Source organism: Lepus europaeus, chromosome 22 (genome assembly GCF_033115175.1).
Source record: "Lepus europaeus isolate LE1 chromosome 22, mLepTim1.pri, whole genome shotgun sequence".
Taxonomy (NCBI): Eukaryota; Metazoa; Chordata; class Mammalia; order Lagomorpha; family Leporidae; genus Lepus; species Lepus europaeus.
The window spans coordinates 20,033,355-20,168,090 of record NC_084848.1 but is presented as its reverse complement, the minus strand read 5'-3'; the positions used below and the strand labels follow the sequence as shown (position 1 = coordinate 20,168,090).

The 134,736-nt window shown below is 42.1% G+C and overlaps 1 protein-coding gene across 3 annotated transcripts; it reads right to left on the bottom strand.

Annotated features, from left to right (window-relative positions):
- Window positions 1-16,595: 16,595 nt before the first annotated feature.
- On the bottom strand, window positions 16,596-85,468 carry SEL1L (SEL1L adaptor subunit of SYVN1 ubiquitin ligase). 3 transcript variants are annotated; one of them, XM_062181830.1, is made up of 22 exons: window positions 85,319-85,468; window positions 84,996-85,073; window positions 79,196-79,233; window positions 78,134-78,365; window positions 62,190-62,357; window positions 59,863-59,968; window positions 58,910-59,072; window positions 55,053-55,106; window positions 54,886-54,945; window positions 50,278-50,359; window positions 49,786-49,940; window positions 48,244-48,300; window positions 42,588-42,656; window positions 39,152-39,229; window positions 38,069-38,131; window positions 35,430-35,517; window positions 34,935-35,083; window positions 32,936-33,101; window positions 31,630-31,704; window positions 30,151-30,323; window positions 24,144-24,272; window positions 16,596-22,008 (listed from the first exon to the last, which is right to left on the bottom strand). In XM_062181830.1, exons 1-22 carry the CDS (start codon window positions 85,386-85,388, stop codon window positions 21,799-21,801), a joined length of 2,463 nt encoding a protein of 820 aa, XP_062037814.1. In that variant the 5' UTR covers window positions 85,389-85,468; the 3' UTR covers window positions 16,596-21,798. The 3 variants fall into 3 exon arrangements, with proteins under 3 accessions (XP_062037814.1, XP_062037815.1, XP_062037816.1); XM_062181831.1 differs by lacking the exon at window positions 42,588-42,656; XM_062181832.1 differs by lacking the exon at window positions 84,996-85,073.
- Between the last annotated feature and the right edge of the window lie 49,268 nt (window positions 85,469-134,736).

Here is a 134,736-nt window from a genome sequence, read left to right as displayed (position 1 = left end):
TCTTGTTGGAATGCAGATTCCCACTCATTTGGTCTGGGGTGGGGCCCGAGACTCTGCATTTCTCACATGCTTCCAGGGACTGTGGTCTCATCTTTGACCACACACAGCAATCAGCTAAGAGCCTGCAACATGCTGGGGCCTGGGCCCCATGCTGGAGAATTGGATTTTCCTGGTCTGCTCGAGCTCAGCATTTCTGCAGCTCTGCCAGCGACGTGACCGCTCTTCTGGAGGAGTGCAACCTCTGCAGACTCCTGAGGACACCCTCTTGCCCTGTGCTCCTGATTCCCTTTCACAGAGGCATCTGTGGCTGGACTGAGGACGCCCTTGGAGAGTCCTCTCCCAGCAAACTCCAAGTCTAGGAAGAGGCCAGAGCCGCCACCTGTTTCCTTGAAATAGTTTGCAGCTGTGCAGGGTGACCTCATCGCTGTGGCGGCGCTGCTGCCCGTCAAAGTCCAATCTGCAAAGCCCTCTTCCCAAGTAGGGGCTCTCCCTGGGTCAGGGGCAGTGGAGGAAGAAGAGAAGCACCTAGAAGGAGCTGTGGAGCGAGGACAGAACTCCACTGGGCTCCTGGGAAGGACCTTGCCATCTATGTGGGACACTCAGATGGAGTTCCAGGGTGTTGGCTTTGGCCTGGCCTGCCCTGGCCTCATCATGGGCCACCCGTGGGCTGCGTGGCGTGGCTGTGAGCACAGCTGCTGGCTTCGCCCCTGGCTTCCTCCCTTCCTCACTCTCTCCAAACAGCTGGAAACTGATGGAATCGGGAGGAGGCTCTCCTCCTCCTCTTGTAAACGAGGTCTAAACAAACAAACATTGAAGTATGCAAGTAAAAACAGAAAGTCACCTCTTCTTCTCCTTGAACTTCTCAAGGTGCTTCAATCTGTAGCAGTTGGGCTCATGAACTTCCATACTTTTTTCAATTAATCAATAGCTATTTTTTGGCACACATGCACAGAATCCTGTTTTATAAACAAAAGTGTCATCATGGAACATTATCCAGTACACTAACTCGGAACACTTTTCCATGTAGTTACAGATACTTATCACTTATTTTAGGGCATTTTAAACTTGATGGGAAATTAGAATCTCTTGGGGGTACTTCTTTTCTTTAAACTTTATTTTTTTAAACATTTATTTGAAAGAGTTACAGAGAGATAGGGAGAAACAGAGAGAGAGAGAGAGATCTTCCATCCATTAGTTTACTCTCCCGATGGCCACAACAGCCAGGTCTTGGCCCGACCAAAGCCAGAAGACAGGAGCTTCCTCCAGATCTCCCACGTAGGCGCAGGGGCCCAAGCACTTGGGCCATCCCTCTGCTGCCTTCCCAGGCCGCAGGAGAGAGCTGGATTAGGAGCACAGCAGCCAGGACTTGATACAGTGCCCTTATGGGATGCCTGAGTCTCAGTCAGTGGCTTTACCCACTGCGCCACAATGCTGGCCTCTCCTGGGGGCACTTCTAACACAGAGATTAGCAGGTCTCACCCCACACCTGCTAAACGACAGTTTCTCAGGGAGAGATCAGGGAAGTCTTTTTGTGTTGGTAGTTTAAAAATATTTATTTATTTACTGGAAAGGCGGAGTGACAGAGAGAGGCACGGTCCTGGTCTGGTTTAGTTCTGTTGTGTTTTAAACATCAAGCCTGCCGTTCAGCCACGAGACGACGACGCGAGGTTTCGGAGACGGGATGTGTGGCCTCGGCCTGCGGCTGCTTCTGGGCGGGGCCATTGTGCCCCGCCGGGCTGGGCCACAGGCCACGCCAAGTGCCTTCCTCGCTCCCTTTTAAAGACGGGGCTCCTTGTTCTTAGCACTGAGTTGTCACATGCCAGCCGGACGCGACGGGCCCGGGCCGGTGGCTTTTAGCGACCGTTTCAAGTTTGTCGGCTTTTAACTCTGCAGTTGAGAATTGAGGCTTTTTTGTGGTTTTTTATGAACGCTTTTTTAAATGAAATTCCTCTGTAGTCACTGTACATGTACCCAGAAACATGACTTACGGTTCGGTCGGTTGTTCTCATTTTCAAAGAGATCTTCCATCTGCTGGTTCATTCCCCCAAATGCCTGTGATGGTCAGGGCTGGCCAGGCTGAAGCCAACAGCCAAAAACTCCATCTGGGTCTCCTGTGTGAGTTTCAGGGTCTAAGTACTTGGGTCATCTGCTGCTGCTTTCCTGGGGAACATTAGTAGGGAGCTGGATCAGAAGCAGAGCAGCCGGGACTCAAACCTGGTGCTCCAGTGTGGGGTGTGGCATCACAGACACTGATGTGACCCGCTCTGTCACAACACTGGACTGTGTTGGTGATTTGTTGGGAAAATACCTTCTCTTTTTAATGGCTGTGCATGTCTCATATAGGGGTGTTCTATTGTTTATCACCCAGTCCCCTTTTGATGAGCATTTAGGTTGTTTCCAGCTTTTGTCTTCACGCCATAAATAAGACAGCAAAAACATATACAGGTTCCTTTGTATGTTTCTTTTCTTTTTTTTAAGTTTCACATAGTTATTAATCAGTGTAATAAATTCCAGTAAATCAACATTATTGCACACAACTAGAGGAGACATACTTCCTGGTTAAGTGGAAAATAGTGCGGATTGCTTCTGGAAGGCCTTCATGCTAAGCTGCTTTATAGTGAGCCTTTCATTTAGAGTCCAGAGCTTCTTTCTTCAGCTGCTGCAAGCCGCATTCACTGAGGAGAATTTGCATTGATCATGGAGCCCCACTTTGTCCCAGGGTCTGGGTTATTCTTCCTGTCCTAATTGATGTCTGATTGAACAAGCCAGACACGTGACGCACAGTGCAGCTCCAGTAAGTCCTGCTCCAATGAATATGATGAGGGGCATCAGGCTTTGTGGCTTCTTGGCTTGACTGAGGATTTGGGAGCACATGTAGCCAAAGCCTCGGGTTCAAAATGAGAGACAAGGAAAACCCTGTGTGTGAGTTTCTTTAGGGTTGTGTCCAAGGACTGGAATAGCTAAGACCAAGGGTTCTCTGGAACTTATTGTCTTGAGACTACCCGTGTTGGATTCATGGAACTGCACTGCAGGACATAAACTTATAAGCCAGGTATTTAGACTGGTACTGTCCAATAGAAACATAATGTGGACCGCACAGATTACCAGTAATTTCTAGTAGCCCCATTAATTTTAATAATGTATTTTACTTAACCTGATATATAAAAAATTATTAATGAAAGTGTTTGCTGTGTTTTGAATATTTATGTCTCCCCCAAATGTTTATGTTGAAACCTAACTGCTGAGGTGGTAGTATTAGAAGTATTGGGGGCCAGCGCCGCAGCTTATTAGGCTAATCGTCTGCCTGTGGCGCCGGTACTCCAGATTCTAGTCCCAGTTGGGGCACCGGATTCTGTCCCGTTTGCTCCTCTTCCAGTCCAGCTCTCTGCTGTGGCCTGGGAAGGCGGTGGAGGATGGCCCAAGTCCTTGGGCCCTGCACCTGCATGGGAGACCAGGAGGAGGCGCCTGGCTCCTGGCTTCAGATCGGCACAGCACACCGGCCGTAGCAGCCATCTGGGGGGTGAACCAACGGAAGGAAGACCTTTCTCTTGCCTTTCTCTCTCTCACTGTCTAACTCTGCCTGTCCAAAAAAAAAAAAAAAAAAAAGAAGAAGAAGTATTGGGGCAGTAAGTAGGCCATGGGGGGCCCTCACGAATGGGATTCATGCTTTTATAAAAGACACCCCAGAGAGAGCCGTGCTTCCAGGTGAAGACAGCAAGGGAAGGCGTCATCCGTGAGCCAGAAGGAGGCCCTCACCAGACAGTGACTATGCTGGAAGCTGGATCTGGGATTTCTCAGCCCCCAGAACTGTGAGAAATAAATTTCTCCTGTTTACAAGCTATTCAGCTTACAGACCTTTGTTTTAGCAGCTAGAATGGACTAAAATGACAATCTGCATTTATTCTTCATGTTAAGTCTTTGAAAACTGGTATGAATTTTATGCTGAACACAAGTCTCAACCTGGACCAGTCACATTTCAAGTATTCAGTAGTTCCATCAGTCACATGACAGTTGTTTTGGACAGTGTGGACTGGGCTTTTTGTTTTACTTGGAGGATCTTCATAGGGGACAAGCAACAAAAAATTGGGGGACAGTGCAATCTACTTGTCCATGAATGAGTGCTTAATATCCACTGTTGTTGCTTGTTGAGCAAGAAGCTGCTGATTCCTGCTCCCACTAGGTTGATGTGCGGAGTCATCTGTTCACAGCCCACAGTTTGGGGTTATCAGTCTTTGCAGAAGCAGAGCTGCAGCATCAGTGGTTTGTGAGGAGGGTGGGACAGAAGGCAGGGTGCAGGGAGGAGAGTTCCGGACAGGGACTTGAGACAGCAGTTCAGACAGGAGAAGGAGCTTCTTTGTGAATTCTCATAGAAACCTGGAGGTGGGCAGTGCAGGGCATTGGTTATTGTTGTGTCCATTACTTTGACTTGAGGTTTACCATGAGCTGGCATCACAGCCAACATACACGGAGGCAGAGCTGCAATTAGATCCATGCATCTCAGAGCCTATGGTACCCTTTTATCTCCTTGCTGTCTCCAAGGCAGTTATTCATAGTCCATCCTTACATTAGTAATGGATTCAAAAACTAAGTGAATTTCTGGAGGCCACATCTTCAAACCACTAAATGGTGTGGTTACATTCGTACGCGCTGAGGTCCCCTGGTGGAAGTCAGAGTAATTGCAAGGGGCTGGGCAAATGCATTGTGGACATTGAATATATAAAAACAGGACAACTGTTATATGGTGGTCCTTGAATTAAAAAACAAAACAAGGAGCCAGCGCTGTAGCACAGCTGGTTAAAGCCCTGGCCTGAAGTGCTGGCATCCCATATGCGCGCCGGTTCTAGTCCCGGCTGCTCTTCCCATCTAGCTCTCTGCTATGGCCTGGGAAAGCAGTAGAGGATGGCCCAAGTCCTTGGGCTCCTGTGCCCACATGGGAGACCCGGAAGAAGCTCCTGGCTCCTGACTTTGGATTGGCTCAGCTCCAGCCATTGCGGCTATCTTAGGAGTGAACCAGTGGATGGAAGACCTCTCTGTCTAACTCTGTCTTTCAAACAAATAAAATAAATCTTTAAAAACAAAACAAAACAACAGCACTCTCAGGCTAAACCAGCTGAGAATCACTGTAACAGACTCTCCCATCTAGACCATCACAAAGAGATCCTAGCTGCAGGTTCGGGGTCACTTATGTCATTTTGGAGGTGTGTTCAATTCTCCTTGTTTATATCTGGTTCTACATTTACAAATGGGTGTCTCAGTGACTCTGTTCTTCTGCTAGAGGGTCCACTCCTCAAGGGAAATATCTGAACCTCTGATTTAAGACTCTGGATATTCTGGGTTCTTACATGAGTATCGCCATGTCTTTGGATTACACGGTAGAAGAGCATGAAGTAAAAATGGTGTTTGTAATGGAACCTATGCATTTTTCCCTGCTCAGATTACCACTCCCCCCCCCCTTTTAAAGATTTATTTATTTACTTGAAAGTCAGAGTTACACAGAGAGAGGAGAGGCGGGGCGGGGGGGGGGGGGAGATCTTCCATCCACTGTTCACTCCCTAATTGGCCACAACAGCCGGAGCTGTACCAATCAGAAGCCAAGAGCTTCTTCAGGGTCTCTCACACAGTTGCAGGGGCCCAAGACTTGTACTGCTTTCCCAGACCACTGCAGAGAGCTGGATGGGAAGTGGAGCAGCTGGGACTTGAACCGGCACCCACATGGAATGCTGGTACTGCAGGCAGCGGCCTTAACTGCTACGCCACAGCACCGGCCCCAAGAGGCCCTTTCTCTTTCTTTGGTCTGTAGCTCTACTGATTCTCTTTTCTTCCCCTAAACTCACACAGCTGTAGTGATACTGTCAATCAAATGCTCTGCCCTCCCCTGGCTAAGGGGTGGGCCCAAAGGTCCGAACCTTAAATGGTGATGAGAAACCCTGCTTCATCTCCATTGGCTGGGCCTGAGTTGGGTCCTTGAAGCCCTTTGCTTATCCCGCTTTTTGTTGTATGACACTGAGACCTATCCCACACTCTAACAGTAAATTCTCTTTTCATCACATCCTGAATAAGTCTAAAAGATCAAATTGCACAGTTTTGCCTTATTCTACTTCAGTTTGGAAATCCAAACATGTTTTCATAAGGATTAGAGGAATGGAAGACTTCCAGCTGCTAAGTGTACAACTAGCTGTTTTTCTCCAGGAGGTGAAATGACAACCAAAAGTAGTTTGATAAAAATTGTCTTTTAAAAATCTTACTGGGATGAGCATCTGACACAATGGTTAAGATACTGCTTGGGATGCCTGTGATCCATGTCAGAATGCCTTGGTTGGGGAGTCCAGCTCGGCTTCTGACTCTGGCTTCCTGCTAATGCAGACTCTGAGAGTCAGCAGGTAGTGGCTCAAGGATTTGGGTCTCTGCTACCCCTCTGGATGACCCAGGTTGAGTTGCAGGCTCCTGGCTTTGCCTTGGCCCAGCCTTGGCTGCTGTGGACATTTGGGGATTGAGCCAGCAGATAGAAGATCTCTTCCTCTCCCTGTATGTCTCTATCTCTTTCCTTGCCTTTCAAATAAAATGAAAACATATGATTAAAATTTAAAATTCTGATATTACAATTTGATAATCTCTAGGGTTTGAAGATCAGCAAAGCTATTAAACAAGGACTTTGGGAAGAAAGTGAAATGGTTTTAAGCTGGCACCTGTTCAAGCTGGAAAACAAGAATCCCAGCCTCCTGATGTTGAGCCCTACATTTCAACCCCTCTGGCAGGGACAGACTACATTTGCCCACAGCAGACTTGGGGGACCAAGTCTTTTACCCAAGAGAGTCTTTCAGAAGATCAGCTGCCACTTCTACACCCACCCTGAGCCTCCCTGGTATTAGCCTCATGCTTCTAACCCACTTCAACCCCCATGAATGCCAAAGCCTCAGCAGGAAGGGCCACATCCCATCCTTGACCCCCAGATCCCCTGACTGCATCTCCACTGATGACTGGGCCGCATAGTCCAGAGGTAGGTCTGTGTCCATCTACCAAAGTCAGAGGGGCAGCGCTGAATTACTTTTGAAGATCAACCTGCAAGTACTAAAAGATTGAATACTGATGAATTCAAGATGGCAGAACAATACCAGCAGGGTGATGTCACCAGATTGACTGTCAACAGCTGTGTACATGCCACTGTACTCACAGGGCTCCTACTTCCTATGAAAACAATGTCAGTGATCCTGTATGGTTTGGAGCTCACAAATGTATATGAGTTACCCATCACCAAAATGCCTCGACAGGAGCTTTGACTAAATCATATATCACAATCAAGAGCCACAGTCACCAACATCAAGTGCTGAGCTCATGAGTCGATCCATGGTCAACAGTCATTTAATGATTGTTGACGCCAACCCAGGGACTAAATTTAGACCAGAGCTCAAACAAAGCTTCAGAAGAGCATAGAGAATCAGCCAACTGGGTGGCAACTTTAATGACAGAAAGGGGAAGGTGTCCAGAAAATCGATTATGTAAAGAGCTTCTTCTTGGCTTCGCGTTCCCCATGCAGAGAGTGAATCATTAAAGATAGGAATCTTGGAGCCGTTGCTGTGGCACAGCAGTTAAGGCTGCCGCCTGCAATGTCGGCATCACTTATGGGCGCCAGTTCAAGTCCCGGCTGCTCCACTTCCGCTCCAGCTCTCTGCTATGAACTGGTAAAAGCAGTAGAAGATGGCCCAGATTCTTGGGCCCCCCGTGTGGGAAACCTGGAAGAAGCATCTGGCTCCTGGCTCCTGGCTTTGGAACAGTGCTGCTTTGGCTGTTACAGCCATCTGGGGAGTGAACCAGTGGATGGAAGACCTCGCTCTCTCTCTGCCTCTCCTTCTTTCTCTGTGTAACTCTGACTTTCAACTAACTAAATAAATCTTTTTTTTAAAAAGTAGGAATATTTGGAGAAAGTATTTGGTCTTAGAATATTCACCAAATCAGGTAATGACTCTTTACCCAAAGAAAATTACTGTGGCAGGTGTGGAGAGTCATTGGGTAAACCACAATGTGGATAATCAACATGAAGCTATGGGAATTAACTGTGTGTTTAAGCAGAGAAATGAAAATTTCAGGGAAATTCCATGTTCAAGTTCAGCATAAAGTCTTCTTTCAGTTATGGAGGTGATATGGAAAACCCCAAGGTGATAAAACCTTACTCCTAAGTTGTAGGAATGCACAACGGTGGTCAGGCTATTCTACCAGGTCCTTAAATCCAACAAATGAGAGAATCTTTCAGTTGGTGATGTACTAATTTTGCTAGCACTGCTGGTTAAAGAAGATGCACCAAGAAGTATAAATTCTAACTTTAAATTTTTAACTTAAAGTTTGAATAGATGACATACCCACATGATTCAAGGTATACAGTTGGGAGTTTATCTTCCATCTGTGTCCTGCTGTAACCTGGTTGCTTCCCTTCTGAGCACACCAAGTCACTCATCTCACATCTTTGTCTTTTATGTGATAATTTGGCATATTAAAATACATATAACCACTCCCCCTCTACATTTTATACAAAGTATTACCCTATTTTTTATGTTAAAAATTTTAATTTCCCTTTTCATTTATTCTTTCTTTATTTGAAAGTCAGAGTTACACAGAGAGAGAAGGAGAGGAAAAGAGAGAGGTCTTCCATCTGCTGGTTCACTCCTCAGATTGCTGCAATGGCCGGAGCTGTGCCTAGCTGAAGCTTAGAGCCAGGAGCTTCCTCTGTGTCTCCCACAGGGGTGCAGGAGCCCAAGGACTTGGACCATCTTCTATTGCTTTCCCAGGCCATAGCAGAGAGCTGGATTGGAAGAGGAGCAGCTAGAAATTGAACCGGCCCCCATATGGGATGCTAGCACCGTAGGTGGCGGCTTTACCCACTACACCACAGTGCAGGCCCCTACCTTCCCGCCCCCCTTTTTAAAAAGATGGCTTTTTTTTTTTTACTTGAATAACAGAGCAACAGATACTTTTTTTCCCTAATTACTACTGTCCCACCCCCAAGACATGTTGGTATCTCAGATATACTGTATGTATGCTTAGGTGCTATATGCATATCTGTACATTACAAGTAAAAAGAAAAATATGTCTTTGCTCCTGACAAGAGCCCATCTGCACCCCTTGGAGGGCAGTATGGCCCAATTGGGCATGAATAGTGTAGGGATTTTAGAGCCATGATTGCTTTCTGTTTTGAAATTTTTATTTATTTTCACTTTATTTGCAAAGGAGAGGGACAGATATATATGTTTATGTATATACAAAAATATTTAGGGAGGGACAGAGAGATTTCCAACTATATTATGAGAAAAATGTGAGAAACAGTACAAAGTTTATAAAAAGGTGAAATTTTGGGGCCATGTCGTAGCAAATTGGTTCATGCCAATCCAGCTCCCTGTTAATGCACCTGGGAAAGCAGTGGAAGTAGGCCCAGGTACTTCGGCCCCTGCCACCCACATGGGAAACCCAGATGGTGTTCTGGGCTCCTGGCTTCAGCCTGGCCCAGCGCTGGCCATCACAGCCATTTGGGGAGAGCACCAGCAGATAGAAGATTCTCTGTCTCTCTTTGTCTCTCCCTCCCGTTATGATGCTTTGCCTTTCGAATAAATACATAAATAACCTTGAAAAAAATTCAGTTAAAAATGACACTGGTTCTTCTAGCTCAGGGCTGGTTAACACACACCAAGCGCTTTAGCCACTGCAGACAGGCAGGGGGTTACATGTGGCTCCCTGTCTTTCAGAACCCTCTCTGCTGCTCCCACGGAGATGAGGAAGCCAGTTCCTCACCACACCCAGCTGTTTCCTTTCATGGTCCTCATATCAAGCTTGCTTTCTTCCCCCAAAACCACTGGCAGCCCTTGCCAGCCTTCCTGGGGATGAACCAGCTTCCTGTGTCTGACCCACGGGGGAAGACAACTTCTGTTCCCATTATTCATCAGAGCAGTCAGCCTGGAGGTGTGGGGAGCCCCGGGACAGGGGCTGGCAAATAACCCTGAAGATACAGCTAGATGAGAAAGCTGTGCTGAGAGCAATTCCCATCAGGGAGTGTGGCTGAAAGGTGCATGTGAGTGTGCGGTTGGGACGCCTCTACGGGCCAAGGAGCCTGCTCCTTTCCAGGGTAGGGGGGCCCCGGGTCTTTCCAGTGTCTTCTTCCGCCATCTTCCAGTCTGCTTTCTAAAGCGAATGTAAATGATTATTTAAAGAGTATTAGTTTGGAGCAACTCCCTTATTAGCTGACTCAGGGTACCACGTCCAGCCCTGATCAGTTTTCTTTTTCTTTTAGTTATTTTATTTTTTTTGACAGGCAGGGTTAGTGAGAGAGAGAGACAGAGAGAAAGGTCTTCCTTCCATTGGTTCACCCCCTAAATGGCTGCTACAGCCGGCGCACTGTGCCGATCCGAAGCCAGGAGCCAGGTGCTTCCTCCTGGTCTCCCATGCAGGTACAGGGCCCAAACACTTGGGCCATCCTCCACTGCACTCCCAGGCCACAGCAGAGAGCTGGACTGGAAGAGGAGCAACCGGGACAGAATCTGGCGCCCCAACTGGGACTAGAACCCGGGGTGCCGGAGCCGCAGGCGGAGGACTAGTGAGCTGTGGCGCCGGTCAGTTTTCCTAATTTCTAAGACACCCTTTCTTTGTGTGTTGGAAACATACATTTAAGAAGACTAAAGGATCACTTAGGTCCCTGAATCTTTGAAGGAAAAGACTGATATATTTGACCACATAACAAAAATGTATGCATGATGGAACCCATGGTGGTCAAGGTGGAAAAGCCAATGGCAAACTGGGAAAACAGCTGCACTTCGTTTTGCAGCAAGAGATGAATTTCCTGAAGCCATTAAAGCTCACAGAAATCAATAAAGATTAATTAATGGGAAAAGTGAGCAGAGAACATGATTAGCAGCAGAAAAACAAGTGCAGATAACTAACTCCTGGTGCACGAAAGATGGTCAACCTCACTCGTAAAAGAAATGCAAACTGCGTGTGGCGAAACGGGTTAAGCCTCTGCCAGCAATGCTTGCAATGCCAGCATCCCATATGGGCACTAGTTCGAAGTCCTGGCTCCTCCACTTCTAATCCAGCTCCCTGCTCATGTGCCTGGGAAAGCAGCAGAAGATGGCCCAAGTCCTTGGGCTCCTGCATCCATATGGGAGACCCAGATGAAGTTCCTGGCTCTGGCTTTGGCCTGGCCTAGCCATGGCTGTTGCAGCCATCTGGGGAGTGAACAAGTAGATAAAAGATCTCTCTCTCTGTTTCCCTGTAACTCTTTCAAATAAATAAATCTTTGAAAAAGTATACCATTCAATAATTTAAAAAAAATGCATGACATGACAGGAGCACTTTATTTTATTTATTTTTGACAGGAGCACTTTAGAGAGCAGATGCACCCCCCACCCCAGGGGCCCATTCCTGAGTTACCTGCGACTGGAGATGCTCCCACATCAGGTGCCTGCGTTTGCTCATCCATTTTCATGGATTTGGAAGGAGCAACCTTGGAGGGTGAGACAAAGTCCGAGGAAATGGCCTACAGAGGACCAGTGGGAGTGGACAGAAAGCCCAGGATCTGTATCTTATGTCAGGGCACTCAGTGGTCAGGTAGACAAGATGACCGGTTAGGATGAAGTTTGTCAACCTCTGTCCTGTGTGACTTCAGTGTTTCATCGTTGACAGCGCTCCTCAAACTTCTATCAAGAACACATGGTGTAGGGTGGCCCTACTGGTCACCTAGGACTGCTGTAACAAAGTACCATTAACCTAGTGCCTTCAAGCAGCAGAAACTCATTCTCTCACCCTTCTGGGCTCCAGAAGCCCACAGTCCATGTGCTGGCAGGGCGGTGCTCCTTTCAGGGATCTGGGGAGGAGATTCCGTGTCCCTTCCTGCTGCTGGTGGCTCCAGCTGTTGGCTGCCCTGGCTGGCATCACTTCAGTCTGTCTGTGTCTTCCTCTCATGGCATCAGCTCTGCCTGTGTCTTCACCTGGCCTTCTCCTCTTTTCTGTCTCAAATTTCCCTCTGTCTATTCTTTATTAGGGCCCTACAGTGGGTTTAGGGCCCACCCCAATAATCTAGAACAGCTCATCTCATTCCTCAGCTTTTCCCAAGTAAGACCACATACACAGATTCCAGGAGTTAAGACGAGGAACTGGGGGAGCCGCTACTGATCTCACTGCAATAAGAAAGATGTGGAAGGCCAAGGGATCCATCCATTCCTTGAGGATACTGTAAATTTCACTCCTCAGTGAGAAAAGCCAGAGAGTGCGTAAGCTTCACAAGTCACACAGCTGGTCTAGTGTACTTGTTAACATTCGTGATGTTTCTGGCAGCTACAATGATTTTGTTATAGGGAGCTGGGGAGCACAGGCTCCTCAGATCTCCCCTACCCCCTGAAAACACCTCTGAAAAAGTGTTTTGTTTTTTTTGCTTTTTCTCAGATATAGCCCTTTGGTGCCCTCCAGGGGAAATTGTGGTAACTGCAGCTAGACTTTTCAGGAACTGGTAAGACTGTTCCGTGAGACAAGAGGGTGAAGTTCAATACAGTTAGAGGAGTTTGCTACAAGCACAGCCCAATACCATTTGCTGCCCTCCCTCGCGAGAATCTATGCTGGACAGAGAAGAGGACACCGCCTGCCTTGTGGATCTGGTTCTCTGCACTGCCCTCCCCTTTACAGAAACAGAACAAGCAGAGGGAGGTTACCTGGCAGAGGAGACTACCAGTGAAGAAAGCTGCGTACCTCCTCCAGTCACAACATCGAAGACAGAAGGGAGGCGGTGAAGGGATACTGGACAATTACGTCTCCAGTTTGTAACAGTGCACCGGTCAGAGCAATGTTAAGAAAACCTAACAAACCCCCTATGAGGGTACCTCAGAAAGCTTGTGGGCAATGGGATTAGGAGGTAAGTTTATTTTGGTGCAAAAAGTTTTGAAAGACAGGAATATGAGGGATTTTCCAAAAATTTAAGGAAAACTTTTATAATGAAAAAACTGTGCATGAAGTTCAACTTTTTTTTTTTTTGCACCAAAAACAAACTTTCAATTCCATTTTCCATGAGCTTTCTGAAGTGCCCGTGGATGCACACATAACACTGCGGCAGCAGTCTCCAGGGAGTATGCACAGCCCCATTAAGCCCTAGTTCCATCGCATTCTCCTTCCTGACACAAAGGCTGGCATGCTTGGTATGAAGTGGAATTGCACCCTGGGGCCAGGAGGGCAGAGGTTGTCTTGGTTTCTTTTCAGTGGCAGTTTAAGTACCCAGTGTTTCCTGCTTTTCAGTTTGCAAAGGCCTTTGTCGGTTCAATGGGCCACCTTCAATATAAGCCCTTGTGTCCCCAGCACTGGTCACAGCCACTGCTACAAAGGTAGGAGCTGTCACTCCTGGGCGCTCAGACTATGAAAGCACTTGCCAGGCACACACTCACTTTTCTCTCCTTCCCCTAAGCTGTTTTTGCAGTAGAGACTTCCCCTGCTTGTTTGGAAATAGGGAGACGTGGACACAGGGGGTCAGGGGCGTTTCACACAAACCGATGATGTCACACACCACCACATCCATCCTTCAAGGATATTTGCATTTAGGCAAATTTTCTCAAGAGCCTGTTCTCGATCTTAACCATCTTTTATAACATTATTTCTACTGGAAAGCCCATCTGCTAATTCAAACGTTCATTAAATTAATTAGCGTGTTGGGCATCATGCCAAACCCTGGACACACACTGGCAAGGAAGACAGACGGGTGCCTGTGCTCCCGGGGTTTACCGACAGGGAGACCCAGATGAAACCATACTGTAATCAACGCTAAGAACGGCTGTCGGGGAGAAACGCGGAGGGGTGCACAGCAGATGGCCCTGACGTACGCAGGCACAGCAAGTCTGAGCCAAGAGCAGGAGGAAGAGAGCCTGGTTAGGGGCAGACGTAGGGAAGCGTGACAAGGCCTTTGGAGAGCGCAATTAGAAGACTGAAGCGGGCGTGATTAACACTGCGCAGGCACATACCCCTCCTCCATTAATCATTTCACTCGCTCAGCTATTTCAGGAAAATGAATGTGGGAGGTCTAGTTTTAGATCTTAGACAACTTGGCTGGTGGCAGCTAAGTTAGAAGCTCTTAACAATTGAAACCAGAGAAACAAGTTGGGTCTTGAAAACCTGGTGAAGGCTATTCTAAATCTTGACGCTAGGGCTGGGGTCCGATTCCTTGTGGTGCTCCTGAATTCCCAAACTAACAGCACGTAACATCAGAGAAGTTATCTAGAAGCAAGTCAATCAGTAAGTATTCCCATGACTATGTATGAACTACAAAGTTTGGTGATGCCACAGAGAAAAACAGTTCTTCGATTGTGGCAGTCTAATCCCCAGGATGGCCGTTGATTCCAACCCATGCTGACCCTCCAAAGGCGGGTGGAGTCCACTTCTCCACTTGGCTTCCCTTCAGTCTGAGAGCCTGACTTACTGACCGACAGAATGCAATGGAAACGCCGTTTCCAAGGCTACGTCCTAAGAAGCTTTGCAGGTGTCACACGGGTGATGATGGCCAGTCCTTTGTTTTGGCCACCGCAGCTCAGACATCATACACCCCCCAGGGATGTGAGTGAAGGAGCCTCTTGGGTATTCTGGTCCAGGCAGATGTCACCTTACCTAGATGTGGTGGACAGGGATGACTTTTCATCTTTAAAATTGTTAACAGCAATGGATGCCTGCAAGCACTGCTTTAGTAGCACACACTGAAACAGCACAGCACATTAGCATTAGTGTGGATGATGGCACACAATTGGGAGAATGTGGCCAATTTCGTTATTACTCTTTCCTGTCTCCGCACAGTACTGTGCTTGCATCTCACTTACAACCCTTATCGTGTTGCCTTAAGAAGACAGAATGGCACAAGAGCTAACCTTGGTTGTAGAGTCAAGATATTCTTTAAATTCCAGTTTTTATGATGAGTTTTTTGAGTGGCCTTCACAAATCAACCTAAGCCTGTTTCTTCTTTTGCTAAACAGTATTGAGTTGAACAGCACCGACTCCATCGAGTGGGTAAGATTTAAGCCAGTAACGCATGTGAAGCGCACAGTGCCTGTCACAAGCTGTGTTCCACCAGCAGTGATGAAGATGACCCCTAAGAGGTCAAGGGCCTTTTCAAACTTTCTTTCACACCTTTAAGTTCACTGTACATTTCAGTGCCTGGAACATTGTAGGTGATTAAGAAAGGCTGCTGCATGGATGACTAAATGAAACTGACTTTACCTAAAGGGCAGCTTTGTGTATATTTTTCAGGACAGTGTAATGTATTTTTTCTACCACGAAGCCCTCTAAGAATCTGCTGTCAGTGAAGAAAGATTATTTTTGGCATTAAGACCTCAATGATCACCCAACCAGTGCGAACAGTCTCATCTCTGAGAACCATGCACCCTGACAGCCTGTCCACTCACCCCACCCAGAACTCCTGCTCGTCTTTCTACAGCATCTTCCCATCTGCTTTTGCATTGCAGGCCCCTTCAGTGGGGGTTAGGACCATTATTAACCTCTTTTCTGAAGGGGAACAGTCATCATCGGAGGGTCAGTTAGGTGTGTAAAACCAACTACAGCCAGTGGAGGTTGTGTCTGGTCTCCTCCCTTACCCACCTGCTCCATTTGTCATAATGACTCTTGTGCTGGAATGGTGACACAATTAAAAAGTAGTATTAGGTTTAATGGGATGAAATTTAGTTTTTCTGTAGTTAAATTTGAGGTTTCATCCCTGTTTGTGGGCCTTTCCTGAACTTCACCACTCTAAGGTATCAATGTCCTGTCCTAACTTACTGTACTATTCGGTGAGACCTAATAGTCTCTTTAGTTTAGCTAATCTGAGTACACAAAATACCAGTTTAGCTATGAAGATTTAATTACTTTTAAGCCCCAAATGAGTGATGGAATACAGGGAGTAATTCAACAAACAAGGCTTCTTTCGTTATCTTTTTCTTGCCTTTGAGACAATAAAGGCTGTTGTTCACTGCTCTGGTGTGGACCTTTCTGCTTACAGAACATATTTCAGCTCAGCCTGAAACAGGGCTATTGCGAAACCAGTTCTGCTCTCACCTGGCTCTGTCTGAAAGTAAACATCTAGGGACCCTGCGAGATGTCACCTGACAAGATGTCCAAATAGTACGAAATGAAAATATACATGCAGATCGGCGGAATGGAAGGACACTCTTCACTAGCCCATAAGGGGTTAAAACCAGCAGGAAGGTTCTCAGGGCTGCACACTATCTCCCCACCCTCATCAGAATGAGACCCTACTCATTTCAGACAAATTTAGTTAATCAGATATTAAGAAAAAGTACCTTGTGGTCAAGGGTATGGTGGAAGAGTAGGGAATCCCAGAGGGCAAATGTTGAAACCCACAGCTGACTTTCACACCTTGAAATAAAACTGTTTCCAAGAAGGGAGGTTTCTGTTGTTCGTATTTAAATCTCATACCACTTAAAACTCTATGACATCTTCACATGCAGTCAGACGCCTTCCTCTGGATACTTGAATCTCTGATCTGACATTACAAGACTTTAGAGGAATTCTGTTCAATCCTGAGGAGCTAATTAATGAAGTTCTATTGGGTAGTAGAGAAAAGGCAAGGAGAAACTGCATTGTACAACAACAAAAATATTTACAACTTTAACTTATCACATTATTAGTTAACCTATAGCATTCTAGTAAACTTCTGTGAGAAAAAATTAGGTGGAGTTTTTAGAAATGGCACTTAATACAAAGTTCAGCATACTAATCCAGAGACAAAGAATCTGGCCTCTAGGAAAATCAGAGTTTTGCCCAAAAAGTAATAGTAACAATAAACCACTAGCTAGTTTGGTATAATTATTAAGATTCAAGCCTAAGATTGTTCATTCTGTTTTTAAAGTAGTGACAGGAGGAGAAATATACAAGGCTCATGACACAGCAGTACTTCTTTTAGAACGGGCAGATATTAAAGCTCTTCTGTTGTTCATTTCATGGAAAATATCCAGAAAGTAAAAATCCTCCTTCTGTGTTTCCCAAAGCTGCTATTACATAAATTACTTCTAATTGCTTACTTGCATATAATTCATGTTTACGCTCTTAGTAAATTTCAGAGCTGGCATAATCAATCTACATTAGTATCGTAACAGAAGTTAGAGGAAAGAGGCTGATTCTCACCAAGGTGCCGTGAGGAAGTCAGAGGCTTCATTTTAAAGACGTCAGAGAAGCACCACATCCAGCTCCAGCCTGCTGATGGGACAGTGCTAACATCACACTTACCCTTACCTTCTGTTTCTCACCCCAAATCAGTGAACGTCACCTAAGGGGCTGACTGTACTCTGAAAAGTAAATTCAGGATCTACTTGGCACAATTTGCATCGTACAGATTTTAATCTAAGGATATCCCAAGATGGAATGTTCTACCTCAATTGCCTTTTGGAGTGGGCTACCAGGAAGTCAAGGGTCAAATGTGTAGTCCACTTCTAATTTGCCTTTTGTGTACAAAGCTCATGCCTGGTTTAATCTGATTTTCTTCCTCATTTCCTCTCTAGTCAGATCTTCACACTTATCGTGTTATATACATAAATACATTTCAAATCATAATCATGCTAAGTTAAACAGTTTGTGCTTATTACATATCACAGGTGAATTCAGTTTAAAAAATCACATTTAAAAATGATAACATTTCTTAACAAATCTATATTATCCTTAGGGCAATATTAAACTTAGAGGAATCTGAATTTCAGTAGTTAAAACGACAAATGGGATTCAAATGGCCACATATGAATGTTTTCCAGAAGTTTCTTTCTCACAAAGGTTCAATAGAAAGTTGAATTGTTCAGTTTAAAAAAAAGAAGTCTGGCTGGAGAGGTGCTTGGCCATGGTACATTGGAGCATACAGAATAACCGGAGGTGGATTTTTATTTCACAAGTTTCAAGATACAGTACAAAACAAATCTGTACAACTCTCTATTAACAGGATTTGTTTGTTTACACAATTATATTACACTTCACCACCCTTTATACTGTGTTTCATTAAATACAAAATAAATTTACAAAAAAAAGTCTAACATGGTGTTCCTTTACAATGCCATCTTATGGTCTTTCTAAACTTCCTCTCCTAAATATTTATAGTGGTTATGCCTTGATCATATGAACATTTTAATAAATCAAAGAGAACAGCATCAGCCTGCTTGTCATCCAAATCTGAGAAACAGCACATTTGAGATGGCTCCCTGCGCACAACCAAGGGGTCCTTCCCATGCACACAAAACCAGATTTTCACTTGTGCAAATAGTCACTTTAAAATGCAAAACATTTTTACTTGTTTTAATTTCTCTTAAAATACTTTGAGAATGGAGAAATTTAGCTTGTTTTCAATGAAAATTACACATTTAAAAACCAGGTAGCGCCTAAGACAATACAGCATTCAGAAATTTTATTTTCACTTATATTTAAGAGTGATGTCTGATGAAAAAGATTTGCATGAAAATAGAAGTTTTCTTTTGCTCTGGTTATTTCATGCATGCTGCTAGTCACAATATTGTGTAATGTATATCGGACTGACTTTCAAAACAAATACCAGCTGTCACTGGAACAAATATAGCCATGCTCATCTCGGCAGGTAAAGGGCTGTTTACCTTAAGCATCTTGTTCTGAAATGTGCATGTGACGTATTAGTTCAAATCTCCATAAAGGAAGTTTTTGCATACGTAGTTAGACATTGATACACATGCTACACAAATGAAGAACTGTGGTTTTCATTCATAGGCCTGCATGCATACTTCCTAGACACTGGTTTGAAGAACAAACACAAGGAATAAAAAAGGGAGTGAAACCAAAGCAAAAAGAACCAAAAAGCCCAAAAAACAAATATCCTATATATAAAATACTTAAGTTTCCTGGAGGCATGAATAGCTCCTTAATTGAATAAACCATCAGATCATCACCAGAATATTGGTGAAATTTTCTAAAGCCTCCCAATAGTACAGAAATAAAATAGCATAGTGGCAAAAGCTACAGATCCGCCTTTTATGCAGAGTATCTCTTGATACTCGAGTATCAAAATTAATGATTCATAAGCTAATATGATTCAAGTGCTAAATAATGAATTTTGAAAAATAGAAGGCTTTATTTTTTCTGTGCCACTTGACTATTAATTAATAAGGTAAGTCTCACCCAGAAAACAGAAACAACTTCAGGCAACACAGAAAAAAAAAAAAAAAGCACCAATGCTAACTTTGTACAACAAAACAGAAGCAACACGGATGGACTCAAGACCCTGAAACAGCTGGTTAACCAGCAAACCAAATGCACAGGAGAATACTTGTCTGAGCTCAATAGAGTTCTACTGTCACCCCTTCCAAGGCCGGAAGACGCAGTCTAAGGGTAAGGAAGATGAGCTACCAGAGGGAAATGAAACCACACTCTATCTGTTAAGTCTAAATTCTAACATTAAAACTCCTGAATCCTGGAGTTAGTTTAATGTCACTGACATTAACTAGCTTTAGTTATTGTCACTTTATTCAAATGGATGCCATTTGATTAGGTAAGTATTGAGCATTATTTTTAGGAGAAAAACTAAACCCAGTTCCTCTTTGCTTAGGTACCATGTCCCATGAACAAAAAAGAAAAAGAGGACAAAGTATTTCTAGACAGTTTTTAAGCCATAAGGACTAAGCTATTTTAAATAAACCATTCAGATTTCTGGTAGCAAATTACAGAAGATGGGAAGAAGCCAAGGAAAGGGTATCTGAACTAGGAGTACTGAGAAAGAGCGCAAAGCAGGAGTCGACAAGCAGGACGTTTGTTACTAAAGAACAACACTACACTTTCCCATCTGGCCTTAGGTAGTGCACACTCGTTTAAGAAGTATTTCTGAGGGAAGTAAAGATACATATAAAAATGCTCCTAAAGGAATTATCAGACGGTACAGAGAAAAAAAAAAAGTAAGTTGACAGTCATCTTAGGTGGTTTTCAACTTTTAAATAAATTAATAGAGTTCCTTCTAAAAGAAGTGTGGCTACCATGGATTATACTTATTATGAAGGTATAGGGGAGAAGAGGCAGTGGAGACAACGCGTTACATCGACTGTACTCAAATCTCTAGGGGTCAGAGACCGAACACCTTTAATATTCACAAGAACTTCCCAAAGCAACATTATACTTCTGATTTCCTATCTTCAAACAAACACGCTTCCTTATAAATAATTCTCTCTGTGATGACCTCTTCCAAGTTAGAAGCCCCAGTTTCCCATAATACTCTAAACACAAAAAAGTATACAACTTCACATTTAAATCCTTCATGTTCATTCTGGACTAATTAAATTTAGTTCTAAATACAATTCCAACTTCAAAAACCAAAACATTACAACTCTAAAAGTAATAAACTCTTCAAGTCTTCTGGCAGATGAGGGATTATGAGAACAAAGCGGTTAACATAAACAGACTGATGTCCGTAGGCATAGATAGCCTGCTTGCTTACTAATAGTCCTGGAGACAGGCTAGTGCACAACACCTACTGACAACAGAAGGAAATACAAATTTGGTTTAATTCTTCCATTTGTGTGATCATGTGAACTTCTCAATTCTGTAGTTGTTTTATCCCCCATACTATTTCATCACATGATTCTTAGTAGCCTTGATTTTCCTAATGTTAACAGGATGATGGTGAGTTAAAAGCTAAGCAAGTGGCTTTCTACTGTGATATAAATTGTCAGAGATAAAAAACCACCTGAATAGTGCACAACAGCACAAACAGGAGCTGGCTTTTGTCAACCACTGCGTTTAATCCATGTTTGATTCTTTGGCAGACTTTCAGTATGTTACAGTAGTCACTATATGCCCCATCCTGGCAAGGATATTTCATATTTGTAAAACTCAGGTGGGTGATCTATTCTTTGTGCAATAAGAAATGTAAATTAAGATAAATCCTGGGAACAAATCCTTCAACTTTTCGAAAAGTGTGTTTGTGACCTTGGTACCTCATCCAGAGTTGCTACTGCTTTCTAATTTCTCCATTTAGTCAGTTCATCCCCTGGCTTCTGGATCAAGGCTCTGCGTACTCAAAACAAGCTAATTACACTGAGTAGGTGGGGCAGATTCACATGTTAGTGCAAGAAGTCACAAAGTTTTATATATAGGTCATACCAAAGAGGGGAAGTCTACACAAAATTCTTTAACAAGGCCTCTCAGTCTTTGAAGGAGGGAAGTATGGTATAAAGTATGACAATCACCAATAAAAAGAAACCTCTCTTTTAAAATAACAAATATGCAGAATATGTATACTGCATGGGGACTGGTAAAAGTTTCTGTTACTGCAGTTCCAAAACCTTTTTTTTTTCTTTTTTTTTAACTTAAAAGGCAAATTCTATTTTTAGACTTCTAAATATGTTTAAGGTTAAACTTGCAACTAACTGGGCTTTCCTTTTTACATTGGTCAGTTTTTACTGTCAATGTACACGACTTTAAAGATGGCTAACATAAGACCTTATGCACATTGAGAGAATGACAGAAAGGGCCCAAGAAAGACAGCAGGATGCAGCAGACATTACTTTGCGTGTCTCTCATGTTTCCAGGGAAAAAAAAGAAAAAAAGAGGAAAGCCACTGAGCGTTGTTATTCCATATGGCACTGAAACAAACATTCAACTTAGTTTAGGTGAGAGTTACTCATCCCTGAAAATAAAGGCATCAGATTCTAAGCAGCTTTAGGAATTCAATGCTTCCTGTGCCTCTTCCGGGAGGTGGCCACTGATCCAAAGTCCTCAGTCCAATCCACGTGTTCTCAGCAAACAGCTTCCTCAGCTGTCACTGACTGAGGCTGGAGACAGTGGCTGTTACTGTGGCGGCTGCTGCTCCGGAGGCCCCTCCTGCTGCGGCGGCGCTGGCCGTGGCCCAGGGGGCCGGGGTACAGGCATGTCTTGGTGCTGCCTCTGCCTGTAAGCTATGACTGTCCCCAGCAGCAGTGCGATGACAGTCATGAGGTAAAGGTCCCACTCTGGTCCCAACAGCTGGTCCATATCAAGATGGGTGAACATATCTCGAATCTTAAACGAAAATAATATAAATATAGTTATTGTCAATGCAGTGTGAGGGGAAGAACTAGCTGAACTGAGCCATGATTTTGTAACCACCGATTATCTAGGCTGTTTAGTAGAGCACTTTCCATTATTAATCTAATGCCATTTCCAGCCATTTTTTCACAGAACATACTTGAAAGGAACACTGGAAGAAGGGGAGAAAAAGGGGAAATTCAGTACCTTGGTACTCTTGTAGCCTATTTGAAGGCACACCAGCTGAAAGGCTCTGTTCTAACCACAGCCACAGCTGGCTGTCACTACTTCGCTCACAAAACTCAAGACTATAGGAATTCAAACGTTTAACAGCTGAATGAATAATGCCTTTTAGTTAGGATTTAACTAAACACAGGATATTTAACAGTTGAATTTGAACTTAAAAATTGTATTATTATTGTAGGAGATTTTAATTGTTTTCATGTCATAAAGATATTCCTGACATTTTCTGACTACTACTCACTCATAAAATATGCAAATATAGGGTACGGCCCTTCTTCAGCATAAAATTACATTTAATAGGTCCCCATATTACATAGCTGTAAGTACAGGTGCTAAATTTTTCTAGAGCTAAAATTTACCAGAGACTAACTGTGCTCTTTGGAGACCGGAGCTGAGCGATTTTGTGCTTTTCTATAATGTTTGACTTTCAATATTTACTAGTTTTGCACTTTTTTTTCAGTTGGAGTATGTGGATGGTAAAATTATGGGATATTTTATTATTGTCTTTATACTGTGCAATAAAAAAACAGTAAAGATGTAGTAATACACTCAATATGGTATAAGATTGTGAGATCCAGTACCAGACTTTAGCCAACAGTTTACTAGTGATGAAAAAGGGTGTGTGTGGGGGGGAGACAAAAGACAAATAGCAGGTTCCACACTGTTAGCTTTTTAATTAGAGGAACAAAGATCATTTGAATTGGCAGAGGGTACAGCACACCCTGGTTCACAATCCTAAGTGGTTTTACAAATGACAGCACATGTGTACAAGTGACCAGAACAGAGTCCAACATCTGCAGTTCTCTGGAGCCCTACATGTGGGGGATGCTGAGCAGCACACGTGATATTACATCAGCGAGTCAGTCTGTGCTTAGACTGAATGCTGAAAGACAAAAGATTGCAATGGTCCTGATGGTACTAATGTGAAACAGCCCTGAACCCTTTAGGGCTTTCGGAGTTAAATGCCGTACCAATTAATTCATTATTAGGAACTACAGGTCCTTTAAACAAAGCGTAGAACTGGGAGAACCTATGAGGACCTACAAGTAAGTACTGTTAAATAAAGTTGGTAATTGTGAGGAGAATGAGTAATCCATTTCCCATCTAGGATCTACCATTATTTACATAATTCAAGTTATTTTTAGAGAAGAAAGTTCTAGTAATGCTTTTTGACTTTTGTTTCACTATGAGAACCTCAAGTACAACCTGGGCAGGTTCTCAGGTGCTTCTCCTTCCTACCCCCAAGCACCGCCTTTTTCTTTTTAGGGACCGGTCTGACTCACTGCCAGGCAGTGATCTGATTTCATGCTTATTGAATTTAGCTGACTATTGTTTCAATCTGCTATGAGTTGGTCTCAGCCTTCCCCAAACCAGAAAATATTTGCATCCATGAAAGATACATCAGCATTAGGAATCACTGACAGCTGTGAGCTCTGCTTTGTTTCCATATTCACCCTTCATATGAGTGAAGCCCTACAGCACTTTTCCTGGGTGAAAAGGGAAGAATCCTGATACCTGAAGGCCATTTATTTATTTTTTGGAGAGGGAGCGATAGATAGAGACAAAAATAGGCTCCCATTCACTGGTTCATTCCTCAAATGCCCACAATGGCTGTGGCTGGTCTAAGGTTGAAACCGGGGTGTGGACCACTATCCAGGTCTGTATGTTAACCATCACTGCTGCCTCCCAGGGTTTGCATTTCATAAGAAGCTGGAGTCAGGAGTTTGAGCCAGGAATAAAAACCCACATGCTCCAATGTGGGACACAGGCATCTTAACTGTTAGGTTAAAAATCTACCTGACACCTCAGCTTTTTAAATACAAACCTCCAGGACTGGGAAGGTGACAGTATTTGTGTTTTAATTAAAAGAGAAGTGGACTACTTACATTTGTTTCACGTATATACTGCAAGAAATAGACAACGCCCAATTTGCATAGAGCTAGGAAGACTGGGACTTGTGCATCCGGGCTGGCTTCAGCTGCCATGTCATAGAAACGCTTGGCAAGGTGAATATCCTGTAACACAGGCAATAAGCCAAAGTTATTTTCCTGTGAAAGTAACTAGAAATATTCACTCAGTTTACATATTAGGAAAATTTATCTAACATTTCAGATTTCCATTTTAAAATGAATTTCCCTTACCTAAAGGAAAAAAAAAAAAAAAAGCTTTACTTGGGTACAATTTCTTTATCCACCTTCTTAATTTTTGAAAACTGTAATAAAAAATTAGCAAACTTATTTCTCCTTGAAATTCCATTTCCTACGTAGACATGCTGGATACAGACATATATCTTTGCTTAACACTGACTGGAGTTCTTTTGGAGAATTGGAGTTCCAGCTTCTAAGAACTCCCTGTTAACCTGGGGAGTTCTAAGGACAATCTCAAAGTTTCAAACTAATTTTTTACCAATAAGAAACATATGGTTCTACTTTGGAGCAGTCTTCTTCAAACCGGGGTGGAAAAACAGGATTTTCCAAGAGGTAAGCAACCTGCATGGACAGTGTTAGGGGATGTACTTTGTAGTTCCTCAACTTTCATACATGTTTCTCCTGAAAGAGATCTGCCTGAAACTTGTCTGTGAGACCAGAAGCTCTCTACTCTTGACAAAAAATGGCACAACCTCACCTCCTCACTCCTTTCTCAGTGCACTGCTTTGAGGGGCTCTCTCACAAAGAAATACCTAGAAATAATGGTTTTACAGAAGGCTCTTTAGACTAATCTCACAATGGAGCATCTTAATATTTCTCTGAAGAGTGAAACAAGTTATTAAAAGTTTGGCCCAGGCTGAGTGTTCTGAACTCAGATATGTGGTAAAATGGAATGAGGGGATTTATGCTAAGTTTCACTTAAAAATCTCATTTCTTCCATGCCCACTGGCAAAGAATACCAAACTTTTAGGAAAGAATTCCATGAGACATGGGAAAGAAAGGCTAATCTCTGAAAATGACTCTTTTCTCCTCACATATTTAAATATAAGCAGTTACTTTCAGTCACTTCTTGTCTCTAAGTTGTATCATTAGTTAAAAAGAAGAGCACTTCCAAATAATGGCAACTGTACTAGTGTCTCTGAGTTTTTAAAAAAATAAACTTCCAAATTTTTTGATGACTATATTTCTCAAGATGATGAATTAAACTTTGTGTGGTAACATATAAATACTCTGAAGATGATTCAACAGAGTAATTTTTTTTAGGTTTTTTTTTTTCCGGACCAGCAGAGTTAGACAGTGAGAGAGAGAGAGACAGAAAGAAAGGTCTTCCTTCTGTTGGCTCACCCCCAAAATGGCCACTACGGCCAGCACACTGCGCTGATCCTAAGCCAGGAGCCAGGTGCTTCCTCCTGGTCTCCCATGTGGGTGCAGGGCCCAAGCACTTGGGCCATCCTCCACTGCCTTCCCGGGCCACAGCAGAGAGCTGGACTGGAAGAGGAGCAATTGGGACAGAACCAGCGCCCCAACTGGGACTAGAACCCGGGGTGCTGGCGACACAGGTGGAGGATTAGCCAAGTGAGGTGTGGTGCTGGCCTCAACAGAGTAATTAAATAGATTAAATAGGGTAATTAAACTTGTCAAATCATATCCTCAATTTTTTTCCAATTATACCCAATCCTCATCTTAGTGACTACTTGATATTTTCTTAGCAGAAGTAGACACTGGATTGATTGGTTTTTAGCTATATGAATGTCTCTTTCATTTAAAAAAATTGAAAAAAAAAAGGGGAAAAGATGATCATAATGTCTTTTTACATATATATACATATTTTATTTGCATCATTTCATAACTACAACTTTAGGAACACAGCAATTCTTTCCACTGGTCCCACCCTCCCACCCACACTCCTACCCCTCTTTCTTTTCTCTCTCCTGTTTTCAGTCTTATTTTTCACTAAGATCTATTTTCATTTAACATTATACAGAGAAGATTAACTCTATTCTAGGTAAAGAGTTCAGCACTTTATATAAGGAAGAAAAAGAGAGAAAGACAAAAAAATCCAAAACAAACAAAAAAACTAAAAACAAAAAAAAATTAAAAAAAAGAACAAAAGTTGATCCTCAACAAGGGCTATTCCAAGTCAATGTATCTCAATGGTAATTGCAACTTTTTCTTTCTCTTAGAAACTTAATTACATGATGTCTTATGAAACCTAATGAAGTTTTCTGATTTTTAATTGATGATCATTTATTCTCAAAAGCTGAACCTGAATTCCCTCCTCCCACTTGTTTCAAAGGAATACTATGCCTTTTACCATATTCTTTATTCACAAAAATTTATTTATTTATTTATTTTATTTTTTTGACAGGCAGAATGGACACTGAGAGAGAGGGAGAGAGACAGAGAGAAAGGTCTTCCTTTTCCGTTGGTTCACCCCTCAATGGCTGCTGCAGCCGGTGCGCTATGGCCGGCGCACCACGCTGATCTGAAGCCAGGAGCCAGGTGCTTCTCCTGGTCTCTCACGCGGGTGCAGGGCCCAAGGACTAGGGCCATCCTCCACTGCACTCCCAGGCCACAGCAAAGAGCTGACAGGAAGAGGAGCAACCAGGACAGAATCTGGCGCCCCAACCAGGACTAGAACCCGGGGTGCCGGCGCTGCAGGCGGAGGATCAGCTTATTGAGCCGTGGCGCCGGCAATTCACAAGAATTTATAATATTAGCTATCCATATTACAAATTGTCACAAGCACAAGATTTTTATAACATTATACAAATATAGTATTACTTGCATCATTTTAGTCTTGACTTTCAGTAAATTATTATTAGATATACCTCATAAATGCCATAACTTATATGTATGTGTGTCGGGGCTAGTGCCCTGGCCCGACATGAGATGCAGCAGGCTGAAGCTGTCCCTTATCTAATCCTGTTTTCTGTGCTTGGTGTTCTGAAGGCACAAGACTTTTGGTCCCACATTCCTGCAGGCAGGATGTGACTTCTGATGAAGGTTTATGATGTTCTTTGCTCTATCAGCAGAGCTTGTGCCCTGATCTTTGCTACCTTGTAAATTTGTTTTGTTCCTGTGCTATGCATGATTGCAGGTGATGAATGTTATCTGTATGGGGCCTGGGGTATATATCCTTGTGTTTCTTGGTGCTCGCGGCTGGAGGCTGAAGAGTTTCCCCAGGGAGACGGCCTCCAGTCCCTCACCACCGGGCCCCCTACTTTGGCCTGGAACGCGACGAGGCAATAAACGTAGTGATAAATTGACTGAGTGCTGCGTCTCTGTGTGGTTTGTCGGGTGGCCTCCGACATATGTGATCTTTACATTAATCATCAAACACATATTAAACTTTGACTTAAAGCAAAGTCAGCCTTTGTGATGGAAACTAACTCTGTTTTGGCTGACTGTTCTACAATGAAGAAGAGCTTTAATAACCGTGCTAAAGGGCAGGGATCTTCCAGAAATGGAGTGCACTGAGCCTGCAGCTCCAGACTCTTGTTAAAACTATATTTAAGTAATATTAATAAATGATGGCATCCATATTAATGTACATTTTAAAACACAAAACTAACATTTAAACTAAAATATTTAAGTGTGATCAAATGAGCATTTTGTTAAAATGTGGTTCATCAGTAAAATGGATTTAATAACTTTCTCTTAATCCTGAAGCACATTAGGGTAACAAAGTGTCTGTAAAAAGTGTCACTACAGAGAGAGGTATAGTAACAATCATTTCTTGTGACTTGGTAGTCTTTTTTTTTATTATTAAAGATTTATTTTTGTTTTAGAAAGGCAGAGTTACAGAAAGAGAGAGGAAGAGACAGAGAGAAATCTTCCATACCTTGGTTCACTCTCCATATGGCTGCAATGGCCAAGTTGAAGCCAAGAGCCAGAAGCTTAACCCAGGTCTCCCATGTGGGTGTAGGGGCCCAAGTACTTGGGCCATCTTCTGTTGCTTTCCCTAGATTGGAAGTGTAGCAACTGGTACTCGAACCAGCACTCATGTGAGATGCCAGCCTTGCAGGCAGAGGCTTAACCTGCTATGCCACAGCACTGACCTCAGTAAAGTCTTTTCCACATTTTTCCAAGAAACTAGAAAGTGAATGGTTCCAGTGACAGAGGAACACATCATTTTTTGTATCTGGTTTCCAATTCTTTGCTTTCAACAGAACTGAAGGGGGACCTTATCTTGTTAGCAGATAACAGATCATTAAATATAATTTTTAATAACATATCACTGATTTTTTCATAAAACCATTAAACAGTTTAAAGAATTAAGTGACTGCTTTTATAAAAATAGTTCCCCTTCCCATATACTTATTTATGTAGGGTTCCAGTGATACATTTAAGAAGTTAAAAAAAAAAAACAGAATTAAAGCTAAATGTATAAATGATAACACAAATTTTTTTTTTTTTTTTTTTTTTGACAGGCAGAGTGGATAGTGAGAGAGAGAGACAGAGAGAAAGGTCTTCCTTTTGCCGTTGGTTCACCCTCCAATGGCCGCCGCGGTAGGCGCGCTGTGACCTGCGCATCGCGCTGATCCGATGGCAGGAGCCAGGTGCTTATCCTGGTCTCCCATGGGGTGCAGGGCCCAAGCACTTGGGCCATCCTCCACTGCACTCCCTGGCCACGCAGAGAGCTGGCCTGGAAGAGGGGCAACCGGGACAGGATCGGTGCCCCGACCGGGACTAGAACCCGGTGTGCCGGCGCCGCAAGGCGGAGGATTAGCCTAGTGAGCCGCGGCGCCGGCGATAACACAAATTTTTTAAAGAATGCTCCATTCATCTCATTAAAAGAATTGTTACTTAACACAAAACATAAAATTTCATAACTTTTTAAAAATTTGATCAATATATTAATAATTTGCTGACAAACTGTGACTAGTAATATCTTACAACCTCTTAACACTTAGATCACAGAAAATAAATTCACAATGTATTTACATATTTATTCCCTATAAGAGATTAGTCAATAAAAGATGTAATCATCAAAAAGTTACATCAGCATATAAGTCTATAGTACCAGCTAAAAATAAAAATTTAGGGAGAAAATGGAATGATACAGTTTTAATTAAAGATCTTAATGATATACTTTTAAAAGTTTAATAATGATGGGTTATCAAATTGTTTTGATATTTAGATTCTGTTGAATATTTTAAGAGTAATTTAATTTAAAACTATTAAGATTTAAAATAGCTGGAATTTAGACCTTTTGAAGTTTAAGAAAAATTTTAAATGCACAAGGGAATTGTATTTAAAAATTCCTTTGCAGGTACACAAACACAAACATAGACTTCATTAGGAAGTTCTGAGAATCAGAAGTCAGTTTGTCAGCAGAAACATTTTTATTCAGTTTGAAATGACTTACAGGGGCCGGCGCTGTGGCGTAGGTTAAGCCTCTGCCTGCAGTGCCAGCATCCCATATGGGCGCCAGTTCGAGTCCCGGCTGCTCCACTTCCAATCCAGCTTCCTGCTAATGCACCTTGGGAAAGTAGCAGAAGGTGGCCCAAGTACTTGGGCCCCTACACATGCCTGACTCCAGTCATTGTGGCCATTTGGGGAATGAACGAGCAGATGGAAGATCTCTCTCTCTCTCCTTTCATCTCTGCCTTTCAAATAAATAAAAAAAATCTTAAAAAAATAATAAGAAGAAATAACAGACAATAAAATCAGGGTGAAGATAGACAGAAATTCTCAATGAATCAAAAATACAAGCAGCACTGTGTTTCCGTTTTCACGAATCTATCTTAACACTGTAAATATAACAGTGTGGCTATTAATGTGTATATGTGCTAGAAGATGAGAGATACATAAAGGTTGTCTTCTGAAATATTACAAATCAGTTTCATAAATCAGTGGCCTAAAATCTTAATGAATCCAGAGTCTATTTTCTACACAAATTAAGATGGTTCCTTTGATCTCAATTATTTTATTCAAGCATTTGTTTTGAAGCCACACTTACCTGTTTAATGCCTAGTCCTTTCTCGTGCATATATCCCAGATTGAACATGGCCTGTGCACTGTGTTGTTGCTCAGAAGCTAGACGATAATGAATAAATGCAGTCTCATAATCTACATCTGTGCCAAATCCATAGAAATGGTAGTCTCCAAGCTTAATTCTGGCCACAGTATAGCCTTAAACAAGAATTAAACGCAAAACAGCAGGTAAATCAATTATGCTTAAACATACTAAACTGTTATTTCTCTTCCTGTTAACGTGCCAATATAAAGAATTTTAATTTGCAGTACATAAACTTTATGACAAATTCTTAGTCAGTTATGAAGTCAGTAAAAATTTAAACTAGCCGTGCAGCTCTTCTGCAGAATGCTTTCGGATAGTCTGGGAGAGAACAATGGCGGGTGGTTCTTGCCTTTTCACTGAAATATCTTCGAATGATCAAGTTCTGCTTTATCATGTCATTTACACACTATAATATTTAGTTCCATCTGATCACTGTGAGTTTGGGATAGGCAGACAAGGCTGAGAGAACTACATGTGAGAAAGAAGTATTCAAAAGAAAGAGTGGGAAAAGGTTCAAGTCTATTAGCTTCTTACACATGTTCTATTCAATTCTCTCATTTTATACAATAAACTGGCCTCAAACTAGACTAAGCCAACGAGTGAACCAGAGTATGATGAAAATCCAGTAGAGACTTTTCAATTTAATTTAGAAACTCTGCGGCTGGCATCGTGGCATAGCAGGTTAGACTGCGACCTGTGATGCTGGCACCCCACAGGGGCTCTGGTTTGCTTTGCTTCAGCTCCCTGCTATTGTGCCTGGAAAATCAACGGAGGATGGCCCAAGTAACTGGGCCCCTGCAAATATGTGGGAGACTCAGAAGAAGCTCCTGGCTCTTGGCTTCACAGAGGTAACGCTCTGGCTGTTGCAGCAACTGGGGAGTGAACCAGCAGATGGAAAAAGAATCTCTGGTCTTCCAGGCCAGCTCTCTGCTATGGCCCAGGAAGGCAGTGGAGGATGGCCCAAGTCTTTGGGCCCTGCACCCGCAAGGGAGACCAGGAGAAGCACCTGGCTCCTGCCTTCGGATCAGCGAGATGCGCCGGCCGCAGTGGCCATTGGAGGGTGAACCAACGGCAAAAAGGAAGACCTTTCTCTCTGTCTCTCTCTCTCTCACTATCCACTCTGCCTGTCAAAAAAAAAAAAAAAAAAAAAAAAAAAAATCTCTGTTTCTCCCTCTAACTCTGCCTTTCAAATGAGTAAACAAATCTTAAAAAAAAAAAAAAGAAAGAAAAAGGTAAGCAAAGAAAGAAAAAGAAACCCTGGCCCAGGAACTACTATTTTGAGAATGAATACAAGCAAGTTAAAAATGCTGTTGCTTAATTTTAAGGTGATGAATGGTACGATTTAATGTTCATGAGAGGTTAAAAAAAATACAGAGAGGTCTCCTGGGTGCAACTCTTTCCTTAGAATTAACCACTTACCTTGGGAGGCAGCCCTGTTCCAATGTAGCAAAGCTCTGGGATAAGTTTCATTCTCACCTACAATGGTTGCTTCTCCTACAGAAAAAGAAATGAAATACAAATCAGGCATCCAAGCAAAGCCATTAGACTTTCAGGCTTCATTAGCAAACTCAGGTGAATATGTGGAGCCCAAGTTAAAAAGAATTAAGATATGACAAGCGCTAGATTAAAAAGTAATGGGGGCCGGTGCTGTGGCATAGTGGGTGAAGCCGGCGCCTGCAGTGCTGGCATCTCACGTGGGTGCTGGTTCAAGTCCCGGCTGCCCCACTTCTGATCCAGTTCTCTGCTATGGCCTGGGAAAGCAGTGGAGGATGGCTCAAGTCCTTGGGCCCCTGCACTTGCGTGTGAGACCTGGAGGAGGCTCCTGGCTCCTGGCTTTGGATCAGTAGAGCTCCGGCCATTGTGGCCAACTGGGGAGTGAAACAGCAGATGGAAGACCCCCCTCTCTCTCTCTGCTTCTCCTTCTCTCTCTGTGTAACTCTGCCTTTCAAATAAATAAATAAATCTTTTTTTTTTTTTTTTTTTTTTTTTTTTTTTTACAGGCAGAGTGGATAGTGAGAGAGAGAGACAGAGAGGAAGGTCTTCCTTTTTGCCGCTGGTTCACCCTCCAATGGCCACAGCAGCTGGCGCATCTCGCTGATCCGAAGGCAGGAGCCAGGTGCTTCTCCTGGTCTCCCTTGTGGGTGCAGGGCCCAAGGACTTGGGCCATCCTCCACTGCCTTCCTGGGCCATAGCAGAGAGCTGGCCTGGAAGAGGGGCAACCGGGATAGAATCTGGCGCCCCAACCGGGACTAGAACCCGGTGTGCCAGCGCCGCAAGGTGGAGGATTAGCCTGTTAAGCCACGGCGCCGGCCATAAATAAATCTTAAAAAAAAGTAATGGAATAAAATACTGAATTCAAAGGAATCACTGGATTCAGGACAACACTACTTTCTGACACATGTTTTATCCACAGCACCAATAATGAGACTAATTATTCAGCCACTTCTAAGAATCTAAAGCATTGGAAAAATGGCATTTTTTACTACGGTATATTTTCAGAAATACATCTACTGGGTGCAATTACTTTAAACATGACTGTCAGATCCATTTCTGTTTTCATTTCTATGAAATTAATGCTGATTGCTTAGGGATTTGAGGCAAAGTAACTTTAAGCATGTGGGTTGGGTTCCATTTACAACAACAACAACAAAAGAATGCTTCTTTGTGGCTCTGCTTTTCAAACAAGGTAGCCAGATGTGAGCCAGAGGACTGAAGTGAGCCTTACTCTGATCAAGAATGAAGGCTGCATTGCTCTGTGCCACTTCGTAGCCCTGCTCAGCCAGCAGGAGGTACTGGATCACCGCAGCATTGTAGTCACCATCTTTGTAACTGTTATAGGCAGTCATAAGCCTCTCAGACCAACGGCCTCGTTCACACACATTCTTAAACAACTGTGAGAAGAGAAAAAAACAAAACAACTATACAGCCAGAAGGATCTGCCAGAAAATAACTTTTGTATTCCAGCTACAAGTGTTTGTTAAGCTTGCTCTTTGACTATCTGGCTACTTGCTTTCTGTTTTTTTTTTTTTTTAAATTTATGTATTTATTTTATTTGTTTCAAAGGCAGACAGTGGTGGGAAGAGATAGAGAGAGGCAGACACAAAGCGAGCTCCCATCTGCTCACTCAATCCCCAAATGCTTACTACATCCAGAGCTAAGAAAGGCTAATGAAACTGAGACCCAGAAACTCAGCAGATGGAAGATCTCTATGTCTCTAACTCTGCCTGTAAATAAGTGAATCTTAAAAAAAAAAAAAAAAAAAAAAAAAAAAAAAAAAGGAGGGGTTGGAGCTGTGGTATAGTAGGTTAAGCCTTTGCCTGTGGTGCCAGCATCCCATGTGGGTGCCAGTTCATGTCCTGGTTGCTCCCCTTCTGATCTAGCTCTCTGCTATGGCCTGGGAAAGCAGTAAAAGATGGCCCAAGTCCTTGGGTCCTTGCACCCATGTGAGACCTGGAAGAAGCTCCTGGCTCCTGGCTTCAGATCAGCTCAGCTCTGGCTGTTGCAGCTACTTGGGGAGTGAACCAGCGGATAGAAGATCTTTATTTCTCTCTCTCTCCCTTTGTAACTCTGCCTTTCAAGTAAATAAGTAAATCTTAAAAAAAGGAGGGGCTGGAGCTGTGGTATAGCAGGTTAAGGCTCTGCCTGAGGCGCCAGCATTCCATATGGGTGTCAGTTCATGTCCTGGTTGCTCCTCTTCCGATTTAGCTTTCTGCTAATGGCCTGGGAAGGCAGTGAGACAACCAAGTGCTTGGGCCCCTGCACCCATGTGGGAGACCCAGAAGAAGATCTTGGCTTCTGGCTCCTGGCTCCAGATTACGGCCATCTGGGGAGTGAATCAGTGGATGGAAAACCTGTCTCTGTCTCTCCCTCTCTCTGTAAATAAGTAAATAAATAAATCTCAAGTAAATAAATAAATCTTAAAAAAAAGAAAAGCACAGAGGTCTGGAAACTTTGCTGATGTTTATCAATGTCACTTTAAAGTACTATGCATGACAGAGTTAGAGAGGGAAATTTCCAGTTAGGACATATTAGCATTCCCCTTTAGAACATCATTCAACATACAATTTTTCATATACGGTCTTAGGCACTATAATTAGTACATAAACCAGTGTCTGTCCTTACAAACACTGTTTCTTTTTTATTTATTTATTTTATTTTTATTTATTTAATTTTTTTGACAGGCAGAGTGGGTAGTGAGAGAGAGAGAGAGAAAGGTCTTCCTTTTTGCCGTTGGTTCACCCTCCAACGGCTGCCGCGGCTGGCACACCGCGCTGATCCGAAGCCAGGAGCCAGGTGCTTCTCCTGGTCTCCCATGCGGGTGCAGGGCCCAAGCACTTGGGGCATCCTCCACTGCACTCCCGGGCCATAGCAGAGAGCTGGCCTGGAAGAGGGGCAACCGGGAAAGAATCCGGCGCCCCGATCGGGACTAGAACCCGGTGTGCCGGCACCGCAAGGTGGAGGATTAGCCTGTTAAGCCATGGCGCTGGCCACAAACACTGTTTCTAACAGGTATACACAAACTAAATAAAGTACAACAGTTATACATAGACTACCAGAGTCTGCCCTCATATGTCAATGCTAGGAGGTTTCTTCTGCAGAAGAAATGCAAAGAAAAAAACCAAAAAACAAAAAAAAACCAAACAAACCCACCCAGATTCAAAAGAGCACACAGTCCTACTGGGCAAATCAATGTCCCATACACAAGATGGCGGAGAAGACCATACCTCCACTGCAGTGTGACAGGATCGCATCACACCAGTGCCACTGGCATGCATCTGTGCTAAGTTGTAGAAAGCCAAGATATGGCCTCCCTGAGAAGCTAAGTTAAAATACTTCAACGCCTGTTTATAATCTCTCTTGACTCCAATGCCATCTGTAAGAAATGAATCATATCAGAGGTTAGGCATAGCCCTAAATGACATTTAGCTAAGCATTAGAGAAGACTTAAATACAAAGAGGAAAAGCATAAAGTTACAATTCTTACTCAGTAAGTATGTCAGTCTCATTAATACAGATCACCATATTGATACAGACTAATACAACTAATACAAACCAATACAACACAAAATAAGATGTGCAAATCACTGAAGTGGCAGTACTTCAATCGGTCCAAACTAGACAGCTTTGTTTTCCGTACTATGGTGCCCTCTTCTGGAAAGATGGGTTAAGTCAGATCTTGCTGTATCCATTATAAATTTCTCAACACCAACATTACTTACTATAGTACATAGAACCAAGCTGTAGCTGCCCATCCACCCAGCCTTGTTCAGCAGCTTTCTGGAAATACTTCAGTGCCAGATCATAATTCTGTAGAAAAAAAATACGTCATATGATAAGAAAGCTCAAAAGGCTGATATACTCATGGGTCAGGAATCAACCAAGTACCCATAAAATAACTTGAGGGCAACCATAAGGACTATTGTCTAGTTTGTTTTAAAATATATAAAGATGGTAATATACTTTACAGCATAGGGCCATTTATGACTTTTTTTGTGAAATTTTTATTTTTTAAAAATATTTTATTTATTTGTTTGAGAGGCAGAGTTACAGACAGAGGGAGAGACAGAGAGAGGGGTCTTCCATCTGCTGGTTCGCTCCCCGATGACTGGGGAGCTGGGCCAATCTGAAGCTAGGAGCCAGGAGTTTCTTCTGGATCTCCTATGTGGGTGCGAGGGCCCAAGTATGTGGGCTATCTTTCACTGCTTTCCCAGGCCACAAGTAGAGAGCTGGACAGCAAGAGGAGCAGCCAGGAAATGAACCAGTGTCCACATGGGATGTAGGTACCGCAGGTGGAAGCTTACCCTATTAAGCCACAGCGCCAGCCCTGAATTTGTATGTTTATTCTCAGAAAGCACAAACACTAATAGAAACTCCAGATTGGTAATTAAGAAACAATTGGGGCTGGTGTCGTGGCATGTTGGATAAAGCCACTGCCTGCAATGCTGGCATCCCATATGGGTGCAGGTTTATGTCCAGGCTGTTCTACTTCCAATACAGCTCCCTGCTAATATGCCTGGGAAAGCAGCAGCAGATGTCCCAAGTTCCAGGGCCCCTGCACCCACATAGGTGATCCGGAAAAAGCTCCTGACTCCTGGCTTTGGCCTGGCTCAGCCCTGGCCACAGCTGCCATTTGGAGAGCGTAATAGCTGATGGAAGATATCTCTTTCTCTTTCTGTCTCTTCCTCTCTCTGTGTAACGCACTCAAATAAATAAATAAATCTTTTTCTTTTTTTAAGATTTTATTTATTTATTTGAGAGGTAGAGTTACAGACAGTAAGAGGGTAAGACAGAGAGAGGGTTCTTCCTTCTGCTGGTTCACTCCCCAAATGGCCACAATGGCCAGAGCTGTGCTGATACGAATCCAGGAGCTTCTTCTGTCTCTCCCAAGTGGGTGCAGGGGCCCAAGTACTTGGGCCATCTTCTACTGATTTCCCAGGCCATAGCAGAGAGCTGGATCACAAAAGAAGCAGCTGGGACTAGAACCAGAGACCATATGGGATGCTGGCACCACAGGTGGAGGATTAACCTACTGCGCCACAGCACTGGCCCCATAAATAAATACATCTTTAAAAAAAGGAAAACATTTTCCTACTAATCAACTAATCCTTTTCGAATCTCTATTTTCCTAGCATTAAATAAAGAAAATTGTGTACCTTATCAAACATGATGTGATTATCAGATTTCAAAGCTCAAATATATCCATAGAGAAAGGTTAAAATCAAAAAGATTACTAAAGATTTTTATAATCTAAAATGACTAGAAGGAACCAAAGTAAGACCACATAACTGTCATTTGAGTTGGGGGAAAAACAGCTTAGACTCTTAAACTTAGCTCTTAGTTTTAGGCTCAAATTAAAGAATATATTGTTTGGAGAGCTCAACAGAGGAGAGAACATTACTGAAAACCGAGGGACATCCAGTCTGAGTCAGCAGCAGAGAAGAATGGATGAAATGGCCAAAAAAAACCAATAAAGTTTGTAGTCACAGAACCCAGAGATGGCTAAGCTGTGGGGGAACCAAAAATGTCAACTGGAGTGACATTTAGGTGATTGGTGACTTGTATAAAGAAAGCAGTCATGGGAGGCAGAAACCTAATAGCTAAAAACTAGAGTGAACGCTAGCAGCTTAGTAAAGTTGATTCTTTGGAAAAACTTGGCTTTGTAGTGAAGGATGAGAGGGAAAAGAGTAGCTAGAAGGGGTAAAAAGTAGAATAGAAAAATCTTCACTCCTAAATGGGAGAGACTGATGATTTTCTTAGGCTCGAGTAGGGGGATGTTTAAATACTTGAGAAATAGATCGAACTGGTAGAGGGAAAGCACGGGTGGAAGAATGAGCAAACAACTTCACACCTTCAGAAGAAAGAGGCAGAGATGGAGCCATCCTAAGACAGCCGAAATGAAGGTGTGGCAGCGAGCTAAACTCTGAGATAATAATGGGATGGGGACTGGCGCTGTGGCGCAACAGGTAAAGCTGCCGCCTGCAGTGCTGGCATCCTATATGGGATAGTTCAAGGCACGGCTGCTCCACTTCCAATCCAGCTCTCCTATGGCCTGGGAAAGCAGCAGAAGATGGCCCAAGTACTTGGGCTCCTGCACCCATGTGGCAGACCCAGAAGAAGCTCCTGGCTCCTGGCTTCAGATGGGTCCAGCTCCAGTGTTGCAATCATTTGGGGAGTGAAGCAGTGGATGGAAGATCTCTCTCTCTCTGCCTCTGCCTCTCTGTAATTTTACTTTCCAAATAAATAAATAAATATTTTTTTAAAAATGGGATAGTTTTATCCAGATTATCAGATAAAGAGTATGTCCCCTCCTCACCAGATGAGGGCTTATTTAAGTCAGAATGTCAGACTCAACACTTACAACTTGAACTCCTCTCCCGTAGAGGTACGCCATTCCAAGCCCACTCTGCCCAACCGGGTTGCCCTGTAAACAGGAGAAATCAGACAAGTGAGTGGAAAGAGAATTCATTAAAAACAGGTAACAATAAATAATTACAAAAGAAATAATTTACGAGCATATTCAAAACATGTCTTAAGTACTTTCTGATTCAAAAGTTTCTCCCCTTCAGACAATTTAAAATTGACTTATAAACATTTAGAGGCTTTCAGTAATTTGCTGAAAAGAATAAACAGTAAGTTAACTTAGAACTAAATTTTGGTGACTTACCTTCTGACCATTTGAGCCATGAATCTTTGATGCAAAATTTGACTAAGATGTTTTGGATAGTTTTTCATTAATAACCTTCTACCCCAATAAAGAAGGAAGATGTCACAGTAGATCAACAGTCTTGTAACAACAGCAATACTACTATCAGGTTGCAAAGATACACTTAAGGTTACTGGAGTATTGTAGAGCAAAGATAATCATCTGTTTTTTTTTTTAAGACTAAAAAGAAGAAAATCTAGAATTCACCTTAACTTAGATAGAAGGCAACTTTAAGAAAAGTTTCACAGTGTTTTTCTGAGAAGTATTCAAGTGACATTTAGATTACTGTAACATGCAAGGTAAGTGCATACTTGGGAGACACAGGGTCTTAAATGACTATAAGCAGTTTTCTCATGTCTAAAGAAAGCTTAATTTACGTATTATAATTGTCAAAAGTATCCAGCTTTGTAAATTTTGAAGCTTCAACCTGCAATACAAATAGGGTAGAATGCCTAACTCCTAATTTCATTACAAAAATCAATTATTTCTCTGATTAGGAAACTTCTCTGAGAAATTTAAACAGAGAGTTAATATTCAACAACCTGGTCCCTAAGAAAAAAATTGCTTTTTATTGGGAAATTTATGTACAGCCAAAAAATTCACATGATTCATATTTACATAAGCACTTTCACTAATTTGTGGCATATTTGGTCATGATAAATCTTACAATACAATAGATTCATTTATTGTAAGAGTAATGGGGCTCACATTTCAGTACACTGAGTCATGAAGTCTTACCATGTCAGCAGCTTTCTTAAAGTAGTGCAGAGCCGTCTCATTACTCTGAGGCACAATATCACTTCCTTCTGAATACATCTGCAAAACAGACCCCATTTCATTAAGAGCTGTAACCCTCTTTCCAGCTACATTTCTCTCCTATTGCATTTCACTTTGGTTTTTGTTAGATCTCATGAAAAGTTTCCAAAACATTTACAATTTCTCACAGAAGATTTTAGAATTAAAAGTAAACTCTTGGGGCTGGCCCCTTGGTGCAGTAGGTTAATCCTCCACCTGTGGTGCCAGCATTCCACATGGGCACCGGTTCTAGTTCCGGCTGCTCCTTTTCCAATCCAGCTCTCTGCTATGCCCTGGGAAAGCAGTAGAGGATGGCCCAAGTCCTTGGGCCCCTGCACTCGCATGGGAGAACGGGAAGAAGCTCCTGGCTCCTGATCGACACAGCTCTGGCTGTCATGGCCATTTTGGGAGTGAACCAACGCAAGGAAGACCTTTCTCTCTGTCTGTCCCTCTTTCTGTAACTCTACCTGTCAAATAAAAAAAATCTTAAACATTTTTGTAGTATACATTTTTTTCTTATTTGACAGGTAGAGTTACAGAGAGTGATAGGGAGAGACAGAGAGAAAGGTCTTCCTTGCGTTGGTTCACTCCCAAAATGGCCACTGTGGTTGGCGCTGCACTCATCCGAAGCCAGGAGCCAGGAGCTTCTTCCTGGTATCCCATGTGGGTGCAGAGGCCCAAGCACTTGGACCATCTTCTTCTGCTCTCTCGGGCCACAGCAGAAAGCTGGACTGGAAGAGTAACCCAGAGCCCATATGGGATGCAGGCACCACAGGCGGAGGATTAACCAAGTGAGTCACGGCGCTGGCCCCTGTAGTACCTGTAGTATGCATTTGATGTCACCTCAAATTCATGACTTGTATGGTAAACATTAATATACAAATCAGCTCACATATCAGTCTCAAGAAGAAATCTCTGGCCGGCGCCGTGGCTTAACAGCCTAATCCTCCGCCTTGTGGCACCGGCACACCGGGTTCTAGTGCCGGTTGGGGCGCCGGATTCTATCCCAGTTGCCCCTCTTCCAGGCCAGCTCTCTGCTATGGCCCAGGAAGGCAGTGGAGGATGGCCCAAGTCCTTGGGCCCTGCACCCGCAAGGGAGACCAGGAGAAGCACCTGGCTCCTGGCTTCGGATCAGCGAGATGCGCAGGCCGCAGTAGCCATTGGAGGGTGAACCAATGGCAAAAAAGGAAGACCTTCCTCTCTGTCTCTCTCTCTCTCTCACTATCCACTCTGCCTGTCAAAAAAAAGTTAATTAATTAAAAAAAATAAAAATAAATTGAAAAAAAAAAAAAAGAAATCTCTAATACCAGGATGAATCTTCTCTCTACCATAGGGCAGTGAGATGGCTGACATGGTCCTGGGGATCAGATTAGGGATGAAGTGAGGTCTATTCAATAGCATGGTCCTCCCTCCCTTGTCCTCTACCATAGCTGTTCCCAGGATAATAGTGAGTCTTAAGTTCAGGCAAAGAAATTAAAAATTTTTTTTTTAATTTTTTAATTTTTTTTTTTTATTTTTGACAGGCAGAGTGGACAGTGAGAGAGAGAGAGACAGAGAGAAAGGTCTTCCTTTGCCGTTGGTTCACCTTCCAATGGTCGCCGCGGCTGGCGCATCTCGCTGATCTGAAGGCAGGAGCCAGGTGTTTCTCCTGGTCTCCCATGCGGGTGCAGGGCCCAAGGACTTGGGCCATCCTCCACTGCACTCCCGGGCCATAGCAGAGAGCTGGCCTGGAAGAGGGGCAACTGGGACAGAATCCAGTGCCCCGACTGGGACTAGAACCCGGTGTGCCGGCGCCGCAAGCAAGGCGGAGGATTAGCCTGTTGAGCCACGGCGCCGGCTAAAATGTTATTTTTAAAAGGCTTTAAACACTGAACATTAAGAGTATTAGGTACGGGGGCCTTCACTGTGGCATAGTGAGTAAAGCTGCCACCTGCAGTGCCAGCATCCCATATGGGGACTAGTTCAAGTCCCAACTGTCCCACTTCCATCCAGCTCTCTGCTATGGCCTGGGAAAGCAGTAGAAGATGGCCCAAGTCCTTGGGTCCCTGCACCCATATGGGAGATCCGGAAGAAGCTCCAGGCTTTGGATTGGCAAAGCTCCGGCCGTTGCGGCTATCTGGGAAGTGAACCTGCGGATGGAAGACCTCTCTCTGTCTCTCTCTGCCTCTACCTCTCTGTCACTGTGCCTCTCAAATAAAATAAATAAATCTTTTTTTTTTTAAAGAGTATTAAGTATGGAACATGATGAAGAGTCAAGAAAAAGGAAAACAGAATGACCAGTGTTGTTTCTATCTATGACATATTGAGGAAACAACAAATAAAGGAAAATACACATAACAAAAACAGATGGGGGAGTAGCAACCTCTATGATACAAGGTCAGAATGTTAAAACTTAAGGGTCAAGAGGCTCCAGTTAACTATTTGTGATCATGTGACAATGAAATCCTATTTGTAAAAACCTTTCCATTTGAACTTCCTTACTTTAGGATTTGCTTAGAATAAAAACATTCACTGGTTTATACTGCATTAGTTTTCAAAATAATGAAAATGAACTTCTGTGACTCTTCTATGACATATCGCATCTGTTCACTAAGTTTCTGGATTTAAATGTTTCTGTGCTTGAGAAAAGAACTGCACTGTGAGGTGGGTCACAACTGTCATATTTAAGATAATTAAAGGTGCCACTCTTTTGGCCTGGCAGGTGAAGCCACTGCCTGCTACGTCAGCATCCCACACGGGTGCCAGTTCATGTCCCATCTGCTCCACTTCTTATCTAGCTTCCTGCTAATGGCCTGGGAAAATCAGCAGAAGATGGCCAAAGTGTATGGGCTGCTGCCACACACATGGGAGACCTGGATGAAGCACCTGTCCCCTGGCTTTGGCCTGGCTTAGCCCTGTCTGTTGTAGCCATCTGGAGAATGAACCAGTAGATCAAAGACCTCTCTCTTACTCTTATAACTCTTTCAAATAAATAAATAAATCTTATAAAAAAGATAATTATAAGATCTGCAGATCAATTTTAACAAACCCAACTGCATCTATTCAGCATGGAAGAATACAGGTAATTTGGACAGACTTAACAATAACAACAAAATTGTATATATAAAGAATTCCTCACTATGTGTGTAACAAATATATAAAAAGTGGGAGGTCAGAAAGTGACAGCTAATTTCAATGCAGAATTAATATACTGTTGAGGAGATGCCATGTTATGTTTAAGATGTCTAAGTATATGCCTCAGCATAGTACTTAAGATATAATATCCTTGCATTAGAAACGTTATTTCTAATTTACTTTTGGTAAACTGTAGATCCTGAATACACCGTTCTGTGTAAACACTTCTTCCTTTTACATAATGCATTCACAGGCTGTACAGTACCTTTCCCAAGAAGGCCATAGCATGTGAATTGCCAGCATTAGCTGCCAAATTGAAGTAGTCAAATGCTCTCTGTGGGAAAAGAATTGTTAAAACCATTAGCTTTTAACAGAATCTGCATTAGCAAAAACAGTTACTTCAGAAACACTAACAAAATTTTGTTATACTGAAGCGTTTTAAAAATAAGAATACCCGGTTGTCAATATTTCAAAACAGAAATCAGCACTTTCAGGTTTTATTTTATTAAAAGATAGCTGCATCATTAAGTCTTTTCATAGTTAGAAACACGAAAGAAATTTCTTGTGTTCCCTAAAATAAAGAACCAAGAAGACTTCTGTTGTTATTTACAGGCAAAGTGAATATCATGCTGCTTAACAGACAATCTAACAGGAGCTTAACTTTTGTCTCCTTCTCTGCTGATAACCTTGAAAGAAGGGAAAAATGGAAGTCTTTTCAAGGCACAGAGGTTTTTAAAATTCCTGTAAATAAATAAAATTTCCTTTTGTTCTGCTTAAAATCACACAAACTAAATTAAACACACTCCCATCATTAGAAGTTATCACCACTCTCAGTTACACTGCTCATCCTCGTTGAGGACCTAATACTGATGGTTATTGCTGTCTCCTGCTCATTTCACCTCTCCCTCTCTGAACGTTACCCCGTAAATGCACTCTAGTAATTTTGTTAATAAAAAAACTGAAACACGAGGATTCATCTTTTCTTTAGACCCCAATTTCCTCCAATGATGACTGTTACCTCCACACAGTCAAGCTTCTCAAATGAACTATCTGCATTCACTGCAATGCATTCTACAGCCTACTCTTCATGGGCTTCAGAAAGACTGTCAAGGGCAAGTGTTGTTTCATTTCACCTCACCGCTCTCTGCCGCGTTCTACCACACCCTCCTCCTGAAAGACTCTTAGCTTGGCTTACAAGATGCCACTCTTCCAGTTTCCTTCCTAACTCTCCACCTCAACACTGAAGTCTCCTTTGCTGATTCTTACCCTGCCTGCCATTTCTTCAGGGCACAACTTTGGATTCCATTTTCATTTTATAGTCTTTAAACTGTCTTACCTATTCTTATGGCTTTGCATACCACCTAGACTATGGCAACTTCTAAACTTCCATTTGCAGCTCCAAACCCATCTATTCAACTCCCTCTGAACATCTCACCCACTACTTGAACAGATATACCTGAAATCTTCACTCCATGACCACCCCTCCCCCCACAGAATGGGGGGATTATTCAGAATCTCAATGTAAGCAGATAATACTATCTATTGGTTGCTCAAGCCACATGCTCCCTTTCATTCTCATATCTGATCCACCACTAAACCCTATTTCTTTTATCAAAAAACATCTTGCATCCATCTATTAACTTTCATTACCACAGATCAACCAAGTTCCATTATCTTTCACTTGAACCTCTAGAATAATCCCCTTCCTGATCATCCTCTTTTATTCCTGGGGTCTTCTAATTCATTCTCTGTATTGCTGAAGTCACTGTTTTAAAGTCTGAACATGTTGTTCCTTGTAGTCCCTTGAAATACAAGATGGATATACTGAGGTTACCAAGCAGTTTTCTTAGCACTGCACTATGCTCTCTGCACGATGGGTGGCCAGCCATTGTTCATTTATGCTGTTCTTTTTGGGAACTGACATTACCTCCAGTCTCAACTTAAATGTCTTCTACTTCTTAGACAAGTTTTCCTCCCATTCTTTCCAACTGGTACTTCCCAATTACTAATCAGTAATTGTGTCCTTTAATTATTCTTTGTAATAATAATCACAATTCATACATATTTATTGGTGTGATTATTTAAGAAGTATCTAATGCTCTATTAAACTTGAAGCTCCACAGAAATACAGACAGATATTTTGTTCAGTATGAGGAGATTTCAAATGACTTGTGAAAAAGTGGGATTAAAAGATAAAAATAAAAAAAAAAATTAAAAAACCACACTATTTCTTGACATAAGTGCCATCAAGTTCAAGACACTTATTTTGTGGTTGATTATATCATCATTCCCAGGATCCTAAAGAACAAAGAGGCCTGGGAATCTGATGTCAATGCAGTCTTTACATTACCTGAAGAAAAATGAGTGCCCTTTAACTTTTAAAATTAGGAAACAAAATGAAGTTAGAAGGAGCCAAATCAGGACCATAAGGTGAATGCTGATGATCTGCCACGGAAATTCTGGCAAAACTGCCCTTGTCTGGCGGGAGGAATGAGAAGGATCATTGTCCTGGTGGGACAGCTGCTTTTCTGCTATAGCTTTGTCTAACTTTCTCCACTCGCAAAAATAAACAATGTTATCATTCTTAAAGTCAACAAACAAAATGTCATTAGCATCCCCCAAATGACTTTTGCTCTCAACTGGTCTTTTGCTTTGTCTGAACCATTTTTACTCCTGGTAGCTGTTGTTTTTTTTTTTTTTTTTTTAATTCATTTGACAGGTAGAGTTACAGACAGTGAGAGGGAGAGACAGAGAGAGGTCTTCCTTCCACTGGTTCACCCCACAAATGGCCACTACGGTCAGAGCTACGCTGAGCCGAAGCCAGGAGTCAGGTGCTTCCTCCTGGTCTTCCATGCGGGTGCAGGGGCCCAAGCACTTAGGTCATCCTCCACTGCCTTCCTGGGCCACAGTAGAGAGCTAGATTGGAAGAGGAGCAACTGGGACTAGTAGCCGGTGCCCACATGGGATACTGGCGTCGCAGGCGGAGGATTAACCTAGTGAGCCACGGCACTGGCCTTGATGTGTTTTGGCTTGTTGACTGTACTGGTAAAACAATGTTTCATCTCCTGTTATTATTTGAAAAAATGCTTCAGGATCTTGATCCCACCTATTTAAAACTTCCACTGAAAGCTTTTCCCTTGTGTGCAATTTGGACACAACCTTTGGCACACATCAAGGAGAAAGTCTGCTCAGCGTTCAGGCAGAATTGTGTAAGCTACATCAATTGAGGTGCAAGCGGTGTTGGTTATTGTTTCTGCTGTTAATCACTGGTCCTCTTCGATTAGGGAAGGAACAGGATTTATTTTTTCCTTACAAGTGGAAGTGGATGGTTTGCTACTGTGTGCTTCATCTTAACGTAACTCGGTACCTTCTTAAAATTAGTTACGCGTTTGTAAACCTGACTTCTTTCAGGCATTGTCCCCATAAATTTTTTGTCAAGTGTCAATGATTTCACCATTCCTCCATCCAAGCATCACCATAAATTTGATGTTTGTTTTAACTTTATCAGAATTCAAGTCACTCCGACAGAAGCTCTTTTCAAACTGATGTGTAATCCTTTTTAGTGCCACAAAGTAGACCCTGTTCAAATGTGTTGTAGTAAGTGTAAGTTTATTTTGTTGCTGAAAAATTTTAAAGTTAACACAGTTTCCATGAACTTTAGAAGACCTCTTGCCTTGAATCCTGAATTGTCAGCAATGAATGGCAAACAGTAGGTACTAAAATATTTGTTAATTCAATTATGTGTCAGGAACTTATTTTCTTCTTTAAAGCTGGTGCAATAATTTACAGTGCCGTTGCTTCACAGGTAGGCAGCAACAATACAGGAATATTCCCAAAGTTATTATATAAAAGGTATGCAGCAAACTCTTACTCAGAATTCTGTTTTCTCACTTACTAACCAGCTCATGTGATGATTCATTGCCCTAAGACGTACATTTTAATATCTTAGAGATGATGAAAGTTGTCAAAAGCAGTCTGAATAAAACAAAAACAAAGCAACCCATGATATTTGGATAGCTTTAATGATAAGTATATTTTGTTACAATCTAATTCTTAAGTTGGTGGTGTTTAGTATGTGAAATAATCTCAATTAGTATATTTAACTGGCATGGTGGAGACCAGTTTATTAGTTTGACAAATGTTTTTTAAAAACTTACTACATATTATACACTGTCAGAGGTTACGAATAAAGTAGCAAGCAAGCAGACATGGTTTGTGCTCTTTTGGACTCTGCGCTTAAGCAAGGAAATAACTTAGTTAAGTAATTAATTTACAAAGGACAGATGTTCAGACATCTGACTGTGGAACATGACCTTTTCCTGGAGGGAGACTAGGGGAGACATACTATAGGTTTGCTTCCAGTTCTGGAGAATGAGTGAGCATTAGCTACATGAAGAAAAGAGGTGGGTAATATTCATCGTACACAGAGGACTAACACTAAAGAAATCTTGAAACAGGGAGGCTCTTGATACGTTCAAAAACTTGACAAAGGGTCTGTGTGCCTGTAACTCAGAGGAAGGTGCTACAAAGGTAAACATAGACTGACTGGTAGGAAGCCTTAGAGGTCATAATAAAAGTTTTGGTCTTTAAGCTACTGGAAGTTACAGACCACACAAGAGTTTTTACCCAAGGAAATCAGATGTGTGATTTAGAGAGACAAGCTTTATCTAGGAGATACATGTGGAAGATGATCTACACAAGTGATAGGTATGGAGGTCTAAAGTAGGGAAGAGGTGAGTGCTATTTAGGGCACAAAGTGGACAAAACCTGGTGACTGAATAATAGATCAGACTGGAAGAACTATGTACTTTTTAAAAAATTTTTATTTTTGACAGGCAGAGTGGACAGTGAGAGAGAGACAGAGAGAAAGGTCTTCCTTTTGCCGTTGGTTCACCCTCCAATGGCCGCCGCGGCTGGCGCACTGTGGCCGGCGCACCGCGCTGATCTGATGGCAGGAGCCAGGTGCTTCTCCTGGACTCCCATGGGGTGCAGGGCCCAAGCACTTGGGCCATCCTCCACTGCACTCCCTGGCCACAGCAGAGAGCTGGCCTGGAAGAGGGGCAACCGGGACAGAATCCGGTGCCCTGATCGGGACTAGAACCCGGTGTGCCAGCGCCACAAGGTAGAGGATTAGCCTATTGAGCCACGGCGCCGGCCAGAACCATATACTTCTAATTCCTCACAAATAACATAAAATGTTCCTCAGTTCTATAAAGCATTTTCTAAAAGGTATTTAAAACATACTTCCATCATACACTTAAAGAAGGGGCCAATGCTATGGCATAGAAGGGTAAGCCTCTGCCTTGCAGCACTGCATCCCATATGGGTGCTGGTATTTGTCCCGGCTGCTTCACTTCCAATCCAGCTCTCTGCTTATGCCCTGGTAAAACAGCAGAAGATGGCCCATGTGTTGGGCCCCTTCACCCATGTGGGAGACCTGGAAGAAGCTCCTGGCTCCTGGCTTTGGATTTGACCAGCTCTGGCTGTTGTAGCCATTTGGGGAATGATACAGTCAATGAAAGATCTCTCTCTCTCTCTCTCTGTAACTCTTCTCTCTCAAATAAATGTTTAAAAAATAAGTATATATATATATATGTATATACATACATGTACACACACACTTAAATATTTATCTAGCTACATCTACACACACACACACACACACTTACAGAAAACCAAGACCTTGTATGTGAAATTTCTGGACAATATTGAGAAGCAGGTTTTAAATTAATAAAAGCTTTTCTACCACTCTAAAGTACATTCACATTTTCTTTTGCTTCCTCAGGCATTAGATTTTGAAAGCTCTTTTGTGGTGTGTAAACAACACAAGTTTGATATTGGCACTGAGTGAGCAAGAAATGCACCTAGAGCATCATTTCTTGATACAACATCTCTCAAAGCCCAAGGGGCAGGGCAGTTACCTGATGATTTTGTTCTACTCCACGTCCTCCATGCAGATGCAGCTGTCCCAGCCCAACCTAAAAACAAGAACAGAGCAAAGGAAGTGGTGGAACACAGTCAGGATCAGACTACCAAGAAAGCATCTTGGGAGTAAAAGGCTTTCTGTTTACGACTCAAAAACAACAACAACAACAACAAAAACTAAACATAGTCTTCAGTCCTAAAAACATGATTCTACTTTAACTCCAAATTTTAAAAATTAAAAATATATGCAAAGTATTCTTCTAAAATGAGGTGAAGTAAAACATTTTCAGACAACTCCAAACTGAATTTGTCCCCAGTGAACCAGCTCTAAATGAAATACTAAAGAGTGCTCCTCAGGAAAGAAGGGAAATTATCTAGAAGTTCAGAAATGCAGTAAGAGCAGTGGAAAAGTAAATTTGTGAGTAAATCTAAGTTGATATATACTATATCAAACAATAATATCTTGTCAGATTCACAGATATACAGAATTAAAACAGAGTACATGAAAGTTCCTGAGTTGTCCTGGAAATGGTGAAAGTGCTTATCACACCACACTTGGCTAACTTCAGGATACATGCTGTGCTCTCTAGGCAACCAAGGGATAGTGGAAGCAGGACTACCACACCGGGTAAGGGACAGAGATGCACTAGCAGAAAGCAGCCAAACTCAACGGGAGCAAAAAAGGAGACAGCAGGGAACATGGAAAAGCATGTTTCATGAACAGAAGATTTACGCCAAAAACTAATATATAAGGAATAGGCTTAATCGCACAAGATAACTTATTATGATTTCAGTAAGATAAACTTTTAATCTAACTTATACTGTGGTTATTGATTTTTTTTTTAAGGCTCCCTTCTCAGTCTTAAAATTATGTCTTCTTAGTAGGTGTCTTTTGTTCATCTCTATATATTGTAAATTATTAAGAAATGCAAATTTAGTAGAAAAACAATGTTTAAGTTTTTTATTTTAATATCATCAAAATAAGCCAGGAAGCACATTCATACAAACACATACACACACACAAACGCATGATATTCTGATGGATAGCATATAGTTTACATTAAACAAACCTAATTCTGTTCTAGACCTTCAGAGAATTATGTTCTAAGATAAGCAAAAGAAACATGAACAGTAAATAGCCACAAAGAATACTCAAGATTCCAAATATTTCAGGAATTCCTTACTTAGAGAAATGAGTTTCAACCCTGGTGACTCCACTAAGAACTTTGATCACCAGTGTTAATGCTGCTCATCTCAAGCAGTGACTTCCAACTGTGTTATACAGGACAGTCACGTGGTCAGCTTTTAAGGACTCTTACTGTCCAGCTCCCATCTTAGATGAACCCAAATGGAATCTGTGGAGAGTGTGAGCTTCTTGCTATTATTTTTAATGCTCCTTTGGGGACTCTAATATGAAGTCAGTAATTGCTCAGAGCAATGAGAATGTTACTAACAGATCTAAGTACTTAGCCACCCTCCCCCATCACATTAAAATACACAATGCAGTAAAATATTCTCTGAGATGTTTAAACACATACCTGTGCTTGTACATCGCCTTTTTCAGCTAGAAACTGGTAATACTGAATCAAATCTTCTTCTAGCATCCCACTGTTCATTCCTGGGTTTTCTACCTCATCAGGCAGCCGTATTCTTTGTACTACTGAGCCTCCTGTTAGCGAAATGTCACTAGCAACTGAAACAGGGGGACAAAGTAATGTGGCAAACAGTCAGAAGGATTGTCCACGGGAAGGGGTACAATCCCAGCTGTACAAGGCTGACAATAAATAATGTGAAAGAGAACCTCTAAAATATTCTATAGATTATAAGGTAGTAATCTATTCATAAAGGAGACTTGTTCCCATAAAATATTTAAGAAGTGAAACCCAAAGCAAAATTAAAGAAAACTGTACTTCATCACCTAATTTGAAGATGAGATATGTGAGAGAGCCATTCAAGATACTTCAAGCAGTACAACAAAAACACAGGATTTTAATTTTTTTTTCTTAGTAAAAAGAATAAAAAATATATACCATGATTGGCAACAAGCCGATAGTGAGTCAATGCAGATTCACAACTCTGGAGGACTCCAATGCCAGCCCAGTACCGGTATCCCTGGAAAACAATTTCCAGTGAGAAGACAGAAGATCACAAGCTTCAGTGGCGTTCCTCTAGAACTGACAACGCTAACTCTAACCAGAATGGGATTCGTCGTCCTTTCACTGAAGCACACTTACACTTCATTTTTCCCGAGTCTTAAGTTTTGAGATACCTTGCTCAGCAACGTCCACACGCAGACTACAGTTAAGAACTAGGAAATAAATAATAAAGGTCCTACAGCAATCAAAATAAACACCAAGGACTTTGTGGGTGAAGTACGTACATTTTACCCATAAGAGAAAACAGGCTAGTGCTTAGAAGGAATTTTAATCTTATTTTAGACACAATTTTAACAAAAATGAACTAATTTTCCAAACTAACAAAGCAGTAAGAAATTGGCAAAATAAAGAAAATAGGACTGGGGCATAGTGAGTAAAGCTGCAGCCTACAGTGTTAGCATTCTACATGGGCACTGGTTCGAGACCTGGCTGCTCCTCTTCCAATCCAGCTCTCTACTATGGCCTGGGAAAGCAGTAGAAGATGACCCAGGTCTTTGGGCCTCTGCACCCTGTGGGAGACTGGGGAGAAGCTCCTGACTCCTGGCTTCTGATTGCTGCAGCTCCGGCCATTGTGGCCAATTGGGGAGTGAACCAGTGGATGGAAGACCTCTCTCTCTCTCTCTGCTTCTCCTCTTTCTGTGTAACTCTTTCAAATAAAAAATAAATCTTAAAAAAAAAAAAAAGAAAAGAAAATAGGACTACTGGCAGCAGGTCCAGTAACACCAGCAATTAACAATTTCAGAATAAGAACAAAAAGCAATACTCTAACAAACTTTAATAATATTTAGGGCATTATGTATAAGAACATGTATAATATTTAATGTCCTTTTAAAAATTATTTGAAAGGCAGAGAGAGACACAGAAGAGTCAGCAATACAGAGTACTTCCCCATCTACAGCCTTTTGCCTCGAAACTTCACATGTCTTTGGCCAGGCCAAGGCTAAAGTCAGGAGCTAGAAATGTGATCCAGGTCTCCTACAGGGATGGCAGCAAGCTGCTTCTCTGAACTGTCACCACTGCCTCCAAGTTTATGCAATAGTGGGAAGCTGGAGTCAGAAGACAGAACTGGGAACTGAATCCAAGCACTGTGATTTGGATTTTGGCATCTTTACCATCAAGTCAAATGCCCACCCCTTTCAACGTTCTTACTGTGTAGCCATTTCTTCTGTGGCCAATGTTAATTTTAAAAAAAAAAAAAAATTTATTTAAGTTATACAAGTTTCATGTATTTCACATATACAGAATTAGGAACACAGTGATACTTTCCATCCATCCCTCCCTCCCACTCATGTTCCAACCCTTCTTTCTACTCCCTCTCACATTCCTACTCTTAATTTTTACAAAGATCTATTTTCAGTTTACTTAATGATCATATAGTTACCCCTACACTAAACAAGAGTATGAAGAAAAAAAATGCTGTCATCAACGGAAGAGATAGGGCTGCAAACAATCATCGAATTTTTTTTTTCCTGAAGATTTATTTATTTATTTGAAAGTCAGAGTTACACAGAAAGAGAAGGAGAGGCAGAGATAGAGATAGAGAGATAGAGAGAGAGAGAGAGAGAGAGAGAGAGAGGTCTTCCTTCCACTGGTACACTCCCCAAATGATTGCAACAGCTGGAGCTGTGCCGATCCAAAGCCAGGAGCCAGGAGCTTCTTTCGGGTCTCCCAAGCGGGTACAGGGGCCTAAGCACTTGGGCTACCTTCTACTGCTTTCCCAGGCCACAGCAGAGACCTGGATCAGAAGTGGAGCTGCTGGGACTCGAACCAGCACCCTTATGGGATGCTGGCACTACAGACCAGGGCTATAACCTGTTGCGTCACAGCGCTGGCCCCAATCATAGAATTTTAAAATGTCCACTTTACTCTAATACATTACATTTTTGGTACTCTATTAGTTACCTTGGATCAGGGAAAACAGATATCTGTTTTTTTTGGGACTGGCTAATTTCACTAAGTGTAATGGTTTCCAGTTGCATCCATTTTGTTGCAAAAGACAGGATCTCATTTTTGTTTTTACAGCTGAGTTGTACTCCACAGTGTATATATACCATAATTTCTTTATCCAGTCAATAGTTGATGGACATTTGGGTTGATTCCATCTCTTAGCTACTGTGAATTGTGCTGCAAATGACCATGGGGGTACAGATAACTCCTTCAGATGCTGATTTCATTTCTACTGAGTAAATTCCCAGGAGTGGGATGGCTGGGACATATGGTAATTCAATATTCAGATTTCTGAGGTATCTCCATACTGTCTTCCACAGTGACTGCACCAGTTTACATTCCCACCAATTAAGGTACCTTTTCCACACGTGTAGCTATCATTAAAGAAGCCTGGTAGAGCAAGTATTGTGGTGCAGCAGGTTAAGTCGCCTCTTGGGATAACTACATCTTGTATTAGAGTATTGCTTCAAGTCCTGGCTACTTTGCTTTCCTTCCAGCTTCCTGTTAATATGCCCAACAAGGAAGCAGATCATAGCTGAAGTGTATGGGCCTCAGTTACCCATGTGGGAGACTCAGATGGCATCCTTGGTTCCTGGCTCCTGGCTTTGGCCTACTGTAGCCTTGGCTGTTGTGGGAACTTGGAAAATGAACCAACAGTTTAAAGATACATCTCTGTTGCTCTCCCCGACCTTCCCCCTTTTTTGGTCATTTTGCCTTTCAAATAAATAAATAAATAAATAAATAAATAAATCTTTTAAAAAATGAAGAATGATGAAAATAATAAACCTATCAAAATATTTGACATGTTTGCCATACAAAAATATAATCTCTTTTATTTCTTGAGAATTCACTTGAGTTTTTAAATTATTGTTTGAGGAATAAATGTTAATGTAGACTAGACAAACAAATGGAACAAATGTTAAATTAGCAAGTGTTGTTTCAGCAAGAGTAACACCCTTGCTTTTCAATTGTTTAATCTCTTTCAGTGGCTTATCCTGGTAACAGGGCAAAGCCCAAGCTCCTGGGCAAGACTTACAGTTCTTTCACATCATCCACCTACCTGCCCATCTTTTGAACTACCTGGCCTTCCACTATTCAGCACATCAAAGTGCCTGTACTTTTTTGCAGACACAATGTTCCTCCTGTCTCTGTTCCTTTGCATTTACTGCTCTTGCTGCCTGGGCACTGTTTTCTTTTGGATGCATTTATTCCTCAAAAAACAAAACAAAAACAAAAACCAAAAAATACTGCAACTGCCTCTTTCTTCAGAAGTATCTCCTCTAAATCCTGTTCCCTTCCAATCCTAGAGTGCCTTAACATTGTTACACAGCAGTTTAATGTTCTCCCTACTTATGTCTCCCTTTCTGGATTAAAAACTCATTGGGGGTTAGGTACTATATTTCATTCATATTTGGAACCTCAATGATAAACGCTCAGTAAATATTTTTTCAACACATGTGAGTAAAATGAGCTAGGATCCACCCAGGTTCCAGTGAATTTTCCTTCTTTTTTAAATCTCATATCACATCAGTGACCAGATCTTTTCCAGATTTGGGACTGGTTTTTCTGCTTTCAGTCTCATTTCCACTCAGCCTACTCTTAACATTCTGGAAAAAGGAACTTAACAAATTCATTTGAACACAGTAACATGTATCAGAGATCATATGATCTACCACAAATCAATTTAAAAGCAGAAGGAAAATTAAACCCCTTAGCAGAAAAAGAATTAGTTGGAAAGATTGTTTTTTATTTACCACTAAGTTATTTAAGTGACTAATGCTGTCTGGTAATACAGAAGAGTTACTCTTTAATGTCTCTTATAGACTCAGTTTTTTGTATAGTAAGTCCTTCAGCAATGTCAATGTCAAATAGAGTACCTAAAAGGTAACCAACAGAAGTGAAATTGACACTTTGAGATGCAATGATTTCAAACAGCTCTTGTCTCCACTGTTGAAGAATGCTTTGTTTTTCTTCATACTATTTGTTGAATTCTTTACTTAGGGTAGCGTTAATATGTATGACATTAATTAAAAATTGATCTTTGTAAGAAGTAAGAAAGAGGAGAGGGGATAAGAAGGGTAGGAGTATGGGTGGGAGGAGGGTAGGGTGGGAAGAATCACTCTATTTCTAAATTTGTATATATGAAATGCATGAAGTTTGTATATCCTAATTAAAGGTTTCTAGGTTAAAAATAAAAGTCAAATGTAATGATAATCCAATCTAAAAATGGTTCTGATAAGCAGTTTCAACTTAGAGAAAATTCCTTTCTTTTTGAGAGCCACTTGTCAGATCTCTATTTTAAGGGCAATCAGCCAACCTACTCATTTCAAAGAAAAATTGTGGGCACTACAAATTTTAATTCACAAGTAGATTACATTTGTAATATTAACAAGAATTTGAGAGATGCTTAAGCAAATATTTGCCTTTAATTAATAGAAGCAAATTCCCACCATGAAGGTTGGTAAAGTGGACACTGTAAATTAGAAATTCTTCTACTACTTGATGTTATTATTCTTCCACTGAAGTCATACTTACCAAAACCATGTGTGCTATCAGATTGCCCCCCAGAGCTCCAAAAGTATAATACACAAGGGCCTATGAAAAAAAAAAAAGATGCTTACTAAATATACAGGCACACTTAACTGCTATTATTATTTATTCAATTAACACTGCAATATGCAATAAGGTTTTAATAGTATTACCTTTGCCTGACTTGAATTAACACCAAGTCCAGAGGCATAGAGAAAGCCAAGAGCCTGAAAATAAAATGATAAAAGTAAGCATTCTTTCTTTGGTGAAAGTTTATCCAAGGCAGACATAAGTATGCAGTATGGAAGATTTAAACATTTTTATTGCTAAAGGATTTGAATGCAAGAGTGCACCTCTATCAAGAAGCTTCAGAAATCCACTTAGCATTCTACAATTAAATGTAACTTTAAACAAGTAAAGTGTAGCTTCAAGACTATGACAAGTTAATAAAATATTAACTAGAAAACAAAACTGAACACACAAAAACATGACTTTTACTTCAGTTTATGAATGGCCATCATGAAGACAAAACAATTCTTATATATTATACCAAGATTATTTCTCTATCTAAGGAGTGTGGGCTATACTATGAAAAAGGATAAGAGATTAGCAAGGTAAACCTTTCCAGGAATAAAAAGAAGTAGCAAGGACTCGAGTTGAAGAGGTTAAAAGAGAAAGATCACTTAGCGATGCTAGCATACATGTGATTTTCTAAAACTATCCCAACAACCAACTCACAGTAAGGTTCTACCAGTACTTTGCCTTCTGTGGATCATCCATGGTGACACAAAAGTATAAGCTAAAAGTTTTTTTTTCCTCTTTTTTTTTTGACAGGCAGAGTGGACAGTGAGAGAGAGACAGAGAGAAAGGTCTTCCTTTTCCATTGGTTCACCCCATGCGGGTGCAGGGCCCAAGCACGTGGGCCATCCTCCACTGCCTTCCCGGGCCACAGCAGAGAGCTGGCCTGGAAGAGGAGCAACTGGGACAGAATCCGGCTCCCCAACCGGGACTAGAACCTGGTGTGCCAGCGCCGCAGGCAGAGGATTAGTCTATTGAGCCGCGGTGCTGGCCAAGTTTTTTGTTTGTTTGTTTGTTTGTTTTTTAATATTTATTTATCTATTTGAAAGGCAGCATTACCTAGAGAGAGGACAGACAGGGAAAGAGAGGTCTTCTATCTGATGGTCCACTCTCCAATTGGCCACAATGACCGGAACTGCGCCGATCCATAGCCAGGAGCCAGGAGCTTACTTCGGGTCTTCCCACATGGGTGCAGAGGCCCAGGAACTTGGGCCATCTTTTACTGCTTTCCTAGGCCATAACAGAGAGCTGGATTGGAAGTGGAGCAGCTGGGATGTGAACCAGAGCCCATATGGGATGCCGGCTCTGCAGGCGAAGGCTTTCCCCACTGTGCCACAGGGCTGGCCCCAATCTAAAGTTGTAAGGTGTGGCAGGGCCTGCCAGTGCTCAATACTCATGAGTGCCTCTACATTTCTCATCTTCTGCCTGTGCTGGGGCTGTGGCTAGAAGGGATATAAGATGTTTTGGGGCTTGGCCTTTAAACACGTCCCTAAGAACCCTCTGGCTCTCTCTTCTCCCTTCCTGATGGCTTGGAGGCCCAAGTTTTGGATGGTGTAATTATAAGATGGAAGCAGCCCAGGACCAGAAATCACCACACAGAAGATAGCACTGTGGAGAGGAGAGCTGTATCAAACCTGGCTTGCAGTGCTCAGCCAGTGATTCCAGGGCTTTGTCTGTTGAATCAGCTTGAATTAAGTACCCCGAGAGAGTGCTTTGCAATACGTAAAGTGTTATGGCATTGTAAGGGTCTATTATCAGAGGGAAAAATGCCTTATAAAATAGAACCATTCTTCAGAGTAGAAGGTTTTGAAAATAAAGAATATATGTGTAAATTTTATTTAAGTTGATTTATGCAAAGAAGAGAAAAGGACTTGGAAAACAAAGGGAAGCAATGGAGACACAATACTTATAAATTAACAACTAAAAGAATACAAAAGAACCACAGACTTGTTAGGTATTTAGTTCTTGGGCCATCTTCTACTGCTTTCCCTGGCAATCAGCAGGGAGCTGGATTGGAAGTAGAGCAGCCTGGACTAGAACCGGCACCCAATGGGATACCAGCACAGCAGGCAGATGCCCAACCCATATGCCACAGTGCTAACCCTGAGGTATTTAGTTCGAATGAAGACAATGGGTACAACTCCTGTTATTGATTAATGAGTCTGAAAAACAACTTTCTCTGTGATTGAATTTTTTCCTGCAGCGTGAGTAATCCTGGATGATTTGAAGGCATTTAAAACCAATGTTGGGGGCTGGCACTATGGCATAGAGGTTAAGCCTCCACCTGCAGTGTCAGCATCCCATATGGGCACTGGTTTGATTCCTGGTTGCTCCACTTCCAATCCAGCTCCCTGCTAATGTGCCTGGGAAAGCAGTGGAAAATGGCCCAAGTGCTTGGGCCCCTGCATCCATGTGAGAGATCAGAAGAAGATCCTGGCTCCTGGCTTCAGTCTGGCCTATTTGCAGCCGTTGTGACCATTTGGGGAGTGAACCAGAGGATGGAAGATCTCTCTGTCTCTCCCTTCCTCCATCCCTCTCTCTCCCTCTCTATAACTCTGCCTATCAAATAAAATAAATAAATCTAAAAAAAAAAAAAATGTGATGGTCTCCTAGATCCTGGTGTCAATCAGTACTAACAGCACCAACTCTAGGTGTCAACCTTGGAATTACTAATGCAGAAACAACCAGATACCACCTATTAACTGAAGTGATATAATGTGGAGTATAGGACAATGCTTATAACATAGCCTAGCCAAAAATATTTTACTTGAATTTATCAGCTTGTAGCTGTGAGATCTTGTTTACAAGAAATGTAGGCAAAAAGAAACATGTCCAAGGACACTATGAAGAAGGAGAGATAGGACACTCTACAGAAAAACTGGTCCTATCTCTAACACAGGAAATAAAAAAAGGCAGGAGGCTAACTCAGAAATAACAACCAAATTAATGGTATAGTTCTAGACTGATTACTAACGGTTTGAACAAAATGATATAAAGAAGTTTTTGGTTTAACACCATAGAAATATAGTGAGTGTAGGTATTACAAGAAGCAAAAATTTGCTGGATGAGAAAGGTGAAGAACTTAATTGAAAAAAGTCAATAGTGCACCGGCATTGTGAGTGAGTTAAGCCACACTTGTGAGGCCAGATCCCACATCAGAACACACGTTCAAGTCCCAGTTGCTCTGCTTCTGATCCAGCTTCCTGCTAATGCAACTGGGAAGGCAGCAGAGGTACTTGGGCCCATGCCACCCATGTGTGAGACCCAAATGGAGTTCCTGGATCTTGGCTCGTGGTCATTTCGGGAGTAAACCAACAGATGGAAGATTTCCATGCACCTCTCCACCAGCCTCAGTCATTCTGCCTTTCAATAATGTTTATTTAAAGAAAAAAAGCAATAGTGACGGTGGCGTCCCATTTTTAATAAAACATTTACCTACACACACATACATACACACACACGTGAAGAGAAAGGTCTACAAGGGCACACATGCACAAATATATCACCACTGCTCATATCTCAGTGGTACATACATGATGTTTACTTTCTTACTTTTGTTAGTATTTTTAGTTTTCTCTAATTGGCTGGTATGGTTTCTATAAGAAAATACTTTTTTAAAAACACCAAAATTAACAACAGCATTTGAATTCTGGAAAAAATACAATAGCAAATTCTCTAAAAAATAATTACCTTCATATTTCCTTCTCTACAGATCTGATTTAGAAAACAACAAATGTAATTGTAGCAACTGCAAAAATGCTTTCAAGATCTTAAATTAAGGAAAAAGTTTACCAAGAAGATTGGTAAAATGGTCTGCCACAAAATTAGTATTTATAGATATTTCATCTTCCAGTCTTACTTGTTAAAAGAAGGTAGGATATACACAGAAAATAAACTGCAGTCAAATTATCAAGTGCTGTATGCACAGAGATTCTCTGTTGAATGTACTTACAGTCTGTCCCTTGGGAGAACCTTCCTCAGTCAATTTCTCAAACATCTCTTTAGCTGCCTGGATATTCTGTGTCAGGTAATCACCAAACAAAAGGGCATAAGATACTCTCTCTAGGGCCTTGGTATGGTTCATGCTTGCTGCCTTTTGAAGATATCGATATGCTCTTTAAATGGAAGCAATTAAAAAACAAATTAGCAATGTTTTAGAATTGCCGCAGTAAGTTTTTCCAAGACCTACTAAAATACAGCGCAAATAATTTGCTTTTGTTACAGAATTCCTCTGATCTTATTTCTACCAAGTCATACTACTTACATGTCTATAATGTCCTGGCTATTTTGTTTTTACATAAGGTACCAGTTCTCTATGTTGTCCTAATATCTTGAAATAGTCTAATCACACTAGCAAATATTCTAAAACCTTCTATTTAAAGTTGACTAGATTTACAATAAGAGAAATATGATATGATGGTATGTAGTCAATAATCCAATGACAACTGTTCCAATTTTCTTCTTGAATCTTTGTATAGACTAGAACAAATGTCAGATGAAATTAAAATAACAAAAAATGGCAGAAGACAATTGTTTGTTTTGTGTTCCTTCCAAGTATAAATTCCTAAATACAGATAAAAAATTATAAAGCAAAACCAAAACACAAACACACCCAACCACAATTCCCAATGCTTGGCTGATGTTATTTTGAATTCTGAATAGTACAGACATTCTTGGTTCTTAGGAACTAAACAATTTTAATCAGTTACTTCTATTTTAGTCACTGTTCATTCTTATAAACAGTATTTATAACATTTTTATCCAACCAAGCTAAAATTTAATAAAAGCAGTGCCATTAATGCCCACTAATGGTAATGGTGCTCAAGAAATCCTCTGTCTCTGACATTACAGTTCAGAAACATGGCTTATCTTGAGGGGGAGAATGGACTTGGCAATGCTACTTACTCTCTTTTTTGGCTTTTCTTATTGCTTCCATTGAGGATTTTCATTCCAGTCTGATACATCATTTCTGCTTCTTGCATCTGTCGTCTTCTAGTAGCCTCTTCCTCAGCTAAAAACATAATGGCAGGTGCAGGTAAATGGATTTTAGTTCTATACCAATTATTTATCAAACATGAGTATTCGTCCTTTAGCAGAGACATACAAACACAACTAATGATATTTTATTAGTTCCAAATATGTCAAAGTCAGTAAAAATAAGGATAGGAAGCTATTAGAAAAAAGTAGTCAGAAACACTGTAGTAGTCAGAAAAAAAAGTAGTCAGAGTCACTGCTGTAAATAAAGCATACTTTTGCCCTATCTGGAATGCTGTGTACTTTCACAAAGAGAAGTTTTGATTAAATATATAATAAGAACTAGAAAAATTCATTTTGTTTAATATCTTGATTTAATAGTCAAATTCACTAAACTTTTAAAAAAGACTTATTTATTTGAAAGGCAAACAGACAAGGGGAGACAGGGATATCTTCCAACCACTGGTTCACTCCCCAAATGCCCTTAACAGCTGAAGCTTGGACAGGCCAAAGCCAGGAGCTTCTTCCTGGTCTCCTGCACAGATATAGGGGCCCAAGCACTTGGGCCATCTTCTACTGCTTTTCCAGGCACACTAGCAGGGAGCTGGATCAGATTAACCAGGATTTGAACTGGTGCCCATATGGGATGTTGGCGTTGCAAGTGATGGCTTTACCTGCTACGTCACAATGCCAGTCCCCGCTACATTATTTCACACTCACTGTTTCAACACTGAAAAAAAAAAAACAAACTACAGAATTGTTAAAAAAGATTTCCCAGGCCAGCGCCATGGTTCAACAGGCTAATCCTCCGCCTAGCGGCGCCGGCACACCGGGTTCTAGTCCCGGTTGAGGCGCCGGATTCTATCCCAGTTGTCCCTCTTCTAGGCCAGCTCTCTGCTATGGCCCGGAGTGCAGTGGAGGATGGCCCAAGTGCTTGGGCTCTGCACCCCATGGGAGACCAGAAAAAGCACCTGGCTCCTGCCATCGGATCAGCGCGGTGCACCGGCCACAGCGCGCCGGCCGTGGCGGCCATTGGAGGGTGAACCAACAGCAAAGGAAGACCTTTCTCTCTGTCTCTCTCTCTCTCACTGTCCACTCTGCCTGTCAAAAATTAAAAAAAAAAAAAAAAAAAAAAAAAAGATTTCCCAAAAACTATTTTGTTACTATACTACAACATTTAAAATAGAAATTTAAGACTTATCAATATTGCATTGGTACCAATAATTATAGAAAAAGAACTGAATTCTTATTGCCAAATTAAAAAAAAATGTGATTATTAAACTGGAGTACCCAGTCACGGTTTCTTATAATAAAATATGGACTGTATTTGATGTTATCTCCCAAGAATGCTCAAATATTCTATCAGATCTACTATTCTCTACTTCTGCTATTTGATATTAAAGGGAAGTGTGTCCAAGATTATCTGCTGTTCACAGAAAACTTTCCTTTCTGAAAATATAGATCAACTGTAGAGCTCAGCCGCTTTATACTGACATTTACATTGAGGATGGTGAAATAGACTATATATATTTGTCAAATGTTACCCTAGCACATCATACTTCGTTCAATATAGATTTTATTTTATTTTACTTTACTTTATTTTATTTTATTTTATTTTTGACAGGCAGAGTGGACAGTGAGAGAGAGAGAGACAGAGAGAAAGGTCTTCCTTTGCCGTTGGTTCACCCTCCAATGGCCACTGTGGCCGGCGCACCGCGCTGATCCAAAGGCAGGAGCCAGGTGCTTATCCTGGTCTCCCATGGGGTGCAGGGCCCAAGCACTTGGGCCATCCTCCACTGCACTCCCAGGCCATAGCAGAGAGCTGGCCTGGAAGAGGGGCAACTGGGACAGAATCCGGCGCCCCGACCGGGACTAGAACCCGGTGTGCCGGCGCCGCTAGGTCAATATAGTTTTAAAAAAGTACTATTTTTCTTCTAATCACTATTAATCCTCATTGTAATGATCTGTTTCCATTATTGCCAAAAAGTGCTTTATGTTAATTAACTTAGCATCCTGCCAGATGTGTTTACAGAACACCCTGTGCACACCAACTGAAGACCTTTAAACAAGACAGGGATGTGATATATTGCTGAACCACAGCCTGGAAATAAATACACTACAGGCTTCCAGCTCCTACAATCATTCCTTAAGACTACAACCATGTCACAACACAAACCACTTAAGACCAAGGAAGAAAAGATGCTAGAAAAAGGCCTTCAGAATGTTGCTCAAAACCAAAGCTACCGAGGAATACTTACTTTCACAAAAGCCCCATTTTTCGTCTGCCTTGTAGTCATACGTTGTGGCACACCATAGTCTGCCATCTTCCCTCCCATCTGCTGTACATTCATCATATTCCTTATCCAGGAAGAGAAAAGGGAAATGGCAGGGCTCCCCATGGGCTGTGCCTTCAATGGCAGTCAAAGCTAGAAAGACAAGAAATAAAAATCTAAATGTGAACAGCACCTCTAATATACATGGATCCAACACTATCAATGTTGGCAATTAGAATTTGAAGGCTCCATATTTTAAAATTTGTAATGGGGAATGTAAGAGAGTTTTTGATTAGGGATGACTTGGGGTTAAGTCAATTTAGTGAGCATGACTAATTGACCACTCTGCAACTAAATCTTGCTTAGACTGTCTGAAATTCTTCACTGGACCTAAGCCAAAAGGCCAAGAAGCAATTTTCTCAAGTTCTTTAGATACAATCTTAGAAGGTTAAAAGTCTTCTGTAAAACTCTTGCCCCACAAGTGAGCAAAATATAAGGCCTCTTAAAAAAAAGGGGGGGGGGGGACTGGCGCTGTGGCGCAGTGGGTTAAAGTCCCAGCCTGCAGCGCCGGCATCCCATATGGGCACCAATTCTAGTCCTGGCTGCTCCTCTTCTGATTCAGCTTTCTGCTGTGGCCTGGGAAAGCAGTAGAGGATGGCCCAAGTCCTTGGGCCCCTGCACCCACGTAGAGACCTGGAAGAAGCTACTGGCTCTTGGCTTCAGATCAGTGGAGCTCCATTTGTTGTGGTCAACTGGGGAGTGAACCAGTGGATGGAGGACCTCTCTCTCTCTCTCTCTGCCTCTCCTTATCTCTGTGTAACTCTGACTTTCAAATAAATAAATAAATCTTAAAAAAAAAAAATAAGGCCGGCGCCGCGGCTCACTAGGCTAATCCTCCGCCTTGCGGCGCCGGCACACCGGGTTCTAGTCCCGGTCGGGGCACTGGATTCTGTCCCGGTTGCCCCTCTTCCAGGCCAGCTCTCTGCTGTGGCCAGGGAGTGCAGTGGAGGATGGCCCAAGTGCTTGGGCTCTGCACCCCATGGGAGACCAGGATAAGCACCTGGCTCCTGCCATCGGATCAGCGCGGTGCGCCGGTCGCAGCGCACTGGCCGCGGTGGCCATTGGAGGGTGAACCAACGGCAAAGGAAGACCTTTCTCTCTGTCTCTGTCTCTCACTATGCACTCTGCCTGTAAAAAAAAAAAAAAAAAAAAAAAAAGGCCAAATACAATTGAATTAATTCCACTATGAGCACAACTCTTTTTTTCCTAAGTGTTATAAGTTAATTTATGCAATAATATGAAGTTATAAAGGAAAAATGGCCCCTCAGGCAAAGTTAATCACTTACATACTCTTCTGTGATCCCACAGTATTTTATAAGAGTATTGATCTCATGTACTGAGGTTATTATTTTCATTTACCATATTCTAGCTCCTGCTAGACTTTGAACTTGTTAAGGGTAGAGTTTATCTCTTTAATTTACTCTAGGATTTTTTTTTCTAAGTACCTCTAGGTGCTGGGAATTACGCCAGACGCTGGAAATGAGGTGCAGCAGAGGTGTCCGCTACACAGAACTTACTGCCTAGCAAGGAAAGAGGCATTAGTGTACAGATGTTACAGAACAGAAGCCTCGGGTGTCAGGAACCTGGGACTGAACTCCAAGAATGTGCATGAGATGGAGTGCATGAAAGGTTGTGGGGTACGGTGGTAGAATTCCGCAGGCAGAGGGAACATCAGGTATAGTGAATCAAATGAGTAACAAAATAGACAAGAGAAGTGGCTAAAGGATCATGCAGAATTCAGAGTAGGGAGTTCTTTATAAGTCTTTTTTTTTTTTTTTTAAAGATTTATCTATTTGAAAGAGTTACACAGAGAGGAGAGCAGAGAGAGAGAGAGAGAGGTCTTCCGTCCGATGGTTCACTCCCCAGTTGGTCACAACGGCCAGAGCTGCACTGATCTGAAGCCAGGAGCTAGGAGCCAGGAGCTTCTTCCAGGTCTCTCATGCGGGTGCAGGGGCCCAAGGCCTTGGGCCATCCTCTACTGCTTTCCCAGGCCACAGCAGAGAGCTGGACCAGAAGTGGAGCAGCCGGGACTAGAACCAGTGCCCATGTGGGATGCCAGCACTTCAGGCCAGGGCATTAATCTGCTGCGCCACAGCGCCAGCCCCCAAGTCTTTTTAAGTCTTAATAAGGAATTTGGACTTTTATCCTGAGAACAAAGGAAACTCACTGAGGAATTTTAAGTGGGAGTGACAAGCTCACACATAATATTTAGAGAGTGGACAATGGAATGGAGACACTAGTCTACTTGAAAGGTAACAGTAGCTTGCGAAGGGCAATGGAATCAAAGACAGGGGCACATTCAAGCGATGCTAAGGATGTAGACTTGGTACCACTTACGGGTGGACTAGATGTGTGGACAAGAGGACAGACTGCCAGGTATTGGGCTTCAGGTATGGGTAGATGGCTGCCCTTACTAGGGTACAGAATGCTAAAGGAGGATAGGCTACTGGGTAGGGAGGAAACAGAGAGAGAGACATGTTAAGTTTTGATCCTGCTATGTATCAAGTGGCTATTGAAAAAATGAAAATGTCTTAGACATCTTTTTGATTGTAAGGAGAAAATTCTCAGCACATAGATAGCAGTTGATGCCAAGGGTAAGCCTAAGAACATCAAGTGAGAGGCAGATGAGACCAGAGGGCTAGGACTAAGCCTAGAATCCCACATAACAGATCTGAGTACATGTTAACTCCATTGGTTGCTATTATTTATTTATTTTTACTTAAAAAGAGTGACAGAGAGGGAGAGAGGGAGGGGCAGGCAAATACCCTTCATCTGTTGGTTCACCTCCTAGAGCCACCTGGACCTCCCACATGGGTAGCAGGGACTCAGCTATCTGAGCCATCATCTGCTGCCTGCCAGGATCACCTTCACAGAAGCTGGATCAGAACTGGAGCACCTAGGACTTGAACCAGGCAATCTGATACGGGACACGAGCATTTCAAGTGGCAGTTTAAGATGCTAAGTCACACGCCCACCCTCACTGGCTGCTTTTACTTGGAGACTTTAATTGGGTAGCAAAGCTTGCTGATGAAGAGTATAGGTTCTAGAGTCAGAACACCTGATGCAAATCCTACCACTTCCTAACTGCATTTTGAGCAAAATAATCTTTTTTATCTATAATTTTATTGAGAGATAACTTTCTTATCTCCAAACAGGAGTAATATTTCTTTTTAAAAATTTTATTAACATAAAGAGAACAGATTTCATGTACTCTAAGACAAGCACACTTCCCTCAATCCCTTGCTCCTTCCAATCTCGTTCCTCCTTTCCCCTCTTCATCAGTTTTTGCAAAGACATGATTTTAATCCACTGTATATTCACAGGCTTAACTTGCCACTAATCATAATATTTAACAAAGGCAGGAAGACCACAGTTCCACAGGAGTATAAACAAGGGCTAAAAATGACAACCATATCTCAAAATGATCATTTCATTCCTACATATTGTTTGTATTCAGAGGTATAGCCACCATCAGGTTTACCACGGACAACAAACATGAGAGGTCAATCTACTATGCAGGCTGAAATAGGGGAAAAGAACACCCTGGAGTCACTGATGGCATAAGACCCAAACTGCCTATCCATGGAGTTCCGGTTATATGAGCCAAATAAACCTCTGTTCTGCCTGTGCTTGAAGAATTTTCTACTATTTGCAACAAAATATGTACCTTTGAAAATAGCTTCCTTTTACAATGGCTATAATACAGATTTACCACAAAGTAATCACTCCTTGGTTGATGGCCATTTATTCATTTATTTTCAGTAATTGTTTATAAGGTGATTTGCAGAAAACAACCCACTATTGTTATCATTTGATAGTCTTGCTTGTAAGTTAGACCCTTGGTGTCTGTGCACTCAGATTTTAGGAGAGTTCTCACCATTCTAATTTATAGAAATGAATCCCTATGCCTAAATGTTTGTACAAATATGTGGTTATGCTTAACCCCTGTTTCCCTCTGGCAGTCTACAATTCTAGGCAGAAGGCAATTCTATGACAAATCCCTGGTAAAAACTCCAGGCACTGGTCTCTAAGGGCTTCTGTGGTAGGCAGCATTCCACATGTGTTGGTAGCCTAGAGCTGGGGGAATCACCTGCATCCAGAGGACTCCCCTGCAAGAGGACATCTGGCAGTTTGGGCCTTGTTTCTTCCAGACTGCACCCCTGCGCCTTTACCTTTTGTTGATTTTGCTTTACATCCCTCCACTGCTGTGAACACAGCTGCATGCCAACTCCTTGGCAGCCTCCTAGCAAATCATCAAACCTGGGCATGGTCATGGGGATCCCCAACATAGCTGTTACCCCACTTGTGGTGACAGAAATATGGCTAAAGCAAGGTTTGGGAAGAGGAAGATACGGGTAGGGCATGACGATTCCTCAGTGCTGATGCAGTTATGGGGTCATCCGCGGTATGAAGCAGCAGCTGAGCTGCTGTCTGCTGGGAGAGGTAGATATTATCTGTGGAGTGATACAACGACAAAATCAACTCCAGGAGACTTGGCTTACTGAATTCCTCAGATGTTTCTGGTCGCTCTGGCTAAAGTGAGGGAAAAAAACAATAGCCCAGGTAATGCCTTACATTATTTGTTCTCTCCTGATGAGAGGAGAAAAGGTCCCCAAATTCAATGGGATACGTTAAAATGTTTAAAATTTGCAAAGTTCTCAACTTCAAGTTGGGAGAAAAAAGTTAAATCAGGTCCTGGAGCTGGAGCAAAGTTTAAGATAAAAAATTATGAAGAAAAGGGAGGGTCACCACTTGAAATACTCATATTCAATACTGGAATGCTTGAACAGAAATCCTAGCTCCACTTCTAACTCCAGCTTCTTGCTAATGCTCACCCTGGGAGGCAGCAGGTGATGATTCAAGAAAATCTCCCGGCCGGCGCCGCGGCTCACTAGGCTAATCCTCTGCCTTGTGGTGCCGGCACACCGGGTTCTAGTCCCGGTCGGGGCACCGATCCTGTCCCGGTTGCCCCTCTTCCAGGCCAGCTCTCTGCTGTGGCCAGGGAGTGCAGTGCAGGATGGCCCAAGTGCTTGGGCCCTGCACCCCATGGGAGACCAGGAGAAGCACCTGGCTCCTGCCATCGGATCAGCGCGGTGTGCCGGCCGCAGTGGCCATTGGAGGGTGAACCAATGACAAGGGAAAACCTTTCTCTGTCTCTCTCTCACTATCCACTCTGCCTGTCAAAAAAAAAAAAAAAAGAACTGAATCTCCGCCACTCAGCGGGAGACTGGAATGAGTCTGGGCTAGTGGCTTCAGCCTGGCCCAGCCATGGCCGTTGCAGGCATTCAGGGAGTCAATCTGTGGATGGAAGGTCTCTCTGGCTCTCTTTCAAGTAAAAATGAAGTTAAATAAATTTTTTTGAAAGTGGGGGAAGGCAATATTCCAGAAACTTTTTTTTTTTTTTTTTTACTTGACAGGTAGAGTTATAGACAGTGAGAGAATGAGAGTGAGAGAGAGAGAGAGAGAGAGAAAGGTCTTCCTTCTGTTGGTTTACTCCCCAAATGGCCACAATGGCCAGTGCTGCGCTGATCCGAAGCCAGGAGCCAGGTGCTTCCTTCTGGTCTCCCATGTGGGTGCAGGAGCCCAAACACTTGGGCCATCTTCCATTGCACTCCCGGGCCACAGCAGAGAGCTGGACTGGAAGAGGAACAACTGGAACTAGAACCCGGAGCCCATATGGGATGCTGGCGCTGCAGGCGGAGGATTAACCAAGTGAGCCACGGCACAGGCCCTCCTGCAACTTTTTTTAGTCTGGCTGGTGCTGTGGCTGCAGTAGGCTCCCTGGCCCCCTATCCCTACCTTCACTGCATCCCAGCCTGCATCTTCCATGGCAGCTGTAATATTAACATTGCAAATGCTAAACCTACTGTTAGGAGTTTGAGTAAATTGTGACCAGAAGAAAACAATGGATTTTTTTTTTTTTAGTGGCTTTGTATTCTGCTTCTATTGCCTTTGGATGTATGGTCAAAACTGATATAAAATGTTAAATAGCTTCATAAATGCCACAGGAATCATCCTGATCATGGGAAGACAAACAAGAAAGGTGTTGATGGGACCCAACTTCTTAGATTTTTACAAGCAATGAGCAGGTTGAAATTTAAACTTTTTGATTACCGGAAACAGAATGAGTTTCTGTAATGTACGGTTTCTGCTATGGAAGGCACAGGATTTTGCTCTCTGGAGCCTCTTGTCAAAGGGAGATAACGAGAAAAAGAACAGATACACAGATGGAGATATACTTTTAGACTTTTGAAAGCGGGTTTTAGCTTGCCAAGGAGCTCTTGTGAAAGCAGAGATCTGCCTCTCAAGGCTGAAGATGTAGCCTGATAAGCATATTTTCTAGTAGGTCAATTTGGACGCTAATACTGATAAGACAAAAAAAGATTAGAAAAGCCTCCCTTATCATTTGGATTTGCTGACCCTGCAGGATCTCACCTCTGTTACTGCTAAAGAAAAGTCTCTGATTTTTTTGAATCCTGTATGCACAGATCTTAACTGCCCAGACTTGAATGTAAGCTAAAACCACACTGTCTAGTGTGGATTTTCAACCCCAGTGAGAGCTGTGCTGAATTCAAAATAGGCACAGGCTAAAGAGAAGTCAGACTCTGCATCCCTGCATGGTTAGGACAGCTCTCTGTGAAAACCACGAACCGTGAAAAATAATCATGAATACTGTTGGACTTCCAGGGTCACATACAAGTGCCCAAAGGAAATGGCTTGTCAATAGGATCACCTGAAATGCAGATGCTGATCAGCTGTCTGTTTCTGATACGCCATTCTGACGGATGTCATTTTGAGTTTCTGAGTATTGTCAACAGCTGCAAGCTGGGAGTGAGTTCATCAAAGGGACAGCGCGCCTGTGCTAAGTGGCAGGTCAATCCAACTCCTGACTGCGTCTGGAGCCGCTGCCATGCTGTTGGCTCCTCATGGCTGGCTTTCCTGGTTACTTGTAGTTTGCAACAAGGGCCTGATCACCTGACTCTGCACCCCTTGCCTTTCCCCCTGCTGCATGCACCTCAGTGCAAAACGATTACTATGTGCAGCAGTCCTCAGAGAGCAATCGGTTGTTTCAAGGCTCATGGGAGAAAGGTCAGGGTAAAAAGATAGGAGGTTATAGAAACCCATTTTGAAAATTTTTGGAAACCAAGAATTTTGCCCTAATTCTGGACCATGTTGTCTTTCTGGTTAAATTATATAAAAATGTTTGCCGCTCTTGCATACAACCCTTTCAGACAAAACACCAGCATAAGAGTGGGGGGTGATCAGAAATGTAAACTTGTAATTTCTGAATGGAAACAGTGACTTAAGAACTGCAGAAAATAACCCATAACTCATGTACCTGGGGAGACATGGGGGGGTGGGGGGGAAGAGAGCACTGAAGATCTTCGTTTTTGAAAAAAATGGTTTCTAGAAGCTTCCACCTCCTTCTCAAGAAAAACTGTGTACCTTTCCGAGGTGCTGAGAGTGTTATTAATTCACACTGCTGAGCCTGCTGATCCACCTGACAGGGCTGGCTCTACGACAGCAGGAGGTGGTTCCGTCCCTGCATGTCTCATGCAGGCAATGTCTAGATGGTAAGGACACACATTAGTCAGAAGGACTGGTATGATGGATATCAAATCCATGTGAAAACAACTGGCAGCCCTTCTGAAATCAAGGACTGCCCTAAATTATTTGGGCTTGACTAGGAACCTCAGGGCAAGCCACCAATGGTAGAAGATCACATAGTACTGCCTAACATATGGCCTGCTTGAGGTACCCCAACAACTGTCAGTCTTTTATTTCCAGCATTATCATGTACACCCTCTGGGATTGCTCTTTGTATACCCTGACTCTTAAGACATTGCCTCAGTCACAAAAGGCTTCCAGGCCAGAATCAATCTACTGGCCACTCATACCATGCCTTAAGTTTTAGGCCATGCAAAAAATGCCAGGGCAGAAACTTAAGGAAGAAGCCACTGGTTTCTAATGTAGACTCATTATGTTTATTGGAATTTGTTTTAACTGGACAAGTACATGACTCCTGAATGGTATAACTGAAACCAGTAAGTGATTTTCAGGGTATAGGTTGACAACTAAGAAGTTACAATAACTTTATTGTAATGATGTTTTGGCCAATGACTGGGAGGGTGGATTGTGCAGAAAGGAGTTAACACAGCAGGAGTAAACTTCTCTCTTTGAAAAGGCCTGCTTACAAGGTTGGCCCTTCGCTGATATCTGGAGACTCTCTTTTCCAGAGTTCCCATTATCCCAACTGTTAAGTGGTCACTTAGATAATATGGCTTATGTTGAACACCTGCTTTCCTTCAGGGAGCCTACCATTTTGTGCCAGGTAGAGGATACCAACCTAACTAGCCCCTAGTAAAAATATCAGGCACTGATTTTCTAATGAGCTTTCCTAGTAAGACAACATCTCAGGGCCGGTGCTGTGGTGCAGCAAGTTAATGCCCTGGCCTGAAGCACCAGCATTCCATATGGGTGTCGGTTGGAGTCTGGGCTGTCCACTTCCAATGCAGCTCTCTGCTATGGCCTGGGAAAGCAGTAGAAGATGGCCCAAGTCCTTGGGCCCCTGCACACATGTGAGAGACCTGGAAGAAGCTCCTGGCTTCGGATTGGCGCAGCTCCAGCCGTTGTGGCCAATTGGGGAGTGAACCAGAGGGTGAAAGACCTCTCTCGTTCTCTCTCTTTCTCTCCCTGCCTCTCCCTCTCTGTGTAACTTTCAAATAAATAAATAAATCTTTAAAAAAAAAAAAAAAAAAAGCAACACCTCCCACGTGCTGCTTTCATTTGCTGCTGGGGGAAGTAAGCACATGCTGTGGGACTCTCCTGGGACCCTTGGATGCTTACCTCCGGTTCCCCCAAACTCCAGGGCATGTGCCTTTCCTTTGCTGATTCTGTTTTGTGGTCTTCCATCGTTAACAAATCATAGCTGTGAATGCAACTACATGCCAAGTACTTTAAGTCTTCCTAGTGAATCACTGAGCCTGGAAATGTTCTCGTGGGGATGCCCAACACAGTTGGGGGTAAGTGTGCAGGCTTCAAGAAACAGCAAGAAGGCAAGTGTACCTGAAATCATGAATCCAGGGGAGCAGCAGAAGATAAAGCTGGAGAGAGGGGAGGAGCCTGATCACGGAAGTCCTTGTCAGTAAAGGGAAGAAGTCTGGATTACGTATCGGACAGGAAGGCACGGAGGCTTCTTAGTAGGAAGGAGGATTAGTCTGGCTGCCGTTAAGAACTGGCGGGAAGGAATGAAAGCAAGGAGGCCAAACAGGAAGCTCTCACACACAGTAACCTTTCCAATTACCCTTGGATTGTTCAGGAACTGCTTCAGAGAGGAGAAGTACAAGTTTACCTTTAAGGATGAGCAGAAATTTGATAGAAGGATTATGCAAGAAGTCAGAAGGCATTCTAAGTAGTAGGGAGAACCTGGACAAAGGCCTAGGGGCATAAACTATTTGGTGACTTGATGATCTGTGAAGGTTTAGCCCTGATGAAAAAGGATACTTGGTGGGGAGGAGTTGTGGAGATGATTCGGAAGGCTGTGTGCCCAACAAGAAAGGTTCTATGAATCGTGCTAAGTGTACACTTCATCTCACAGCAAACAGGAAGGTAGGAATGGGTTGTAAATCTGAGAGTTAAAGAGTTTCAAGAAGGTAGGCTTCAGGAAGATTAATATGGCAGCACTATGAATGAGAAGCTGACAAAGGGAGCTAGTTTAGAACTGACACATAAGTTTCAGTGTAGTTGGAACCGCACACACACAAAGCCATTTGTATGCTATTTGTTATATAATAAATGTGCACAAGTATATAAACCTTAGCATTTATTAAAAATAAATCCAGGGGCCAGCGTTGTGGCACAGTAGGTTAATCCTCCACCAGCAACCCATATGGGCACTGGTTCTAGTCCTGGTTGCTCCTCTTTCAATCAAGCTCTTGGCTACAGCCTGGAAAGCAGTAGAAGTTGGCCAAGTCCTTGGGCCCCTGCACCTGCATGGGACACCTGGAAGTAGCTCTTGGTTTCTGGCTTCAGATCTGGTCATTGTGGCCATTTTGGGAGTGAACCAGCAGATGGAAGATCTTTTTCTCTCTCTCTCCCTCTCACTGCCTAACTCTATCTCTCAAATAAATAAATCATTTTCTTTTTTAAAAAGAATATACTGAAAACATATCTGGGGGCCGGCACTGTGGCACAGCAAATAAAGCTGCCGTCTGCAGTGCCACATCCCATATGGGCGCTGGTTTGAGTCCCAGCTGCTCCACTTCTGATCCAGCTCTCTGCTGTGGCCCGGGAAAGCAGTAGATGGCCCGAGTCTTGGGCCCCTGCACCTGCTTGGGAGACCTAGAAGAAGTTCCTGGCTCCTGGCTTCAGATCGGCTCAGCCCTAGCCATTGTGGCCATCTGGGGAATAAACCAGCAGAAGGAAGACCTCTCTCTCTCTGCCTCGCTGTAACTCTGACTTTCAAATAAATAAGTAAATCTTTAAAAAAAATAGAAAACATATCTAAATTATTACTGAAAAATGGAAACAGATGAATCTAAATGTTTAAAAGTTGTTTTAACCACACAATTTATATATTTAAGACAAAAAAAGCAAAAAGGGATCTTAGATTGCATTCAGTAGTCCCATGGTTAGTGGTAATGTCTAAGTTTGAATGTATACCTATAAATATATATATAAACACATATGCATTATATATCACATTAACTATGTGATTATCAGAGAATAAACTGGAGATATCTCATGACATGAGAGAAATAGCTCTCTTCTGTGGCATGACAACTCCAGATGCATCAGTTGGAGGTCTTACGTGTTAGAATATGGGCCACAGTGTATTCGACACTGGGGCAAGAAAGGACCGACGGGCAGCTCTGGCATTCACAGACCTCACTTTGTTTATATCTTGTGATACTTTACATATTTGTCAAATATTGGTGTCTTGTGATACTGAAAATATTTGTCAAGTTTGATGCTGGGTAAAATCTCTTGATTCTTCTAAGTCCAACTTGTCTACCCAACTCTTTGGGTTACCTCATCTACAATAGTTCTTTTTTTCCTTCATTTAAAATTAAAAAAAAAAAAAATTGAAAGGCAGACAGAAACAGAAAGACAGACAGGGAGAGATCCTCTCTCTGTTGGTTCACTCCCTAAATGCCCAGATCATCCAGGACTGGGCCAGGCCAAAACTAGGTGCCATGAACTCAATCTGGGTTTCCCATGTGAGTGGCAAGAAACCAACCACTTGAGCCATCAGCTGCTGCCTCCCAGGGTGTGCACTAGCAGGAAGCTGGAATCAGAAGCCAGACTCAAACTAGCACTCTGATATGTGCTTCAGGCAGCCCAAGCAGTGTCTTAGTTGCTTCATCGAATGCCCACCCCTGTAATAGTTAATATGAATTGGAAGTACCAGTATGAATGACACATTTACTAATTCTCTCCACCAAAAATTTCTACAAGTTATGACAAGGCAATAGCAACGTGTATCCTTGGTGCCTACATTGTTACATGTGATATGCAATATGTAACTAAAAAGAATCTAGATTCCTTATAGAAATGGTTCAGAGTCATTTTGGGGTCAGGAAAGGTATAAAATGAGTTTGTGACATCTTGTCCTGCCCGATGAAAAACACTTGTGAAAGACCACCAGGATCTAGTCAAAAGGACAAAGGAGTGAACTTAAAGGAATTCTCAATGGCAAAAAATGGCATAAGTTGAGCAAGAGAAAAGGATGATTATGATGGAATGGAATAAAAAAGGTATAAAAATCCATGAAATGATTCCAGCAATATTATGAAACGGTATTTGGTCTGTCCCTTGTTTACTGACATACAGCTCCTAAAATCTTTGCAACAGTAAGAGTGTCTTCTTATGCTAAGGAAAGCAATGGTGGTTGGGGGCTCTCAAACAGTCTCAAGATTCAACTAGGTGACTAGACCTTCCAGGGGGAGGGAGCGAATGGATAAACAAATGGCCAGTGTCCTAATCAATCTTCCCTACATAATGAAACGTCTATAAAAACCCCAAAGGACTGAGTTCTAGGAACCTCCATATGTCTGACTATGTGGCAGTTCCCAGAAGGTGGTACACCTGGAGAAGGAACGGAAGCTCTGTACCCCTCTTCCTGTATCTCATTCTGTGTGTGTCTTCCATCTGGTTGTTTATCTGTATCCTTTGTAATGCCCTTTATAATAAATGGGTTAAGGTGTGGCCTTGAGTTCTGTGAACACCCTAACAAATTAATCAAATCCAAAGAGGAGGTTGTAGAAATCTTGTTTTATAGCCAGAGCACAGGTCAAAGTATTCAGAGCTTGACTGGCACCTAAAATTGGGGGTAGTCTTGTGGGTCTAAGACTTCAAATTGTGGAATCTGATACTGTCTCTAGGTAGATGGCGATGGAAAAAGAGTTAAATTAGGGGAACCCAGGTGGTGCCTGCTGGTCAATCCACTGCAAAATTGCTTGCTTGGAGTCACTGGTGTTTGAGTGTTGACTGAGTGAGAATAGGGAAAACATTTTGGGTCAGTTTTTCCTATATCCTTACAATGCTTGAAAATAAAGCATAGCAAAACAAATACAAACAAAAATATACGATCCCCTTTGAAGGTTGTTAGGACATCAAATTCTTATTTGAAAATATTCCAAGGGAAAAAAATGAAGAATTTATACTGCTTTCCCTGTATGGACTATATTTCAAGATGATTAAATACTTGATGAGGCAAATATTTTTGTAAGAAAAATCTCTGATAACACAATATGGAAGAACGGCAGGATTAGAAAGTCTCCCCTGTGCAACCCCCAATGAAACAAAGGATGCAGATAACAAACATAAATGAACACCAAAACCTCTAGGCAAAAAGTCAGTGGGGAACTTCAGACTACTTGCATCAGTCACCATCTGATCTCCATGTTAAATCTTTTTTTTTTTTTATTTTTTATTTGACAGATAGAGTTAGACAATGAGAGAGAGAGACAGAGAGAAAGGTCTTCCTTCCGTTGGTTCACCCCCAAAATGGCCACTACGGCTGGCACTGCGCCCATCCAAAGTCAGGAGCCAGGTGCTTCCTCCTGGTCTCCCATGCGGGTGCAGGGCCCATTCTCCACTGCCCTCCTGGGCCACAGCAGAGAGCTGGACTGGAAGAGGAGCAATTGGGACTAGAACCCGGAGCCCATATGGGATGCTGGCGCCACAGGCGGAGGATTAATCAAGTGAGCCATGGCTCCGGCCCCCACGTTAAATCTTAACATAACTGAAAAGGGACAACCAGATCCTATATGCCTCTGAATCTAATGTAATGCAAAGTATACCACAGCAACTACAAAATATTCTCAATAAAACGATGGAACCAAATATACCAAAGCCTCAAGAGAAGCTCTGGGGCTGGTGCTGTGGTGCAGCAGGTTAGGTAGCCTCTTCTGACATCAGCTTCATATATCAACCCATATCTGAGTGCTAGTTCAAGTACTGGTTGCTGGGTTTCCTTTTTACTTCCCTTCTAATGCTCCTGGAAAAGCAGCAGAAAATGGCCCAGGTACCTGCCATGTACCAGGTACATGCCACCCATGTAGGAGACTGAGGTGGAGTCCCTGGCTCTTGGCTTCAGACTGGACCAGCCCCAGCCATTGCAGTCATTTAGGGAGTGAACCAGTGAGTGGGAAATCTTTCTCTGCCTCTCCCTCTCTTTCTGGCACTCTGCCTTTCAAATAAACAAATAAATCTTTAAATAATAAAATAGCCAAGTTCCAGTTAATAACAGATAAGGCAGATAGTGGAACAAGATAAATAATACTACAAGGACATAAACAACTAGATCCAAAACTGTATAACACAAAGAACATCACTTCCTTAACAAATAAAATGACACTGAAAAACAAGGGAGAGAGTACAGCTACAAATGAACAGAAAGCTAAGATTTTGGATTGGATATTGATTCGAACAAATCAATTTCAAAAAGACACATGAAACAACTGGAGAAAGATCCTGTTCAAAAAAAAAAAAAAAAAAAACTCTTACTATGAGAGTCAGAGATACGTATACAAGTAAATAAAGGTATTTGTGGTATTTGCTTTAAAATATTGTAGGTAAGGAAAAAAGGATAAATGTGTACAGCATGGTAAGACCAAACAGAAGTAGAATGTTGATGGCTATTCAAGCTTGCTGAGTGCTTACAAGGGGTTTTTTTTTAAACTCTCCTGTGTATACTTAAAAATCTCCCTAATGAAACTGAAAATTAACTGAACCATAATATTTTAAATGGCAATGCACACTTGGCTGAGGTACAGGTAAAGAGTTGTTTCCAAGGAAGTAGACAGAAACACTTTTCTAAAAACTTCTATTTAGTATGTTTCAAATGTCTTAAAATTTTACATTCAGGACTGGTCTTTGAGCCTGTGGCTAGGGTGCACATAAGCTTGCCTGGGTTTGATTCCTGATTCCAGTTTCCAGCTCAAGCAGACCCTGCGAGATGGTGGTGACAGCTCAAGTAACTGGGCTTCTGCTACCCACATGGGAGACATGGATGCAGTTCCCATTCCTGGCTTCAGTCTCAGCCCAGCCTCAGCTTTTACAGTAATCTGAGAAGTGAACCAGAGGATGGGAATGCTCTCTCCCTTTCTGTCTCTCCACCTCTCAAATAAATAGAATAAAATTTAACAATCTAGCAAATTTAAAGAATTCTCAGGAAATTTTTATAAATGTGTACATCTTAACCAGTTACAAAAGAGGTCAAAACAAGAGAAAATGTTCATGGTAATCTGTTAAGTACAAAATGAAAGCTATAAAATAGTACATATTTTTAATTATTTTAGTTTTATAACAATTTTTAATTTTTAAAAAAATTTCAACAGATATATAAAAATATGCATTACTTATAGGGCACTCTGTTGATGTTTTGACCTATGCATACATTGTGTAATACCCAATCAGGGAAATATATTTACCCTTTCAAGCATTTAACATTTCTTTATAGTCAACGTATAAATTTTAGTTTTCTTAAAATCACTTATAAACCTGGGAAAAAACCCTGTATGAGTATTCTATTCTCCAGGATGTCAAAAGCTGTTGTTTCCATAGATGAGATTATGGTACTTTAATTTTTTAAAATGTTTTTTCTATTAATGAATATGATATATTTGTAGTAAACAAATTACTATATTTTCAAGTTCAAATGTGGATCAGTTCCTGACAGTGGTTAACAATGGAACAGTAAGTGGTTATGGTGGTGATCTATGAAAAAATCAACTAAGTAATAGGAGGGACAAAGCAGAGTGCAAACATTAACAATTAATTTTTTAAAAGGGTAAGTATTGTGAGGAAGACCAGACTTTAAATTTAAAAGTAGCAGTGTCAAAGTGAAAATTTAGGAGAGTCAGAAAGAGGATTAAAATTAGAAGAGGATTAGAGTTTACTTAAATTTCAAATGAAGAGGAAAAACACCTAAACCCAGTTGACTATGATGACTGAAAAGGTTACTGTAGCGAAAATTCCAACACAATTCTGAAGTAACCAAAGCAGTGTATTAGAAAGCTCTCTTCCTGTGCTTCTATTCTGTACCATCCTGACAGCTTTTTCTAAATTTCTCGGGGAGGAATTTACTGACATAGTGGAGTCCAAAAAGAAATGTCAGGATATTAATATGATACAAATATAATTTTGTCTACTGAATTTAGCTTACTTAACAAGGCTTACATCTGTTAAGCGACTAATTCTAACATACTGAAATCTAGAAAAGCCTGTAAAACTACACTTTGAACTATACGTGGCTAATAATCAGTAAAAACAGTCTTCTTATGCATCTTCCTACACTTACTAGCTTCAACCTTTCAGTTGCCTCTTGCCTAAATCACACAAAATCAAACAAAATGTCCAACTACCTGGTTTCCGTACTTTCTTTGGTTCATCATAGTCCTTGTTTTCTGGACTTGGAGATTCTAGAAAGCTGATTTCTTCTGTGGTACTTTCTCCCTCTTGGTTCTTGAGGCTGTCTTCCTCTTCTTGAATAGAGGATTCCAATTCTGATTCCTCTGGATCAAGAAATATCTGGCCAGCGACTACTCTTCCTGCAGTGTTGTGGTCCTTTACCGACTCATCTGGTGGCAAAGGAGACTGAGAATATAAAGGATTTTTAGTTCTCAATGGTACCAAGACTCCCCAGTCCAGTTCTCCATTACTTCACTCCTCCAGCTCCTTTTGAAGCAACCACTTATCTCTACAGGCTTGCCATGTGTTCATCACCTTCCTAACTCCTACACTTTCTTCAAATACCAACTTCCCCTAGGCAGTTTTCCTTAAATCGAGAAGTCTGGGTTAGGTTTTCCCCTACACGCTCCTCTTATACTTCCTCTATGACGGATCTGAATTGTAACTTCATGTGTTTATCTATATTCTCTCTAATCTAGAGATCACACCTCCTATCTGACTAGTCTTCTTGGATATCTAAGAACCAGCCTTACTCATTCAATCACACAGTAAGTGCATTAATTCACTAGATTTTTTATTGTTTGAACACCTATGTAAGTGAAAACAAATGGCAGAGGTTAAATTAAGTCTTCAAAATTAAAAATAATTAAAAACTCAAAAAAAGAATAAAACCAATCTCTCACTAAGCAGTAATATTACTGTCAAAGGCTCTCCACAAACACACAAACTTACACACACACACACACACACACTCACTCATTGCATTTTCAAGTTGAAATTAAACCAAATAATCAACACTCTTATGGAAATCTTTACTACTGTGTTGTAGGTCAGTGATTTTTCTCCTGGAAGAACTAGTACTAATACTGACACCATATATCTTTTTCTTTAAAAAAAAAAAAAAAAACTCAATTGTTCCTCAAAAAAATGCAGCTTTCATGTTTTTTTCTAAGGCACATAATTTATGCTTGTAAATTGGGCAGCAAATACTGGCCACAGCAAATTTTGGTACAAACCTTAGAATCTAAGGATTCATCCTGGCTGCCTTCTTCATCTGCAAAGAAATTTTAAAATAATTTAGTTAATCTTTCTTGTTGGGAAATTATCAAATAAAACATTTGATAAGGACAGCAAATAATACTCATACCCAGGATAAATAAGCCTAGAATTACTTAAAAATTGGTTGCATTCAGTAACTGTTCAGACATGATTAAACAAAAGGAAAAATTGCGCCTGGGGCTGGGTGGGGGCAGTTTTTCTTTTGCTCCATCACAGATACTAGCTTTATTTGTTACATGGGTTGGAAGACCAGGCAGTCCCTACCACTAAAAACAGACACTTTAGATCATCCAATTCTTTTGTATACATTGAGAATGAGATACTAAGTTCCTAAAGATAAATCTCTAATTTCACAGTCTGGGCTTTCACCTATTCTCTTCCTCTATTCAAGAGTGGGAGTTACACTAGCTTATTTCAGTGTTCGCATTTTACTGTTCACTGGTACTACTAAGGATGGATGGGAAGAATTATTATTTGTCAGCAGAGCTGCCAGACAAGAATACTTAGGAACTGTATTCTACTTGACTGAAGACATCAACAACTATGGGTAAAAAAGCAGCACTATACTGTCATTTATTCACTCACAAGGAAGCTCTGAGAGCTATTTATTAAGAAATCAACAGCTTACATTAAATAAATGATGAATCCAGCCACTAGGCATGGCTTCCAGATTCATACAGGCTGCTTAGGTTTTGTTTGATTATATTAATTTTCTATTATTCTTTCCATATTTTTTCTGGTTATTATTTCTATTTTGGTTGCTTGTTTTTCTTTTGCCTGCTCTTACATAAACACATGAAACAAAACAACGTTCAGGTGCAAATGTTTGATCTTTGCATTCTCTTCCAGTTAAAAAAAAAAACAAAATTGTTGGATGATTCCCAAGTTTCCTTTTTTCCCTTAAAATTACCTGATTTTACCTGGGAGGGAGTGTCAGGATTGCCTGCTCCACAAGCTATTTAAGAAATTAACTGGGGCCGGCACCGTGGCACAGTAGGTTGGTCCTCCGCCTGCGGTGCTGGCATCCCATGTGGGTGCTGGTTCTAGTCCTGGCTACTCCACTTCCAGTTCAGCTCTCTGCTGTGGCCTGGGAAGGCAGTAGAAGATGGCACAAGTCCTTGGGCCCCTGCAACCACATGGGAGACCAGGAGGCACCTGGTTCCTGGCTTCAGACTGGCGCAGCTCCGGCCGTTGCGACCACCTGGGGAGTGAACCAACGGAGGGAAGACCTTTCTCTATGTCTCTCCCTCTCACTATCTGTAACTCTACCTCTCAAATAAATAAATATTAAAAAAAAATAAATTAACCACTTGATTTTTGATGGAAAATTTGGTGTTACAGTTGCCATATATTTTTACTTTATATACCTATATATGAATTGCTATTTGTAATTCATAACTCTTTAGAATGCAACAAAAACAAATTTTGGAGTGCTTAACAAAAGTACTGAGCTAACTTTAAGAAGTATAACCAAGCCATTATGCACAAAATATACAACTCTATTTCACAATATTTGTTTCTTTTGAATAACTGCAATGTTTTGCAATGGATCAAAGTACTGAAAATTATAGCTACTATTCAACTACTTTTTTAAAATTTATTTATTTCACAGGTAGTTATAGACACAGAGAGAGACAGAGAGAAAGGTCTTCCTTCCATTGGTTCACTCCCCAAATGGTCACTATGGCCGGCGCTGTGCCGATCCGAAGCCAGGAGCCAGGTGCTTCCTCCTGGTCTCCCATGTGGATGCAGGGGTGCAAGCACTTGGGCCATCCTGCACTGCCCTCCTGGGCCACAGCAGAGAGCTGGACTGGAAGAAGAGCAACCGGGACTAGAACCTAGTGCCCATATGGGATGCAGGTGCCGCAGGTGGAGGATTAACCAAGTGAGCCATGGCACCGGCCCCCTATTCAATTACTTTTAAAATACTCTCAAAATATGTTTTATGTTTGGCAACCACAAAGAAGGGTATGATAGTGTATTACCCATAGTACCCGAAACACTCTGGTAGACATCAATTAAGTAACAATCATGATTTCTGCCAACTTCTTCACAAGTATCACTCCAGGCCCATGTCCTAAAGGTTCAAATTCCATTTTCAAAAAAACTTCAGATAAAGGAAAAATTACAACTCTGATATATTTAATTATTCACAAATATCCACTAGTTATCGATAGCAGACATTAAATGTACAAATGTGTATAATATATCCCTAAATACTGAAACTTTAGTACTTAGAACATGAAATCACTAAATTTAGTACCTTGTCACATTAGGTCACATGGGTAGCTAACAGGTAAATAAGACAGATAGCTGCAAATAAACTTAACGACATCCACATCTGAGGTGCTCTAAGCTTTCAGGCATTACAGGAGTAAAACGTGTTTTGGAACTCCACAAGACATGACTTGTGACACCAGGGTTGTTTCATACGAATTGCATCATACTTCTTTCTCTACCTCTCTCTCCACAAACCATACTAAGATGACCGTTCAATAAGAGAATTGTTTCTTAGTTACTAAATTGGGAAAGCCCATGCCAGATGGTAGTTTTAAAGCATAGGCTACTTTCTCTTCCAAACTGATCACAAATTCACATAACCCTTTATAAGAACTTGCTTATAACTTGAGCACTTCAGGTAAAGATTAAGGACACTGAAGTTATGCATGAATAAAAGTAAACAGTAATGCTTTTATAACAACACAGACATCAAACAATACAACAAAATGCAAAAAGATTTACAGTCAAGAGTTACGGATTTCACTCATCAGCATCACATCCAAAAATAATGGTACATATTAATTATACATTTATTTGAAAATGATCAATTTTCATTTTTTTTTCTATCAGCCAACAAAGCTGCAAAGTAGTAGGGGTATACTTTTAGGGAAAAGCAATCACTACAAAGTCATTTTCCTGCCTGTCATTAATTAAACAGACTGATACAACTTCAAACACAGGAAGTTTAAAAAGAGTTTAGTGAAGAGACCAGGCACCCTGTCTCCTGCTTTGCTATGGCTGCCTAGGATCTATGCAGATTCCAGGATATTCTTGATTCTAAATTACCCCAAACCTGAGGACTGGCGATCTAGGTTTGAGAGCCTGTTTCATCATATATTAATTTTGACACACATGGTTCAATACTGAAAACCTGTTGAGTCTCCATTTTTTCAATTTGTTAAAAGGGGATAATACCATCTGTACTGTTGATTCACACTGTGTTAAGGAATTAACACCATGAAATTAAATATACTCTGCAATCTGACCACTATTCTCTGAATTCATGGTATTAATGGAGCTGTTACCTGAAACAGCTGGCAGTGGACATAATTAAAAGGACTGCAGCACAATTTGGAACAAAGAAAAAAGGGTAAATCATTTGCCTCTTCCTGCCAATAAGAGAACATTTATTTATAAGTGAGAAAAATGAAAGCCTTTTCACTATCATCTTGAGAAAATTAAAAGTTTATTTATTTGAAAGATTTACTTATTTGAAAGTCCAAGTTACAGAGACCGGGAGAGGCATAGAGAATCTTGCTTTTGCTGGTTCACACTGAAATGGCAGCAACCACCAGGGCTGGGGCAGGCTGAAGCCATGTGCTCCATCCAGGTCTCCCAGATGGGCACAGGGGTCCAAGCACTTGGGCCATTCTCCGCTGCTTTCCCAGCCCATTAGCAGGGAGTGGATTGGAACTGGAGCAGCTGGGATATGAACCTGTGCCCATATGGGATGCTGGCATTGCAGGCAGTGGCTTGACCTGCGACACCACATTGCAGGCCCTGAAAAGTGTATTTTTAATGTACTCTTTTAAGTTTATTTATTCATAGGGAAAAATCATTTGTAATATAAATTTTGTATCTAAAGAAGGATATTAGGTAACAGTTACTAATAGTGATAGGATGAAGACTTTGTTACTTTGTTGGCAGACTGTATTTACCTGCAATTTGCCCTGGGCAATCGCTAACACTGAAACACAAAATTACTACTCAAAATTTGATTTTTAAACAGGATAAAAACTTTAAATTTTTAAAATGAGGCTAAAATCCCACATAAGTAAGCACCTGATGAATTAAAAAGCCAACTGAAAATATAAGAACCTAATTATTAAAAATTCATATGTTTTATGATATTTGAACTTCAAACAAGGACAGCATAGTACTGTCATTCCTTGATATTCAGGGGGATTGGTTCTAGGATCTCTTGGGGACACTAAAATCTGTGATTAAGTCCTTTACATAAAATGGCACCATATTTACAAACAGCCTATGCATAAAATTATTTACAATTCCTAAATGCTATGTAAACACTTGTTACACTGTAACATGTTCAGCATAAATGCAACTTTTTTCTGATATTTTCGACCCAGAGTTGATTGAATCTGCTGATGCAGGCCCAGTGGATACAGAGGGCCAACTTTACTATCTTTCAGTATGCATATCTACATTGTTGCAGCTCTAAATAAGTAAACTTTTTAACTTCATCAAAGAAACATTTTGGTACAGCTTTAACTATGATGGAGATCAGAGCAGACATTTCTGGAACATAGTCTTCTGCTTACAACAATGATTTAACACTTCAGTATTAATAGTTTAAATTATAGCATCTTGATCGTTCCAACTGTTGATCTCCAAATACCAACTCCACTAACATGCAAGTCTATGAAATAAAGTCAAAGAACGAGATGGGAAAATTTGTATGCTTTAATCTTCTGTAAGCTCTCCAAAGGTAATTTAGAGGGATATACACTATATTCATTACGTATTGCAGTGCTCAAATTTTATGGAAAGAATCACATATGGATGATTGTTAGCTCTTCTTAGCTCACAGATACCTGACCTGGTCCAGACCTAAAAATGGATTTTTAACAACCCCCTAAGAGGAATTCTGATGCAGGCAGTTCATGGTCCACCAGGGACTCTACTCATTAAACAACAGCTTCACTTCATATTTCCTTAGATCAAGTAACTGCAAGACGTGCCTCAAGAATTTCTGTGCTGTACACAGTCTGGTCCTGAACACAAGCTATGACTACAACCGAAGGGAGAGGAGTGACCTCAAGGCATGATGTTGGCAGTAAGTAATTAGCATATGCTGGTTGTGAAATGGTATCCCAAACCACCTCATGGAGAGAATTCTGGTTTAGGCCTCTTATTTTAGAAGTAGAATGACGTTAATAGCCTTGATGTACAAGTAGGACAGATACTTTGGGGAGTTCAAGTAACCATCTGGGACACTTTCTGTTAAAAATTAAGTTAGTTGACATACTCTCCCTTGATCCAAAAAAATTTAAAGTCACTGAGCAGCTGTCCTGTTAACTAAAACTTATTAAAATTCCAAAGCTTTACTGTTTATCAACCTTTACAAACACTCTCAAAATACAAGCTTTTCTGAGGTAGGTAGATTAAAACATTAGAAAAGAAGAAAAAAATGCAGAGCCTGAGAATAAACCAGATAACTAAAAAACAACTCAAAAGCACATGAATTTCTGTACCTGTATAAAAAGTTGAACCCACCAGCTCTCCAATTTTATGGACCAAGACTTTCTCAACAACCATAAAATCACTGTTTACAAACACTGGGCAATTCTAACAGACGAAGGGGTGGTTACAATTACATCGGAAGTCTTGGTTTTTAAACAAACAGCTCAGCGACCATCCCAGGTGGTAACATCCTAGGCTTGCCGGACCCTGCTCTGCCCGGTGTGACAGCTCCAGTCGTTCCAGCCACTTACAACCCCCAAACGGCGTGTCACCTACAAGGAGGGTCGGTCTGAGCCGGCTGCTGGGCTCCTCTCCCGTGCAGTGAGTGTCCCTTCGGGAGCAGTCGGGCGAAGTCTGTTACGTGGGAGAGAGGGGTGGGCAGCGTGACCGCCCCTTCTTCCCTCCAGCCCCCCGAACAACCCCCTTCGGCCTACGCCGCCCGAAGCCCGAGAAGGCCGAGTGACAGGTCGGGGAGAGGTGTGACCAGGGAGAAGTGCAGTTCGCAGCCCGGAGTCCCCACCGCTCCGCCCACGGAGGGAGGCCTGGGGCGTCGGGGGGCGGTGGCGCCGGGCCTGCAGCCCGAGGGGGCGGATACTGACCCGAGGACACCACGGCCGGACCCAGCAGCGCCGCACAGAGCAGCAGCGTCAGCCCCACCTGGACCCGCATCCTGCTCTCGGTGCCACCACCACCCCCTGGAGCTGTCGCCTTCACCTCCGCCACCACCGACTCGGCCGCCGCCGCCGCCGCCGCCTCTCGGAGGCTCTTCCTGCTCTGGTCGCCTTCCTCCGCCCCTTCCCAGGCCTCGCTGACCCAGGGTGCAGCCAATCCGCGAGCGCCGCCCCGTGTCCTTGGCCCAATCGCCATCGTTTCTCCGCCCTCCTCATTGCCCCGCCCCGGATCACCCATTAGCCAATGATTGTGCGAGGCTCCCACTCCGGCTTCCCTGGTTGGCCCACGGCCTCACCGACATGGCCCCTGCTAATTGGTAGCCGCTGGGTTCAGCCATCCCTGTATCAAAGCGTGAGTCACAGGGGCTGAGAGAAAGCAGGCTCACCCGGACTACGATTCCCAGAGTGCATTTCATCCGATTCTCTCGGGTGCTAGTGGGAAGCGCAGTCCGTGATGGGACCAGATTGCCCAGTTGCAGGTTCAGGTTGAAGTTGAGAATTTTTTTTTTTTTTTTTTTTTTTTTTTTTTTTTTTGACAGAGTGGATAGTGAGGGAGAGAGACAGAGAGAAAGGTCTTCCTTTTTGCCGTTGGTTCACCCTCCAGTGGCCGCTGCATCTCGCTGATCCGAAGCCAGGAGCCAGGTGCTTCTCCTGGTCTCCCATGAGGTGCAGGGCCCAAGCACTTGGGCCATCCTCCACTGCACTCCCGGGCCACAGCAGAGAGCTGGCCTGGAAGAGGGGCAACCGGGACAGAATCCGGCGCCCCGACCGGGACTAGAACCCGGTGTGCTGGCGCCACAAGGCGGAGGATTAGCCTGTTAAGCCACGGCGCCGGCCTGAAGTTGAGAATTTAACACCTGGGCTAGATATTAACTAAAGGGCATGAATACACAAGCCTGTTTTTTTTTTTCTTTTACAAGCCAAGGTAAGTGCCAGAGAACGCGTAATAAGATTAGGAACATGTAAAGTATTGTTTTTATTTAGAAAATTTGATTAAAAAAAAAAAAACTACCCTGTACATGAAAACTGTAATGCAAACGACCCCCTGTCCCCTCCCCGACCAGACAGAAGGAAATTAACCCCTCCTGGTGTCGATGATCTCAGTGCTAGTATTCATTTTTACTAGAGCCATCAGATAACAATCATATGGAAACTGTGCCAGCAGCCTTTGTAGAACACGTTTAAACAGTTGTCCTCACTCTTCGCTTGTGAGTTGCATTGTTCTCTTCTTCCTGGACTAGAGTTGGGAAGCGAGGTTGATGTGTGAGGAGGTAGAAGTGATAGTGATTGCATTGCTGAGACAAACAGTTCAGGTGGTATGTGCCAGTTCCAGGCATGCTAACACAGAGTAGCAGGGTAGTGATTTACTATTTGATTTCTTTGTTTCAACAGATTGTGTCTCCCTACTTTCTCTAGCATCTACCTACAATAAACTCCTGGGCCTGGAACCTACCCAGGTCAAGTTCATGGATTTGGAAAAATCTGCTCTGGCCATCTTGATATTTTTTTGTGGGGTGGTGAACAACATCATAAATTTAAGTGAGTACTGCGCAAAAACAAAAATAAAAACAACAGCACCCATGCAGAACACAGAACTGGGTGCAAACTAAAGTGTTGTGTGCAGAGGGAGCTGGGCCAAAACTCCAGGTTGGGTGCAGACTGGAGTGTCATGTGTCAGGGGAATTGCCACACCTCCCCAGTCTGGTGAAAGCACCTGTTCAGCTCCCAGCTTGTTTCTCTTGTGCCTGAAGATAAGCCCATAATAATCCTTGTCTGGATTGCATGTTGAACTCTTAGCAATTTCTATTTGAAGTGATCCAAAGAACCTGAGATCTGTACCACTGTCAACTTGAACTAATTACCTTTTTAATTTATTATTTTAATGCTTGCTTTTTTTTTTTTTTTCTTTCTCATTCTAACTGAAAATGCTCCTAATGGCTTCCATTTTCCCTTACCTGGAAGATGCACCTGAATTCTTACCATATTCTCTGACTTATTTCCCCCTTCCCTCTAACCTACATCACATACTATGACTGTAGTAATGATTCTCGAACATGGCATTCGTCTACTTATTCAAGTTTTTTCAGTGACTGCCCTTTTCACAGGATCAAAAAAAATTAGGCCTTCTTCAATTCACAAAATAGGAATGTATGCTGATAGTTCTACTCTCTCTCTAGGAGAAATAATGGGGAAAAAATTGCTGCCTGCCATAGAGGGAGCAGTGATTATTTGATAAAATTGGGGGAAGTTCACTACTTCATTAAGATCCATTCATTTTTCATTTTCATCCGTGCTGAATGTCTCTTGTTCTGTAGGACCCTGTGCTGGGTGTTGTATGGCCCAGTATTTTACTTCTCTTTTACTGCTTTCCAGATTTACACACTCACACAATGTTGCCTTCCCATGGGCTTCCTTTCTTTCTTCCCAATGCCCTTGCTTCTTCTGTGCCACACTTCTGACAGCCTTCCCAGTTTCACTTGCCTTTCTTCTCAGCTGAGACTTCTTCAGCCAGGCCTATCTTCGTTAATCTTCATTTTTTTAAGACTTTTTTTTTTTTTTAATTTGAAACTTGGAGTTACAGAGACAAGGGGCAGGCAGAGAAAGGGGGAAAGAGAGAGAAAGAGAGAATTGTTAATCTGCTGGTTACTTTTTTTTACAGGCAGAGTGGACAGTGAGAGATCCAAAGGCAGGTGCTTCTCCTGGTCTCCCATGCGGGTGCAGGGCCCAAGCACTTGGGCCATCTTCCACTGCACTCCTTGGCCACAACAGAGAGCTGGCCTGGAAGAGGGGCAACTAGGACAGAATCCGGCGCCCTGACCGGGACTAGAACCCGGTGTGCCGGCGCCGCTAGGTGGAGGATTAGCCTATTGAGCCGGCCCTGCTGGTTACTTCTTAAATGGCCACAACAGCTAGGGCTTTGCCATGGAGAAGCCAGGAGCCTGCAGCTTCTTCCTTGTCTTCCACATGGGTGCAGGGGCCCAAGCACCTGGGCCATCCTCCGCTGCTTTCCCAGTTCATTAGCAGGAAACTGGATTGAAAGTGGAGCAGCAGGGTCTTGACTCGCCGCCCACACGGGATGTCAACATAGCAGATGTTGGATTACCCTGCTACACCAGTCCCCCAATCTTCATTTAAGTATCTATAAAACATTCAGAACATTTTTCATAAAGATTTATTTTTTATATAAAGGTTTCTTTATTTGAAGGCAGATTTAGAGAGGGGGAGGGGGAGGAGGATCGAGGATGAGAGAGGAGGAGAGGGAGAGGGGGAAAAGGGAAGGAGAGAGGAGTGGGGAGAGGGAAAGGGAAGGAGGGAGAAGAGGGAGGGAAAGGGAGAGGGAGAGGGAAGAGAGAGGAGGGAGAGGGAGGGGAGAGGGGGAGGAGAGGGAGACAAGGATGGGAGGGAGAGAAGGCAGGGAGGGGGAGGGGAAGGGAGAGGGAGAGAGGTTGGGAGGGAGAGGAAGAGAATTAGAGAGGGAGAGGGAGGGAAAGAGGGGAGAGGGGGAGGGAATCGTTCATCTGCTGGTTTGGTCCCCAAATGGCCTCAATCGCTGGGGCTGGACCAGGCTGAAGCCAGGTGCCTGGAACTCCACTCAGGTCCCCACATGGGTGTCAGGGGCCCAATCACTTGTGCTCTATTCAACTATTTCTGTGGGTGCATTACCAGGGAGCTAGACCAGAAGCTGAGCAACCGGAAATCTCACTGGTGTTGCAGACAGTGTTAGGTATGGAATAGCTCAGGGTTCTGGGCTTTTGTATCCCCAGAAAGGAGAGACAAAAAAGGAGGTGGCAACTGATCTCAACAGAGACAGGTTGCTTTATTTGAAGCAAAGAGGTTGGCAATGTTCTGATCTTGTGAAGAGACTGCAGGCAGGGCATGTTTAGAACCGAGTTTTAATCCAGGTAAGGAAGGAATTTGTCACTACAAGGGGAGGGGGAGTGAAGGAATGGGGGTAGGAGTGGAGGGGGTGGAAGGCAGCTAGCTGGCAGAAGAGTAGGGGACTCTTTGAAGCCTCATGGAACTTTCCTCCTATTTCACAGCTGCCATATGCAGCTTATCTGCTTTTCCATTTGCATTGCAAGGAATTGAGTAGGGTCTGCTTAGGCACTAAGGGTCTTCACAAAAGGGAGGAAGGTGGGGGGAGGTAGGGAGGAGGGGAAAGTGGCAAGTCCTTTATTCTGCTAAACCTGTTGTGGCACAGTGCTGACCTTAGAGATTTATTTCTTTGACAGGCAGAGTGTTGGAGAAAGAGGGAGGGAGAGATAAATCTTCAATTCACCGGTTCACTCTCCAAATGTCCGCAACTACCAGGTCTGGGCCAGGCCTAAGACAAGAGCCAGGAACTCCATCCTGATCTCCTACATGAGAGGTAGGGGCCCAAGCACTTGGGACATCTTTTGTTGCCTTCCCAGGCCCAATATAAGGAAGCTAGAGGGGAAGTGGAGCAGCCAGGACTCAAATCGGCACAGCTATGGGATGCCTGTGACATAAGAGGGAGCTTAACCTGCTGTACCATGACGATGGCTCCACAGCCTTGTTTTTTAAGTGCGTTGTAAACTTGCTGTGGCCAGAGAGGATCCTGTGTATAGATATCTAGCATTGGACTTGGCCACCTACTAGCACAAGATAATTAGTTGTTTATTGATATGACCTCTCTGTGATGAAGTTCAAAAGAGAGATGCAAGAAAAGCACTTTGTACATTGTAGACCTTTTCACAGAGATAATGAATTATTTCTTAGTGATTGCTTGGTTGAAGTAAATGCAGGAAATTCGTTTTGTTCCCTGCATTGAAAAGAGTTCAGAGCTGCTAATGCTTTTGCCTTTAGCCAGCAAAGAGTCATTGACATGTTCTAAGAATGCTCTGAACACCTTGACTTCCTGGGGAAATTATGAGTCTCGAAAGCAGATTCAGAAGATGATGGGGGAGACGTTAGATGTATTTTACCAGCCTGAGATGTAGCATAATGATTAATTTTTTAAAAAGGTTGTGAATTCTCTATGGCCTTATCCAGTCTGAGCTTACTTTCCTTGAAGTTCCCTGCCAACATTCCCAGGGAAAGTTATGTACTCACTCTACTTGTACAAAATGTTAACTTATTTATTCATGGAGTTCTTTAATATTTACTCAGCTGTCCTCTGTTCCCTTCCCTATCGGTGTTCTGAGTCTTTGTCATAGATTTCCAAGTTGCAGAAAACCTGTTTGCTCTGCACTACAACACTGCATAGAGCACAATAGGGGTAGGTAATAAACGCCTTTCCGTTCAGATGACATTGCTGGGATCTCTTTCCACTGAAATGAACCAAACAATCAGCAAATGCAGTGAAACTCCTGAAAGTGTTGAGGTTATAAACCCAGGTCACTTTTTCCTTAAGGAAATCGGACATCCATCAGAGAGATTTCCTGAGAATGGAGTGGTTGTCACTAAGTCTCCTGGGTTCTATTCTTTCCTGTGTTATTCTTAGAGATTTTTTTAGTTGATAATGTGCACAGCTACAAGAGTTTGTATCTAGGTATCTGCCACGGCAGCATATTTTCCCCTCAGGGTTTAGAAAAGAATGGAATTTCTTTGATAGGAGGTAGATTAAAGTAATTTTTCTTACTTTTCTTTTTTATGTGTAACTTAAAATGTAGATCCTTGAACTACTTGGTAACATGGTAGGTGGTATCTTCTTATATACATTCTGAACTCATTGAGTAAATGGACAATGGTTTTGTTCCTCATTGTATCCCTTATAACTTCAGAATAGTGTTTGGCAGGTACACAATAAGTAATCAAAGTAAACAGCCTTTGGATGTTCATATCACTTTCCATGATTATAATTTGGGTCATAAAGTTTATAGTGCAGAACACAGGCTGAGGAAGAGTGTGTTTGCTGTAACTCAACTTTGATGCTGAGAGTGAGAGGGGGAAGGGGCCCCTGGGCTGTTTGCCAAGTTTCCTCTTGAAGTAACATTTGCTTTGGAGGTGTGTATTCTTCCTGAGAGGTGTTGAGTCATACCAGGTAAGGGAAAAGCCAGAATACTTTGATACCCTATATAACTGGACAGGCATCTTTGGGGTATACTCTTTTCATAGATGTGTGCACTGCTGGTTCTGGAGAGAGACTGAATTAAAACTAAATTTCAATGAGAACATGAGTAAGTAAGCTTTAACAGGTGGCGATAAACAGCTTGGAGCTTCTATTAAATGAGAATACTTAACTGCTGTATAGAAGGCAATGCATTTAATTTACTGAATACTGCATTAGGAACATTATATTCATAGCATACTGCTTCCTTGTTTGTTCCTCCTTTCCTCTCTCCCACTGTTTTTCAAACACTGTCAATGCCTTACAGCCAAGGACCACCAGGAACTTATCTATAGTTGAACACACTGGCGCCATTACTCATTCCAGGTGGGAGAGCACACACCAAGAGGTATCAGTAAGAAGGCTTTAGAACCTACTGTAGAATTTGGGCTTTGGTTGGATGATTTTAGCTTCATCTCTAGATTGGATGCTAGATAGGAGATGCTGCATTTTTATGGTTTACTAGAAACCCATAAATCTTAAGGGAGAGATGGCTAGAATGAAGATAAAGCTGTAGTCGGTAAAGAAGTATCAGCCATTCATTTGGGCCCGAAGAGGATGTGTTTGGTATTTTGCTGGTGGCCCAGGGCTGCTGTTTTTGTCTGTACCTAGATAGCATTATGCAGTGGCCTTGAGTGTCTTACTGTATTCTGTTGTCAGAGTAACCTGTCTGTCTATGGTTGCTGTTCTGTGAGACTGCTTATGTCTAATTGGAGGACAGCATGTGTCAGGCCAGTTTCTGAATGTCAGGGGCTGCTCTTTGTTTTTCTTTCTCAGCACCTGCTGTTCTTGAAGCTGGCAGTGAATAAAACAGACAAAAACCATGGAAACTACATTCTAAATAGGAAGAGAAGGAAACCAAAATCCATAAGAAAAGTATAATATATTAGAAGGTAGTAAGAACTATTGAGAAGAAAATAAAGCAGAGAAGGGGAAGAATGCTACTGGAGTTGGGTGATGTGTGGCAGCTCTTAAAATAGGGAGGTCAGCACAGTTGCAAATATTTGTTCCTGTTTATTTTTTATTTTTATATAGATTTATTTATTTGAAAGGTAGAGTCACAGAGAGGCAGAGGCACAAAGAGAGAGAGAGAGAGAGAGAGAGAGAGAGAGAGACCTCCATCTGCTGATTGACTCCTAGATGGCTACTTAGGCAGGAGCTACGCGGATCTGAATGCAGGAGCCAGAGAGCTAGATTGGAAGTGGAGCAGAGGTGACTCAAACAGGTGTCCGTATGGAATTCCAGCCCTGCAGGCAACAGCTCTTTTTATCTGCCACAGTGCCGGCCCCTCCTGTTTATTTTTGAAGAGTCCTCACACATTTCCTGCTGGCATTCTGGGAGATTCTGTGAGTTCCTCACCACAGTAGCTTAGGTTGTGCATTCACACTATGTTTACATTGTGCTAAGCACTTGACACATGTTGTTTAAGACTCATTAGTAATAACATGAAGGAGGGACTGTAGTTTCTCCTATTTTCAGTCAAAGAAATGTAGGCATGGTCCAATGTTAAGCAACTTCCTTAAGTTAAAAGCTCAGCGTATGGGCACCGGTATTGCAATGAAGCAGCTTGCTTTCAGAGACCAAGCACAAAGGTGCAAGAGGAATCTTCACTTGTATCACAGAACAACTTAGAGACTTTTATTTTATTTATTTATTTTTTGACAGTCAGAGTGGACAGTGAGAGAGAGACAGAGAGAAAGGTCTTCCTTTGCCGTTGGTTCACCCTCCAATGACCGCCGTGGCTGGTGTGCTGCTGCCGGCACACTGCACTGATCTGAAGGCAGGTGCTTATCCTGATCTCCCATGGGGTGCAGGGCCCAAGCACTTGGGCCATCCTCCACTGCACTCTCTGGCCACAGCAGAGAGCTGGCCTGGAAGAGGGGCAACCGGGACAGAATCTGGCACCGCGACCGGGACTAGAACCCGGGGTGCTGGCGCCGCAGGCGGAGAATAAACCTATTGAGCCGCGGTGCCGGCCTGTTTTATTTTATTTTTAAAAAAGAATTATTTATTTGAAAGAGAGTGAGAGAGGAGGAGACAGAGATCTACTGGTTCATTCTCCAAAGGGCTGCAATGACCAGGGCTAGACCAGACCAAAGCCAGGAGCCAGGTGCTTCATCCAGGTCTCTCATGTGGTTGCAGGGACCCTAGCACTTGGGCCATCCTCTGATGTATTCCCAGGCACGTTAGCAGGCGCTAGATGGGAAGTGGATCAGCCTGGACTCAAATCAGTGCCCATGTAGGATGCTGCAGGCAGAGGCTTAACCTTCTGTGCCACAGCACTGGCCCCCAGAGACATTTATATTTTGCACATAAATGTATGTACAAGTGTATATGCAAAGGATATGGATTGCTTGTATATATACATGTATGTACTTATAAGTATATATGGATTTGAATATTATTTTCACCAAAGTAAATTTATCTTTATATATAAGGAAGTGATTTTTGTCTTGAGTCCAAGAACAAAGGCAAAATAGTTATTTATGAGAGAGAGGAGCGGCGGGTGGAATGAAAGAACTGGATGCTGTCTTGAAATAGAATTTTTAGCACATTACAAGAGGTAAAATGATTAGTTGGAGACGTAGGAAGAGGTCAGTCTGGGTATTCTGTCTTCAAGTGGCCTAGGGGTATAAAAAATAACTTCAGTTACTTCTGAATTCTCCAGAAAACCTGGAATCGTGGAGTATGTGCAAGAGGGGCCCTCAGAAGTAAGTGCCAGGTGCAGTAGTTCCTCCACCTGAGTTAACCAGGACTCATCGTTTACCCTCATCAGAATTTTACCCTTGTCAATCTTAAGAACTGATTTTACTATTTAATAACAATTAACTTCATCTCTAAGTCCTGGCACTTCTTGTCCCCTGATGTTTCCTAAACATTCTACTGTTTTCATTCCCTTGGTTACCATCCTATGCACAGTTCTTGTTACTACTTCCTGTCACATACACTTACTGAGAAGATCATCATCAGACCCATTGTCCTCAAATCCTCTTGTTTGAGGCTTTCCTATAACTTCGTGCCATGAGTTAAAATCCCCCTACTTGACCATCTTCTCTCCTACCCACCAACTTTTCTCCTTTTCTCCCCTCCGCTCACAATACATTTTCCCTCATGATCTAATGCAGATTGTCTGCTTCAGAGGCAGTTACACCTGCTTGCACTATCCTGCATTTTCCTATATCTCCCCTCTAGTTAGGCTGCTAGGCCTTGCTTTCTGATATTCTTCCTCTACAAAACGCAACTCCTCAATCCACCCTTACTAAGAAACACACATTCACTTTCATCCTTTGTGTTTGCGCTTTCTGTCTTTTCTAAAATACTCCTTTGTGTTATTTTAAGTTGTAGGTGCTTGTTCTTAAACATTTTGCTACACATTTTTATTTCAACATTATAATTGGATTGTAGTGAGGCAAGTGCTGTGTCCTGCAGAATAAATATTACTGTCAAGGAAATCTTATTATTTTGGAAAGATGTTGACAGCACAATGAATAGGCTACTCGTATTCATATTTAAGTCTACAAGTGAGACCAGGGAAAAAAAAAAAAAGGAAAAAAAAAAAAAAAAAGGAAAAGAAAAAAAAGGCACACTGTCTTTGTCTGGAATGCCAGAACAAAATGCCATAGACTGGGTTGCTTAACAGCAGAAATTTGTTTTCTCACATTCTAAAAACTGCAAGACCAGGCTGGTGTGGCTGGGTTCTGGTCATGTCAAGACCAGGCTGGTGTGGCTGGATTCTGGTCAGGGTTCTCTTCTGGTTTGCATATGGCTGCCTCCTTGCTGTGTTCTCATGACTTTGTCTGTCGGCCTCTACTGCTATCAGAATAGGACCCCTCCCATACAAGCTCTGGCGGGCCAGACAGCCCATTTAGGCCCCTGAGATACAGCAGCAGAATTGAAGTGTGGTGAGGGTGGAGAGGGAGGATTCCTCACGAGTGCACGCTCCCTCTCTCTCACACAGGTCTATGCTAGGCCTGTGTGCATGTGTGTCTGTGTGCGCAGATAATGGTCGTGAGGAATGTCCTGGACAGAAATTGTCCTCCTGTGGGCTGGAGGATTTGAGAATGAAGAAATGTCATGCCTCACTTTCTGCCTGGACCTTTGGAGACCTGAACTACACAGATTTTCCTCCAACTACCAAGCATCAACAAACAGAGAAAACGGGTTCATGCATCTCAAGGCTCAGGTGGGTCCAGAGTGTGGCTAGGCCTGGAGAGGAGGAATCTGGATGTTTTGACATACCTAGGCTGAGGGAAGGTGGAGCATGAGAGTCAACAGGCTGAGCCAGTGGCAGCCCAAATCACTTAGGATAAAAATACCTGAAGAAAATCTCTCGGAATCTTCTGTGTCACCAGGCCAAGTGCCGAGCCAAGCTAGCTGGGGAGGTCAGGGCCATTGCTGCTGCCGGGAGAGCAGGCTCTGGGTTACACTAGAAGTGGACTCCAGTGGGGGTCAGGGGCCCAGAGAATGTCCCCCTCCGCTCCCTCCCACCCCATTACTGGATTCCAATGTGGAATTTAAACTTACTTTCTTTCTTTTTTTTTTTTTTAAGATTTACTTATTTATTTGAAAGTCAGAGTTACACACACAGAGAGAGGAGAGGCAGAGAGAGAGAGAGAGAGAGAGAGAGAGAGGACTTCCATCTGCTGGTTCATTCCCCTATTGGCCGCAATGGCCAGAGCTGCACTGATCCAAAACCAGGAGCTAGGAGCTTCTTCGAGATCTCCCATATGGGTGCAGGGGCCCAAGGACTTGGGCCATCTTCTACTGTTTTCCCAGGCCACAGAAGAGAGCTTGATTGGAAGTGGAGCAGCCAGGACTCGAACCGGTGTTCACATGGGATGCTGTCACGCAGGCAGCAGTTTTACCCACTATGCCATAGAGCTGGCCCCAGAATTTAAACTTTCCCTGAAGGCAAGATGTGCCTCCCTGGGTTGGGAAGGATGTGTGTGTGTGTGTGAATCTTGTTCAGTTTTAAAGTGGAAGTGGTAAAAACAAACCCAAAGCAACACAAAAATCTTGCTTATTAGACCAAGGAAAATGTAACATCTAATAGACTAAATGAAGTTGTCTGCTGTTAGTGAGTTTGTAGGCACTTGGTTCAGAAACAAAAATGAATTGTACAGCATTTTGTTCACTGCTGTGATGGGGGAAATGTACATCGGGCAGATCCTCAGTCACCCTGGAGTTTGTTTACAATGACCTGGAAATCCGCTGTGGTTCTCTCTTACCTGCTGCTTTCCCAGTTAGCAGGAAGGCACTGCCTCTCAGGTGAGTGTCCTGGGCTGCGGACCTCTGGACCCACTGTGGGCTGCTCCCGATGGCCTCATGTGCCCCCTTGTGGCCATCACTGGGTACAGCCCCTGCTCACAGAAGTGCTTTTTGGCAGTGGTTCAAGCTCTGGCCGCTAGTAGGAAATCGGCTTGCGGCTCTCGGGATTTTTTTCTTTTGGTGACAGACAAATGGCCTCTTCTTGGAACGTCAGTGGTGTTAGGATGGCTGAGGCGGGGGGGGGGGTCCAGATTCAGTGTGCTGCTGTGCTTGGCCCAGGCCTCTTGCAGGACAGTCTGAGCCCTGGGAATTTCCTGTGTCACAAACCTAGTCTCTGGCCTCTTTGGTGGGCAGTCTTCTCGGGGGACACGGTTCTCCTTCCCCAATTTGAGGGCATTTTTTTCCTTTCAGACACATGCCTTTATATTGAAAAAAATAGGCTTTTGTGCTGGGTGTTCAAACTGTTGGTTAAGAGATTGCTTAAGATACCCACATTCCAAATCCAAGTAACCGGGTTCAGTGCCTGGCTCTGGCTCCTGACTCTGGCTTCCTGCCAATGCAGACACCGGGAGGCAGTAGGTGATGGCTCAATACTTGGGCACCTATCACCCGCATGGGAAACCTAAGCTGAGTTCCTGGTTCCTGGCTTTGACCCAGCCTAGCCTCTGCCTTTTTGGGCATTTGGAGAGAGAACCAGCAGGTGGGCTTGCTTACCATCTCTCTCTCTCAAATAAAAATGAAAAACTTTTAATATTAAAATAGTTTTAGATTTATAGAAAAGCTGCAAAGATAGTATTGAGTTCCTACCTACTTTGCCCCTGTTGCTAATGTCTTATGTATTGTGATGCATTTGTCACAACAAACAAACCAGTGTTGATACATTACTGTTAGCTGCAGTCCTAATGCTTTTTTTTTTAACATTTATTTTTAAGGGCAGAGTTACAGAGAGGCGGAGGCAGAGGGGCATGGTGGGGAGGTCTTCCATCTGTTGGTTCACTCCCCAAATGGCTGCTGGGCCAATCCAAAGTCAGGAGCCAGGAGCCAGGAGCTTCTGGGTCTCCCACACGGGTGCAAGGGCTCAAGGACTTGGGCCATCTTCCAACTGCTTTCCCAGGCCATAGCAGAGAGCGGGATCAGAAGTGGAGCAGCCGGGACTTGAACCAATGCCCATATGGGATGCTGGCACTGCAGGCAGTGGCTTTACCCACTATGCCACAGCACTGGCAGCAGTCCTAATTCTCATTATTTTTTGAAGATTTATTTATTTGAAAGGCAGAGTCAGTCTCTCTCGCTCACTCGCTCTCTCACACATACACACATAGTGAGGGAGCTTCTATTTACTGATTCATTCCCCAGATGGCGTTAATGGCTGGGATTGGCCCAGGATGAAGCCAGGAGCCTCAAACTCCACCTGGGTCTCCCACAGGAGTAACAGGGGTCCAGGTACTATTTGGGCCATCTCCTGCTTTTGTAGGCACATAAGCAGGGAGCTGGATTGGAAGTGGAGCAGCTGGACTCAAACTGGCTCCCCAGCGTGGTATGTTGCCATCACAGTGGCACATTAGTTCACTGTGCCACTATGTCTGCCCCAGCTATGTCACTTATTTCTATTTAGCTTTCCCTAGTTTCCACTAGGGACGTGTCCTTTTTCTGTGCCTGGATCCCATAGGGGACACTACATTATATTCAATTATGTCTCCTAAGGATCTTCTTGGATATGACAGTTTCTCAGATATTTCTTTGTTTTTGATAACATTGATAGTTTTAAGAAGTATTGGTGGGTATTTTGTAGAGCGTCCCTCAACTGGGATGTTTTAACAATTAGAGTGCAGTTGTGGGTTTTATGAGGGAGCATACAGAAGTGATATGTCCTCATTATACCATATCAAGAATGCATACTATCAACATGACTTATCAGTGGTGACGTTGACCTTGGTCACTTGGTTGAAGTAATATTTGCCAGTTTTTTTCACTATCAAGGTCATCCTTGTCTCCCTTGGAAGAAAGTTATATGCAGCCCTATCCACCACCGTTGAATCTCAATGAGACTCTGATTCCAGCTATTGTGGTTTTCAGGGTCATTCAATAGTCAATTTAATAATTATGTTCCAAGTCACATGAAAAAATGTTGATGGTGGATATCGGGTCTTGTGGTTAATCTGCTGGTTAAGGTGCCCATGTTGTGTATCAGAGTGCCTGGGTTTGTGACCCAGCTCCACTCCTGATCCCGTTTGCTACTAATGTGCCCCTTAGGAGGCTCGAGTACTTGGGTCTCTGCCACCCACGGGAAACACCTGGATTGAGTTTCAAGCTCCTGGCTTCAGCCTGGCCGAACTTCAGCTGTTGTGGATATATAGGGAGTGAACCAGCAGATGGGAGCTCTCCCTCTCTGTCAAGTTAAACAAGCAAAAAAAAAAAAAAAAAAAAAAAGACTTGAATTGATTTTCTTGTATAAATATTTAAATATTCTTGGAGGAATATTGCCTAACAAAGAGGAGACCATACACTTTCACCAAGCTAAGAACCAAGCAGTGTAACAGGGAAGGGTGTTTGTACTGGCAGTGTTGAGCACCAGTGCCACGATTGTGTCCCCGCCTCCAAGGGCTACACCTGCACATACCTGGCAGGGCCAATGGCATAAGTACACGGAGGTCTATACATCCTGTTTCTGAAAATTAAACATTATAAATTAAGCAAACTGTTAAATTATGTTCTGTTTGCTTGCCAGAACTAATACACCTTCATTAAAAAAAAGTGCAAGGCTTACATAAATTAAAATTGGCAAATATCAAAGACAACTGACTGTAATTACTGTTGCCCAAGCCTGGGTGTTTTGTTGATGGATTGGCCATGTTTGTGTGGGTCATAAATTGAAGACATATGTAATTTATACATTACACATTTACTCTAATATCAACTTTGCCTTAATATCAACAAAACTGCAATTAAGCTGTTTAATCAAGCCTTTCACAAAATGCGTGCTCTTTGGCAGTTATACTAAATTATATAATTTTTCTTGAGTCATTGCAATATCCGAAGGTTTTTTTTTTTTTAATTCCAAGTTAAGGAAACCACTCTGCTGAGGCTGTAGCAATTATAGTTGTCAATAAAGTTCTCAAAGCATTATTAAATTAAAAAATGAGCCACAAATATTGCTAACATGTTCAATCTTACAGAGTTGAATGTGATAAATTATTTTTATCACAGAAAAGTATTACTACACATTTTAATTCATCATCTGAATTGCTATTTTTATATCATATTTCTAATTATTTCTTAAAGCAATGTCTACATCAATTCAGCATTAGGTCTTTTTTCAAAAATTTTAATAATGAGATAATAGAAAGAGAACTTTAAATAGCAATTTGATACAAAATTAGTTAAAAACTCTTCAATTTAGAATATATCTTGATCTGTTTTTTGCCTGAAAATAGACTTTCAGAAATTTATCTCAGAATTATACAGAAATCTTTCACTGTCATTAAAATACTTCCATTTCCTTTTTCTAAATGCTTTATATTTTAGTAGACTACTACCTTTGTTACATATTTTAAAAATGTTTCAATTTAGTAAAAAATCTCTAAGATTAAAAATACCAAGAGTAATGTTTTTAAAGTAAAATATCAATTAAGTATGTTTGCTACCTTTCAAAACTTAAAAATAAGCAAATATTTCTCTGATATAATAGCACATATTCAAAATGAATTTCATGTTGGAAGTTATTCACCCTTTATTGGGAATGTTATTTTGTGAAATTCTTATGGCATCTTGGAGTTTGTCTGATTGGCACCCAGTGCCTTAATAGCCTAAAGTGTGTATTCCTGTTGTGTGTCATTTCATGGTGTAGGGTCAAATAGATCCAGCAGATCTTATATTTCATCGACGAACTGGTCCAAAAAATAGCATTGCTGTTGCTACAGATAAGCCCATCTCTTCCATCAATAAATTCCAAGTACCCTTATACTAGCACAAAGAAATACTTCTGATTTTTTGGTAGAAATTCTGGCTAAACCTTCTTTTTTCCTTGCCAGATATGTTAGTAAGGTTAAATAAGTCATGTAGTTTATTTAGCTTCTTCTATCTCTTCAATCAAAGCCTAAACTTGAAAATGTTTTCTTGGGATCAGCATTGTGGCATGGTGGGTAAAGCCACCACCTGCAATGCTGGTATCCCATAGGGGCACTGGTTCTGGTGCTGGCTGCTCCATTCCCAATCCCATTCCCTGCTAGTGGCCTGGGAAAAGCAGCAGAAGATGGCCCAAGTGCTTGGTCCCCTGGCCACTCACATGGGAGACTCAGCTAATGCTCCTGGCTTCAGCCTGGCCCTGTCTTGGCTGTTGCAACCATTTAGGGAGTGAATCCATGGATAAAAGATAGAAGATCTGCCTCTGCCTCTCTGTAACTTTGACTTTCAAATGAATAAATAAATACTAAATAAATAATAAAATGGTTTCCTCAGTTTCCCACTGAAGTCTGAGCCTGTTTTCACGACTGATGTAAGACCAGTGAAATACTGATGAAGTATGCGTTGTTTACCTGTTCTGATAGTTAACAACACATGTAACATGTTATAGTGGATACAGTATTATATTCATATAGTGAATATTAGTTTCTCAGTATAATTTTGACCTTGGCACCATATGGAACTGTTTGACAATGATTTTTTAAAACTTTAAGTATGTTTTTTTCTCTTGCTTTATTTCTCATTAAATTAGTGGCCTGACGAGATGGGGTGTATTCAAGGTGGTGTTCTTTCCTTGAGGCTGATCATTTGTTTTATTAGGTTTTTGTTCATCTTAAGCATCAGAATTTGAAACCATTTCTACTAAGCCTGGATATTGTGGTTTTAGTGACAACAAAAAGCATCTTTATGGCACATTTGGGATACTTAATGTCCTTTTAGGAACATCTCAGTAAGGCAATCAACTTGGCGTTTACTTCACTTTACTGAATATTATTGATCGCTCTTTTTTTTTTTTTTTTAAAGATTTATTTATCTGTTTGAGAAGTACAAATACAGATAGAGAAAGGGAGAGACAGAGAGAAAAGTCTTTCATCTGCTGGTTTACTCCCCAAATAGCCACAACCAGGAGCCTGAAGCTTCTTCCATCAGAAGGGCGCTGGATCGGAAGTGGAGCAGCCTGGGCTCTAACTGGCACCCTTATGGGAAGCCGGTGCCGCAGGCAGAGAGACTTGGCCCACTACGCCACAGTGCCAGCCCCTGCCCTCTATTTATCACTGTTATTTTTTTCAGTTTTAGAACTTTCATTTATGCTTTTTTCTGTGGATAAATTACATTTTGCAGTGTGTAATTAGATCTTCCTTGGTAAAGAATGAGAAATTCATCAGACTTCTGCAGATCATGGATTGATGAGAATAATTTGCCAATTAAAAATTTTTATAGCAATTAAAATTTCATTAGAAATTATATGATATTCTAGTGGGAAATTTTATATGGGTCATACTTGACAGAAATTTGCTCATTTTTCTGGTTTTAATTTTAAGATGCCTCTTTGAAGAACTTCTGTTAATTTCTTTTTGAGTTCTACTTTCATAAATTGTATTTGTTACATGGTATCAGTGATCTAAAGCAGTAAAAACAAAACTCAAGGTACATTTAATTTAGACATATTTTCATCTTATATATAAGTGGAAACAAATCTGAAGGTAAAAAAGTTTTGGAGGTGAGTGTTTAGCTCAGTGGTTAAGTTGCCATGGGGGCACTGCTATCTCATTTCGTAATGCTTGGTTCAAGTTCCAGCTCCATTTCTCATCCAGCTTCTTGTTAATGAGTTCCCTGGAAGTCAGCAGGTAATGGCTCAAGTACTTGGCTCTCTGCCACCCAGATGAGAGACCTGGATTAAGTTCTGGGCTCCCTGCTGCAGCCTGGCCCCGCCCTGGCTGTTGTAGGCATTTGGGCAGTAAACCAGTGGATGGAAGATCTCTCTTTCTCTCTCTCTCTCTCTTTCTCTCTCTCTCTCTCTCTCTCTCTCTGTCTATCTTACTATCTCTATCTGTGCATTTCAAGTAAAGTGAAAAAAAATTAAATTCTAATATACATTTATAATTTATTTTTAGAAATATTCATAATTGCATGCTAAAATTAAAGGTAAGGTATATGTGATAATGGGTATAAAATTTTTAATGGAAATGATTTAAATCTAATTGAAATATTTCAACTTAATTTTATGAGACTATAATTAAGTCACTGATTATTTTATGAAAATAAAGTGGTTTGCAATTCTATCATCCAGTGTCATTTAGTTGCCACTGTGAATAATGTGTGTCCAGCTTTATACCTGTACTATCTAGATCTATTTCTGCAAATTTCACAGTAATATTAACTGTTTAGTATTTTTTAAACACTTCTTCTTAGTTATTTTTTGGTTTTGCTGTGTGTGTGTGTGTGTGTATTTAAAGATTTATTTATTTATTTGAAAGCCAGAGTCACAGAGAGGCAGAGAGAGAGAGAGAGAGAGAGGTCAGTCTTGCATCCTCTGGTTCACTCCCCATATGGCTGCAATGGCTGGAGCTGTGCCAATCCAAAGCCAGAAGCCAGGAGCTTTCTCCAGGTCTCCCACACAGGTGCAGGGGCCCAAGGACTTGGCCATTTCCACTGCTTTCCCAGGCCATAGCAGAGAGCTGGATCCGAAGAGGAGCAGTTCGGACTCAAACCAGTGTCCATCAAACCAGTGTCCATGTGGGATGCTGGTGCTGCAGGCAGAGGCTCAGCTGCAGGCAGAGGCTCAGCTCACTAGGCCACAGCGCTGGCCGCAGGTGTTTGGTTTAATGGTTAAGATATGGGTTAACTGCATCCCATATCACAGTGCTGGGTTTAAGGCTGGCTTTGCTCCTGGTCCTAGCTTCCTGCTCATGTGCACCCTGGGAGGTAGTGGTGAAGGTCAAATGGGTGGGTTGCTGCCACCCATAGACAAGACCCAGACTGCATACTCAGCTCCTGGATTTGATCTTTCCATGTGGGGTATTGGAGAGTGAACCAGAGGATGGGGGCTTGGTCTGTTCATCTACCTCTGAAATAAATAAATAAAATTTAAAAACCTCGAATTTACAAAGAACTTGTGCATATTATCAGTAGTCATATTCTCCCTGCTATAGTCCATAACACTTAGCCCTATTTATAATTTGCTATGTTTTATCTCTTTAATGTTTGTTTTCCTATTCGAAAAATGCAATAATTTCCATTGTCTTCCTTCTTTGGACTTGGAATCCATTAAGAAGACACAGGAATCAGATAAAAATTGTACTTTATGTAATAACACTGCCCTGACTCCTCTTTCTGTTGGTATTTAGGACTCACTTGAAGGGAGATGCCTTTGTTTTTGCAAGCTCAATGACATCCTTGAAGGATGTATGCAACACATACACAAACTCTCATTCCCAGTTCTTTCGGGAGATATTATCAAACTTCCATTTGCTAGTTCACTCCCCAAAAGTCCACAACAGGCAGGGCTAGGCCAGGCCAAAGCCAGGGTTCTGGAATTCAATCTGGGTCTCCATGTGGGTGGCAAGGACCCAAATACTTGAGCCATCACCTGCTGCCTCCCAGAATGTATGTTAGTAGGAAGCCGGATGGGGAATGGAGCTGGGTCTTGAACCCAGACAATTTGATATGGGACACAGGCATCCAAAGTAGTGTCCTAACCTCTGGGCCAAACACCCACCCCAGAAGTCTGACTCAGACTGGGTTCTTGCCAATTTCCTTGCTTTTGGATGTCTTCCGCACTGTGAGTACAAGGCAAATCTTCCCAGAGCATCCTCTGAACAACGATCTCAAGTGAATAAACTGTCAGAGTTTCTGCCCCTGTGCCAGTGCCCTCTTGCCCAAACCCTACACTCTTGGAAACACACCCCCTTGCTTGGCCACCGCCGCTTCTGTCCACTTCTCCCCTTGCTTCCCACAGAGGACCATTGTCTCAGAGAACACAGAGGCATTTGTGCTATTTTCTTTCCTTGGCGTTCGGGATAGGCTTGGGCATGACTTGAAATGTCCTGCGATGGATCAGTTGGTTCTACGAGCTTGATCTTGTGGCCAGTCCCTCTCTCACGGCCACTTTCAGTGCAGGAATACCTATTGAAGGGTTTCAGTCGCCACCAAAGTCACCTTCTCATTCCCTCTCTACTGCGCTTTGGAGGCCTTCCCACCCTAGGGACGATGATTGCCTCCTGTGAACCACCTCTGATGAGATAAAGATGCTTCCGGGGACGCATCAAAGGGCTGAGACAGCCAGCCAACCCGGACGACCACGGGAGACTACAGAGCAGCGATGTCAGCTTTTCTTCCAGTTAAAATCCAGCCCCAAAGCAGCCTTCAGATATGGCACGTGGCATTGTTCAACAGATCTTTGTTGATTGAATGAATACATTTACCGTCACAAAAAGAGGATTGAGATTTCAGAACACAGTGGAGGTTTAACATTGATTCTCTGATCTCAGAGAAAAGGAAACAGAAAGAAATTTTCCTCTAATTTCAGTGATAATGTTTTGGAGATGAAAGGAATCTTAGTGATTATTTGGTTTCCTTATTGTTTTACAAATAGAAATTTAATGACCTGCATTTTTTTCCACTGGCTCAGTAACATACATTCAGTATTTCCTTGAACAAATTTTCTGCTGCATAGATAGCTCAATTGCTCTTCCCTTACAATTCCCATTCCTTGCTTACATTTCCTGAATGTTTGCTGTGATGAGGCTCATTAAGTTGGGAAACAGGTGGCGGTGGCATTGGAGTCTTTATACGTGAATACTAGTCTTGTCATGGGTTCATGACTGCTGAAGCAGGGCCCCTTGATGGCTACAAAAACAGCCTGAGGTGCAGGTTTACAAATACTGACAGTTCTGGGGCCAGTGCTGTAGTGCTGTAGGTTAATCCTCCGCCTGCAGTGCCGGCATCCCAGATGGGCGCTGGTTCTAGTCCCGGCTACTCCTCTTCCAATCCAGCTCTCTGCTGTGGCCTGGGAAAGCAGTAGAAGATGTCCCAAGTCCTTGGGCCCCTGCACCCACATGGGAGACCTGAAAGAGGCTCCTGGCTTCGGATCAGTGCAGCTCCAGCAGTTGTGGCCATTTGGGGAGTGAACCAGTGGAAGGAAGACCTTTCTCCCTGTCTCTTCTCCCTCTCATTGTTTGTAACTCTACCTCTCAAATAAATACAATCTTTTTTAAAAAATAAAAAAAACAATACTGACAGTTTTGCCGTGGTTGCTTTCATGAGTGCAATTAAAAACACAGAATACAGACAATTTTTCTTTTGTAAAGCTATCACATGCTACTATTGAGTAATATGGATAATCTAGGATGTTAGTAATCAAAGTCCATCCTCCAAAATACTGCGCAGAAAATAGATGAATTGTCACACAGTTCCAACTCGAAGTGAAGGAAGAGCCAGCAAGCTGACCGAAGCTGGAGAAGCACCACTCAAGTTGTCCAAGACTCGTCATAGCATGAACAGCATCTGACACATAATAGGGCTTTAATACACACTCTTTGAATGATGAATGCATGAATCTGTAAGAAGGTGTTCAAAGGCTTAAATGAGCTAAAGAATGTATCAGAATAACTTAATTTCTCCGTGTTTGAGTGCAATCAAATGGTGTGTGTTCATGGTAGCATTCAGCACAGGATAGATACTGGTGTGTGTGTGTATGTGTGTGTGTGTGTGCGCTTCAAAGACACAACAGCTGCTTCAGTCAGTCATCCATTTGATAAATATTTAGTGAGTATCCACTATGTGGCAGGCACCGGAGATATTGCTATGAGCAAACTATTGAGTGATACAGTAGAAAGCACATGGACTTTAGAAACAGAAGTTCCTGGGCTTGCATTCCAGCCCTTTGATTTGCTAGCTCTAATGTGGACTTGGATTATGCAAACTTCTCTGAGTCTCACTTTGCTGATCGTTAACAAGAGAATAATAGCGTTCTTGCAAGGGAGATTGTTATAAGACTTCGATAGAGTGAATAACACTTGTGAAGTTTACAGTGTTATGGAATGTGGTCCAATTTATTATGACTATTAATAAATACTAACTATCGTTATACTCGAGGAATAGTTTTTCTACCGCAATGTTTCACATGCTATGGCATTTCACCACCAGAGGGCGGCATGACCACGCTGTTTGGAATCTGCTTTTTTCCCTACACAGATGGCTGAGCACTGAACGCGGCATAACTCTCATGTTGTGAGCTGAACACAACATTTTGAGGCCGAAGCAGCTTAGTATCATATTTTACAAGTGGCAGGTTCTAACCTCCAGGCTTCCATTCAGCTGGGTATCGATAGGAATCATCAGTTAAGTATTCTACATTCCAGATGTTGAAAATATTTTTGAAATGGGAACTCAGCTGGATCTGAAATTCTGAGTCTTAAAAATTAGGCCAAGTTATCTAAAAGCATTGGGCTGTCTCTGGGCATATCCAGAATTTCATGCAGAGTTGGCCAAGCTGTTAAACACTGGCCTCCAGCAGCTACTGGTGTTCATTTAAATTCTATTTCACACTGTATGAGACAGTGTATTAGGTCGAGGATGCAAAGTTGGAATCTTTAGTTCAATGAATATTGAGCACCTGTTTTCTACTGCTGTTTTAGGTACTCAGTGTTCATCAAGGGGTTAAAAAACAGGCAAAAATTAAGACATCATTGCTATCATTAAGAAATACATGAGATTTATCAGTTTCTACATGAAAAGGAACAAAAGAGCAGCTCAACAGACTGGAATAATAGAGCAGGGTCTGAAGGTTCTTGAGCAGGGCCTGGCCTGCGACCATGTTCAGATCCCTTCTTAGGATACACCAGTATCTATCCTGGCTCTCACCCATGGCTAATGGACTGGGCTTGGCCAGTATGCTGTCCCAGTGGGGAGCATTTGTATCAGTGATTCTAAACCTTAGTACAGTGACACACCAGTGTGTTACTAAGACTTCTAAGGAGTGTGTCAGGTCATTTTATTTTACTATGAACCTTATCTTAGGAATTAGGAGGCAAAATTTGTAGCTTTTTCTTCTTCTGAGTCATTTTAACTTCATTTTGTTCCCTCCTTCTGTTGGGATAGCAGAAATTTCATCTTAGTCAATTCGTGTCTCTTGTTGGGGCAGAGGTGACGCCCAAGCACCGTGGAGTGTGTGCAGGGAAATCCTCCAAGCCCTTGTTGTCAACTGGCCACACAGGCGTCTGCTGAGATGTCTATTACTCACCTGGTCCTCAACTGTTGATTCATTCAGGCTGCCAAGGAGACAGCCATACTCTTTCCCCATGTGTTTCAGATTCTTTGGCTGGTTGTGCCACCTCCTGGTTCTGTTGGGGGTACAAGAATTTCTCTGTGACACAGGAGCTCTGTGAACTCTGTAATGCCACCCATGATATGGCTCAGCTGTCCCAGAAACTGCAGGCAGTCATTGCCACTGGCACTCTGCGTCTTGCTGCCTCCCAGGACTCTTTGATTGTGGAGGAGCCTTTCCTGCCCTGAGATGTCTCACACGTGCCTGGGGACTTAGGTATATCCCTGGAGTTGGCCCCAGTGCCTCCTTGCTCGGAGTCCCCAACTTCCAAGATCCTGCTGCTTCTCTTAGGCTTCTGTCTCAAGATTTGGAAATCCTTACTTTTATATTCATATTTTTTTGTAGAAACCTATACTTCAAATTTTCTTTGTTTCACCTAAGTTCCTTATCTTTTGTAAAAAAAAAACAAAACAAAACAAAATTGGGAATGAATCTTAAAGCCTGTTTGATATTTTTATTTATTGTCTCTGCCTTCCTTCTCCCTACAAAGCAAGTCAGGCTAACCTGGCTGCTTGGGTATGGGCTTGCTGGAGAAGGGTAGAAAGGTGAAAGCAAATACAGGGAAAAAATATTGGTTAATATTTCAAATATATTATCCTGCCATACCAATAATAAAGTACCAACATTTGTGAATGATTTATCTTTTTCATAAATTGGAGTGGTTTCAAGGTTATCCTTATAATAACTTCCATCCTATTGTTCCTGGGATTTCAGCTCAATCATTTCTTTCTCAGGGAAGAGTCTCCTGACCTGCCCTCATCTATGTTTCCATGGCACCATTTATCTCCCTCTCATAACATTTAATCTCATTTTGTAAAAGTTATGGTAGACTATATGTAACAAAATTTACTATCATGAGCATTTTTAAGTGTCTAGTTCAGTGGCATTAAATACATCACATTGGCATTAAGTATATTCACCCTGTTATGCTAGCGTCACCATCATCCAAGCACAGAACTCCTTTCATCTTACAGAACTGAAACGGTTTTAACTCTGTTATTTGTGTGATTCTTTGATTGACGTCTGTCTGTTCCTCTAGGCTCTGCACTTCCTAAAGGCTCAGTTTGTCCTTTACTTCTCATCACAATAACTAGATGTTTAGCATAGATGCATAACATGGAGTCGTTGCTCAGGCTGCATTTACTGAATGAGTGGGTGGCTCTCAGTTACTTTCCACATATGGATGGTGGGATAAAAAGGAAGGAGAGACAGCTGTTGTGCTGGAAATTGCTCACAACCCTGGGAGCACATTGGAGCATGATGTACGATTTAACAGCATCTAGAAAAATAAAAGACTTTGTGCTAATATGGCAGACTAAAACTACATCCTTGCCCCTAAATATAAAGAAATAGTAAAATTCAGAAAGATTGTAAGGAGTAATCAAATGATGAGGCATACTATAGTACATTAAACCTTAAAAAAAAAGGCTGCTATGGGAAGACTCACAGGATGCTGGAATAGAGAAGAATCAGCCTTCCAGGAGTCTCCAAAAGTCAGATTAGTGAGATGGCAACATTCTGTGAATTCTAATAGCCCCCAATTTGTGCAGAAGCAAACTGAACAAACAAATATTTTCCTTCTTCTGAATAAGGACTCATAGAAATGAGAAAAGAAGAAAGAGATATGTGAGGGCAACTCCCTGGTGAGGCATGGAATTGGAGAAAACCATTGAAGCCCAAGAACCATGGGAATGAGCTACGCCATGGGCATCTCTTAAGTAGGGGGATCCTTTGTACAGAATAGTTAGCAAAATATTTGAAGAGAGAGAGGGACCAAGTTTTCTAATCAAATCTGCCCTACCCGTCATTTTAGTTGAGTTCTCCTATTTGTTCTTGGACAGGAAGTTACTGTGGTCACAGATACAGTGAGAAGAGAGCTAAAAGCCCAGTTCGCTTGTATTAGACTAGGGAGATGTCTGTATAGGACTGTTAAGCATTAGCAAAATGCAGATAATCAGCAGGATACCAGTGCAAGCCTACACTAAAAGAAGCAAAACAAAACCACAGACCAAAGCAAGCAAGCAGGAAGTATACCATACAGATTATGTTTAGAAGGAAATATAACTCAAAGAAAGAAGAAAATTCTTTGCAAGTGCTTTATGTTTTTAGAACAATTTGACATTAAGGGAGCCAATATAAATGAAATAAAAGATAAAAAATAGAATAAAATCAGTGAGTTATGGAACATCATGGAATTAAGTTGAAGAACTAAACAATATGACCCTAGAACTAATAATTGGTAACAACAAAGAATAAAAGTTAAACATTGCTGAAATTTTAATTATTGACACAGAAGAGAGACTTGAGACACTCTGAGTAAATGTAATTAAAAAGACAAAGGTTAAGGCAATTGAATATAAGTAAGAGAGGGAGCATTGTGTGTCTCTAAAGAAGTATTCAAAGAAATAACAGAAACTTTGAATCAGACAAGAATTGAATCTGCAAATCCAACCTTTGTTCATGTTAGTGGGAATGCAAAATGGTGCAACTGCTGGGGAAAACAGTATGGGTTTTCCTCAAAAAATTAAAAATAGAGCTACTGTATGATCCAGCAATCTCACTTGAGGATATTTATGTAAAATAATTGAAGCAGGATCTTCTTGAAGGGAGATTAACACTCTAACATCCATTGCAGTACTATGCCCAATAGCCGAGATGTGGAAGTGACCTAAATGTCCATCAACAGATGAATGATAAGGGGAAAAAAAAAGAGAAGGCAATTCTGCCATTTGTGACAATGTGGGTAAAATAAGTTAGTCACAGAAGGACAAATATTGCACGATTTCACTTATATAAGGTATCTAAAGAGCCAAATTCACAGAAAGAATAGAAAAATGCTTTCTAGGGGATGACAGTCGTGGAAAGTGAGGAGTTATTCAACAGCCATGAAGTTTCAGTTATGTAAGATGAATAAGTTCTGGAGATCTGCTGTACAATGCTGTGCATGCACTTAACAATACTGTATTGTACACTTAAAAATTTCCTAGGAGAGTAGATCTCACATTGAGTTCTTATCACAATAAGAATAGTATCTCAAAGACTGAGGCACTTGTAACAACTTTACCCTTATGGCATGAATCAAAACAGAGAACACAAGACTATAGAAGTTGTGCTAAACACTGGCTCCATAAAGATGTAGAGTTAATATGAAACAATTGTGGCGACCAGGGTTATAGAACCAAATGTGAATAGACAACAGGCAATGTAAACATAGTAATACAAGTGCAGACAGAAGGAAGGAGGGGGAGAGGAAATGTGAGAAAACAGAGCCTTCACCTTTCGGAGCAAATATGCAGTAAAGAGAAACTGTTCCCATCAAAATAAGTTACTTTAAAAAAACCAGTTCTTTAGTTTTTAATGAACTGATTTCTTTTCCTTAGAGACATCTTAAAAGTATTTTCAAGAGCATTTATTTGAATTTAAGCAGTTTCTTTGATTCCTCTGTGGTTTCTTTTACTCCCTTTAAAATCAGCGTACAGGGTGGGCATTTGGCTTGGTGGTTAAGATGCTGGTTCAGATGTCTGGTTTCCGACTCTGGCTTCCTGGGAGTCAGGTAGTTGGGTTACTGATTTCAATCTGAGGGACTTGGGATTGGGTTCCTGTCTCTGAGCTTTGGCCGTGATGAGCATTTGGGGAACGAGGCAGCCGCTGAGAGCGCTTGCTCTGTCTGTCTCTTTCTCTCTCTGTCTCTGAAATGAAGAACGAAAATCTTCCTCTTCTTGAAATGACGGTGCATCCTGATAAACTCATCTTAAGTTGACAATATTTTAAGTCAAAAAAGCATTTAATATGGCTAACATAGCAAATGTTCTAGTTGGGCAACATGGCACACTGTAGAGTTCTGATTCCCCTGTGACCGCAGGGGTGACTGGGGGCTACAGTTCACTGCCACTGTCTAATATTGCCAGAGAAGATAAAATTGCATATTGCTAGCCTGGGGAAAAGGTCAAAATTCAAAATTTGAAATATAATTTCTACAGAATAGGTACTGCTTTCACACCATTATAAAGTCAAAAATTCAAGTAGAACCACTGTTAAGTCAGGGACCATGCATAAATTTAAAATTAATCCTTTCTATTGAAAGTATATGTTTAAGAATGAGCCAACTGGGGCTGGCATTGTGACACAGCGGGTTAAGCTGGTGCCTGCCACGCCAGCATCCCATGTGGATGTCAGTTGGAGTCTTGGCTGTTCCACTTTTTTTTTCTAAGATTTTATTTATTTATTTGAGAGGTAGAGTTACAGACTAAAATTTATTTATTTGAGAGGGAGAGATTCAGAGAAAGGTCTTCCTTCTGTTGGTTCACTCCCCAAATGGCCGCAATGGCTGGAGCTGAGCCAATCCAAAATCCAGCTACTTGTTAATATGCCTGGGAAAGCAGCACAAGATGGCCCATGTACTTGGGCCCCTGTCACCCACATGGGAGACCTATATGAAGTTCTAGGCTCTTGGCTTCTGCTGGCCCAGCCTAAGCTGATGTGGCAATTTGGGGAATGAAACAGAGGATGGAAGATCTCTCTCTTTCTCTCTCTCTCTCTCTCACACACACACACATACATGTACTTTTTCTCCCTCTCCCCCCTCTCTGTAACTCTGTCTTTCAAATAAATAAATAAATATTAAAAAAAGAGTGAACCAACTTCAATAAATAGATTTTCTCCTTTTTATCTGCTTATATATTTTTCTTTATTTCTATATAGAAAGCGGAATGATCATTTTACTCTAATGTGAACAACAGTTATTCCTGGCTGTGTAATCTGGGTATTTTTAAAATTATATTTGACTTTCTGCATTCTTCCATTTTTATTTATTTATTTTTTAAATAATTTTTTGGAATTATATTTTAATTTTTTTATTTTTTATTTTTGACAGGCAGAGTGGACAGTGAGAGAGAGAGAGACAGAGAGAAAGGTCTTCCTTTTGCCATTGGTTCACCCTCCAATGGCCGCTGGGGCTGGCGCACCGCGCTGATCCAAAGCCAGGGGCCAGGTGCTTCTCCTGGTCTCCCATGGGGTGCAGAGCCCAAGCACTTGGGCCATCCTCCTCTGCACTCCCTGGCTACAGCAGAGAGCTGGCCTGGAAGAGGGGTAACCGGGACAGAATCGGCACCCTGACTGGGACTAGAACCCGGTGTGCGGCGCCGCAAGGTGGAGGATTAGCCTGTTGAGCCACTGCGCCGGCCCTCTTCACATTTTTAAAAAGATCTATCTATGTTATTTGAAAATCTGAGCGAGAGAGAGAGAGAGAGAGAGAGAGAGAAAGATCTTTTATCTGCTGGTTCACTCCCTAGATGGCTGCAGCAGTCAACACTGGACCAGACCAAAGCCAGGAGCTTCCTCCAGGTCTTCAACATGGGTGGCAGGGGCTCAAACACTTGGCCATCTGCTGCTGCTTTTTCCAGGCCATTAGCAGGAAGCTGATTTGGAGGTGGAGAAGCCTGAACACATACATCCCTGTGGGTGCTGGTGTTACCTTTTACCCACTATGCAACAATGTTGGCCCCCCCATTCTTTACATTTTTAAAGATTTATTTGTTTATTTGGTAGACAGAGTTACATAGAGAGAGGGAGAGACAGAGAAAGAGATCTTCTGCTAGTTTACTTCCTAAATGGTCTCAATAGCAGAGGCTGGGCTAGGCTGAAGCTAGGAGTCTGGAGCTCTATCTGGGTTTCTCACATGGGTGGCAGGGGCCCAGATACTTGGGCTGTCTTCTGCTGCTTTCCCAGGTACATTGGCAGGGAGCTGGAATGGACGTAGAGTGGCCAGGACTTGACATATTGATGCAGGTGTTGCTGGTGGCAGCTTAATCTGTTGCACCACTGCTCTGGCCCTTCTTTACATTTTTATAACAGGTAAGTCTCATTTTTACCAACCTGGGTGATTTTAAATTTAAAAACCAAAGAAAAGATTAGAGGTCCATGTGACAAGATACAAATAGTGGTCAATTCTGGGCAGGGGATAATTGGATGATTATTAAATTTTTTCATTGTAGCTTTTAAAATTTTTAAAATTTTCAGAAAATTTGTAGAAAGGAAGATAAAAAGAAGCCTAATTGAGAATATCTGCTTCATGCCAACTTAATGGCAATCATGCTGTTCTCATTTGTGGCTGTTTAATAAATTCAAGGCCAGTTTGATAGAATGACTGGTTTGGCAAGAATGGATTGTCAGATCACCATAATGAGCTCCAGAATGACAGACTGATGTGGCACATGGCCACTCTCAGGTGGTCGAGAAGAAAAGTGACAGTTTCTGGGTACTGGGAGTCTCTTTCAAAGTGCTGCGAGAATCATAGAGATTTCAAAAGAACAGTCAGACCTATTCATCATTGCATATACTTAAATAAGCCATGACTCAGTTTTTCCCTTGAAGCATAACACCTAGTAAAGCCTGAGAACACTCATAGGTGTGAGTTTTTTCATTGACCTTATAATGGAATTTTAGTCTACTTATTAAGCATTCAACAAAAGAGGAAATATGCTAATGAAAATTAATGAAAGAATAAAATTTTTATGCCAAAAATTAGAGCCCATTTTGCTGTATTAATATGAAGAAAATATGCTTCTCAAACAACACCAGGTAAAACATAAAACTACCATGGATGAAAAGTAGCTTTATAAAGATGATGTTCTATCCACACTGGCCTGACCCTTTGCTTGGTGCTTGAAAACAGGCAAGCATTGCAAAGCCAGAAGAGCATGGAGTTTGAAGTCCATTTCCTGCTTCTCCACTTAAGAAAATAGAGATATTAAGGCTGACTTTGTTGGTTTGATTAGAAGGATGCCTGTGTAACAAAGCAATGAGCAGTTCAATGGAGGTGATTACTATCGGATCTTGGAGCAGGGCAAACCTCCAAGTGCTTCTCTGGAATAACCATTGACTAGTTCTTGCCTGAAATGTATGTTTTTCTTCTTAACTGCTCTCTTTAGTTCCAACTCTACCAATTACCAACCCAGACAAGGAGTCCCTGGAGGACCTACGAAATTAAACATGAATTACACTTTATTTAAAGGAAGAGGTGGAATCTTCTGAGTTGATGGACCTGAAGTTTTAAGAGAGAACGTGTGTGTGAAGCCCATGGGTGGTCTTACGTACTGAGAGCTGAAGAGACTGCAGAGATGATCTGGAAGTTCATCCTCATTTTATAGGAAAAGACGTTGAGATCTGGAGGGGTGAAGACTTGCTTAAATTTGCATAGCTAATAAATAGTAATGCTGTCGGGCCAGTGTTTGAGTTAAACTGCTGCTTACGATGCCAATGTCCTATATTGGAGTAATGTTTGAGTTCTGGCTCCTCAGTTTTCAAACTAACTTCCTACTAATGCATCTGAGAATGCATCAGACGATGACTCAAATACCTGGGCCCCTGCTTTGGCCTGACCCAGCTCTGTTTGTTGCAGCCATTTGGTGAAGCTGATGGAAGATCTCTTTCTCTTTCTTTCCCTTTCTTTCTTTGTCACTCTGCCTTTCAAATAAGTCTTTTAAAAAAAGTAACGCCATGAAAAGAAGACTTAGCATCCTGGCTTAGAATAAGAACCTCTATTTTGGGCTATTAGGTGAGCTTTAATGGAAGTACTGGTTTATGGAGAGGCATAGAAGTTAAGAATTTAGACTAAGGAAACAAGAATGTACCCTGAACCCTTGCCATAGCTCATGGGCCATGTATGATGATGCCTGAGTACTCATACTGCCTCTCTCCCTGTAAAGAAATCACCACTCTTGGAGCCAACATTGTGATCCAGCTCCCTGATAATGGCCTGGGAAAAGCAGATGATAGCCTAAGTGTCTGTGCCCCTGAACCCATGTGGGAAACCTGGAAGAAGCTCCTGGCTCCTGGCCAGGAGTAAACAAGCAGATAGATGATCTCTTTCTCTCTCTCTCTCTCTCTCTCTCTCTCTGCCTGTCCTTCTCTCTGTCTGTAACTCTGACTTTGAAATAAATAAATCTTAAAAAATATTGTCACTTCCTTGTTGCCAGGCAGCCTTGCCATCTTTTCTCCTCTCCCCAGTTCACCTGCTAATCAGCACATTGTCTAGTTTCAGAAACATCACTGGACAATAACTTCTCTTTGTGGGATGTCCATGGTGCTGGCATGGAACATTCTTGGGTCCCAGAGGAGACCACATTGAGAGACAAACTCAGAATGTGTGTAGCTACAGGAGCAAAGTTCTAAGAAGAAGGTGCTGATTGGCAATCAGAGCTAAGATGAGTTCCTGTGTGCATATTCTGGAGGCAACCCAGAGAAAGCTGCTTTCTTTTTTAAAAATAATTTTTACTCATTTATGTGAAAGGCAGAGGGACAGAGATAGACACAGAAAACTTTTCCAGCTACTGGTTTATTTCCCAAATGCTCACAACAGTTGGGGCTGGGGCAGGCCAAAGTCAGGAACTGGAACTCCATCCAGGCCTTCCATGTGGGCGGTAGGGACCCAAGTGCTTGGCCATCACCTGCTACATCCCAGGGTGCACATTAACAGGAAGCTGGAACAGGAAGCAGAGCCAGGACTCTGATCCAGCTGCCCCAGATGCCTGCTCCGGGAGGTTTATTTCGAGACGCTGGGAAGGAGAAGATGGATGATGAAGTAGTGCGAAGAATAAACACGTAGGTCCACAGAGGCTTAGGAGCAGGCCGAAGTTGCAGTTGTTGCTGCTTCTCACTTCTGAGACCTGGGGTTTCTAGCCTGAAGTCAGTGGATTTGGCTGAGCACGATTGCCTCCTGCGGGGACTGAGGGTCTGTATCTTGAAAGTGCTCACTTCTTTCAAGACCAGCAACAGGCACTGGCTCTGACAGGACTGGGCTGAGGTGTGTGCTTTGTCCCAGCTGCCCCTTCTTTCTTCACGTTCATTCCCTTTCTCCAGGGTCTTCCCATTTGCAAATCCAAGAAAGCAGACATTTAGGAATTCCAGGAGAAAGGAACAAACATACTTTATAAAAAGGAGACATGATCTCATAGAAGAGGGATGTTTATTTATCCCAGCCCTGGAGAAGTTCATTCTAAGAGCAAAATTTTAGAGCCAATGAGACAAACACCTGTGAGGGGCTAGAGAAACTCAAGAGAAATAAGGAGTAGTTATTGCCTCCAGGCCCTAGATCTAAAAACTAGCACAGATTTAAAGACCAATGTCAGAGTTATTCTTTCTTCCCCATTGACCTTAATTTTCTATTTTTGCTGTTTTGGTTTCCTGAACTTTTCTTTATATTTGGAGAGAGAGGAAAATGTTCTTGGGGATTCAAGAGAACTAGGTTAAAACTAGCAGCTACAGACGTGAGGGGTGGGTAATGAGTCTCAGAGAGAGCAAGTCAGCACAGAGGACTGTGGATATGGACTTGGGCTTGACCCTTGCGCCCCTTCCCTTGTCTTTCTCTCCCCTTTCTCCCTTCTAGTGAGCTGGGGCATGTCCATTGGCCACCTCTGGCTTTTACATGCTGAGCTGCAGGCTTCATACACAAGGCCACGTCCCTCCTCCAGTTCTTGAAGAAAGGCTTGGCACATAACAGATACTCAGACACTCACTAAAATATTAAGTGTGTAATTTTTAAGTTTAATAAAATGGATTAACTGAGGCTCAGAGACCTACTTGCTTACCGTTCAAGATTTCAGCCTAGTAAGAGGTAGAGCTTATAGTTTAGTTGAAGGCAAAACCTTTATAAATAAATAAATGAATGAATGAATATTCTCCATGTCTCATGGTTAGTGAGTCACCAGAGGAGGGCAGGATGGGCAGGAACCATTGGTAAATCTTCGAAGGAAAGGCAGGACTTGGGCCAGATGAGAAACATTCAGCAAAGTTGGGTAGAATTTCCCAACAGTGGGCAAGCTATGAGCCAAGCCCGAGAGGAGTATGTGGAGGACATTTAGGAGTATATTTGGACTGGAGAAGTCATCTGAGTAGAGGCTCTATGGCAGACAAGGCTGGAGAAGTCTGAGAGATGCCAGACTGGGAGGTGCTGGCCGTCTTCCCCAATTGCATCAACATGGTTGTTGATTCCCAGAGATGAAGTGGGTGCTGCTGTGCACAGACTGCCCAGATGCCTCCTTCAGGACAAGCATATGTTCCCCCGGCTGCCAGCTGTATTGCATACTCAAGCGCATGGCCGAGTCCCTATCTTGGAAAGGAGCTACCTCTTTGAATGCTGTGCTCCCTATTCAATGAGTGGTTGATGTGGGGGCCCAGGTGTGGCCCTTGTGCTTCCATGTGGATCCCAGCTTCTTCTGCAGGATGACCTGAAACCTGTGCTTCATTTCAGTTTATTCCTCTGCTTTGTTCTGCTGCTCACTCCCTTGTACTCATAGTTCAGGTGAGCACATCCCAATGTACTTTTTGCAGTGAAATGTACTGTCCCAGCAAACCTGACCTAAGCCAATAGGTACAGACATTTTCTAGGAAGTGCCTCTAAAAATTAAAGAGACCTACTGGCAATGAAAATGTCAATGATGGTGGCTGGTGGAATAAAGCTAGCCTTTGGGGTACTGCAAATGCAGAAGGTTAGAACTTCGCCAGTGGTGAACTGGAATGAGATACCAGTGAAGCAGAGCTCACTGATGGATGTAATAGCTCAGGCACAGGGGAGGTTTGGGGGAATGGTAATTATAAGGACTATTAATTGAATGGCTCTTGCTGGGGTCATTGATGCACTGGTGAAATTATCATTAAGGGTGGTCAATGGCCAATTTAAGGCCATTGACCTGTGAAAGGCAGAGGTCCATATTGGTAGACAGCAAGTATTCTTTCATCTTTGCAGTCAGAGGGTAGAAACAGCTAAATAATTGTCTTAATGTTTAATTAAAAAGATTGCTGATCTCCAGAGAAGTTTGAATTTAAAAGTTAGCAGGTGTGCCTTACCAGGGTATGACCCCGAATGGGAGGGAAGTAGAGTCTGGGTTGTGGCATCTGAGTTGATGCATCTAGAATTTTATAATTTTTGCAATGTTCTGGACTCTCTGAGCCTACAAAAGTGGACTGTCCTGCCCTGCAGTCATGTGGGACCTGAAACGTTGAAGCCTTGGTATAGTAAGGCTGGGAAGGAAGTAAGGATGTAGGGGACAATGGGAAGAAATGAAGCTTGTGTATTTGCATAGTCACTAATGTTCCCCTGGTTACTGGGGTAGGAGGCAATTTAATACACTGATGAATAAGGAATTGTGTGAGAAATAAATATAGTTTGTCTGTGTACAGATTAGATACAGTAAATCTTATATGTCCTCAAGATGGAATGTATTTTTCTCTTTTCTCTTTTCCAATTTCCACTTCTAGTTTTATTTCATGAAATAGTAATAACAATTCTCACAACAGTGATTAAACTAATAAATAACACTGTGCATTAGTGCATGAGAATGAAGAATGTACAATATAAATAATAATAGTTTATTTATGTTGCTGTCTTTACTCGCTCTTTCCACTCTCCCAACAAGGTGCTTGGGGATCTCAAAAAGGTTCCAAACAAATACACTAGCACACACATTTATATACAGGAGCTACAGTTTTACTCATATTTCACCACAAATAAGATATCTTCCAAATGACAGTTCATAAGGAAAATGGTAATTCTAGAGTAAAGATGATTGGCAATGGTGGATATTTATTAAATTCATTTATTACTGATCTTTGTTTTATAAATTTAAAATTGAATTTGGGCATAATTAGAATACAAATGGACAAAAATCTTAGTAACTAACATAACTGTCAGGTTGAAAGATACATTCACATCACATTTTTTTCTGGCAAACCTATGCATATCCTGTCAGTTACAGTGGTTGTCAGATATCAGAATTCCTTGGACCAATACATTTAAAAAACATCTTTTGGGGACTATCATAGGGAGGCAGTCTGTTTCGCTAATTAAGTTTATTTGGGAAAGAAAATTCCATTGTTCTTTTGCTACCACTATTCTCTGAAAAGAATGAAGACTTGGGCCTGGTGTGGTGGCTCACTTGGCTAATCCTCTGCCTGTGGCGCCAGCATCCCATATGGGCACCGGGTTCTAGTCCCGGCTGCTCCTCTTCCAGTCCAGCTCTCTGCTGTGGCCCGGGAGGGCAGTGGAGGATGGCCCAAGTGCTTGGGCCCTGCACCTGCATGGGAGACCAGGAGGAAGCGCCTGGCTCCTGGCTTCAGATCGGTGCAACGACGGCTGTAGTGGCCACTTAGGGGTGTGAACCAACAGAAGGAAGACCTTTCTCTCTGTCTCTCTCTCTCTGTCTAGCTCTGCCTGTCAAATAAATAAAAAATCTTTAAAAAAAAAGAATGAAGACTTAACAAGAAAAAGGTAGGGAGAATATAATCTCACAGTAAATGACTTTCAGTTTATTCAATGAATTTAAAAGTCAGCTGCATGAAAAACCCTTGGTTGTCTCATTTGTCTCATTTTGATAGGGATCAATGATAATTTTGTGATTTTTATACATGGATAGATGTTCAGGAACCACTAATGTAATGCATTCCTGTGAATTATATTTTAGAACATCTTAATTAATGAGCTGCAGAAAGCATATCACAGTATGATTTGAAGTTGCTTGCTGTGGGGCAACTCTGCTCATACATTGTGTGAATCCCTCAGACAGCATCTTAAAACACTGATTGTTCTTGTATTAGTCCTTTTTTTTGTTACTATAATGAAATCTGTGAGGGTGGGTACTTCTGAAGAAAAGAGGTTTATAGTTTTGGAGGCTGAAAGTCTACATAGCAAAGCACTAGTTCTGGTGAGGGTCCCCTGGGCTGCAGGTCATGGCAGATGACATTGCAGTGGTGGGAGCAGGTATAAGAGAGAAAGATCACATGACTAAACAGGAAGTCACAGAGGCTAGAGTAGTCAGCCTGGTCCTTTGTAGCAACCCTCTTGTGAGAACTAACCCAGAGCACTCAGCAGAAGTACTTTAGTCACTTCTGAGGGTAGCACCTCCAGAAACCTAAAGGACCTTCCACTAAGCTTTATCTATTAAAGACTCTACCACCTCTACCACAGTGTGGAAGCAGTTACCTGTCAATCTTAACATGTAGCATCATGCCTGGTATTGCTTTGGTCCATCTGCTTGGCATAGCATGGTGTGATGGTTAATTTTAGGTGTCAGCTTGACTGGGTTAAGGAATTCCTAGAAATGCAGGGTGTACTTGGAGTATGTCTAGGAGAATATTTCCAGAGGAGATTGGTCTGAGTTTGAGTAGACTACATACAGAAGATCCACCCTCAGTGTGGCACTATTCAATGTTTGGGTGGCCAGAGAGAACAGATACAGAAGGTAAATGGTGTCTTCTGTGTGTGCTAAGATAGACTTTTCCTGCTGCCTTGGACATCAGAAAGCTAGGCCTCCTACACTTTGAACTCCAGGACTTAAGACAGCAGCTCCCCTAGCTCTCAGGCCTTTGGCCTCAGACTGAGAATAACATTAGTGGCTTCTGTGGTTTTAAGCCTTCGGATTTGGACTGTGCCATGCTATTCCAGGGTCTCCAGCCTGTAGGTGGCTGCCACAATTTTGTGAGCCAGTTCCCCCAATTAATCCTCTCTCATACTCATAGACCTATATATGTTTTCTGTTGCTTCTGTCTCTCTGAGGAACCCTGACTAATACACAGAGCATTGGCCAAATTAGTGAATTTAGTAATCATATACTAGATTTGCTCTCTAAAGATGGATGGATTATTTAGGTTGAATGTTTTGTCTCCCTTGCCATCTGTATAATCTTTCCTAACACATGGGGATAACTTAAGCTACAGACTTAAGTAGTGCCCACTTTGGTGTACACTATACTACCCAGTTAGTCAAATGTTTTAACAAACACATTGAAATTATAGTCCCACATTTGTCAATTTCTGGCTTAACTGCATTCCCTTAATCCCACTAATCTCTCTTAATATAACCCTGAAAATACTATTTCTATTAGACTTGGGGAACTTTACAATGTGATGTTTCAGATATCTAAATTCCAAAATGCTTCTGTTTTTTAAAATACAAAAAATACATATGGAAAATGTGCTTTGGGTGTTTCCTAAATTCTGTAAGTGGAATTGAAAGCTGGAGCCCTTTGTAGCACTTGAATCTCTTAGTGGTTTGAAGATCTTTCTGCCTATTTCTTTTTCTTTCTCCAAAAAAACCTTTTATTTAATGAGTACAAATTTCATAAGTAGAGCTTTAGGAATATAGTGATTCTTCCCACTATTCTTCCCACCCTCCCACTCCTACTCCCATCCCACCTCCTCCTCCCTCTCCCATTCCTAGTCCCATTCTCCATTAAGATTCATTTTCTTTTTTAAAAAAAAAATTTTTTTGACAGGCAGAGTTAGACAGTGAGAGAGAGAGACAGAGTGAAAGGTCTTCCTTTTTCTGTTGGTTCACCCCCCACAAATTGCCGCTATGGCCGGTGCGCTGCACTGATCTGAAGCCAGGAGCCAGGTGCTTCCTCCTGGTCTCCCATGCGGGTGCAGGGCCCAAGCACTTGGACCATTCTGCACTGCCTTCCCAAGCCACAGCAGAAAGCTGGACTGGAAGAGGAGCAACTGGGACAGAATCCGGCACCCCAACTGGGACTAGAACTTGGGGTGCTGGTGCCGCAGGCAGAGGATTAGCCAAGTGAACTGTGGCGCAGGCCAAGATTCATTTTCAATTAACTTTATACACATAAGACCAACTGTATACTGAGTAGAGAGTTCAACAATTTGCACACACACATACACACACACACCATCTTGTGAACAAGTTTTACAGTTAATTCTCATAACTCATTGAGGATAGAAGTCCTGCATGGGAAGTAAGTGCACAGTGAATCCTGTTGTTAATTTAACAATAAACACTCTTATCTGTGATGTCAGTGATCACACGAGGCTTTTGACCTGAGCTGCCAAAGCTATATAAGCCTTTTGAATCCACAATCTCTGTCAGTATTTAGACAAAGCCATAAACAAAATGAAAGTTCTCTCCTCCCTTCAGAGAAAAGTACATCCTTCTTTGATGGCCCCTTCTTTCCACTGGGGTCTCTCTCACAGAGATCCTTCAAAGAGGATTTTTTTTTTTTGCCACAGTATCTTGGCTTTTTATCCCTGAAATACTCTCATGGGCTTGTCAGCCAGACCAGAATGCCTTAAGGGCTGGTTCTGAGGTCAGAGTGCTATTGAAAATGCTTGTTATTCTATGAGTCTGCTGTGTGGACTGCTTCCCACATTGGAACATTCTCTCCTTTATAATTCTTTCTGTTGTTATTACCAGACACTTGATCTTATTTATATGACCTCTTTAACACTTAATCCTATCTGTATGATCACTTTAACACTTAATATGGTCACTTTAACACTTAAAAGGGCATTTTTACCACACAGCTTAGTGGGATTTAGGATCCCATGGCAACTTTTTAAACAGTACCCTAATAAGTAAGTCTGTAGAAATCGATGAAGAACTATACATCTTTACAGTTACATACTTCCTCCTCCCTCTCTTATTTTTTACTGAGGTCTATTTTCAATTGACTTTATACACATATGATTAACTCTATGTCAAATAAAGAATTCAACAAATAGTATGAAGAAGAGAGAGAAAAAAAAACTGTTCCTCGATAGTCAAGACAAGGGCTGTTCAAGTCGTTGCTTCTTAAAGAGTAAATTTCACTTCTAAAGATTTCCTTTTAGGTGTTCTATTAGTTATCACAGATCAGGAAGGCCATATGGTATTTGTTCCTTTGGGACTGGCTTATTTTACTGAGTATGATGTTTTCCAGATCCCTACATTTTGTTGAAAATGATCGGATTTCACATTTTACTGTGGTGTAGTATTCCATAGAGTACATATCTCATAATTTCTATATCCAGTCTCAGTTGATGGGCATTTAGGTTGATTCCATGCCTTATCTATTGTGAATTGAACTGCAATAAACATGGGGGTGCAGATAACTCTTTTATTTGCTGATATCATTTCCCTTGGGTAAATACCCAGGGGTGGGATGGCTGGGTCACATGGTAAGACTATAGTCTCCAAAATGTCTTCCATAGTGGTTTCACCAGTTTACATTCCCACCAATAGTGGATTAAGGTACATTTTCTCCCACAAACTCACCAGCTTTTGTTGTTTGATTTCTGTCAGAAAGCCATTTTAATGGGGGTAAGGTGAAACCTCATTGTGGTTTTGATTTGCATTTCCCTGATGGCTAGTGATCCTGAACATTTTTTCATGTGTCTGTTAGCCATTTGGATTTCCTCTTTTGAACAATGTCTGTTTAAGTGCTTTTCCCATCTCTTAACTGGGTTATTTGTTTTGTTGTTGTGGAGTGTCTTGATTTCTTTGTAAATTCTGGTTATTAATCCTTTATCAGTTGCATTGTTTGCAAATAATTTCTCCCATTCTGTTGGTTGCCTCTTCATTTTCCTGGGTGTTTCTTTTGCAGTACTGAAGCTTCCCAACTTGATGTAATCCAATTTGTTAATTTTGGCTTTGATTTCCTATTCCTCTTGGATCTTTCCAAAGAACTCTTTGTGCCAATATCTTGCAGGGTTTCCCCAATGTTCTCTAATAATTTTATGGCATCAGGTCATAGATTTACTGTTTTATTCCATTTTGAATGGATTTTTATGTAAGGTGTAGGCAGGGGTCCTGCTTCATACTTCTGCATGTGGAGATCCAGTTTTCCCAGCACCATTTGTTGAAGAGACTGGCCTTGCTCCAGGAATTGGTTTTAGTTCCTTAGTCAAATATGAGTTGATTGTAGCTGCTTAGATTGATTTCTGGCATTTCTATTCTGTTCCATGGTCTATTCATCTGATTTTGTACCAGTCCCAGGTAGTGTTGATTATAAATATCTTGTAATAAGTCTTGAAATCTGGTAGTATGATGCTTCCGGCTTTTTTTTTGGTATAGGATTGCTTTATCTATGTGAGCTCTCTTTTGTTTCCATATGAATTTCAGCATCATTTTCTCTATATCTGAGAAGAACACCTTTGATTTTTTGATTGGTATCGCATTGAATCTGTAAATTGCTTTTGGAAGAATGGACATTTTGATTATATTAATTCTTCTAACCCATGAATGTGAAAGATTTCTCCATTTTTTATCTTCTTCTATTTCTTCCTTTAATGTTTTATAATTCTAGTTGTAGAGATCTTTGACATCCTTGATTAAATTTATTTCAAGGGATTTGATTTTTTTGTAGCTATTGTGAGATTGATCTTAGAAGTTCTCTTTCTTTCTTTCTTTTTTTTTTTTTTTGACAGGCAGAGTAGACAGTGAGAGAGAGAGACAGAGAGAAAGGTCTTCCTTTTGCCGTTGGTTCACCCTCCAATGGCCGCTGCGGCTGGCACGCTGTGGCCAGCGCACCGTGCTGATCCGATGGCAGGAGCCAGGTGCTTCTCCTGGTCTCCCGTGGGGTGCAGGGCCCAAGCACTTGGGCCATCCTCCTCTGCACTCCCTGGCCACAGCAGAGAGCTGGCCTGGAAGAGGGGCAACCGGGACAGAATCCAGTGCCTCAACTGGGACTAGACCCTGGTGTGCCGGTGATGCAAGGCGGAGAATTAGCCTGTTGAGCTGCAGAGGTTCTTTTTCAGCTGTGACATTGTCTGTATATACAAAGGCTGTTGATTTCAATGTATTGATTTTATATCCTGCTACTTCACCAAGCTCTTCTATGAGTTCCAATAGTCTCTTGGTGGAGTCTTTTGGATCCCCTATTTATAGAATCATGTCACCTGCAAATAGGGGGATAGTTTGAATTCCTCTTTCCCAATTTATATTCCTTTGATTTCTTTTTCTTGCGTAATGACTCTGACTAAAACTTCCAGGACTATACTGAGTAGCAGTGGTGAGAGTGGGCATCCTTGCCTGGTTCTGGATCTCAGTGGGAATGCTTCTAACTTTTCCTCATTCAATAAGATGCTGGCCAAGTGTTTGTCATAAATTGCCTTGATTGTGTTGAGGAATGTTCCTTCTATACACAATTTGCTTAAGTTTTCATCATGAAAGGGTGTTGTATTTATCAAATGCTTTCTCTGTATTTACTGAGATAATCATATAATTGTTGTTCTTCAGTTTGTTAATGTGATGTATCACATTGATTGATTTGTGAATGTTGAACCATCCCAGCATACCAGGGATAAATACCACTTGGTGTTTCTGATGTGTTGTTGGATTCTATTGGCTAGAATTTTGTTGAGGACTTTAGGGAAATTGGTCTGTAGTTCTGTTTTTCTGTTGTATTTTTTCTGGGTTTAGGAATTAAGGTAATTCTGGCTCCAAAGAAAGAATTTGGGAGGATTCCTTCCCTTTCAATTGTTTTGAATAACTTGAGAAGAACTGGAGTTAGTTCTTCTCTAAGTGTCTGGTAGAATTCAGCAGTGAAGCTATCCAGTCCTAGGCTTTTCTTTGTTGGGAGGGTCTTTATTACTGATTCAACTTCCATCTTGGTAATGAGTCTGTTTAGGTTTTCTGTGTCTTCATAGCTCAATTTAGATATGTTGTACGTTTCCAGGAATCTATACATTTCTTCTAGGATTCCCAGTTTTTTGGCTCTTTGTAGTAATTTCTGATGACTCTTTATTTCTGTGGTTCCTGTTTTTACATTTCCTTTTTCATCTCTAATTTTCTTGCTTTGTGTCTTCTCTCTCCTTTTTTCAGTTAGTTGGGCCAATAGTGTGTCAATTTTGTTTATTTTTTCTAAAAACCAGCTCTTCATTTTGCAAATATTTTGTATCTTTTTTGGTTTCAACTTTGTTGATTTCTTCTCTAATTTTAATTATTTCTTTTCTCCTTGTAGTTTTGGGTTTGGTTTGCTCTATTTTTCTAGACCTCTGAGATTCGGTGTTAGCTCATTTGTTTGGTACTTTTCCAATTTCTTGTGTAGGCCACAATTGCTATAAACTTTCCTCTTGACACTGCTTTTGCTGTATCCTATAAGTTTTGATATGTTATATTGTTGTCCTCATTTATTTCCAGAAATTGTTTGACTTCTCTTTTGACTTCTTATATGACCCACTGTTCATTCAGGAGCATGTTGTTCAGGCTCCATGTGTTTACATATGTTCTAGAGATTCCAGAGTTGCTGATCCTGGGTCTCCTCTTTGGGTGCAGATGCCCATGCCCTTGGGCCATCTTCTACTGATTTCCCAGGCCATATCAGAGATCTGGATGGGAAGTGGAGCAGCTTGGACTTGAACCTGTGACCATATGGGATGCTGGCACTGCAGGCAGTGACTTTAACCACTATGCCACAGTGCTGGCCTCCTGATTTTTTTGATTTTGCTGGGACTTGTTTTATGGCCTAGCATGTGGTCAATCCTAGAGAAGGTTCCAGGCACAGGTGAGAAGAATATGTATTCTGCAACTCTAGGAGGAAAAATCCTGTAGATATCTGATAGGTCCATTTGGTCAATAGTGTCGATTGACTGTTTTTTCCTTGCTGATTTTCTGTCTGGTTGATCTGTCCATTGCTGAAAGGGTGTATTGAAATCCCCCATTACTATTGTATTTGAATTTATGTCTCCCTTTAGAGCCATTAACATTTCTTTTAAATAGCCAAGTGCCTTGTAATTAGGTGCGTATATGTTAATAATAGTTACATTTTCCTGTTGAATTTTTCCCTTAATCATTAAATAGTGCCCTTCTTTGTCTCATTTGACAGTTCTTGTGTTAAACATTTTATCTGCTATTAGGATTGCTACATCAGCTCTTTTTTGGTTTCTGTTAGCATGGAATATCTTTTTCATTCTTTTACTTTCAGTCTGTATGCATCTTTGTTGGTAAGATGTGTTTCTTGTAGGCAGCAAATAGATGGGTTTTGTTTTTGAATCCATTCAGCCATTCTGTGTTTTTTAACTGGAGAATTGAGGCTATTAACATTCAAGGTGGCTATTGGCAAGTAACACTTTTCCCTGCCATTTTTCTGTAAGTATTCCTATTTTTTACTTTGGATTTCCTTGTACTTTTTCTGGGAAATTTCCTTCCTTTACCTTCTTTCATAGTGATGATTGTGTTTCTGTGTTTCTATGTATAGCACATCCTTAAGCGTCTTCTGCAGGGCTGGATGGGTGGTGAAAAATTCCTTCACTTTCTGTTTGTCATGGAAGGTCTTTATTTCACCTTGGTTTATAAATGAGAGCTTTTCAGGGGATAGTATTCTGGGTTGACAGTTCTTTTCTCTAAGACTTGGAATATATCTTACCATTCTGTCCTAGCTTGCAGGGTTTCTGATGAGAAGTCTACTGTGAATCTAATTGGAGATCCTCTGAAAGTTACCTGGCATTTCTCTGGTGCATATTTTAGAATCTTTTCTGTATGTCTTACTGTGGAGAGTTTGATTACAATGTGTCGTGGTGAAGATCTTTTCTGATCATGTCTATTAGGGGTTCTATGTGCTTCCTGTACTTGGATGTCCCTTTCTTTCTCCAAATTAGGGAAATTTTCCGTTTTTATTTCACTAAGAGGGCCTTCTAATCCTCTCTCGCTATCCACACCTTCAGGAACTTGTAAGACCTATATGTTGAGTTATTTGATAATATCCTGTAGATTCGCAACAGTGTTTTTTAGTTTTCTAATTTCTTCTTCTTGTGTTTGGTCTGTATAATTTCCTGTGCTTTGTCTTTTAAGTTGGATATTCTTTCTTCTGCTTCACCAATTCTGTTGTTAAGGCTTTCCACTGCACTTTTCATTTGTTCTATTGAATTCTTCATTCCTATTATTCTATTATTTTAAGATCTCAGTTTCTTGGGAGAAATTTTCTTTCATGTCACGTATGGATTTCATTAGTTCATGCATTTGCTTCTGATTACTTCTAAGTAAACCTATGATCAATGTTTTGACTTCCATTTCTGGCATTTCTTCAATCTTACTATTATCTTCACAATCTAGTATTGAAGTGTGTTCTTTTGAGGCATCATATTGTGTTCCTTTTTCTTATTTCTTGAATTGCTGTGTTTGTTATTCAGCAGTTGTGGAGATATTCATTGGTTTCTTCTTCTTCTTTTTTTTGGTGTGGTGGCTTTTATCTTTGGACTATGTCTGTTTGGATTAATGGAGTGTCTGCTTTCAGGTAATATGTAGAGGTGTGTGGTCAGTGCGGCCAAGGAGCTCTGTTCAGTGCTCCAGAGTGAAGGGTGTTTCTGAGATGACACACCCGGGTTTGGTGTGGTAAATCAATCTCTCTCTCTCTCTCTCTCTCTCTTTAATTAGAGGGGAAGTTTGTTCTTGTCTGTTGCTGTAGATTCAGCAGAACTCCTTTCCTCAAAGGAGACCAGAGCCTGGGCACCAGCCCCAGCATGTCTATTATTTGTCTGCTCTGCCACAAGGACCAGACAAAGGATCTGTATAGTACTCAGTGTAAGCTCAGATTCCCCAGCAATGTCCCTTGCCAGGTAACCAGGCAGCCCAGTTTGTGTGGAGTGTCCAAAGTCCCAGCCACACCCTGAGTCCTGCTACATAGCCTCAGTGTTTTCACAGTCCCAGCACACAAGCCTCCCACATTCACTAGCATCCAGCTTCCTGTCAGCAGACTCAGGAGCCTCCACTTGGATTGTTGCTGGGCATGGACACAAGCTGGTACAGCTATTATGTATGTCCAAAATTTTGCCTGCTCTCTATCAGCTTGTTACAGGACACTGTGGCAGGGTGATCCAGGAGAGGGAAAACATGCCCTCCCCTTTGTTTTTTCTCCTCTGGTTTGGCAGGTACACTATCCCCCACGGGGCTCCAAGCTGGATTCCCTCTAGGCTCTTCCTGCAGCTTTTGCCAATGGCTTTGGCTGCTGCAGTCTGGTCTCCCCTCACTTTCCAATGCTGGTGCAGAGGCTCTCAGCTACTGGAGTCCTGAGTTGTGTGTGTCTTTGCCCTCTACGAAGGTCCACTGTGTCCCTCCAATTTGCTTAGAGTTTCCTCTGCTGTTTTCTCCCTAGCTCTTCCCTGAGACTGCACTCTTTCCACTTCTTAAAAACTATCTTCTCTGCCGGCGCCGCGCTTCAATAGGCTAATCCTCTGCCTGCGGCGCCAGCACACCAGGTTCTAGTCCCAGTCGGGGCGTCGGATTCTGTCCCAGTTGCCCCTCTTCCAGGCCAGCTCTCTGCTGTGGCCCGGGAGTGCAGTGGAGGATGGCCCAAGTGCTTGGGCCCTGAACCCACATGGGAGACCAGGATAAGCACCTGGCTCCTGGCTTCAGATCAGCGCAGTGCGCCGGCCGCAGCGCGCTGGCTGTGGCGGCCATTGGAGGGTGAACCAACGGCAAAGGAAGACCTTTCTCTCTGTCTCTCTCTCTCACTGTCCACTCTGTCTGTCAAAAAACAAACAAAACAAAAAAAACCAAAAACAAACAAACAAAAAAACCCTATATTCTCCTAGAGTCTAGCAGCAAGTTCCCTCCTTACTTTGCCAACTTAATCAAAACCCCTCTGCCCATTTCTTAAATGCTACTTTTCTTGGGAAATCCTGGTATAGCAAAAACACTGTCAGGTACAAATAAATAAGAAATAAAGATGATTTTTAAAATATCTTTGATTTAATTGGCTTTGTTTTTGCCAACTATGGGCAGATTTCCGAGACTAAAGACTTAATTATTATGGGACTCAGGTACTCAGGAAAGGAATAAAGTGAAAAGAGAGGTTTACAACCTGTATTATATATATCATTGTTTCTAGGTCCATGAAATCAGAGATGAAGGAGCAAAACATGTCTGGACCATCTACCTGGGCTAAAGTGCAAAAATGAGATGGAATAGACACAGGGAGTTGGGGTTCTAGAATTTTTAAGTTATTTTCTGTATCTGATATAAAATATAACATTTCTCTAAATATTCTGAGTTAAGTGAAATGAAAAGATAGGAGATTTTTATTAATCAAAATATGCCATTTTCCACCATATTTAGTGAACAAGAGCTACCTGCTATTTTTTAGCCATGTTTAGATTGCTCAAACTCTTTCATTTTAGAAACACAGTGTGTCCTGCCCTCAAACAGAACTACACAGTTAATGAACGTTTGTTTGAAGTGTTTTGTTACATTTCATTCAAAGGTGTCTACCAAATGCCACTTGCTATTAGAAGCAGCAATCCTTGTTTTATTTGTAGACAATTCAATTATGGAAAACACCTAGAAAGAAGTCGTGGAAAGAATATCATTAAACAACCAAGTAGCTTCCCTTTCTTATGTATATGTTAAAGAGGTATCAGCTTGTGAGCCTGCTGATAATTGACTGCAGAATTGGGTTATCCATCGAACAAGCACTTCTTGAGGTTGTAAGGGATGGAAAGTAGCACACAGAAAACTCCCTAGTAAAAATTTCTAGAAAGTTCCATGAGAAGAACAAAATTATCTCTGGCCCTGCTTGATGCTAAGGGACTCTTAAGGATAACTCTGCCAAATAATATCCTGTTACTTCTTTTATTACTTTGACCCAATGTGAGTTCACTTCTCAAAGTTTTTTTTCTTAAAGATTTGTTTTATTTATTTCAGAAGCAGAGTTACAGGGGTGGGAATTGGGCTTCCATCCACTGTTATCCTCCCCAAATGGCAGCAATGGCTAGGGCTGGGCCAGACTGAAGCCAGCAGCCTGGAGCATCTTCTGTGTCTCCCTCATGGCTTTAGGGCCCCAAGCATTTGGGCCATCTTCTGCTATTTTTCAAGACACGTTAGCAGGAAGCTGGATTGAAAATGGAGCAAATAGGACTCAAATTGTGCCCATATGATGGGACACTGTTATCACAGGCAATGGCTGTACCTGCTATGCTACATTTGGAGTTTTAAAGAATTTCCTGTCTGCCTATTTTTTAAGTCAATTAATGACACAATGCACTAACATTTATTTATTTATTGTATTTGAAAGGGAGAGAGAGGCAAAGAGAGGAAGAAAACAGGAGGCACAATGCAGGGAGTGATGAGGTGGAAAAAGACCTTCCGTATGCTCCTTGAATTTCTTTTCTTTTCTTCTTTTTTTTTTAAGTCTGTAAGAGCTGAAGCTAGGCTAGGCTGAAGCCAGGAGCCTGGAACTCAGTCTGGGTCTCCTATGTGGGAAGCAGGGACCTATATACTTGAGTCATCACTTGCTGCTTCTTGGGGCGCACATTAGCAGGAAGTTTGAATAGGGAGAAAAGCTAGAACTCTCAAATGGGATGCAGGTGTCCCAGTTGCTGTGCCAAATTCCCACCCCACTCTACTGCTCTATACCATCACAGGGGAAGGCCAGATTCCCATGTGCCAACTGGGCCATGATTCCAAGTGGTGAGGGCACTTGTGTGTAACAAAGTCCCTCAGTAACTGCAGCAGTATTTGGATGGGTAGCCCGGGGCAGGTTAGCCATCTTTAGTAGCTTTCTTCTACTCTGAGTGCTTAGTGTATGTTTCCCTCATGCTGCCCTCTCCTCACAGGGTTGTGTAATCCCAGATATAATTTGGGTTTGGGTTTGGGAAGATGGAAAAGGTCCCTTTGATCTTTAAGTAGGTCGCATGCTTCCTAACCAGGGTATTGGGCAGTTCTTCACAGGAGTGTGGAACACAATCCCAGATAATTAATTTCTTCATTTCCTGTTTGTCCCATGTGAGAGAATTCACTACGTGGAACAGAGGCTGTCTAAGGCAGAATTTGGGAATTCCTAGGGTCTTTAGCTCATATCTTTTAAAAAAAGATTTTAAAAAATTTATTTGAAAAGTAGAGTAACAGAGAGACAGAGAGATCTTCCATCTGCTGATTCACTCCCCAGGTGCCCCCTATGGCTGGGGTTGGACCAGGCCTAGGCCAGGGGTCTGGAACTCCATTCAGGTCACCTGGGTACAAGAGCCAAAGTATTCAGGCCTTCTTCCACTGCTTTCCTAGGTTCATTAATGGGGATCTGGATCAGAAATGGAGCAACCAGGACTTGAACCAGTGCTCATATGGGTTGCTGACGGGCAGCCTAACCCACTGTACCACAATGCTGGTCCCAGCTAATATCTTAAACCTCTTCAGATCCTTGACATGTTAGCCTTTCATTGTACATAAGTCTTGTATTCATTTCACAAACATTTGATGAAGGCTCAATATATTATTCTATATTGGATTCAACTAAGTTATGATTTCTGGAAGGGCAAGGGGCTCAATCTTCTGACTTTTTTGTAACTTATCTTTTCAACCTTCCTTTTTTTTTTTTTTTTTTTTTTTGACAGGCAGAGTGGACAGTGAGAGAGAGAGACAGAGAGAAAGGTCTTCCTTTGCCGTTGGTTCACCCTCCAATGGCCGCTGCGGCCGGCGCGCTGTGGCCGGCGCACTGCGCTGATCTGAAGCCAGGAGCCAGGTGCTTCTCCTGGTCTCCCATGGGGTTCAGGGCCCAAGCACTTGGGCCATCCTCCACTGCCTTCCCGGGCCACAGCAGAGAGCTGGCCTGGAAGAGGGGCAACCGGGACAGAATCCGGCCCCCCGACCAGGACTAAAACCTGGTGTGCTGGCACTGCAGGTGGAGGATTAGCCTATTGAGCCATGGTGCCGGCCTCAACCTTCTTTATTCTGGAATCTAGTAAAGTCTTAGCACTTTTTTATTTTAAAATTTTTATTTATTTTTTTAGAAGATTTATTTATTTATTTGAAAGGTAGATTTAGAAAGGGGTAGGAGGAGAGAGAGAGATAGAGAGAGAGAAAGAGAGAGCGAGAGAGAGAGAGAGAGAGAGAGATCTTCCATTTACTGGTTCACTCCCCAAATGGTTGCAATGACTGAAGCTGGGCTGATCCAAAGCTAGGAGCCAGGAGTTCCTTCTGGGTCTCCCATATGGGTACAGGGACGCAAGCAATTGGGCTATCTTCTGTTGCTTTCCCAGAAGCATTAGCAGGGAGCTGGAGTGGAAGTGGAACAGCCACAACAGGAACCAGTGTTGCTGCTGATGGTGGCTCAACTTGCTTTGCCACAGCACCAGGCCCCATCATATGAACTTTGTAGGCACTCAGTAATTACTTTTAATTAATTGAAACACTGAACTAAATCTCAGCTTCCTAAGATTTCTGATGAGCGTTGGGTAGAAAAGGGGAACACCTGGCAAACATTGAGTTCACTGTATTGGATGCCAGTGACTTTGCTTGATATGTTATCCAACAAATCCACTAGGTAGAGCCCAGAGCCTAGTTTGAGGGATTTCAAAAGGGGCTGTCAGCATCTCCCATGGAGAGAGTGTGTGAGTGAGAACATTCTGACCACACCAAGTACAGGTTCCTGGAACAACAGCCCACACAAATGCCCAGTTGGACAGCCAGACACAGACAAGAGATGAAGTACTGAGCACTCCAGGGTTTCAAAGAGGCTGCAGAGGGAAGGCTCAAGGGAGAACTGAAAGTGGAGCTTTCCAAGAAGAACTAAAGGGAATAAAGGAAGTGCAGGTGGTTTGAAATAAATCTCTTGTTCTCTAAAGCTCCCTGTGTACTGATGGAAAGAGCTGTTGGATATATGAGAATTATTACTCTTATCACAGCCTGAGTCAAGAGAGGCTCAAGGTACTCTTCAGGTTGCTGATATATCAAAGACTGAAGAAACGCCTGAAAAGTATATGTACAAAATCTTAAAATGTATTTTGTGAGTGTACCCACACACACACGTTTGAAGACAATGTAAACGATCTGAACGTGGACACTTTGAAGTGTGAGTCCCTGTCCAAATATTCTTTGTGTTCATTCTGTGATAGCCCCTGACCTGCTGTCGATAGGGAAACAGACTCAGACAAAAAGATTTGAAGGACGTCATATGAGTAAGTGGTGAAGACAGGACTAAAACATGGGTTTCTTTGTCTCTAAAGCCCTGTACCCCCGGCCTTTTTCAT

Coding starts and splice junctions, on each gene's coding strand:
- SEL1L (XM_062181830.1), bottom strand. CDS start 85,388: ATGCGGGTCCAGGTGGGGCTGACGCTGCTGCTCTGTGCGGCGCTGCTG. Junction 59,073..59,862: donor AAGAAAAGCCAAAAAAGAGA/GTAAGTAGCATT, acceptor TTCCATTTAAAG/AGCATATCGATATCTTCAAA. Junction 49,941..50,277: donor TCGGCTTGTTGCCAATCATG/GTATATATTTTT, acceptor CCCCTGTTTCAG/TTGCTAGTGACATTTCGCTA.